Here is a 114,451-nt window from a genome sequence, read left to right as displayed (position 1 = left end):
TTTTTTTTATCATTCAGAGTACCAAAACTCCAAGAAAGAAGGAGGAGGAGTGAGCCGCACTGGACGTACATTTTCGGGGGAATGGTGTTGGCGTACCCCCAGTGGCCTTGGTGGAAAAAAGTAAGTCAAATAGTTAACGCTTATGGATCAACTCGTAATATAAAACGACCTACAAACAATTAAAGTTATTAAAAGCCTCTTGGAACACATTGCGTTTGCGTATCACGGTGACTTATTAAAGAAAACAGAAAAGATCTATCGCTATTTAATAAAGGTTACCTGAACAATGAATACTTGCATACAGTACCTGTAAAAAAATACAAAATTAACGAAGTATTTCTAATCAATTACTTCCTACAACTGGTTATCTTTGCCCACTGACAATAGGTATAGTTATATAACTAAATAATATTGCCATTCTAACACTATTACTTGTTGGGGCATCCCATATAATCACCCCCATCAGTTGTACAACTAAATAATTGATGAGTTCTATGCAAAAAAAAAATTGTCTGGATACTACTTCAGAGGTACGACAAATAAAACTTGGGCCAAGTCATACTGCACCGCATGAGTTGAACCTGAAAAATACAAAAAGTGTTTTTCCTCAAACAAAAAGTTTCTTATTCTCATAAAGAGCCCCAAGAAGAACACACATTTTTGTTGTCCTTTAATTATTGTTGCGTAATTTGTATTATGCACCTCTGTGCTAATGTCACCACTATTTTGACTACAGAGAAATTAAAGATAACAATCAACAAGGGATGCAATCATTTTTGTATGGAAACAAATATTATATTTGGGTATTTAGGTCTTTAAAGACTACACGCAGTTTTACCTACAGGTTTATTAAAGAAGTTGAAGTATGGTCAGCAGAGAGCAGGAGCTCCTACAACATTACTGTAATATTTTAAAATGTTAAACATATCTGCTTCCAAATTTAATGAGCTCTTCCATAGCCCATGTTCCACCACTCAAGCTTGCAGCTTTTGTGTAATCGCACTGAAAGAGGTGCACTCAGGAAGCATACACTGTACCTCAAACCCAACATTAAGCCAAATACATTTTTAATCGGCCCAGAATCAAATGGCTTGTCTGTGGCAGCATAGCAAAGAAGAGTCTTTTACTTTTTGTTGAATTGTTGGATCCTCTCATATCAATTTCAATATCCAGTACCTTTCCATCCACACAGTTAATTGTAACATGATGCTGCTCAGTGATTCAGTATGAGAATTGAATGTTAATAAAATACTCACACACATATATATATATATATATATTTATAGGTATATAATTTAATTTTAATGTAATTCAATTTTAAAAATTAATTAATCAGTGTTGTCGATTGAGTATAGTATAGTGAAAATGAACTGATCAATGAATATCTTTATGTGGGGCATGATCTGAAGTCCCATTTCAAATCCAATGTGGAATAATGCTGCCCAGAGAAGATTTACGAGGTCTGCATGGTTGTACCGCAACTTCCCTCTGCCTCTGATATGTTATACTTATTTAGACAACAGACTAATTGAGATTGAATCAACAGCGCCTCTGCTGGTTGTGGTCAAGTAGTGCACTGCTTGGCCTGAATTACACTAAGCGTCAACAATAATTGTCATCGGCATCACGTCAAATCAACATTCATCATCGTCATCATCATTAACTCCACGCAAGAGAGCTAATTCTCAACATCTTACTTTTCACAGAGTAAATTTAAGAAGACATGCATTTCTGAACACTAATGGCTCCTCACATTTAAAACACCGTACCATGAAATACACTGTGAGATCCTTTTAATGTGACGATACAAACATTGAACACCTTCCAAGTCATTGCAGTCATTCTCATTTAAACTGTATTTTGTGTTGGTTTTATTGTATTGTACTCTTTGGATCCGCAGTTAGTCCAATAATGTCATATACTACAATTATATATGACTGGCATAACAGTCCATGTGGGAGCAAGAGCAAGTGTCTCCCTCTGAAACCCCAAAACTTTCATGAAGTTGTGACAAAATGTCTTGAAGCGGCAATCACATTAAAATGATTGCCTGATCTTTTTTGACCACAACCAGAACTTTTATTTAAATCTCTGATTCACTTGTTCAGGAGTGATTGCGTCATTGAATGAATCGTCTTTTCAGTGGAGCACTTACTCAAACTGCTCGTGGAAGCATGATCATTAAGTTCATAACGGAAGCGACAACCTGTCTTAATTAGTCACCTCGAGTGAATAAACCTCTTTTCCTCTTTTAAGCTATGAAACAAAAACAACAAAAGGCCCTAATGAAAACGGAGGTTGATGGATCGTGCACATTTTTGAATTGTTGTGAATGTGAATAGACATCTCCATGTTTTGGTTCACTGCTTGTAGGCTGTCCAAGTGACTAATAAAAAATAATTCTGCAGCCTTTCTGTTTTTTAATAATAATAATATTCCCTTTATTAGTCCCACAATGGGGAAATTCAAGACTCGAACCCATGCCTCCTGGGGAGACTGGGTCCTGAACGCGGCGCCGTAGACCACTCAGCCATTTGTAAAGCTATTGTGTGGAAATTCAAGAAAGAACAGAATACAGAATGGTAGACAATTAAAAATATGTACCTGAGGAAAAGATACAACTCTAGTCATTTTACCCTCGAAGTTTCTTGTAATCTATAATAAGAGATCAGATGATGAAGTGGGCAGCGAAGCTCAGAGTGGGAGAGTGTGTTTGCGGACTGACAGCTAATTATCCAATGGGGTAGAAATCCTGTTTGGTTTCCATTCAACTGAGCAGAGAAGACATCAGATACTGAAACCGGGTGCTTGTTTGAGCTTTTCCCTCCTATTATATATTGAACACAGTTTGATCCCACAAATAGCTGCCTGCAGCCTTTGGAATAATTATCTCGTTCATAGAGTCCTTATTTTTCCATGTTCATTTAATGATTTTAAAAATGATTTCAAAAAAAATATTTTCGCTGACCGTCATGTTCGTTTAACACGTCACAAGATAACTGTCACCAGTGTGTAAACATTAGACTTCACTTCAGAATGATATACGAACACTACTTTACCAAATTAAGCCATTTTGTTTGCAGCCAATACTATGAAATAAGTCTACCAAGTGAGATTGCACTTTTGATGTGAAAGATGTAGCACCGGATGGTCTTCTGATGATTAAAAATAAACTTTGGAGTATGAGTAGACCAGAAAATGTGTCAAGACAGCACCATGTCTGCCATGTCTTCCCTCACCACAAACGCATGGATAATGCTCTAATTAATGTCCAGCACGAAGGAGCAAAATGTTGCTTTGGTCTGATGTTTCAGCGGCTTTATATACTAGTGTGGACTCACATTATGGACGTCACGCCCAGTCCTTCCCTATGAATGTTAGGCAAGCCGCCTCTCTGTCCACTTTGAAAACTTGTTCGAAGACACATTTCTTTTCTTTAGCTTTTGGCTCAACATGAGAATGTAACTCCTTCTAGCTCCAGCTGTTGTGAAATGCACTATATAAATAAAGTTGTATTCTATTGCATTGTCCAGGAGTAAATTACACACGATAAGTCTCAATCAATCTAGAATTGTGTTGTATTATGCATTTGTCCAAGCCAAATCAATTTATTACTACCAATCAAGCCACACATAAAAATAATACGTTAAATAAATATTAAATTAATTTAAATAATGATACACCATGAAAGACGGGAGCTCATCTTTGATAGCACCAGATATCTGTGGCCATCGCCCAGGGAGTGTGGCGTACTGCTAAGGTTAGGCCCAACCACTATCGGCTACCTATTTAATAACCAGCTTGCTAGCTGCTAATTAAATATTTGCTCGGAAAATGTTTGGGTGATTTTATGTTTACAGTGTTCCATGAATAGTAAAGTTCAACTTTCACACTTGTTTGGCAGTTAGTAGACACAGCTTTCATCGTGCCCTCGTCATTAAGGTTAAAGAAATTGACTTTTGATTTTTTTGTGTTTAAGTTCATGTGAGGCTGAGCAATTTCTTCTTCTTAAAGCCATGTGGCTTTGAAGGTTTGAGGAAGGAAGAGTTACTTGTCTGGATATATTGTGAACCTTGAGGTTCGAAAAGTCTCATATTAAAACATAAAATTAAAACTGAATGCAACTGTTTTTCCAATTTAGGTTTTTCTTTATCTTGTGCTATGTTTATATGTTCAATATATCAATCAATCAAATGAACTGAATAATGAATATACAATATTAGTTCCAGTAGGTAAATAATACAAATCCAATTACAGTATAATGGAGTGCCAGACCAAATATCAAAGGAGTGTTCATAACCAAGTAAATGTGCTGTTAGGTTCCTATTTATGAAATTGTGTTTGTGAGAGTGCCTTTCTGAATATTGCGGTAGTGTGACGTAATTGTGTGCCTAATTTGAATAACATCGCACTCATAAAACGTTTTTCTGTCTGTAACTTGGCAGCTCACTTGCTGGACAACAGCTGCCGGACTCCACAGAAGCATTATCATGTCAAAGACCAAAGGTAAGCAGAGCTGCATTATAAGCAGAAATGAGCCTTAGCTATCAGTGTTAGCATTAGGTTCTGATATTCACCACACTCAAGTGTTTGTTGAAGTTGTTGTTGATGGTGCAGAAGGTCTTTGAATTTGCTGTGGTACGCTGCTTGCACCATATGAGCGGATCTTTGACAGTATTCAAGCCTATCTTCTGTGGTAAAGTATTAAGGTGCAATTTTTACAACTTAGCGTTGAAGTGCTACCTCAATCGAGTAGAAGTAAAAACAATTTTGGAATGGGTGCTTTTTTTTCTTCACACTGATACAAAGTAGTAGACCTCACCTTATCGCAACCGCATTGGTCTGCACCTGGTTGTCATGGTAATGAAAGTCATACTTGGCAGTGGCCCCACAGTACAAGGGAATGGGGTGACCATGGGCTCAATTTTCATGAAACAGAACTGCCTCAACACCAAGTGCACGCATGCACATTTCAGTGTGCTGTAAAAAAAAAAAAAAAAAGAAAAAAAAAAGAGCTTTCAAAATCGATGTACGTCAAGACTGTTAATAAAAACCTTCCAGAATGTGAAAACATATTTGCGGTTGCACAGCTTGCTCAGTCACATTAATATCATTGAGTTTGTGGATTGCAGGTCAATGAGGCATCCTATCCAATCAAAATTTATCAGCCCCAATGATTTGAATGTCACCTTCCTCATAATGAGTGAAAAGTCTTTGATCATTTATTCTATTGGTATGAGCAGAATGGATGCGCCATGAAAATGAAATTTACAAAATTAATCCTTTCAGTAGCCAATAGTCAGTTTTAATTAAATGCTGCGCTCTAGTGGTGAAAATACGGTGTTGCAAGAGGACTCTGCCAAAACACGTCCATATTTGAACTACTGCAGTACATCAAAATAAAATATGTCAGTAGTAAAAAACGGCATGATGTTTTATATCAAAGTGCTGCGGCATGTTGGTACACAAGTCTTGATCTAAATTGACACTATTGTATCTTGACTGGGACATCACGGTGACCAAGTGCTTTGCATGTTTTACTCATAGATCTGGGATTCTGAAAATAAAATTTCCATTAATGTGAATGTGTGTGAGAAGGCTCGAGCTCAGCACACACACAATTGGCTTCTGGATGGATCTGCACTCTGGATTGTTACTTTTCATTTTAAAGCACCTTTAATTTTTTATCCAACTGTGAGAGCACTGATTGATGACAGTACAGTACAGCCAAAAGGTTTCAGACCATCAGCAGTTTTACTTTTTGTTTTTGTCATTTATCCATCCATCCAGCCACCTTCAGGCAGTAGGCGGGGTACACCCTGAACTGGTTGCCAGCCAATCTCAATTTTTTTTTGTTTGTTATTTAACGAAGGTTAAAAAAATGGAAGGATTGATCAGAGTTTGTTATTTTATACATGCTGGTGAGGATTGTGAACACCTCTCTCTATATGTATGAGGCTGGCATTATACTGGCCTCTGATCACTTGACACAGTCTGACACTCTCATCTCTCCCCCCCCCTCTCTCTCATATGCACACACACAAAACACACAACACCCTGCAATCTCTTCCTCCATCATGCTCTGTGAAAACACCTGAGTCCTCGGGAGGCATACACAGCTTGAACAGTCTATTTTCTCTCTCATGACAAGCCCTCACTTCGGCAGCTACATTGCACCTTTCGCTCTGCCAGTTTTAGCACATGCATTAACACGCTATACTTGGGCACATAAAATACTTGTGAACACAGGAAATTACTACATACGAACCAAAGTAAATGCACACACATGCACGCATGTGTGCACACCCAAACACACACATATAGCCTGTCAAATCATATTTCAGCCAATGTATAACATGAGGCCTCAGGATGCAGAAACAGAGTCTGAGAGTTGTGAGAGATAAGGTCAGACTTCCATGTTTGTTTGGACAAAATCCAGATGTGCCTTGAACCTGAAGATGCAACTTGATACATGAAGACATAAGAAGTAGGTGAAACTCATGCATAACATTTCTTTTTTCTCCTTTGGAGAGACCACGACTGGACCTGTATCTAAAATCAAAGAAAATATTCACATGCGCGCACACACACACACACACACACACACACCCGCACGCGCACGCACACGCACACACACGCCTTGGCCTAGTTTTGCATGAATGTACTGGCTGGATGGCAGATGCGTCTGTCCCAAGAGCATTACACGGCTCTTAATGGACAGAGGATGGAAGCTTCAATAGTTAAGACAACATCTGGCAACATCTTGAAGAAAAGACAATGAACACGCAGGAAGGGAGCAACAATTGTCTTCTTTGAAGATCAAGTCACCCCAGCTTATGAAACAACATGTCATTAAAACGACGGAATTACAAAAATGCTCTTGATAACCGAAATCGTTTTTTGGGGAACATTTTGGCGATGGTATATGGCAGCAAAAGAAGAGTCGCTTATTGTAGCACAATACTATTTGGAAGATTATTTTATTTTGACCTCTATAAAACGTTTTACTACAAGAGAGGCTGCAGCATTGCCATGTGTAATTCTAAGTACACTTTTGCTGAAGAGAAAGAAGGAGCGAGAGAGCGACACATATTGTAGAGGCAGAGAGACTGAGAGTTCAACATTTCAGCTTTTGTTTCCAGGTATTTAAATCAGTATGTGCATAACAAACTTGTTGACATTCACACGGCAGAATAAGTCATGGCTCCCTGCGATTCTATTAGTTTTGTGTTCAACTAAACAACCCCAGATTTCAAATTGAATAATTTGATTTGTGACTAAATTATAAGGATATATTATTTCAATATTCATACATTTTGTGATATTTTGATTTTGTAATGTACAATGAAATTTTTCTGCTGGTTGTCTTGGGTTAGGTTTGGGCTTACACTTGATACACAACTTAAAAGATAACAATATTTTTAACAAATCACTGTATTTCTAGGTGAGCAAAAAATTGGAACGAGTATTTAAGGTCGGGAAAGGTCAATCCAAGGTGAAGAAGAGCTTATGGTCTAGGCAGAACTAGCATCCCAGGGAGTCTGGGTATGGTGGGACCTCCCTAAAAAAAGCTAAAATGGACAGACCGGTCTCCTTCCTGAGGGGCATCTTTGTCGCACAACCATAGAATAAGAGAGAGAACACAAAGTACAAGCTCTGAAAAATGGGACCATTGCATACATTCTGTCAGGGTTGAACACCACTCTGTCCCGAGACAGATACGATACAGGTGCTGGGAGGCAAGTTTTCCCGGTGCTTTCTGATATTCCGGAGCAGGCTATCGAATTTTAGGGAGCTAAACCAGCAGCACCCAATGAAATCTGGACGAGTCTCCTGAAACTCACCAAAGTGTGGGTTAGCTAAGGGTGTATTTGAAGCAAAGAAACCAGTCCCTCGATGTCGTCCACGCAAACTTGCACTCAGAAGCAGTCCTGTTCTTCATGAAAGAGAAAAAGATCATCTTTGTCGAGCTGAAAGTGCCACGGGACGAGGGACGTGAAGAGGTACAGTATTTAAGAGGAATCAGAGCACTGCAGAGATGTAGTTTAGGACTGCAGGGATAACGGCTGGCTGATGGCGCTCTGTTTAATTGAAGTTGGGTGCAGAGACATCCCAGTCCAATCAGCCTGAAAGTTGCTGACAGAGGTTGGAATAACAGGAATTGAGAGGAAGTAGGCAGCAGGAAAATTGGGGGAAGCGGCAGCTAGAGTCTCCTGTTGGATATGGAGCAGGATGGAGGAGGCAAGCTGGCAGCCAGGTGGAGGTTAGTGGAAGAAGTGGTTAGCGGCTGACCACCTCTGCCTACCTGCCAGAAGGAGGGTATTATGCTATTACACCCAGGTCATGATATTCGTGTCCAATGAAAGTGGCTTGCGACACTAAATGTTGGTAGTTTTGCAGATGCACGCGGCATAGCGCAGTAGAAACGGGTGGTTTGCACCGTTGTGGATGTGAACACAGCCAAATTGCTTCGCAGCCAATGGAAGCAGCTCCTCTCAGAGGTGTACAGTCCTGGACATGGCGGAAACACTCGCTGATCTGCTGGAGCGCATGCAGGTTGTTGAAGCACAAAAAGTAGGTGGAGGAATTGAAAGCAGACCTCCATGAGGGGATGATGCAAAGGTGGCCACGGTGATCACAGATCACTGCTGTGAAGTGGGCACTTGTAGAGCGCCTTCCATCCCGAGCACAGAATCTGGCCGCCTGCACCTCGAGCACAGTGTATTTTCTATCACCAAATTATTAAGTATGCGTGCCAGCTTCCGAACGCCCGGCGAGGCACAACGTGGTCCCAAAAATGGCAAACTTGACTTGAAAATGAAGAGATTCATTTTTACGCCCAGCGCACGGTCCTCTGTTAATGAAAATAGGCCCACAGGTGTTAACCACGAGCAATACTCTCTTTTTTATTGCCAAAAACTAAGAACTCAGTTTTATTTTAGTACTGAGAACTAAATGTTGGTTCAGTCAGTTCTTAATTTGCTTTTGACAATGACACAACACGCAGATAGCCGAATCCCCCTTCCAGGCAGCAATGGATGGTGAGTGGGAAACATTCACACAATATGGTGCTCTCCAATGTCAATTAGAATAATGTCAGAGTCCATTCTTCTTTTATTGTCTGGCTTTTACTGCAGTCTGTTTCAGTTTCACTCTTCAGTCTTCTTTTTAGCGGGAGAAAGGACTATGGGGTTTAAGTCTGAAGATTGACTTGGCTTGCATTAAACTTTCCACTACTTGCCTCTGATGAACTCTTGATGCTGTCTGGTCTTCAGCCCCCGACCCACACACACATTTACACACTAAAACCACACGTTTTAGAGCGGCCTTTTATTGCGCACAACCCAAAGCATACGTGTGCAATAGTCATCTTGTCAAATCATCATCTTATGTCACACCTGTTGATCTTGATGGATTATTTTGACAGGGAAGCATCTCGCATCGAGGTTTTAAAGCACAGTTTCGGTTCCCAGCTAGGGTTTTAAAACAGTTAATGTTCCCAGCTAGGATTTTTCCAACACCGTTAGGGTTCCTATCAAAGGTTTTAAAACCTAGTTGGGGTTCCCAGCTAGGTTTGAAAGCACAGTTTGGGACCCCATCGAGGGTTTTAATAATCACCCCTTAGGGTCATTCATTTTGACAGGTCACAGCTAGATTTTGCTGTAATATAAAGTTTAGATTTCTATATTTCTAATTTCATATGTACCTGTGGATGAACATGTAAAATGCTAGAAATTCTCTGTCATGCAACTGAAGGAGTACATTAATTAATCGAACAAACAGCGTCTAAAATATCCGAACTCTCTCCTTTTGCTTTCTTTTGAAGCAATCTGATTCTTCCTTGACAATTCCACGATTTTCCAGTTCAGTGGCTTTCGGCCGTGCCGCTCAGTGTGCAGCGGCCTTAATACATGAAGCCAATTACAATAACGCCATAAAAACATTTGTCGTCATAATGATATGACTGATGGATCATTTGTTAGATTGTAGGCGTGGTCAGGAATGATTGTGGCAGATAGAAATCTATAGTATCATAACTAATATTGCTTGTTCAATTCCCAAAGTTCCAGGTCAAATAACCCAAAATATTAAAATCCAATTCAGTCCTGTGGCCCGTTTTTCTTGTCTTGTTTTAACCTGAGCCTGAGACTGAAAAACAGAAAATCTTTTTTTTTTTTTTAATTTTAGCGGCTAGCATTCTCACTGTTTTGAATTTGGGTTGAATCTAGGTTTTATTTGTGCAGTTTCTGCTTGCGTGGATTTTCTACAAATAATTATGCTTTCTCATGCATTCCGAAACAATGCATAGGTTAATTGAAGACAGAAATTTTCGTTAAATGGAGTGTAGACCTCGATGTCATCGATCTTGGACAACTGTGAGCCAGTTCAGCCCTTTGAGACTATTTTGTAGTTAAGGGTTAGACAAATAAACTTGAGTTGCCTCAGAAGTGAACGTGACTGCGGATGGTTGTTTGTCTAACGTGCTGTCCAATTAGGTGCACCCCACCTCTCGTCCAATGTTATCTTGGGGCAGGCTCCAATGGACCCACGGATCTGAATGAGGATAAGCAGTGCAGTGTTGAATTTAAAACATGAATTCTTTTAAAAAAAATTTTAATTGCCAATTGATAATGAAAGGAAGGATGGATATAACAGGTTTTTTTTCAATCCTTTAATTCAGAGATTGGGGTCTTTAATCTGACTATTTCACTAGAATGCACCATTATCTTCATATATGAACAAACATTATACGGAGCACAGAGGAGCAAAGGAGCAAACATGCTATGGACCACTTTACTTGATTTTGGAAAGACACGCCCTCCCAACCACGATGGGAGTGACAACCTGTAATTTTAATTCAAAATGAAACCAGCGGTGGCGCGCTTTGACGCAAACGTCGCCCTCCTGCACCTCCAACCACCGTTGCCGCGCACGTGAACGCGCCCCACTCGCTGTCATCAGTACAAACATCAGCGTCTTCCCGGGGTGCGCGCAGAGGAGCGAGAGCTGGAGGAGGACGGAGGGGAGATAGCGAGAGAGACATTAAAAGAGAGAGGGGCTAGACGTTGTGGCTAAAGGCTGTCCGACGAGAAACATGATGATGATGGAGTCGAAGCGGTGGAGAATTGTGGATTTACAAGAAAGGACTGCTCAAATTTGACAGAGGGGGCTTTTTTGAGATTACGCCTCTTCTCGGTCTCCTGCATCCTATCCCCTTTCTCCTCCTCTTCCTTTTATTTTCCCTCCGTCGGCTTCATTTGCACATCTTACGTGGCCATCTAGGCGAGACAGACAGGGGGAGTACCCCACGGATGCATGAAAAGGTAAAAAATAAAAAAAAAAACGGACGAAATTAGACCGTCTACCCATCCATACGTCCTTCCATCCATCCACACTTCTTGGACGCTCGTAATGGACTCCATGAAAACATCTACTCGGGTTATTGAGCACAGAATGCCGCTTTAAAACAAATCTCGTTAAAGACTGTGAAATAAAGAAAATCCCCTCGTTTGCATGGATTTTTGTTGTAAATCATTCATGGTGTAGCCCCAAGGAAAACGAGCAATGTTGAATCACTTGTCGTGGTGAATTATTCATTAGTAGGCTACTATAGGTAGGCTATGATTTTTTTTTCCACGTAGCATTTCACCCCCTTCATACAAGGCCTATTATAGATAAATAGCCACGTCCAGCTTGGCCATTAAGTAGATGGTGAAAAGTGTCTTTTTGTGTGGATTTTCTTTTCTTTTTTTGTAAGGTATACTGGGGCAGAGAACGGAGGCGTAGTGAAAGAGGGGGATTTCTTTCTTTCTTTTTTAAAGAAGAGGAGCAAACATGTTGCCTTCCCAAGAAGCCTCCAAGATCTATCACAGCAATTACAACTACAACTACAACCCGCGGGCCGTTGGTGTGCTGTGGGCCATCTTCACCATCTGCTTCGCCATCGTCAACGTGGTGGTATTCATCCAGCCTTACTGGATCGGCGACAGCGTCAACACGCAGCAGGCCGGCTACTTTGGCCTCTTCCACTACTGTGTGGGCACCGGGCCGTCGCCCAGCCGGGAGCTCACGTGCGTGGGCAGCTTCTCCGACTTCAGCTCCATCCCATCTGGAGCCTTCAAGGCGGCCTCGGTGTTTGTGCTGCTCTCCATGGTGCTCATCATCGGCTGCATCGCCTGCATGGCACTGTTCTTCTTCTGCAACACCTCCACCGTGTACAAGACCTGCGCCTGGATGCAGCTGCTGTGCGGTAAGCGCACACACGCACGCACACACACACGCGCACGGGGAAGACCATCTTTTGTTTGTTGCATCTATTCGTTTTGTCTGCGCGCGCGAGTGTGCGTGTCGGCGTGCGTACGTGTGTGGAGGGGGGGGGGGGTGGGGGGTCACACGTGGAATCTGTGCAGCTGTCTAGCTCGCTTTGATCACGTTTAAATTTAATGATGAAATATGCGTCATTATGTGAATAATGCATCAAGCTTGTTTTTGTGGGTCGAGCCCTCCCGTATCCACATTCTCCAGTCATGGTAGTAACTATAGGAGAGACAGAGAGAGAGCGACAGAGATGGGGGTGGGTGTTGACGGGGCGAGGGAGGAGGTGGGCGGTGGTTTTGGCTTTAATGCTAAATTAGAACAGCTCTAAAGTGCAAAGTGAAATTTGTTCTGGAATCCCCGCCCAAAAAAGGAGTCCAGGCTTTTTGGGATTCCTCTGCTCCATTTCATTCCACATTATTTGGCATGATTTCAAAGCTTGTATAGTTAAGTACGATTTATTTTTTAAAGGAACAATGTATCGATAGTTACATTAATTGCAGTTTTGTTGCATGGTATGTTTTTGTATTAAGTCTTACTTGGCTTGGGGAGGCAATTTTGCATGGTGCAATCAAAAGATACAAACATGACAGACATTAAAACTATAATACTTTACCATAATCCTAAAGCAGGTAGGAATTTTACAGTATTGGTGTATTCATTTCAAAGCCATTTCAAGTATATTATTGAACATAATCTTAATGTAAGCGAGAATTTTCAGATAAGGCGTACTTTTTGGGTTGAATGTACTCTGAAAGTGGAAAAAAAGGTTTAGAGTGGGAAAGAGTGAGTTTCTCAAGTTTCACTGGCAAAATCAGAACTGTACACTATATGTTCCAAAGGGGATTAAAATCCAACAAAGTATATGCTTGCTTTTAAAAAATATTTCCTTCCCGCCCTCAACAAGACAGGGGCAATATTGATTCCTCAAAAGAAATGAGAACACTGTTTTACCATCATTTCACAAAAAGCTAATACTCTAAAAACAGTTGGGTTGAAAAATGAATCGATCCACTGCTGGGATCAATTTGACAAAAAAATTGTAGTTTTGAACAAAACAACCTTAGAAGGTGGGTCAATTTAACCAAATAGTGGATCGTTACATTTTGACCCCAAATTATGTTATTTTTAACCAAAATGTTTTTAGAGAGTACAATTCATTAAAGGAGAAGTCAACCCCCCCAAAATCTTAACAAGAACAAGTTCTATGCAGTCCCACTAGTCGAAAGACGGTTGTCTTGATCTTGCATAAGGGGATGGTAATATTTCCATGTGTTGTCGACTGAAAATGACATCACAGGTGCACAAGGCTCAGCTAATGACCAATTGTGGCTCAGCTTTGGAAAACAGGTGAGCCGGGATTGGTCATTACCAGAGCCCTGACCAACTATGATGTCATTTTCAGTCGACAGATAGTGACAAAATGGCCGTCCCCTGAGATTGCTAAAAACGAGTGCATTCTGTAAGTTTTTATTACACAAATGAAATATTAATCAGAATGCCAAGTTTAGACTTGTGGGGGTGCATAGAAATTTTTTTTGTTAAGACAATATTAAGGTGTATTTTCTCTTTCACAGTATTTTTTTTCTTTGTAATAATCCAAATATGTCACTTTGGAGTAATTATTGTGCATATTTTTATTCACAAACTTCCAAATTTCTTTCCATTTAATGTTGTGTCGTAGCACTAAAGATGTTAGGCGGTTATCTTTAGGGTTGGGGCTTATTTTCTGTACAATTACTGGAAAAGATAATTCACCCGTTTTCAAGTGAGTGAGTTGTACTGTTTAATAAGAAAAACATTTTCCTGGTGAATATGCATTGTGCTCCATAATTATTGGCAGCTCTGGTTGAGGTGTTTCAAAAGGCTTACCAAAAATTATTTTTTTTTATTGAAGAGGCATAGACTTATACTGGGAAATTGTATAGATGGTTCAAAGACACAGAATCAAGCTTCTCTCATGGCCACGTCAGCCCCCCCAGACCTCAACTTCATTGAAAACGTGTGAGTGTGTTAAAAAGGAGAGTGTAGAGGAGAGGACCAAGCTCACTGGAGGATTTAGAGAGACTGTGCAAAGACCCCTCTCCCGGGATTCTCCCACCTTGTGAAACATTTGTAAGAGAAGATTAAGTGCGATTTTGTTGGCAAAAGGGGACAAAGGTTGCGTTTTCCTCTTGTGTTAAAATGTGGTCCAAAAATCTGAATTTATTAGAAGCTGAAGACACATTTTAGCCAGGGTTGCCAATAACAATGAAAGGCAGTGTAAAGGCATCAAACTCATTTTTTATGGTTTAGTGGAACAATGCAGGCTCAACTGCATGAGGTATGTGTGGAAATTTGCTAAACATTGCGTAAGGCTTCTTGTCACTGTTAATGAGGGTTGTTGTTTGAATTTCTCATTTCTGATTCCACAGAATTGAGGCAGTATGGGAATACATTGTTGGGATTATTCACAGCACCAAATAAAGCAGACACAGAGCTCCCCTGTAGCCATTGATATTTCAGTGTGTAAAAAAATGCCGCACCACTACAGTGGTGTACTGTGAAAATGAAAATTACCGCCCTCCATCCATGTCAGCTTGTCCGTGATGCAGTGTGGTGTAAAACAGAGTTTTGGATTCATCCTCCTGTAACTGAGGTTTTATTATTATTATTATTTTTTCTATGAACAGTACTGATATTTTGAGGGATGATTCCAGGTCAATTGGATTACTGTCCTCAGGGCAGGTTATGCTTTCCATCCATGTTGGCATGTTCGGATTACAGTTTGGAGAACAAAGTGTGCATAAAGTGTAAATGCCTCCACGGACACAGGAGTATCGGTGGAACAGGAGGGAAGGCAATGCGTGACATTTACCAGCGGCTGAATGGCAATTCTATTATCATAATGCGAGATGCCATTTAGATTTATGAAGGTGGCTATTGGAGATTGCTAAAGATTGATTGTCTTTACTAGTATGGTCTAAAATTTTAAATCATCAATAACTTTTTGGAAATAGGCCTTCAAGCATGTCTGTTTCAGCTTGGAATTAATTACCCCTATGAAACCAACCAAGACCGTAATAAATCATTTCAACAACTTTTCCGACCATCTACGGTATGTGACCGACGACGTACAACTCAACTGAAATGATTTTTTTTTTTTAAGACTGCAAGTGAAAATTTAAACAACTAAGATAATGTAGTCGCAAAAGTGTGCACACCGTCTTACAACTGAGGGATGTGGTTGTGCTCCGAATGCTAATAGTAATAATAAAATAACATTCAAACATATTATATGTTCACATTCTTGTTAATTGGTAGCAGTGTTGGGATTAATGGCATTTGGGTTACTGACTTCATTAATGAAGTAATCTAATGAATCACTTGCTACAAATTACAACACGGTTGTTGCCTATTAGGGTCTTACCCATTTCAACTGGATTTAAATATTGATGTGTTCTTGACAGTTAATGATTAACAACATCATTGCCCTTCTAATCACGACAAGCAAATAACATGGCCGGGGGGGTTGCGGAGGGTGGGTTGGGGGGTTGTCGTGTGGTCCTTAGTCATAGTTTCATAAATTTGAATCCATATGTGTCCAGAATCTTGCTCACGACATTGATGAAGTCGGGAACGAACCTAAAGTAAAAACAGTGTTCGGAATGGTGGCGAATGAATAAATGTTTGTGTCATAGTGCTGTTTGGATATGATTTGAAATTGAATTAACAAGCCATCAATCTAAGTATGCAAAGGGAGTGGTGGTCGTGAGATGAATTCTGAACCTCAACACTGTTTTTTTGCTTTTTAATTTATCTAAATTTAGCTCAGCAAAACCTTTCTTTTTACTTGGGCTTGGTGCTGTGCATGTGTTGCGTGTTGGTTCTGATTATGTGTGAATTTTGATTTATGGAACCATGAATGGGATGTGGCGCTGAGAAACAATGACTTTCTAGTTACGGAGGGCAGAAAGAGTGAAATTGTGATGGACTTCAATAAAAATGTATTAACAAAAAGCTTGTAGTCATTTGAATGGGCATGCATCTAAAACAGGGTGGATAGACGATCTGAAAGAACGGACTTGGGTAAGCCCGCCATACACGTGTCGCCATAGAGACAAAAACAGTGCATTCAACTTAGGTGGTGTAATGACTGATAAATGTCTGTCAATGTAAGATGGCCGCCGGTGGCTTCACTTCTCCTGACAACGAGTAAGCGGCATTGTTAGTCCATTCATATCCATGCATCTGCATTGTTTTGACTAACAGTGTTCACGCTACATTTGACGTTAATATCATCCCACTTCAAATTTTTGTGGTGCTCGTAGTAATTCAGACATGCCCACAGTTCATTTATTACGCGTGGCAAAAATGTGATGTCATCTTATGTGGATGTCGCCGGGAATATTAAGAGCTCAAAAAGCATAGCCTCATTCCCTCAAAATATTTCTACCTCCTCCCACATTGCTCCTCTGTCAATATATGATAATAAAGAGATGAACCCCTACACACTGGACCATATTTAACTTCCTTAAACAATGCAGAGTGACGTCGTATTTTGTGCGTTACTCAATGTTGTGCTTTGTGCGCATGTGTATCACATCACGGCCGCGTTCCGTTCTCATTAGAACTCGTATTTGTTTTTATAATGTGAACGAGTTCATAAAAAGGGTGGATTCAACAAAAAAAAACAGTTTTGGGCAAAGTTAAAATTGGTGATATTTGTATATTATTTCATTATAATAGTGGTTATTACATTTTTTTGTTTGTTTACCAGGCTTTTAACATAATAGTCATTCAATAGCACAAGGCATTGCATTAGCGGTTCACAGGAGCAGAAATAAAGACATGATTAGAACAAGGACAAAGAACTGACAAGGACTGAAAGAAAGCAGGGAACTAAATGCAAACAACTTGACAAGACAGCAAGGAACACCTCGTAAGACACAAGTGGCGGAGGGAGCTGATTGGAGGACACAAGGGACAAGTACAAGTACAAGTACAGGTGAACAAAATATCCTCCTGAGAGACACACAGAACACAAGGAAAACGAACCACAACTAAAACCCACAAAAGACGGAACATGACAAGCCTGAAGTAATGACGGAATGATGACTGACGTGCTCACTGCTGCATTTACACGCATGCTGCATATGAAATATACACACGTGGACACAATTGTTGGTTCAGGAAAAACTTTAAAAAATCCTGCTAATTTATGAGAATAAAAACAGTCCGATGTTTTTTTTTTTACCTCTCGAATTGTTGTTTTGTGCCGTTTGATCTTTCCCTCATGTCCTCTTATTGCTTGTTGAAATGTTTGGTGGTCTCAAGTTGACATGAATCAAAGCGCATAGGCTGAGCTGCAGGTCTTCTCAATTCAATTATTGGATCGGATTGAGTCTTTTTGTGGCGATATCAATTGAGCAAAACACTAAAATTACGCGCACTTAAACCTGAATCGTGTCGCATTGATTGTTCTGAGGAACCTGATGACGATGCATCCATTATCAGCAGTATTTCCAAGCTCCATAAAATCAGTGAAAATATGATGACTCTGTTGGCGCATATCAATATGGCCACGTTACTAAAATTAATCACAACCCCGGTGAAATGTGCAAAAGTCCTTCTCTGCATTGCAGGAAGCCTAGATGTGCACTTACACTACTTTACAACTTGGTTTTATCGCGCTCTCTCTCTCTCTCTCTCTGTCTCACCCACACTGTCTAAAATCAAGGCTCGAAACAAGCGGTTTTGCATCACTTTTTGCAATGTCAACTGTGTATTTTGCTCTATTTTGCACGGTAACGCAAAACTGCGAATGGCAGGCTTTTATGCGGCGAAAGGCAAGGATACTAAGTGTCACGGGATTACTGAGCAGACGCTAACTTTTTAGATAGTTGTGAATTTTAAAAAAAGAAGTGCTTGTTTTGCCTCCGGCGCTGCTTTCTGAGCGGGAATCCAGAGGCGGGGAGTGCGGCCGTCACTTTGGGTGTCCCTCCTAGCCAACCAGAGAAGTGAGTCAATCTCGTGTGAGCCTGTGCTTGTGCCAAATTGAAGCATATTATCGTGGCACGAGCCGCTAATCACACTTGGGCTATGCATTAGCCGGTGTTCAAAATGACTTGGCCGGGTTAAGTTAATGCATTGATCCTAATAAAATATTTTACAAAATAAAAAAAAAAACTAAAAAAAAACCCAACAAGACTGACTGTTCACAGTGTAAATTAAAATGACATTTTCAAAAGAAATAATTAAATAATACGACGTATATGACGGTTGCAAATGTTTTATCGTCCTTTCAGGGGACGTGCATGATGTGTGGCAGAGGTACATTGACTAATCGGCTTGGCTTACGGCCTAATGCTGTTCACCACCTTGCAGATGATCATTTAATCCTCCACTCTGGCCTGCTGGCTGTAGCAGCTTGTCCCCTGGCACAGGCCACTGACCAACTATGCCACTGCGAATTCATTGATGGCCAATTTGAACTGACAGCGGCCTCAATTTAGGCCAAATAGACCAAGCGCGTAGATGCCGGAGCAGTTAGGGTGCGGATCATGGTGGTGTTGTGAATGCAACTCCACCTCGGAGGGCGAAAGAGAGCTATTCACCCAATGAAAATGCCATTATCAAATTAGCTTTATGACAGCTCAGACGACTGTTCAGCTCTGCACACCCACGCGTTTCCGATGTAGCTTCATGTCAGATTTGTGGATGTGCGATTCTTTAAAATGGAATAATTACTGCAGCGAACGGAGAAAGGAGAGTTCAAGTAAAGGTTAAACTGAAATTGATGATGAAAAATAGAAGCAAGGCCAACTCAGTGGGTCGCAGGCTTCTTGGCCGAGCGAAGTGACAGTGTGTCTTGGCATCTCAAATCTGAAAGTGGGCCAACAGTGGCTCCTTGCTATGCTGAACTGACCAAATTCAAACAAGGGCAATGCACTCGGAGATAAAGTGTACTGCTCCCCACTGGACAAACTGCAAAATCTGAACCTAATTCAATTGGTTTGTTTTGATTTTTTTGTATTGTGATACTGGCCACAACTAGACAAGGACTTGGCCAAACTTTAATGTCCGAAATATAACTAGTCAGGTTCGTGTGCGCATTCTTGCTCATGTCCACTTCAGCCTGTGTGAGAGGATAAGAGATCGGCATGGTATTTTTGATTTTGTGGAGGTGATCACATGAGCTCACGTTTGATGTCAATAAATACAAACTATTGTGCAGAACACTTTTATATTTTCACAAATTGAAGTGGACAAGCGTAGTAATGTGCATTTGCATTTTGGTGGTGATTGGTCGCCGTTTTAGACAACAGAACTGACAAAATATTCCTATGCTTGCCTCCCTGCTGTGACAGACGCTGAGACCAGACAAAAATAACAAGCCGACCTCCAAAAGGGGGCGTGCCAATTTGTCGTAACTCTAATTACATACAAACCCTTAAATCACTGCCAAGTTTTTTGGGGATTGAATTTTAGTACTGATGTTATTTTTCCATGCAAACCTCTTATGCAAGTGTCAATGTTAACTCATTTAATCCCAGAAATTTTCACAAGAGGAAACCCCTCAATTCCAGCTAAGGCTAAGACGTATAAATACGTCTTTGGGAGGCAGGGATTATGTTTTTCAAAATGTTTTATGGATTGAATGAGTTAACAATCAACTGTCGCTTTAATGATCACGATTCCATTATCAATACTGCTTATCTATCCGATTCTTTTATTTTTTATTTTTTACTGGTTGAATGAATGAAGTAGCATAAATGATATATGATATGATGTCATATATGATATAGTGCCGGGGTGGGCAAACCTTTTGATTGGCAGGCCACGATGGGTTCTAAAATTTGACAGAGGGGCCAGACCAGGAGCAGATGGATGGAGTGTTTTGGTAACCTCAACTCATCGGAGAAAAAAAATACATTTAATTTGAAATGAAAGTGAACAAAAGCATTCCAACAATATGCATGTCTTTATAAAACCACAATATATAGAAATTAAAACATTACCAAGGTTTATTCATTTATTTTTTTTCAAGTTCGGCAGGCCGAATTAAAACATTTAATGGGCGCATGTGGCCCCCGGGCCGTGGTTTTCCCACGCCTGATACAGTGCTGTCTGCTCTGGGATATGGACATCATATTATATCCCAATATTTGTAATTTTATATCCCTATACACATATTTGATGGGGAAAAACAAGTAAATGGGTCAAAGATATAACATAACACAAATATCCAGTGGAAAAATACCCCTCTAGAAATCTGCTAATACAACCCATTTGCAAGGCATCTACACCGTTGTTGTGTACTTTGTAATGTAGTGTAATGTACGATATCGTTTACGTCCACGCTCCTCAACCAGTGCTGCAAATTAATGTGTGAAGGTTCCCATTCCGATAGTTACAATTGTTATTTTAAAGAAATAAAGTAGGGGTATTAATACCTTACAGATTGCATCGATTGGAATCACAAAGTCCACTTGGTGACTAAACATCTTTTTCCAGACTCTCACAGGAACATAAATAATGGACACATGTTAAATTTAAGAGTCTAGACCAAGCTTCATGCTTCCTCAAACGAAAAGAACAAGTGCAGGGCAAGATTTCCCAAAAGACCTCGAGTTCTGCGAGGATCTTTGCTGCTCGTGCCCCGACATGAATTTTCATCCACTGAGACAAAATACTCTCAAGTGAAGTTAGCTTGCGTTCATGTTTTTTTTGGTGAGGGAAAATTCACTTTCGTGGGACAAGCAAGATCTCTGTGAGATTGACTGGTTTATTTGGGGAATTTCTTCTGCAAAACACATCCAGTTTTTTTTCTCACATCTATTCCCCTTTCCATTCTATTACTACTGTTGCCTTTCTTCATTTCCTACTCTATTTCTCGTGCCTTCCAGAAGAAATTAGTTCCTAGAGGAGTAGCCCATTAGTCATTGCAACACCCCTTTTTATCCATCAGCTCCATCCCTCCATCTCCTCTTTACGTCCATCCTTGTCTATTGCAATATTAAACAGAACTAAGCAGGACACGAGCCGTGGCACAGGGGACAGGCGGTCTTGGTAGAAATGAAGTGTCAGCTCGTGCTCGGTCAAAGTGTGTCTGCGAGGCGTGCACATGTGTAAATGGTGTTAGATTTGGAGGAAAGTGGATGATGATATTCCTATCTCCATCAAATAAATAAATGATTAGCTTTTAACAGTTTTAAGACAATATGTTGCTGCTTGATTGATGCCCATAAAGGTTGGAGTGGAACAAATCTATATTGCCAAGCTTGCAACAGGCGTAATATTGAAGAGCTGAGCAGCAGTTATGGACTCCACCATTGTTTCTAAATTATTAGTATTATTTTCCACAGCATTTTCAGAAAATTCCAACAGCAAATATTTAAAGAAAAAGAATCCACTAAACTCATGCAGTAGTACGCGACGATCTGGATAAGGATGCAGATGCAGGACTTTTTTTTCCGATTTATTGCCACTACAGTGTCAAATGAACCGGCATTTTTTTTGTCATCCTCCATAAAGCCGGAAGTAGAATGCTGATGAACAAGCTCAAATAGGAGTTTTAGATTTGTTATTTTTGCTAAAACAATACATACAATAGGGGTGTGGTTTAAATCGGTCTATACTATTTTTAATAGCAATGTAATGTTTGTAATTTTGTGTCAATATGCTCATTCATGTGTTTGAAAAAAAATCACAAAACTACTGCACTAATTTCCATAAAACGCTCTAGGAATTTTGGTGTGGATTTTCTTCTTCGGTACTCTCGACTTTTTGACAAACTTTTGACTGGTTTAGCAGTCAACAATCAGTTCTTAACACTATCTGCTTGGATAGAGTGGCACACATTTAACAGGAATTTAGCTGGAATTGAGTATATGACCATGCCGTGCTGTTGTAATTCTTTATATTTTCAAATATTCACACTCGGTTGAGTTTTTCTAGCTGTTGAACAATGATGGAGATATCCACTCGTTCCTGGCATTATAGTTCAGCTGTGTACTGAGATCCATTTTTGTTTAGTTGTGATTATGGATGACGTATATTTCCATATCTATTAGGTGTGTTTTAAATTTACTCAATAAAGTGTCCACGTCCACTTCTTACATTGCATTACGTTTTGGATCAGTTTACATATTCATTAGTGGTTGATTAATGAATGTAAAGACGATGTATGCCGGATTTCTAACTGTACTTGTGTGTTATGTTTATGGACTATTATGGGAGGCTGTTTAAATCTATGACTGTTCACCTTGACTAAATCAGGAAAGAGTCCATTCAAATTTGTGGCAGACAACTTTAGGTTGTATAGTATTTTATTTCATTTTTCATAATTTGGACTTGTAACATTCTACAATTGTACATTTATTAATTTCACGTTTTCTTCACACACTGTATGTTCACACACAAACTGTCTATTACGCTCCAATTGTTTTTGCTGTATAGTGACAAGAAGACCGTTCACCTTTAGCCTAAACAGAAATGGTACACTCCTGGGAGGGAGAAAAAAACCATTTAATTCAGAGCATGTTTACATGAATATTCATATCCATATGTCCCATTATTAGCAAACACACATGCACCAGATTCTCCATGCCCTGTAGTTTGCGCACTGCTCCAATTTCCTTCCATGGTATTAAACTTACATGGTTGCCATTTTAATTAGACGTAAAACAAATTAAATGAAATACACAATGTCATACATTACGTTGAGATGATTCAACTTTTATATAACACTGGCAGTTATTCAGTTCAGTGTCTCATTTGATTCCGAGCCCATCATAATAAATTCTGCCTAATCCTTAGTTTTTAATTTGAATTTAGGGATTTCAGTGTTTCAATGTCCTCCAACATCTGTGACAAGTTATGGTAAATGAATTCAAAATTGATGAAATGGAGTGCCATTCATAAATAGATTATTCATCCAAAAAATTCAGGGTCACTTAATGGCCTGATAATCAAGTCTGAAAGGTATACTTCCAAATACAGAACATACATATGCATGTACGGCATATGGAATTTCTACCTCAAGTCTTTCCAACACCTTTGGAATAAGCGGACACTACATGTGTTAAGGTCATGTCAAACTGCTTTGAAGATCCCTCTGCTTACTCACCGTAACCTCCGGTGGATATTCTTCTTTTAACATCCTATCTCGAGGCGTGTTTGTCTTTTGGAAAGCGGAACATTCTTTTGATGCTAGTTGAAATGACGGTTGCACGACGCCATTTCAGTTCTCAAGTTTGGTGCAACTTTAGAATCTCAAAGGCCATCAATGATAGACGTCCTACATAGAGGCAAACTGGAAAGAAAAGAAAACAGATACAGTCATGGCAAACAAAATGTATTAATGAAGAAATTACTGTTGAACACGCCAGAGGTGCAGTACTGGAGGGTCAAGACCTGAAAAACAATTATTTATTTATTTATTTATTTATTTATTATTGAGACTATGCAACTTTCCGACAAATTGACTCAGTTCACCGCAGCAGGAGCATGATTTTGGTAGGCTGGCACCCGAACATCTGGCTTAAAAATGAACGCAAATTAATTTTCATTCCAGGCAAGTCTAATTTTACCGTGTTTGAGAATTTGGCAGGCCGGGTTTTGTGGCAAGTGGTAGTTTATTGTCCTTATAGACAGCAAAGCACACCCACAGTAGCCAATATGCATGTGTACGTGCATGCGTGTGCATGTATGCGTGTGCATAAATAATGTGTGTGTGTGCACATTTGTGTGTGTCTGACTTGAACAGCCAATGCTCATGTACTGTATATAGACGAATATGCCCACAGTTCAATACATTCCGCAGTGGTTGAGTTAAATATAGAAGTACAAAGAGACAGAGAGCGAGAAAGAGATTCCTTGGGGGGGGATAGCCCCCCCCCCCCCCCCCCCCCCCCCCCCCCCCCCCCCCCCCCCCCCCCCCCCCCCCCCCCCCCCCCACACACACACACACACACCCCAACCCTTCCCTTTTTCTTTTCTGGATGGATTTTCCCAACCAAACATAGATGTTTTAATAATCAGGCACTTATTAAATAATTCTGAAGTCACCACGGTGGTTCTAAAAATAGCCTGACATATGAATAATGGATTATTTTGACCCTTCTCTGCATTATCTGTCAGTGTACTTGTGCGTGTGTGATACTTTATCATACTGTAGCGCGGAAAACATATTGGATGTTAATGTGCTAAAAGAAGCATATCAAAGGATATAAATATCTTCCCTTAACTGTGTATTTTCATTCATTTATTCTGTAAGCACTCATTAACAAGATTTTGCATAAAATTAGTTAATGGGCTGCAATTGCTGAGCAACAATGTTTATCATGATTTTAAAAGCATGTTTTTGGTGCATGCCGTTGTAGAAAAGAGAACCACGTCACGGTTGCCAGCAATTGGCAACCAGTGGCAACCTCCAGGATTGTTCAATATCACTGCACTGTTGGACCAGCCGGTATATTCATTATGTTTTTTTTCTTTTTAGCTTTGATGCTGAACACTTCACTCTCAGTTGTTTTTGTTCATCCATAAATGCTTTGTCAACCAGTTGGAACAGAAAAACATGAGAAAAATTCCCACCTTGAAGTATGACTTGGTCCAGTCCAAGTTAAGAGCAGAATGTCGACTCTTTTAAATATTTTTGCTCTACAATAATGCCTCTAAATGCTCTGTGCCAAACCTAATTACTAATTAGATGTGTTTCGACAGGAAAGAATTCACTCATCCCTCGCTTTGTCACAAAAGAGCAAAGCAAAATGATGCCTGGCCTGTGCATTATGCTTCTGTACCACTACCAACCCTCTTTCCAGATTTGTGCGATGTTCCAACAACATCTGCAGCAAGTGAAGAACCTGAGCAAGAGAAAGAAAAAATGACAAAAGAGAGAAAGCACAAAATGGAATAGGGAAACGGGAGAAAACTGAATTAGACTTGAGAGTGACTGGGGCTCACGTATCGGCTCCATAAACAGTGAAGGAAAATAATGAAAAGGAGACACTTCGCAAACGTATATAGTCTTTAATCTGGATTTAAAATCATTAACACTTGAGGGCGACTTAACTTCCGTTGGTCATTTGTGTGCAGCTGCAGCGAAATAGCTAAATGCTGCTAAATGTTAGTGCTATATCCGTACGACGCTCTATCTATGGCTTCACACAAGTGCCACTCACTCTTAAAAGATGCATTTTTACAGCTGTCCGTTTGTCAGACGAGCCCTGGAGCAACGGGGCCTAAATACTGTAGCGATACCACTCAAAGAATGAAGCTAGAAAATGTCACTACCATTATCAATAAATAAACACACAAATAAAAAAAAAATTGCCAACGGTGTCTTTGTGCAAGAATTACTCATTTGCAATCAGGATGTGGAGGAGTGAAATTATCTTTGTTTGGAGGGAGGATGGACATAGATTTAGTTTCTTTAAGTGAGAGTCATTGCGTCTGTGCAACACTGGGAATAATGCAACACACTCAGTGCTTGGTGACCGCTAATTTTCCTTGTCCTCCATGTTGTTCTTCCATGTTAAATCATTGACGGTCTAGTGCTATGGTATGATATTTACATGGAGTAGGTGAAGCTGCCATCTGCTCTGGGAACCTTTCCGAACTGTACCACGGTAAGTTGAACTAGTTGGTGGACACATGGCTTTGCAATAAATTAGCGGCAAGTCCTTCATGCGGCGAATCGGTCAGTGAACCCTGGAGGCAGTCAGATTGTGTAAAGTGCCTCCCTCAGCATATAGCATGCACAAACACACACACACACACACACACACACACACACACCCACGGGCGAGCGACAGGCTTGTTCCCAACTCCAATAAAAGCCAGTGTATCAGTGAGGAGGCCATCCATTAGACGAATGGAGGACAGCAGGCCAAGGTCTAGACGCAGTCGCAAAGAGAGGGCAGAGTCCAGACAGCTTTATTACATTACTGCCTGGACATGCTGATATCTTTATGTTCACGTATTTGCAGCTTTACACTCGGATGCTGCAATGATGGGAACTCCACCGGCCACAAGAGGCCTCAGTTCAATTTGAAATGAAGGCTAATTAACTTGAAAATGTTAAATACTTCTTTATATGACTGAACAGTCTCAAGTACCTCACCTTTCAGATGAGGTCAGCTTGGTTTTGATAGTTTCTTGTCTGGTTTCCTACTAAAATTCTTACATTAATGACCCCTAAGAAGACATTTGGCCTCTGTTACAGAACACAGAGAAATTGCACTGTCAAAATGACTGATCCTCGGGCTCCACCAATTCCTGGAGTCTGACACAAAAGTGTCTTTAGGTTCCTTTAAAGTGGGCATTGTAGCTTTGGCACAATTTGTCATGGACCTCTGAGGGGTGGTCCCCTCGACCCCAAACCATAATAGTCTGGATTTTCAAGTATAACATGTCATTCCAGCCACAACAATATTGTTGCACAAACACTCTGGAATGGATAAAATCGTTTTGGGTTGTGGATGTCTATTGGCCTTTAAACAACACGCAACTGCTTCCCAAACAAAGATTCTTGTTGCTCTTCTAAAGTTAGTCTTTCGGTGATTGATGGGTAATTTGAAAGAATTACATCCATATCTCACCAGACTATTGCTCAGGAGAAACATTGTAGCACTCCGAGTTACTCCCCCACCCCAAAAAAAAAGAAAGAAAGAAAGAATGTGCACACACACACTTAAATTTAGTATGCTGGAAATATTTTTAGATCTCTTATATAATCACTTTGGGCTGTTTAACCAGAATTAGAATGCCAAGTGGAAAAGAAAGTCTGTCAAAATTCTTACATAATAGCTCTAGAAATATCTCTTTTGTGCTATAAATAGATTGGTGTGCAGCATATTTAACTAGTTGGATCACAACTCTGCCTTAGTAATGTTTTTTTTTCCTCTTTCTTTTTTTTCTAATGCTCTCATTAGTGGGCTCGTCTTTGAAGCCCTGTTCCAAACAGCTGACAGCTTGTGAAAAGATTGGAGGTGATGAAGATGAAAAAAGACACGACAGTGTATTGCCGAAGAGGGCATCCAGCTCGCCCCGATTTTCCTACCACTTGCTGTTCGATCCCCACGCTTGACAACTTTGATGTCTCTAGGCTGTGAGTTCAGAAAGCAGCGTCTTGAGAGATTGGAAGGGGAGGAAGCGGGGAAACCCCCACCCGCTTCAAAGGGCTTTTCTCTCATTTTATTTTTAGCTCACTGGTGCCCACTTTTAAACAGTGGAGTTGGAAATAGAGGACAGGGTTGTCATGTCGCTCTTTCTCAATTGTTAAATTATGAACTATACAAGCACTGCTTGCTGCTAGGGTTTGGTGTCATGCTCAGAAGCACTTCGGCGGTGCATTAGTCCTTTTGTTTGAATTTCAGCTGTTCGGGTCTCATTTTAGCTACTCACTAATAAGTACACAACTTTGTTGCTACGGTCTGTTCGTGTTTGCTCTAGGTTAGCGTAGGTAAATGGATTTTAGACTGATTGGTTACTTATTAACCTGATCAGTCATTTCCTATTGTGTGGTATTTAACTAATCATTTATTATGATTATGATTATGATTATTAATAATAATCATAATCATAATAATGATAATAATACTCCACTTTTTTTTTGCTACAGTGGCAAGGGAAGTGTCGACTCTATAATTGTGCTCATTATAATTTTTTGTTTCAATTTGAATTCTGAGTTATAGTGGCAGCCAGTCCAGTGTGCATCGCCTCTGGCCCAAAGTCAGCTAGGATAGGCACTACCTCACTCGTGTGCCTAATGAGGACAAAGCTATAGAAAATAAATGGGAGGAAGAAACTCGGCATCCTTATCCTATAATGATTATCTTTATGAAATAACCCAAACGTTTTCTTTGTTTCTTCGATTATTGGCTAAAGACACCAAACAGATGGCTCAAGTTACAAAAATAATAAACTTTGTCTTTTAACTGACTATAACTGTAGTGCATGTGCAATATCCATAGTCGGCTACAGTTATTTATGCACATTTTTGGAAGACAAGGGAAAACAAATTAGAACCAAATATGCGAAAAACGCTGAATACAAAATACCAAAGTCTGTTCGAAAAAAAAGTTGTTTTTTAATTTTCCCAAAATATTTAAAACATGAGTTTGTGAATTATGCAATTCGGTGGACGATATAAGAACACACAATTTAACTTTGCAATACACAAACGCACCTGTGTGTGTTTGTTACGGTATGAGCACGTGTGTGTATTTAGCAGCAGATGCACCAAGCTGGTTGTTTTGCAGCAGAAGCAGGAGGCAAACAAAGAGAAGCGGTTGGTAAATGAGCTGCCCTGAGGGTAAATGAATACGCTCAGTCCCTCCAGATTCTTCAACTACATGCTCGCACTCCCCAAAAACTCCAAGGGACTTTGGAGCATTTTCATATAGCACACGTTCATCAAAAAGCCATAAAACATGTTACCTGATGCTCATTACTCTGTAAATGATTTTTCTCATTCTCATCTTTGTTTCTATCTCGCACGGAGGTCATAAAGAGAAGCTAATAATGTGCTGATTTCCCAGGATGACGGCTCGAGTTGGTCCTCTTTTCTCTCATTACTTACTGTAATACCGTCATTATATCCCTTCTCATTACATTCCCTCATTACGCCTGCAATGATTTTGAGTGGGGAGCAGTCACACTTTGAGTGTATCCTTGCTCGAGATGTGCTCTGACTAATCTCGTATTCTCCCTCATCTGTTGCCACGAGTGCACCGCCCACCATTGACTTGTGATGGATGGTGGAGGTGATGAAGCAGGGGGCCTTCATAGGGAATCGTTAATGTTACAAGACTCCACCACATACCTGATGGACTTCATTTTTTTTTTACACTTGTTTCCAAAACTTTCAAGCCTATAAAAGCCCCTAAAATACAGTGAAATCTCTAAAGTCGAACACTGCCAAAGTTTTGCAGTTCAAAATTGGAAGAAAAACACATATGACTTCATTCCAAGGATTAACTTATGTTTTGCTTATCCTCCTTTCAATTTTACGACAGTTGTGTGACATTGTTTTTTTGTTATTGTACTGCACCACACAGAAATGCCCTGCAGCCTATTTTATCCGCAAGTTGGGTGACCACAAGTGTAGAAGCAAAGCAGGTAGGACAGACTGAATACGTTATAAGGGGGATGAAACATAAAAAAACAGCAGTTGGAATCGCTTATGAGCAAACTGCATGACCTGCAGAAGTATCAAGCTGGCACTGAGCAAAATAACGTCCACCACCAAGAAGCCTCTAAATTGTTGCAAAACACGCATACAGAGATTTTTTAAATTTTAATGTACATCACCTCAAATGCTCTCAAATATGCATGAACAGGCAATTGCAGGTATAATTTACTAAACAAATTTCAAATTCGTCCTCTGCTGCATTTAAAGATACTCCCTCTGTTTGAATGAATTCTGTTATTGTTGTTATTGAATATTGGGTTCCCCTTAAAATTGTTCAGTAACGTGTAATTTACCACTCAGCTATTCGGGTAAATAAAAATGGAGAGTTTAGCAAGCTCTTGGATTAAACTGCTCTGTGATGATTTCATAAAGAGGACATAACCCATATATTTCATAATATTAATACAGTCCTTCATAATTCAATTAGTTCCCAAATGTTTGTTCAATATCTAAAATCTAACTTGTTTCAAGCTTTAGGGAATCAATGCACTAGAGATAATAGTTAAATAATACAATAACTCTTACTCTCACACTTTTATACCAAAGTTTTAACAGCTTGCGCTATGAAATTGAGAATAATACATTTATTTACGAGCAAATGTGAACATATTCATAACCTTTTAAGTAACACAAACTTGTGAAATATGAATATTTCTTCTCGAGAAGACATGAAAAATTTGATAATTCAAGTGTTTGTTATGTCATTTTTCTTTCTCTGTTCTGGTCTTGAATGAAAGTCTGTTCCCGTAAGTACTGTGTGTTCCTCCGTAGTGCCACTATGGTTCCGCAGCCATCCTATAATCACTACTTCCGTCAGCAGGTGGTGCTCTCGCTGCCGCTCAGTCTAAATGCCATAGTCTGGCTTTATAATATTCACCAAGTAAGATTTGTGGATATTAAGTCTCCCGGACATTGAGTGACATGTAATAATCACTATCTGGGCCAAATCTGACTGAGTCTTTTATGAGTAGCGCTGGTGATGTTAGCTGTGAAAAAGACGTGCCGTAGCCAGAATGAAGATCGAGTGTGACGGCTGCCATGTATGTTCACCATCTCCCACTGGAGCCCACTGCTTCACTTACAAAGCCTCAGGCAGGCGCAGGCTGAATGCTATTCAAACAGAGCTGGTGAGCGTGGGACGTGGTCCAATCAGCTCCCCCGGTGATGCTCACTTTGATGAATGAGCATAGGTGCAAAGTATGGATTACCATTTCAGTTCTACTCTTTGAATTTCATGGATGGATTTGGCCGGGTGCGGGAGGCCCTTGTTTGTGGTTGTGGATGGAAGTGCAAGCAGCTTTGTGTATTCTGAATTGTGCATGGGATGGATAAGTGAGTGTTTGTTTGTCTTGTGCCCTGCAATTGGCCAGCGACCAGTCCAGGGTGGAGCACGCCTCTCGCAAGCTGGGAGAGGCTCGAGCTCACCCGGGACCCAAATGAGGATTAGTGGTTTAGAAAAGGAACGGATGGATAATTCTTTTTTAAGATCATTGTCAGCGAAGTCAAAATAGTTTTCCTCCCATATATTGATGAATTAATACCGATCACTGTTCCGTGATATCATTGTGACTGTTGGAAAAATATTGTGAAAATCGTATTAAGGGCTACTCTGCAATCCCCTGACATAAAAAGTACTGGTTTGTGCACCAGATACTGAGGTGGGCAATAGCGCTGCATCAGATAGGGAGGGAGAGAACCAAATTCATTCTTAACTTTTTGAACAAATTATTTTTCATTCATCCAAAGCATCTTGCGATAAGAGGATCTAAGGGTTCAAATCCTGCCTCTGATTGATTGATTAATGGATTCAAGGGTGTGTTTGACTACTTTGGTCCATATGGCCGACTGTCAGGCAGCACCAAAGTTACAGCAAGCACTTAGAAAAGAAAGCTGACTGGGTTGTTGTTGTTTGCCCGCCGTAATCACATTCCAATGCATGAATATTGCACCTCAGCAGCATTTAGGCTTACGAGCACAGAAATGTTGTGAGCATTAGAAGCAGAGTGTTTCTTGCAGCCCATTGAGCAGCGGTGAGTGAGGTATCACGCTAAAGCGCTGCAGCTAAGACGTAAAAGGGTACCAAGGCCAAGTTAACCTGAATCAGTCAGTTATCTTTTTATGTTTTTCCTCTGAGTACATCCATTCATCCGTATTCGATGCCGCTTTTCCTGCTCAGAGTCACGGCAGCTGCAGAACTCTTAGATACGGGCGACTGAAATCATCGTGGTGTATCGTCATGTAACGTACTCACAATAGGTACTTAAAGAGAGAGATAAACTAATGCTTAGGCTCTGGAAAAAAATTAAATGCATTTAAGAACAAAAGTTATAATTGCATTTTATTGTCTATATGAAGTAGAATATCCTTTCGGTATAGATGCCCACTTTCATGAATCTTGTGCTTATACTAAGAAAATAAATCATGTATCCTTTCACATGCCTAGCTTTGATATGATAAAAAATGAAAAAAATGCAGCTTTAATTTTCTTATTACAGTCAGTAGCTTGTGTTTTTAGGCTCGCACATTGCACACATTTGCCCTGGGACATTATTGCAGCCAACAAAACCGAAGAGTTCTCTTAAATAATGACTATGACAAGGAATTATCTCGCTTCTCCGAATTTGTTGCCACTGTTGGCAATGCTCGCATGGAATTAATTTATCTTCCGGTCAGATTTAAAAATTACAATTATTTTGTTGCGGTCATTTCCCACCTGTGTTACCCCTTCCCATGTCTTTACCTGCTCTAATTCCGCCTTCTCCTTCTCCATGTCTTCATGCAGGAGTATGTCTAGTCCTGGGTTGCATGATCTTTCCTGACGGGTGGGATGCCGAGGTCATCCGGGACATGTGCGGGGAGCATACGGGGAAATACTCCCTGGGCGACTGCTCTCTACGCTGGGCCTACATGTTGGCCATCATGGGCATCCTCAACGCCCTGGTCCTCTCCTTAATGGCCTTCGTCCTGGGCAACCGGCAAAACGATTTCTACCTGGACGACCTGCAGACTGACAACAAAGGTGAAGACAAGTGTTCTTTGCATTAACACACCGTAGAATATATTCCCAAACATTGAGTTTAATAGAGGTCTTTTTTTCACTATTCATGAAAGGACAAATGCATTTGCTTTGATTTACATTTAGAAAGGATTACTACAAAAACAATTTCCATGAAACTTGGTGAAGGCGTGAAGGTGAAGAGAGTATTCAAATTTAGGACAAATCCTGAGAAAAATCATAAATAAGATGGCCCTGTATTACAATAACAGTTGATCCTTTTTCTTCTGTAAAAATTAAAACAACTCAGTATATTCTACAGTCACCTAAATAGGGACCGGCATTAAGCCTTAATGGGTGATGGCCCTTAGAACAATACTAAAACAAAATACTAAATAAAATTCATAATTATATATGTTGTGGCTGAAGTTGAGAAGCGTATACAGTCTCTCTGGCAGAATGAACAACTATGTAGCATCAGTGAGCAATCAAGGCAAAAAAAAATCCACACTCTCCAACCCTCTGTGTATAGAAAGTGCCATTTAAAAAAATCTGTATTGAAATGTTACATGTAATATATATGTAGGCCTACCTGTGGAATACCGCGTCGGTGAATGGGGGCAATCGAATGCGCACATTGGGGTAAAAAGAATGTGTTTATATGATCACTTTTATTTATGAAATTTGTACCGGCGTATCCATGAACTTTGGGTGGTCACCGCAGTCATGTGGTGGCCCCGGGCCATCGGGGCATAGTTAACGTCGGACCCTGCTAAACAAGTGATTGATTTAAAACATGAATATGAGAGTAACTACATGTCCCAGGCAAACAAAAATTGATTTGGTGGAAACAAAAAAAGTATTAAAATTCCCCTCACACATTCAAACGCACGATGACTTTAATAACCATTTTGACAAAACCACAGATTTAATTTCACTTGAATTTTAGTTGAATAGAGCACACGTGGAAGCTAGTTAATCGTGATTTTCTGTCCTCAGCCTGAAATAGCAAAAAGTAATGTCGTTTTTCCACATCTTGGTAACATTTACTTTAGATGGGCTCAGTTATGAATAAAAAATAGACTGCAATTTCGGGTGGGTTCAACCCCGTGTTTGGATGACCACATTAGCTGTTCCACTCTATTTGAAAAGTGTTGTTTTGACTTGAGTATGATCAGATTTCGAATGAAAATGCCTTTACGCATCATTCAAATCAAAACAAATGAGATGCAAACGAAAGAAACACAGGCTAGTGTAGCATTTCCCGTGGGTTTTCAAATTGGAAACAATGACGAGAGTTCACCCATTTTTCCATTTTAGTTTCAGTGCATCATTCAAAAGCTGGAGAGGCTCCCTCGGTGCAACTCTGACAGTTTGCACAAAGTTGCATCAGGACGCTTGAATCCTTCTTGTTAAGCCGTGTGAAAGCAGACTATTGGAGGAATGGAATGAAAGAAGGAATCAGGGACGGAAGAGAGCAGAAGATGCTGTCGCATAGGACACCCAAAAAAAAAGAAAGCGTTAATCAGCTGCAGAAGAAACAAATAGAGTGACACCATGACATAATAGTGACAGGAATAGAGCGACAGTTGGAGATATAGCGATAGATACGGATCAAGATGGAGTAAAGCAAAAAAGGATGCAGAAGCTGAGACTTGGAGATAAAGAGGGAGAATTATGATATAAGATGTCTCACTTCTCCGATGGATCTCTGATGGTTTCCATGGTAACTGGAGCTATTCCAGCATGTGGGCGTGTCTTTCTGTTTTTATCTGATTAACCCACACTGACTGTTTTTTTTTTCTGTTTTTTTTTTTTTACACACCGAATGGATCTATTGCTTCATCAGCTGTGCGAACTTCCTTTTCCTTTCCTCCATTTTTTACATTCATAGAAATTGAAATTGCCCTCTGGCTTAGCAGCAGTCAATGAGGAAAATGGAACTAGATTCATATTAATAGAAAAACAGCACTGAAAGGGAATCATTTGAAGAGGAAATGAAATTGAAAGAAATACATATAAGCCGCCACATGCAGCCAACGAATGTCTTCATTCAGCCGTAAACAATGACTTAGATGCTTAACTCAGACTTACATAAGCATATTAATGTTTTGCACAAATATGCACTTTCTTTCACTTTTTTTTATTGCCTACATGCCAACACTACTCTCCTGTTTGTGTTTTTTTTTTTCAGATTTTGCTGTGTCCAGGGTAAGTAAGGAATTTTGCTTTGTCAGTTGCACGTGCAGTTTACACATGCACACACACACGCGCGCACACAAAATATGTATGACAGTGTAAGTATAGGCAACAAAATTATATTATGTGAAATATGGATATAGAACGTGAACGCACTCCTGTAAAAAAAAAAAAAAATGAGACCATGATGAATAAATTAGAATGATATAAACAGGTGGTTTAACAGGGGTGTGTTTACTTTCTGTAACTACTGCATGCAACGTTAAAATCATTTCACATTGGTCAAATTCAAACCGATGCAGAGAGATCAAGATGCAAACAAAACATACATGTACACAAAAGTATTTTTAGCGAAAATTTGATAAAATGCATTTATCAAAAAAAAAAAGATTGTTCTTGTTTTCAGCCTAATTAGAGTGCATTGATACAAAATCGTGAAAAAAAGACTTTCTCCTGAGAGCAGGTGTTCGTGTGATACGGCAATTTGTCATTTCCTCTCTGTGCATAATGCCAAATACCGTGGTTATGCGTGTGTTACTGGGGGGACTTACTGAAGGGCGTTTAATACAGGTATTTCCCTGGCTCCAAAATAATGAATCGTCTGAATGCCAAAGAGTTTAATTTCATGGCAAATTAAGCAGATAAAAGGACTCAAGCAAGTTGTGAATTTGTCTTTGGTAGCTATTCACGAGAATGCTCAGTAGGCGGTCCCAAGAGGAGCCAATGCAGGGACACCACACAAAAAATGTTGAATAGAATTCCTTACGGTCGCCAAATTCACCATCTGCTACATTCTTTTAAAAGGATTCAATGCACGAGCCAGCTCAAGTTACATTCACACAATGTCCCGGCAGCTGCTACCGGCCACCGTGGACAAACAGGATGGTTGGAAGACAACGTGGGGAGACATGACATGCCGTGATTGGTGTGGATGCCGTGTGAGAACTTTAAATTGTCAAAGCATTTGACATGACAGCCCGGAAATGGTCTGGTCCCCCATACTCATTAAAATTACATTTAACAGGGAGAAAGAAACACAAGACAAATCTGATTACACACATTTATCTAGCAGAAGACATAACCCCATGCCAGGCCAGGCCACGGCAGCTTTATTTGACCCTGCCTGTGCCACAAACACGCGAGTCGAGAGTAAACTACATTTGTTGCTCTGATTTGAATCAGAGGTGCCTGACATCTAAAATGTGGAACTGTATTAGACCAAGAGACTATTTAAAGAGTTCAGTCATTCATTGGTGATTTTGTTGTTGTTTTGCTTTCAGATTGAGGTCCGGGATAGAAGAGAGCCAAGGTACGGGGTGCAACGTCTTCACTGAGGACGACGATTGCACTGGGCATCTTCTCTTCTTCTTCTAGTCTTCTCTGTTTCTCTTCTTCTTCCTCTACTCGCTTTCTCTTCTTCTTTCCAACGATCAGGATATCACCCAATGTCAATACAGACACCAAGTGTACAGGATTATGTAAGATAAAACAACAACAAAAAAAAATCATCAACAACAAAGTCATTGGGATAAACTATATTTTGGGAAAAAAGAAAAGTACCTGTACAGTGGATTGAACACTTGACTTTCTCAACAAATACATTTGAAGTCTTGATTTATGTCCGAAACTTTTAACATGAGTAACCATCTTGTCTGTTTTTGATTTATTTGAGTCCATAATTTTGCAACTTCCTCACTGTGTGTTTTTGTATGCATCTTCATAGGCGACGAATGAGAGTCCCTGTTCAACAGTTGGATTTAAACTGGCAATATGGTGGCGCGGAATCAAACATCATGAGCAGCTGGCTCGTTATCTAATGTGATAGACATTTTAAGGAGTGCCCCAAAGCAGCTTTACGAACATCTCTGGGAGATTCTCAGCTGTACATACCAAACAGTGTAAATAACATGAATTATTTTTTTTCTCATCATATATATATATATATATATATATATATATATATATATATATATATATATATATATATATATATATATATATATATATATATATATATATATATATATATATATATATATATATATATACTTTCAAAATGACATGGTGTTTATATGCCGCCCAAGTGTAGTTTTTTTTGTTTGTTTGTTTTGTTTTTTAAAGCTCAATTCTTACAGCAGACGTTGCCATCAAGAGAACAGTATAATTGGGATTTATAATTCCATAACATTTTGATCTCTTTTTGTTTACATCTCCACTCAGTAGGAAGATTAAAACACTCACGGGATAAGCGACTGCGCCCGCAGTCGTCCCAGGTAACATTGATCAAGGCCTGAGGCTGCTCGAGTCAGCACAACAGAAACGTATTGCACCCAATCGTAGATTTCAGGCTACTTCTTTTGTTAATACGTATCCTTATTAAGATTTTGATCAATGGTTTATAAAATGGTTATTGACTAGGTAGTTGATAGGTACTTAACTGTTTTAAGTCATCAGTTAAATGGGAGGACATCTTTGTAAAGCCTCTTTGCTTGTAGTAAATGGTAGTTGAAAACAATGTCAAGACTTTATAAAACATTTCAAAATAAAGCTCCACATTTGTCACTTATAACTGGATTCATTAGTCAAGATTATCGACTAACTATGAAAAGTAGCGGCACTTTAATATTGCCAAACAACAAACCAACGCATGTCGCGGGAAATAATTTATAACAGTTAATTTATGTGTGACAAACAGTGTTTAACTCCTAAATTGCACATTTACGAATTGTACGTATGATAGAATTCACAAATTTCGGTTAACCTACTGTATTTTGAAAAGTGACTTCTTTGAGTTTGACTCACTGAAATTCATACACACAACTGAGGGATTAGTGTGTCATCACTCATCACCCCCCCCCCCCCCCCCCACCTCACTGTACAGACGGTCATGATTCACTCATGAGAGAGGGATTTTGCTCTAAAAGTCACACGCTGTGACTAGCAGAAACTTTTGACTACACAGCATTTTATTTGAAATTGGAAAGGAAAAAAAATATCGTTTTGCTATTTTGGCAGCAAAATGCCTCCAGACATTCATGATTTTTTTTCCGTTGCATATGGATTCATATTATTTAATTTCATTTAATTTTATCATGAGTGGAATTTGAGCATGCTAACGGATGGACACTCGTTCCACTGTATAATAAAATTAGCTCATGTTTTTTGTTTCGCACTAACTCCCAATGAGCAGATATTCTTTGTCCTCAAGAAATGTGACTGATTTGTGTTGAATTATTATATTTTCTTATTCAAGCATACCTGTCCCACAACACCAGGACAGGAGTAAGAATCTTGATCTCAATGTCTTTTAACGATTTTGTCATCAAGCTTCATGCATTATGCATGGGGACAAATCCTGGATTTGCACCTTTATCTACAGTAGAAAGCAAGAAGACATCACTTCCTCGGTGAAAGCATTCCTACAATTCCAAACATGACACTAATGCTATCAGCTTTGTACTACATAGGTTGCTAAATTGCTGCTCCAATCAACATGTAGCTCCTGGTTTTGCTGCACCAGCAACGTGTGGATGCCACAAGACATTTCAAACATGTCATTGGCAGGTCGTATTGTAACAGATGGCTTGGTTGTGTGAGCCGAGTCACACGTAGGCCTTTGTCATAAATACAGTGGACCCTTGGAGCTTGGACTCTTGAACCAAAATAAATAAATAATTGTGAAAGTACAAAAAAAAATACAACTTGGAAGAATCTGCCTATTAGCTACTTCCTTTATTTCGTTCGTTCTCTATTTGTTAATTCATTTTTATCCGTCCACAGAACCTAAAATAAATTCCAAATAATAAGGCTGCCTATATATTATGACCTTATGTGACCTATCATTAGTGGCCAAGCGTAAGCACATCATAAGTTAACCTAAGTTACAAAAATTAATTATGCGACTGGTTCATTTAAAAAATATTTTCAAACACTAACAAAGGTTGGCTAGCCTCTTGGAAGCAATTGTGTTCAAGTTTTGAAGGTCCACTGTACTTAAAAGGGCAACCATTTCCTTTTGGACTTGATTTTCACTACGGATCAAACAACTGATTGTGTCCAAGTAAACAAGTTGAGGTCGAGGTCTTTTCTAGCCTCGGACATCTGCGGGTTTGCCTGACAAGGCGCCTTTAATTCGTACCAGCGGTGTATGTTTACTGTCAACGAATCAAGAAACCAATTTCGAACATGAGTCACACTCAAGCCTACTCAGCAGGAACACCCTGTATGCAACCTTTGACCTTGCTTTGGACAGTCCAGGTACAGTCATGAGCAGATAGCTAGTTGTACTCCTAGATGTGTGGTTCTTTTTGGATGCTTGCTAGCTAACTCTCAGGAAGCTGTATACACAGCACTGTATTAATGGCTTAGAATGGAAATGAGTGTGTCTTGCGGACACACGGATGTGCTTGCGTCCCTTGTTGGTTCCTTTTGACACGTTTGGATTGACTACTCGGGGTTTACAAGCTGGGCCAAGCAGGCAATATGAAAATAGCCCTTATGCTGAATCTAATGATGCTGTCACACTCACAAATTTCGCCTCATCAACCATCGCAGTGCCAAGCCTTGATTTGAAACCTCCGATGAACTGTGTGCAAATCATTGTTAGAAATTGTAAAGGCAGGTTGACGTTGTAGAAACTGTGTGGGTTTTTTTTTTTTTTCTTTATGCTTCTCAGCGAAATAGTCCATATGCTGACACCTAAGCATGGACATTTTCCATCATTATATTTTGCATAAAAAAAAAGGTGGTAATGTGTCTTGATAGGGAATATATCAGGATATTCTTACCCTCTTCTCATTTGGGAATACTTTTAAGGGTCCAGGACGTATTTCACAAAACAAACGAAAAAAAAAAATCTTCTAAGGGAGTCGAAAGAGGCTTACGTAGTCCTTTTTGGACTTCCAAGCGTCAATGGCCGCACGTTGGCCGGTCAGGTTTTCCAATCCTGAGGAGTCGACGGCAAACTGAAATAAACCTTAACAAGGAACTGACGCTATCTTAACCCTGATGAGCACATCTTTCTACTACTCCAGGTGCCTCTAAGAACTCTTGATCCAGATGTGGTGCAGAACCAGCAAAACAAGTAGTGACACTGTAGTTTTTGTTTTTCTACTAAAAGACTACAACACTCCGACTGAGCGCTCAAGCGACGCGAGATGGATCGGACTGCGGATTTGAGGTCAATTCAGTTTGGAGTTGAGCAAATGAACTGAATAACCAAGATGTCCCACCTGATTATTTTGATTGGGGTGCAAATGTTTCTCTACTTTGAATAAACAACTTCATTTTAAATTGAAAAACAGAAAGAAGCGTCGAAGGCGGGGGGGGGATTTTCTGATTTCCCCCAAAATATTTGCTGACCATGTAAATGTCATTGAAATGTTTTGTCATGCAATATCATGTATAAAGACATCTTGTTGGGAGGGGGTGGGTGTGGAACGGGGCAATGATGACTAACGTCCAGTGATTATGTTCTGCTTCTTGTTGACTTTTGTGTTCATTCTTGAAATGTTGCCAAAATATCATGAGAAGAAGAAATATTTAGTTTTGCTTTTTCTAAAATTGTGTTGCTTTGTTTTTTGCATTGCAAAATGATTTTATGAGCATATTTGTCAGATAGTTTGTTTGATTAATGTGTTGCGCTATTCTTATGTTTAAGATTTCCATTCGCTGTATTTTGGTATGATGGTTGTTGTTCCATCACAGCAAGATCATTTTCTCAATGATTTTCGTCTCACTAATCAATGATTTCCTGTTGGGCTCAACACCCCGAAAAAAACATTTATTAGAAAAAAAAAAGAAGAGAAAAAAGTCATGTTCTGAATTTACTTTGTAATAGTCTGAAATGAGTTTTGTTGCTTTTCATGGTTTATGCGGACATGATGCCGATTTTGATTTTGAAGTTCTATTGTCAAATTAATTCCTATATGTGAATAGTATTACAACTCACTATGACAATTTCTTTTTCTCAAACACATTTTGAGAGGGTCAAATAAAAAATATTTTACATTCAAACAACAGCTTGTTTTGTGGAATGCAGTGTCAATCACGGAATACAAGCGCATGGTATGAATTAGAATAATTAAAAATAAATGAATAAAGACGTTAACGACTCAAAAGCAATAATTAAATACAATTAAAGAACATGTTATTAATATAACAAGAAGTATTCAGTATAACGTTTTTTTTTTTTTTTTACCTTAATGCACATTTGAAATTTCTCAATATAGTATTAAAGAGCGATAGAGCTTCACCCAAATACAGAAAGTAATTAGATAACAAATGAACACCAAGAGATAACCTGATTTGATGATGTGACAGACCTATAAGCTACTGAACCTAAATTAAAAGGAGCAACAATGCTAAATTAAATTGCTAAATCAGGATAAAAAAAAATATTACCTGCTCAATGGATTGTATAAACATATTGTCAGTTTGACCAATATCATAATGTAATGTTATAAAAATGCAACATTATTTTTATTAGATTTTTTTTTTTTTTTAATCTAGGTCTTTGTAGTGGATTGCTAGTGAGAAATGCACCCAATGTCGAGACTAGTAAGTGAGTGTCCTGGACAATATTAAGTCCATGACAAGTGCATAGCCACCTTTATGCAGGAAGTTGCGGTTCATTCAAACAAGAGACTATTTATGTCATTAACATCCGCAGCAGAGCATCCAGTTCTGTGGGTGAGTCACGCAACCCAAAATATCTCAACACGTTCACATATACGCGCACGCACACACTGAGACTGTGGCAGTGGCTGAGAGCGCCAGCCACTGTGTGAATCCTGTGACTATTGTCCAGTTAAACATTTGTAATCATCAGTGGCTCTAGCAACCGCCTCACTTTGTTACACACCAGTGACACACACAAGCTGCATATTGGTGTGTGCATGTGTGCCACCTTGAGTCCACGGTTATACTCAATATTTTACTTTAAGATAACCGAAAGGTCTCACTCCAATTAAACGTTTAAAAGTGAGTCCAGTTTTCCAGCTGTGGTGGTTATTATAAGGAAATATGATCTACGGCAATAAAACATCACATTAATTTAATGTAAGCATAATAAATATACCCAGGGTCCACCCAGTCTCCTTATTAGCTCCAGCTCATTTTCAAAGCGTCCAGCTTTCAAATCTATATAGGAAGGTGGCGAAGACGACGGAACAAAGGAAGTGAGTTTTTTTTCCCCACACACGTGTACTTTTGTACTTGTTGAATTATTGTAGTGTATAATAATACTGTAGTGCAACAGCCCCTGTTGTCCTGGTATCTTTGTCAGAATTCCCATCAGCTGTAATGGTCGCGCCGAGATGCTTGACGTTTTGAACTTCCTCATGCAATTCTCCAACAATTGAGACTCCTTGGCTTAACGTGGACTCCATAGTAGAGTGCCATGTCTCCGCAAATAACTAAGATTAATCTAACTAAGCAATCTGAATAGAATTCATGTCACAAGACAGGAGAAAATGGCCATACTGACTTTAAAAGGCCCCTTAAATTGTACAATTTGGAATTTTTCCCTTTTTTATTAAGAACAATAAAGTGTATAAAAGTCAAGGGTGAATATTCATTTTAACCTGTCAAAATCTAAAAAATCATCTATTTGGGTCCTAGCATGGCATCACTGTGTCTGAGTGGTCCTATTGGCCCATCTTGCAATATGTCATTCAACAAGTTGAGGGCATTAATTTGTTTAAAATTCATGAACCACAGTCAGCTTCGCTCACTTCGCCCCACCACATCGTGCGACCACTTTAGTCATCACATTTAAGCCTGCAGAAATGTTCCATGTACTGTAACTGAATTAAATATGTTGGTGAGGCCGGTCGCTGATGTTTTAACGGTTCCCTCGCTTGACTTCCACAAATGTTTAAACTGCCTCTCGCTGACCGTGAGAATGTGAGTTTTGTGTTTCCCCCTTCATGTTTGCCTTGTGCCTGAAATGGCTGCCAGTCGAGAATGAAGCCTCCCTTTCGCACCATGTCAGCTGGGATAAGTTCCAGCCCCCTGTGACCCTGAACAGGATAATCACTAAAGACATTGGTTGGATGTTTGGAAGGGTTTACGGGTGAAGTACTACTTGTCATGCTCATTGAGCACAACACATGAGCAGTAATGTTCACTCACCTTCCGTGGATCTATATTTTCTTCTTGACGACACACAGAAGTGGGCCAACATTTTTCTTGCTGTGTGGCAACAACAACAATGTTACCCTTTCCAGCTGGGCCTGCTTCGATGGGAACCGGCAGGTTCTAATACAATCAGTCCTTCTCTGGAAGTACAGTACACCATGAGAATGTTCTTCAAAAAAATATTCCCTTAACCCAACACATCCACCCATCCATGTTTTTGCAGCACTGGAGCCTATCGTAGCTGGACGTTTGCCAGTCAAGATAAATGAATAAATAACCAGTCATGGTCACATTATGGAAAATTTAGAGCAAGGATGTCAAATAAATTTTTTTGTCAGGGTCACATTATCGTTTCCTCTCAGTGGGCAGTTATGAAAGTGAACCCATATACCCTATACCCACACTAAGGCAGAGTTGCCACCCTTGCTAGAGCAGATAAATTCTATTTTTGATTCCCTAACACCTAATTGTAATAACGTTACAGTAACTGCTGAAGAATTGCATCAAACATTTTGTATTGATCTCAATAGCAGCATGCAATTACATATAATAACGCACACATCTTTGTATCTTGCAGTTTTGGGCAATATTAGCTGGGCTCTAGTTTAACAGAGGTAACATTTAGTGATGCATGAGTACACAGGCAAAGTCTAAACACACCTCACAGAAATGTTCTTGGAGAAAGCCGGGAAATAAATGTCTGGAGATGTAATCTCGTTTTTCTCTTGCTCTCTCTTTCTCGCTGTCTTTCTTAGAAGTGATGTGAGACTATAAATGCCAACCAGTGTCTACCGGGCCATCAGAAGGAATTTACAAGAGTTGACTCAACAGTCGCATGAGATTAAAGTGGGTGAATCTCGGAATAAAGTCACACTCACTTTTCCAGGCGAGTAGTAGTAGTCAGGGAAGGAATTTTTTGCTATTTAGTGGCTTTTTTTTTTCACAGCAAGCTTCCATATACCACATAAAAGGTAAGCATTGTTAGTTTTCGTTTTTTTTTTTTTTTTCTTGTAGTATTAGCAGTTAGCAAAATACTACTATTTGTGTCTATCTGGCCATTAGTGATAGGAGAAGATTTTGATTTTAAGTGACTTAAATTGTAATTGGAGATAAAAGCAGCCTTCTATGAGACTAAAAATCTATTCTCGCCAGACAACAGTGTTCTGAAATTTGGAAGAGAGTGAAAACCTGGTCAAGTAAATAAAGCCGAACCTGTTGTTCCTCCTTTTGATGGTGGCTCCACATTGTGGGAACAGAAAGTTGGAGGCTTGAGTTGCAGGCTGCAGGATCTTAATTTTCCAAGAAAGGATTCGAAAATGTTTTAGGACACAGAAAATCAAAGTATAGCAGATTCCCAGTTATGTTGGTACTTAATTTGGTTCTCAGGTCTGTGTTCAGACAAGGACAAGTACTACAAGTCCGGGGACTCATTCAGAAGAAGCTGTGACAAGTGTTATTGCCACAACTTTGGCTCCTACCGCTTTGCGTGAGTACTACATAATCACTTCAGGTCATAGTAATTGATTCCACTTTTATAATGAAGGCTCATTCGGGGGCCATGCGGTCATGGTGGCTGGTTCTCATCGAGTTTCCCTTCTCCTCTGTGATCATGCCCGTGCCTCACCTATTCACGCGCAGGAACTTGAAGCCCACCTCCTGGCCCAGGAAGTGTCAGCGACTCATGACTGAGTGCGCTTACAAGGTGGTCTATAAAGAACAAGCTCTTTTGGCTTGCTAAGCCTACAGCTGGATAGGATGATAGGCATGGAGATATTTTATTACAAATTGATAAATATTAAGGAACTGCAACAGGAATAAAGCGGGCATACAATGACTACATGTCAGCATTTTCCAATTGCCATATAATATATAAATGAATAAAATACAATTTTCTTGGGCAGTCTTGGCCCATTAGAATTGTTAGCACATTTCTCAAACTTATGTTGTCGCTGATTTTGAGCTCTGCAGAAGCAAAGCCTTGTAGGATGTTGCTTACTTATGTGGGCTTTGGGCAAAGTCAAACGTTGCTATAAGGGTAACCATAGATGTTTACTGGACAAAATAGAGCTGCTGCATGTCAGTATCAGAGATTATTGAATGAAAAAAAGCCACGCAAATAAAATAACGATTTTTGGAGATAAAGGTATAGTGGTTCACTGGCCTGACTTCAATGGACACATTTAGGATGAGTTCAGGTCCCATTCAGTGCTATGCGAGTGTGAATATCTTTTTGTTGTTTATGAGATTGTGTCGGTCCCATATATACCTTTAAAATTGCTCAACAAAACCAATTCATACATACCCTGTACATTGAATGGCCACAATTCCAATGTTTCTCCAAAACAAGAATAATGCTGCTTTTTCTGTCACAAAAGTATTAATTTATGCATTTATTGGCGTGGGTGGAGTTTGCAATGGCGTTGAAATGTGCCAAATCTGTGAAAGTACATTTTTGTCATTACAGTTTGGTCTGAAGTCATCGCTACAAATCTGCCATTAAGGGGAGTCTGTGGAGGGAGTGTTTGGTCTTTTTTGCGTGTTACATCAGGAGGTCAGCCAAGGGTGAAGGAGGCACTGTGCTGCAGTGGCCCTCCTCTTTGGGTAGTAATCCAACATATCAAGTAAGAAGTCAGAAAAACTGGCGGCCTCGTCCAAGAGGAAGTGGTATTTCTCCACCAGAACGTCATACAGCTTCCAGATTCGCATTGGTCCAATACGTCGCAGGTCGCCTAGGTAACGACAATTACATGTTTTTGGAATGCTGGAGTTCTGAGGGAGAGCATAGAATTTATCACTAGTCATTGTGTTGACCTACCTAAAAAGTGACGCAATAAAATAGTTAAACGAACAGGACATCAAAGAAATGTCGTGTATTAAAATAGGACATTAAATGTCACAGAAACAAATACACTCTTACCTCTGTGGCTGAAGTATTCTGCAGAGTATTTCCCAGACATAGCCACGACTGGAGGGATTTTCCCAAGCAGCTCCATAATCTGGGCAATGTGATCTGAGCATATACATTACACAGATTGCGTTATTGACGCATACGGTGGATACTTGCTAGCATCCCATTTAATTTATTATCACTCATTAGCTGTAATGGACACGTACCTTCCTCCAACGAGAAGGAGGCGTCTGCTTTGGGTTCAAACAGAGAGTCTCCTGTGAGTAACTCAAAGGCCTGCGTAAATGCAAGAGACGATTGCATCGTGAATAGTGTGACCTAGTGAGTACTGTATTCATTCAAAATAAACTTGAGGCTTCCAATGTTGATCAGTGGACCTCCCACGCAAATCACGTTCTTTCATTTTCTTCACCGCTCGTCCTCATTGGGACTGCGAGCAGGCAGGCGATTATCCCAGCTGACTTTTTGGTTGAGAGACGGGGTACATCCCGGGCTGATTGCCAGTCAATCGCATGGCGAATATAAACAAAGAAGTATTCACATCTTTGGTCATGAAAATCGAGCTCTAAGAGTGTGTCGAAAACTACATGGAGGTTTATTAGTTGTGTTCAATCACATGAATGTACTTAACAGTGCCTGCACGAGCTAAATCCATAACAAAAAGGAGCATAGACAAGTAAAACACATAATGAGGTCATTTTTAAAATGTGGTGTGATTTGGCATGTCCTGTGCAAATTCACTCAGTGACAAAAATTATCTTAATTGATTTCTCACCATGCAGGCAAAGCTCCAGATGTCTGCTGGCGGGCCGTACTCGGACCCCAGTAAGACCTCCAACGAACGATACTGACGAGTTTGGATCTCCTCGCAGAAATGTTTGTACTGCTCAAAGAAACGGAGGGTAAAAACATTCATGAAAATACTATGTACAAAGCAACTTTTGAAATTATATTAACCACTATCCATTTGCATTCTCTAGAGTGTCAAAATTACAAGAGTAAATCTCAGGAGCAATTGTTTCTTACTTCTACTTTAATGAACAAACACATTACATGGGTAATCTTATTCATACTACTAATTAATACTAATGCTAATAAAGCTTTGGCTTGTGTCAACATGGTGGGGGTCCTCGACTGATCCATATTGCACTTCGAATTTCATTCTTTTGTTAAAATCCACCTTCTGTCTATGCTGATTCCATAGAAACGCTCCCCCCGCCCCAGGAACCAGGGTCTCTGTTGATTTGACTAAGGATAACCATGTACATATTTAGGCAGCTACTGTCTTTTTTTCCCTTACCTTGTTTTGGGTTAATTATTACATGTTATTTCTTTTACGATTCAAATTAAATACAATGAGAGTGAATTGAAGCGATAGTGACTGACCACCCAGCAAGAACTGCCCAGGTCAGCAATCTTGACTGTAGAATTATTTAAGATGCAGGCAATCCGATTCTCTTCTCCTATAAGAAAATTACAAAAAATATTTACACAATTTAATCCATTCTAAGAAATAATGACATTCAAACAGAAACTATTCGTAAAATGCTGCATACACAATCCGTCCGTGATCAAATGTGGATTAAAAAAAACTACATTGTATCAATGTGTTCGCTCTTCTGTCCTAGGATAACAGGTGTGATTTTATGCAAAAAAAAAAGTCCCAAAATATATTTATAAAATCACCCAGTAGAATAAAGGACACTGAATCTCAAATTAATATTTTAACATAGTTCCTTCAACTGTGTAGTTCTGAGAATTCATTTTTGAACATCACTCAGCATCTATATCAAGAAAATAAACAAACTGTGCCTGTGGATTCAGCCTCATTTCCATTTGGTACACTGGACCCAGAGTTGTTGTTACCCACTGGTCCGGAGTGGGACTGCTTTTCTGGACACAGCAGGATGTTCTCTGGCTTGATGTCTGTGTGGATGATTTGACATTGACTGTGAAGGTAATCCAAACCCTGCAGAACCTAAAAAAAATAAAAAAAAATTGATGAATTACTATTCCTAATTCCTACTATCATAATCTATTAATATTATTAATATTACTAATATTATTAATATCATTAATATTATTATTATTAGTAGTAGTAGTAATATTATTAATAAGGACTGAGCTTAATATTGGCACTTAGGGGATTGGTTTGCATGTAAAAATGACATCAGTATATGATTGACAGATCGCAACCAAAATTCAAATGCTACTCTTGTCCACTTCATCCTGCGAAAATATAAAATCATTCTGCACAATATTTGGGATTTATTGACATCAAATGTGAGGTCATGTGATCGTTTCCACAAAAATTCAAAATACCATCAGGATCTCTTCACTTACACAAGCCGAAGCAAAAAAATAGCATGAATGTGCACACGAACACAAGAGTCGTGTCAAGTCTCAGCAGGCAGCTTGCAGGTGGGCATGGTTCTCTACGGCGTGTACAGAGTCAATTTAAAACCGTTTATCAAGTTACTTAACAGTTAATGTAGGTGGTAACTGCATGCTTTCTCCCAGCTAACCAGCAAGTAATGAGAAAACACATCACATAAAAAGAAAAACTGTTGTTAAAATGTACCTGCGTGAGTATTTGTTTGGCGTATGGCTGCAACAGTCGTGCATTCCCAGAGCGCATCTGCAAGCTTTTCAGGTCTGGTCCGAGGAGCTCCAATACCAGACACGTGTCTGAACGGCTCTCATTAAGGTCATGAAGGCAATCTGTTCGGAATAGTACCTTTACCAGCCATTATTTCAGATTAGGAAGCAATTTTTCCCTGTTACCGCTCCCATAAAACCTTTACTAATTGTCCAGGCAATATTTTAACGAACAATTTAACGATATTAACACCAGGTCCTACAAGTGTAGTGTTTTAATAACAAACAACACCGATCTGCCAAACACATTTCATCTCATTTCTTACCAACTCACAAACTAACGAACAAATAGGTTGGGACGAGACGGGACAGGGCAGGGTAATGAGCCAAGCAATGCTACCGGTGTGTGGTGGGAGTGGCTATTCAGTGCCAAACACCCCCTTAAGTAATGTGATTGCAAATGAGAACACTTTCAAGGGAATCAACAAAATCAAGGGCTGTGTTACCAATTACAACTAATGGATCTGGAGCTGGTGTGTGAGGATACGAACGCCATTGTCTCCAGCCAGCTTGAACTCATCCAGCAGACAAACGATCCTTTGACTGTGTGGATGTCGGCTAGCGGGACCAGCGATCTATGAACAAGGCAGTGTGGAGAGGAATAGTCAAAACAATTACAGAGACAAAGGAGAAGTTGGAGAGGAGGAGAACAGTTGTACTGACACATCGTAGGAGAGTAAGTTCATCCTGTCCCGCTTGAGCGAAACCAGCTCCGCTCTTCAGAACTTTCACTGCAACATGCTGACCTGATCTGAAAAAAAAATAAAAGAAATAAATAAAAAGGAAAAAAATATTGTGATTACAGTAGGGAAAGCATTTTTTGTTGAGTTAGGTCTGACGGATGTTTTTAACTAAATTTTGGGTGCCAAATCCAAAACTGATATGTTCTCATTCGGAAGAGAAACCTTCTCACCCAAACAAGAAAGTTTCTCACTCTAACATTGTAATTGTCAGAGATAGGCATTTCATCTCAGGGACGGAACGGTCAGACGGTCGCCCATTTTGCTAACAGAGGACAGACTAAGCAAGGACGGAAGTGGATATTTGTCCGCCCATTTAATTGTCCCTAACGGGTCAAGTACCGTGTGTAAATTAATTTACTGGAAATGGAATGTCAGTGCTAAACATTTGATCTACCTGAGGTCCACGCAGAGCCACACAGTGGCAAAGTAACCCCAGCCAAGCTTGGAGAGCACCTTATATCTTTTGTTGAATGTATCACCTAACTGCACAGGGTGATAGCCACCTGAGGATATAAGACAAGAAAAACAAATATGGAGGGTTATATTCTGAGTAGTACATCATCGTCATTCTATTTCTAGTATTGCATCTCATCTCTTGCCATGTAGGACACTCTAGGCAATGAGTCATCTATTCATCCATCAGCATCCATTTTCTATTTAGTTTGTCCTCATTAAGGTCACGGGTGAGCTGGATTGTATCCCAGTGGACTTTGGGTGAGAGATGGAGTATACTGCAGACTTGTAAACAATCAATCACAGTAAAGCGTGTGACTACAGTAAATATAGTATTGTAAAACCATATTGTTTTTCCAATGATGAAATCAATCTGTCCAGGCCCTGGAGGAGCAAAGCAGTTTCAAGCAATGATGCCGCCTCCAATTTACTTCACAGTTGCGTGTTTTTGCGGGGAAGGATATCTTCATCCAACACCATCATCTTATCATATTGATTGGACCCAAGTTTAATTGACTCCTGTTCAGCTTTCAGAGAAGTCACTAGCCTACATGGTCCACATACATTTTCCTCCCTGGCTGTGATGTTTACATTGTGTGTCCAATAGAAGCAGGAAAACTCCAACATGATTATTTGTACGATATAAGCTGAAGAAGACTGTTTGTCTATTGGGTGAACTATTTTATGACCAACTTTTATGCAGAAATCCAAGTAATTCCAAAGTGTTCACCTTTTCTTCTAAATCATTATAAAACTGTAAGGGATTCCTTGGGTCTTATTAGGGTAAATTTAATGTACTTTATACTGCTAGCTTGGTGAGAGAAACTGGGAAGTGTATTATTAGTATTTATTATATTAGTGCATGTGTATAATGGGGGAAGTTAAGAGACGTTGTCATACCATAACAGTATTCTCTTGGGTTCTCAGCATCCTTGAGCTCCAGCTGCTTGAGGCATCCCAGGGCCTCGGAACTAAGGGATAACCCAGATTTACTTCTGACGCGCATACACACACACACCCACACCCACACACACGCACGTATGTGAAGACAACAACATCTACAGTCATACTTTACATTTCTCCATCAAGGCCAAACAATCCTAATTTAGCGCCACACCTTTATGGACAAGAACCGACTGTATATCACAGATTTTCTTTTTCTATAAAGATGAATGCATAATTCACTGGGAACTGAAGGGAAATGAGGCCAAATGTCTTCTTTTCAGCTCCATCCAAAGCAGCCTGGATAAGAGTTAACTGTCTTGCAACACACTACAGACATTATTATTATTATTATTATAATTATCGTCATTATTGTAATCCTGCTGATTGACATAGATACAAAATGCAAACACATACCCTCCAAAATGGAGTAACCAGCATTGCACATTGTGCTGACAAGTCACATTTTTGGCTATCGGATCCCAGAGGGTGAAAGAACTACTTCTAATAAATTTCTATCAGAATTAGATCTCTTCATGGGCCGCTGCACTGTTTTCTAAAAACTGACATATGGGGAGTCACACTATTTAAAGTCAAATGTTAATCATTTGGTAGAAACTTGTAGCCTGACAACTAGCTGCACCTGTAACGTTGGCGACAAGACAATAATGAGCCAGGAAAAGCACATCCAAAATTGGATTTGCAAGTTGAGAAAAAAAAGCCAAAGACTTCATCTTGAACTCACAGCCTAATATAATGACGTTCTTTATTCTGCGTAGTTATGAATTTTGTGAAATTCCATTGTAATTAGTTGAGGCTTTTTTTCCCATAGAAATGTTAATGTTAGCTTTAATGTGAATGAGTTTAACATTTTGTTTGAAAATAAAAAAAGCAGGAGGGTTAACTCAAAAGCAACAAGACAGTAAGTCTGCATGAAGCCAGCATATAAAATCTTAAACACACACCCCTACAACTCTGGCAACTCACGTGTGACGTTGAAGAGGGGCAGCGTAACGTGAACGGCGTCTCCTCTCCATCGTGTCTAACCTGGAAAAAAAAAAAGTGGTCCAAGAAGCGCAAATGACTGATGTCAGGTACGAATAGTCATCAGCTCCATTCAGCCAAACATGGAAACTGAAACCTTTTCTTGTCCTGGTCCCAAATACACCACTGGGATACATTCAATGGTGTGATTCTCTCTTACTGTCTTGCTATTGCTTTTTTCAGTCTGACGAAAAGGAGGGCGAGGAGTAACAGCTGCTGTCGCCTTTTTTTTGTTTTTAAATATGTATGGTAGCTGGGGTGACCTTGAGGTCATGCGTCACAGAAACCTGGCATGACAGCGGGATCCCCGTCCTTCAACACTCCGAAAATAGAATTGCAGAAATTTGTATCTTAATGTATCCAAAAACATTAAATCCATCTCCGGTATTTGTTGGAATGCTGTCATTGGGACTCATTTGTCATTCTATGATAAATGACTTACTAAGTTTAACTGTAAGGCTGGGTAGGCAGCACGGGGGATGACACACGTGTCTCACAGCTCTGACAATGTTACAGTCCCCCCCATGCCTGTGTGAGTTTTCAGCGGGTAGTCCAGTTTCCACGCACTAAGTTAAGTGGAGTGGGCCATAATTTTTCTCATTTTTTTCCAGTGCAACCGAGAGGACACATAGGACTACACATTTGCGAACCAGCTGTATAATTTTTATTCCCAAAGAAAAACTCACTCAAAAATTTAAGGTTCAATGTTTGTCATGCTTATTATTCTAAATCCGCACTACTCACATAATATTGGGCATTGTAAGACTGAGTCATGTCTGCCATCTAGCGGTGATTGGTAATATTACAACTTAAAATAACAGTCGACCCCTGATATAGATGTTTTTTTAACGTGATTTCCATCCAATTTCATTGTTTTTTCATGGGGAACATATCTTGAATGTTTATTAATTTTTTTTTGAAGAATTATTTGAGTTATGAATAACAATAATATTTAAAAAAAAATAATAATTGTCTTGCCGTTGACCAGATGGATCCCAGCCTCTTGCCCAGCTGGGATGATCTCCGGTACACCTGCAACCATAGTGAAGATGCGTAGTAGATAGAATGGATTTTTTTTTTTTTTTTACGGTAACGCAGTCACATGTTCAAAGTCAAATATAGAATGCAAGTGAGTGGACTTGCATAAAAGGGAGTGTTATGTTATCTTAATTTCAAACCATCCGTATCTTCTCAGGATATCATGGGAACGTACGGGCGTGTCTCCCTGAACTGAGGCATCTGTGTAGCTCTTTGTACTACTCAGATAAAAGAACACATTTTGCTGCTCTATAAATGCAAACAAGCAACACACGTTTGTTGACCTTTAACATGACCCTCTTCCAGAGTCTGGACTGAAATGTGACCTGCATGTACAAGGATGATACTAATTTAAGATGTGCATAAACTGATCCGTGGAGCTGTTGGTAGTCGGTTCCAATATAAACAGATGCACACATATTAAGTGGTAGATATCATAAAAGGGTTTGGCAACCTTCAGGATACCAGATCATGCGTCTTTGTGTGTGTGCGTGTGTGTGCTAGCAATGTATTCCATCCCTGTTCCTAGATTTCCTCATTTATTCCAGTACACAAGTTGATGAAAGCTCAGGTAGTGTAGCGCTTCCAAGTGGTAGTGTAATGGATGCCATTTTGCACTGTGCGACTGACCGCTTGTAAAAACAAACTCCCCTAAGCTTTCAGAAAAGGGTGCAAGCCACTCAGTTAGCAATGTGGGCTTTTAGCTCAGTGCACTTGACTCCCAGCCGGTGACACGGGGGTTGCATCGGTTTGAAGCCCAACTGGTGTTGCTTGGCCCAAAATATTTTAAGCTTCAGCAGATCTTGGAATGCCCACGTTTATGTTGAAAACTGTGTGAGCCTGATAACGTCAGCGTCGGAATAATCATTTACTTGGGTTGCCTTGTGAAATTTGACAGAGTCAAGTTATAAAAAAACAAGATGGCATGGAATGGAAAAAGTGAGAAGTGTAATTTGCAGAAGCCACTTCAATGACACAAATCTGGAAGATGAAAGGATTTGGTCAGAGTTTGTCATGCAATGGCTTACTTTTACCAGAAGCCATCAGGTTCCGTCCGATGCGATGGCTCCTTTCTGGCTTTGATAATTGTTATATCCGTGAAGTTCCTTGAGCTCTGCAATCGAATAACTCCTCCTGTGGAGATCTTCTTTTCTGTATGTGGGCTACGGACTTAATCACCGTCCTGCTGTGGCCACAGAGTTTCCTGCAGAAGAACGGCGTTCCGTTCACGAACTGATGACTGAATATAAATGCTTTTCAAGAGAATCATATTCTGCAGACTAAAAAGTTGCAAGTAGTGAAATTTACAGCTGAAACCCGCAATCGAGCAGCAAAAATAACGTTTGGCAAGAGTGAGTAACTTTTCAGGGAGTGGCGGAAAACTGAGGCTACTCTGACTGTCAGATGGCCACAGCTTGAGGATGACTACGCCAGTGGCTGCTTGAACAACGTGCTGCAGGAGAGGCTTGTGATACGTCTCCACGCTCAGGTAGTTGCCAAGGTGATGAAAAGGACTTTGCGGGGAGACCTTGGTGCTTCCGCTACATGCAACGTAACTGCCTTTATCAGAGCACGGATAGCGGTGTCCCAAAAACATTAACACGAGCACCTTTTCTGGTCATGATTATTGATCATGTCGCTGAATAAACTTGTGTTAGCTTATCTTATACATATTCAGCCTGTTCTTTGTTCTTTTATGAATGTTATAACTTGCCATCCAAGATGAAACGTGATTTTTGATCTAGTATTTTATAAAATAAAACCACAAAAAATGACAGTTCGACTTATGAATGTAATTTTTTTCTACCGCATGATGCAAGTTTGGGCTCGTTCGATTTATACTTGGGAGCGACTTGTATCCGGAAAATACGGTAATTATATCTATATGTACCTACTGTTAATATTGATTACGATAGATCACAGGTTAAAGACATTTAAGACATACGGGAAGAGTTTTAGACTCTCTTGCGCTCAGGTCACACCAAGACATGGAGGCGCATCGCTTATGGCAAAGAAAAAGGAGCTTTTTATTAAAAAATAAAAGCCAGTTTAATTTTCCTGAACAACATTTACATAAAGTTTATTAGTAAAAATGGACCGTCTTTATTGAAGTTGATTTTTCAGGGATCTGTACTTGAGTACTTTAGGTAAACTTGTATATTTTGTGATAGCTTTTTACTTTTGCTCCCTATATTTGAAAGCAGATATCATAACGCTCTATTTATTACTTTGTTAAAATAGGCTTGCTACTTTTGTCGACCTGGACGGATGATGACAACTTAAAAAAGACAGGGAGAGGTAATGTCACCCATGATCTTAATTAACTGGAAAACTATCATCGAGGTTGTTAATTGTCTTGTGTTGAGAACTGATGTCATAAACAAATATGTAAACATGTTCCCCAAAAAAAAAAAAACACACCACCAAGACGACTACAGCATTAATCTGATGTATCCCAACGAGGTATAATAAGTCAAACCATTGTTAGAACCGGAAACACTTTATTGCGACACATTCAGATATTGTTAGGTCAGGATTTGCATCAACAGAAAAAAAAAGTCACTTAGAGCGACTTTGAATCTGCACGCAAGCTACAAGCAACACTAACGTGTATGTACATGGTGGGGGCTTGCAAAAATAATCAGTACCACATATGTGTAAAAAAAAAAAAAAAAATGACACTTATTTGTTGAAGTCACAGCAAGAGCTCACACATTAAAACCAAAAGGTCTAAAATAAAGATGGCTATTTTTTTGTTATGAAAATAAAAATAAAATAGTTAACTTTGAAGTGCATCTCTCAGCGACAAAATCCAAAACGTTTCCCATCATAAGCTATTAAATAAATAAACAATAAATAAAAAATTTCAAAGAAAAATAATTCACAAAGGTACCTTCATGAACCTAAGATAAGACGTGAAAATAAGCCACATAACGGATCAGCTCTTTTGAGACAGGTTTTACGCAGACGTTTCTTATACTTTAGTTTGGAGAGAAACACTGGATGAATGTTGCAAAGAACCTGATGATGACATGACAAATCACCAAAATAATCATGAACAAAACTGGTTGGATCAAAGCTTCACATTGAGCCTGCACGTTTGGCACAGAGGTGCTAAATGCTAATGTCAGGATGCTAACAGCAACAACAAAAGCTGTCATTCCTATCGACCTAGTCGCAAATATATGAACTGCAATATTATAAAGACTTATTCAAAATGTATTTTTTAAGACAACCATCAATGGCGTTTGCTTGAACTCTTTTTGTTAGTTAAAAAAAAAAAAAAAAGGATATGTTTTGTGTGATCTTAAGGATGCATTGGATCTTGTTTGCACCAATTTCTAAGAAGGGGAGACCAAATGTATTTAATATATTACATGTTGGACGGATCCGTTTTGAGTGAAAAGGTTTTGATAAAACTTTTGAAAATGATTTGGTTGAATTGTTTGGATTTCCGCGAGTTACACTGACCAAGAAAATTGTGGAAATAATTAAAAGCACGGTGCATCCAATAAGAACTCCCGTTAAGTGGGTCCACATTGAATTGAGTAAGTAAAACACAACTGAAGGAAACTAGAAACACATTTGTCCAAGCCGATTTCTATCAAAGGTTGTCAGTATTTTTTTAAGACATTTATAACAGTTGAGCTAGCAATTTAAAGTCAAGTACATGTGCACCTTTTTGCCCTTTTCTTCATCTACTGGGTGTGAGGACTAATGCATGTACTTTGTACATTTGTAGGAATGTTCTGTGTGGTCTTTCGTCAAAATCCACCAAAGAAATCAAAAATGTTTAATTATTGTTTTCCCTTTCGCAAATGCTCCACAATGCCCCATTTTCTGTTTGTGTATAAAATTGTTCTGCTTTCCAAGAGGTGGGATAACTTCCCCTCAATGTCTTTGTGGTTAAAAGGGAAAACGTATCTGGAAGTTGGGTCATAGATCCGTGACTTTGTTCTCGACGGCGGCAGCAATCTGTTGCAGCCTGTATCCAAGCTGCATCTTCTGGGCTGTGCAGTCCTCCTCCAGGGCGGTGATGATCTAATCAGATTGGACAGAAATGGTCAAATGAAAATAAATACACAATATTGTCATAAAAATTGCATTATCTACTCGGTCACACAAGTCATTATTTATTGCAATGATGTTTCTTTTATTAAGATTGATTTCAAAAGATTTCTTTAATAACAAGACCCCACGATACTTGAACTCCTCCACTTAGGGCAGGACCACGTCATCTACCCGAGTTGGTACTCCACCCTATTCCGACTGAGGCCCATGGGCTCAGATTTGGAGGTGATGATTTTCATCCCAACCACTTCATACTTGGCTGTGAACCGCTCCAGTGCGAGTTAAAGATTGCGACTTGAAGAAGCAAACAGTATCATATCCTCGGCAAAAAGCAGAGATGCAATACTGACGCTACCAAACCATCTGAGCCGACACAGGACCAAGCAGTACTCGGTTGACAGCTTTGCCCCTCTCTTCACCCGAAGTCGTGAAAATCCAAAGTGAAAGAGATTCCAACCACTCTTGAGAGGACTGATACCAGAGCGATAGCCGTGTGTGGTGGCAAACCCGATTATATCTAGTTGGAGCGTCACCAAATCACACGTAACTTCAGGATCGTTCATTCCCTGCCAGGGAGTTGAATTTCCAGTCCCAAATTTCCGGAGTGAGCTTCTGTAGCCTTTGGCTGTCCCCCAACTCACACTGCACCCAACCACCTTGGCCCCTCCTATGGTGGTCAGCACATGGGAATTGGATCCATGTTGTCCTTTCGGGTTAAGCCCGACCGTTCCCAATTGCATTAAGTAAATGTAATTGAATCTTAAATTTAATATGAGCTTTATTACATCACATATATGACATTGTATAAATAGACAACAGGCAAATAAATACCAGTTAAATTACTGCTGACACATTGACAAAAGCTATTTAAATGCCGTTTTCTGCCACTATATATAAATAAGTTTTTATGTGCTCGTGTGCCATCTCATGCACTGCATGCCCTGGTCAGTTATTGTTAGTGCAAAAGAAAATGTCTCTCAATAAGTCGACTCCTGAAGCGACAGTTATGTCTTAAATAAGCAAAAAAAAAAAGAAATGAATCAAATTATTTTCACATTTGTATGAAAATGTAGAAAAAATGTACACGCTCCAGCAAACATTATACTTGGAATATTTTTCAATGTTAAACTCATCACCAGCTACACATAAAATGTCACACTGGATGATTTTGTAACACTCACTTGATCATAGTACTTGTTGATGTACTTGTACAGCTCATGCAAAGCCACCAAGAAGTTGACCTCTCCAGCGTAGTTCTGCGTTAGACGGGTAAAAACAGAGATGAGGGGGGTGAAAGAGCCGCATTGGTTTCCATTCATAATTTATTTTACACTCAACAGCTATCTCAAAAGGAAACCGCTATGAATCATTCACAGGTTCTAAGAAAGGACAACATTTTCCAACATGGAAGGTAACATACACGGGAGAGCTCTGCCAGAGCTGAGTTCATCTCCTGGTCACTGGCTGAGATGGTCTGACGGATGTCGGCGTAGTACCTGGAGAAAGTGAAAGGTCGGGAGTTTAAAAATAACACAGAGGAAAATATTTTATTAATGAAGAAAGAATATTTCAACCAATTTGACCTCAAGTGTATCAAATATGCCTGATATTGGGATGAATATGATGATTTTTTTTAAATTTTTTTTTAATTATTAATTCAAATAATATTGAGAATCAAATAGGATGTGTTAGATTAGAAGTTCATAACATCAAGATCAAGTTGCATATCACATTCTATAATAAAGTTTGTATATTTACTTGTGAAAGTTGGGCGTGTACCAAGTGCGTTTTTATTATATCTTCATTTGAACATGTTTCCATAAAAAAACACAATTCTGAGGTTGCATTTTCCATTCCACTTGTTCTCAGTAAGGGTCGTGGATGAGCTGGACACGAGGCGCGGCCAGTTTGCCAGTCAATAAAGACAATGCCACTGCTTTATACAAGAGCCACCCTTGCTACAATTACTTAACAACGCTAATAAAGTAGACATGTTGTGACTTAAAAAAAAAAACTTGTCTAATGAAGCTTCACCAGTGTAATATGCAGCAGACAGCAGTAAGTGTGGTGTGCCTGCTTCAAGAGCATCCAAGCATGGAAGCCTCGCAGGCCTTGTCTACCAACTGTCTGGCCCTGACAGATTGTCCCAGGCCTTTCCTCTCCTCCATTGCAGAGTGCCCCGGGTCAGTGGGCTGACTGCCTGCCCAACATTTCCTACCTCTCCACCATCTGTTTGTAGCGCGGGATGTCTCTGGCGTAGAGCAACTTGTTGATGGGGGAGTCCTGTGAAAGGAAGACAAATTGAAATTGTGCCCTGAATAATCATTCAGGGAGCCTATTTCATGGGCTGAGTTTCAGACCTTTCAATTTAGACTATGAAAACTGATCAAATTACTTTGTTCTTATGCCTTATCAACTTTGGAAGTTTTATGGTCAAGTAATTTATTATTAGAGCAGCGCACTCACAGATTTTGGTTCTAGTATACCTGCTCTCTTGAATGTTGGCAAATACAAAAAAAATGAAATGGAATGGATGCAGGCACATTATCAGATTGCATAGGTGTTCATAATAATGTGGCCAGCAAATATACAGTAATTGCAGTGACATACTGGGGAGGTGCTTTTAGAATGCTCTCCACAGCAGTTTTATATTGCCTGACTATGATTAGCTCACCCGTCCTAGTTTGTGGTCAGCAATTGTGCAAGAGTCCATAAAAGTCTGTGCGATGACAAACAGCACAGCGTCCACGTGGTCTGAGGTCTGCACGTTGAAGATGAACTGCGGATTTTTTAGGATGTTGATCCAAAATCGCAGCGGTAAGCTGTTTGGTGAGACAATGACACGCATCAGCTGTATCGAAAGAAAAACTAAGGATGAGAACCATAAACAAACCCGTTCTGTAAACTGTATACAGTAGAGTAAGAGAGGGCTCTTTTTGGTTTGATTTATGGATTCATCGTCACTACGCACTTTTATACCTTTTTTGTCAGTGTTAAGGTTATTTTTATCAACAGTGCATTGTAAAACCATCCAATTATTTATTCTATATTACCAATACCTGTTGGTTTTCCAGATATGTATAGTCTCCGGGTCGCTGATGTTGTGTTGCAAGGCCTGCTCATCCAACAAGTCAAAAAAGTATTTGACAGCTAAAGGGACGGGACGACTAGTGCTGAGGATGGCCGTGAATAAATCATCCACAAACTTCTGCAGTGTGCCCTGACAAAGAGTCAAGCAAGACAAATAGATGAGGTGACAGAGAGGGAAAAAAAGAGACAAATAGATGAGAGAGAGAGAAATAAAAAGAGAATAAATCCAAATATTTCACTCTGCAACCGTACAAAAGTGTCACATGTGAACATAAAATAGCAATGATGTGAATTACTTTTTTTGTTGCTGTGCCGACACATTAATTATAACCTAACCACTTAAGCGTCAACAAAAGAGCAATGATAAAAAGATCATTTCAGTGCATCACATTCTCACATAGGGTTGATCAACTTAATAGTGAACTCTGGGTGCACTCTGTTACCTTCATGGAGAGAAGTCGCGTGAGGTAAATTTCGGGGATGGCCTTGGCTCGCTCACCACCCTTCTCCCTCACGCTGCCCCTTCTGTGTTTGGGAAGCTCGGACTCCTCGTTGGCTTTCACCAAATGCCACAGCTTAACACCTCCTTCCTCACCATCATCAAGCATAGGAGTCTCTGATGGAAAAAGGGTCGGGGTATTATTATTAGAGTATTAAAAACTTGGCACAATTCACCAAGATATAATGTGTGTGAGCAAAGGTCATTTCGTGTGCATTTATAACTTATTAAGCAACTACTGTGATTTACAAAAATAATTGTATAATAATAATTACTCACACGTCAAAAGTCACAAGGTATCCAAAAAGTATAGGAGGATAGACATTTCCTATTGTCAATTGAATCCTGTCACCATGGAGAATTAGTTTGACATAAATTATTTTTACAGTCAAACAGCGACCTCGTGTGGTTACTTGCGATTCATTTTATATTCTTAGCTGTCTGCATCCTGTGTGTGTATTCGTGTACTGTTTCTGTGTGGTAACAGACTCACTCTCTCCAGGCATGTAATCATGGCTGTCATGGAGGTGATTTTTAGTGCTTCTCGGGATGAGGGCGACAGTGGCTCCATCAGGGACCTACACCACCGCAGGGAGAAAACCTCAATTTTCAGCACATAGCATCTACAAGAAAAGCTAAAAACAGCATCATCATGTTTACTTCTATCTCTATTTCCAGTCATTTTTGCTCAGTTGGATTCAGTAGGCACATGCTAGCCTGATATTTCTATTTGCATATATATTTCTAAGGTATGCGTGACTGAGACGGACCTTGTAGTGTTGCAACGTATTGAGACGTTTCCATAAACCCTGCACAACGGATGTCAGGTCCTCATCTGACAGGATTAGATGACCTGCCACACCCGAGCGCCACTCTGGATGGAAAATAGTAATCACATTATATTAGGCTGTTTTTATGAGAACAATTTCCACATGTCACCGGGGCACTACCTTAAGTGTATTTTGTAAATTGGAAAAAGGCTACATGTGTGTTTGTACCCTCAAGGTGAGAAATCCCTTTGTAGACAACTTTGTTCACTTATCCAATGATTTTTTTTCTATTTATTCTTTACAGGGAAGGGTAAATAAAGTATACACACTTCCTTCTGAGGCCTTGGAAACGGTACAAATTAATTACCTCGGGTCCAGTACATTGGAATAGATTGCACAGTGAGGTACCTCTACGGCATCTCAGCGTCTAACATCATAGTTCAATTTATTGAAAAGTTATTTTATTCTATATAAAATGGGAAAAAGTTTAAAGCAAATATTCAATTGAAGGATTTTGCGCAACAGGCATGGCGCATATATATACACACATATATATATATATATATATTTAGATATATTATAGTCTCGTGTTTTTTTTATTCCATTTGAGTTTAATTTTATTTTTTCATCTTAAACATGATGTTGAACTCCATTTCTGAGCTACATTTGGTGTAAGAAAAATAATGTTACTACAGATGACTATTCTTCAAGAGCAACAACATATTTCCAATCAAAATCAAGTCACATTTATTTGTATGTACAGTATACCACTAAAGAGTATAAAATTACAGGCCAACAGTAGCAAAGATCATAGACGATAATGCAGGTCTTCATGACAAAGCTCTATTTATATAGTCAGTTTTCACAACATTCACCTTCATTCTCGGTGACATTGACACCCCCAATATCCAAACTTTAATTGAATTGGCATAGTAAAAAACAAACACACAGTGTTATCATAATAGCAACTGCACAATACGTTGTTAGCTTACTGTTACAATATCAATCAAAAAAATACCAAATTGCTTGCTAAAAATGTTTTTTCTTGCTTTCTGAAAACATTTCAATCGGACTATAGGGCAACTATGCTATTTGGCTAACGACACACACAAGACTTACCAAGGTGTAAAGAGTCAGCATGTGGCCTCCGGGAGACGGATGTCCCCTTCCAAGTTTGGTCCAAAAGTTTCTCCTTGACTTGGGTGATGGTGTCACAGTCCAGAACCTTGGCAGGCACCGTTTGAGTAGAAGCTCCTCCGCTGGCAGCAGCAGCTGGCATAACTACATTTAGGGTCTGCATTAACAGAATAGAATTTGAAGTATTACTGAGGAACATAACACACACAAACAGAACTTTGCACATTAATTCTACTTTAAGTGTGTGTTCTAACCAAGCTGCGGTACTCGACATCCTCTCGCAGTAGCCGGTTGTCATTCAACGTGTACTTGGCTTTTCCTGTCACAGCATCCACAGGTCCCTTGTCCACCTGGTGCTTGATTGCCCGGAACAGCATGTAGAATGACTCCCCTGCTGATTCCTGCCCAAGAATTATTATGGAGGGTTAATAAAGTCAGAACACAACATAATTAATTCAAGAACCATTCAGTGATTGTATTGAATGGGATGTATTTCCGACTTATAGGGACCCATGACTATCCATCCAGTATGACACACACTAATATGAAGTTGTCATCCAAGTAAGCGAACAAAAGTTTGATTTGAGGGATCTGACATGCACTCAACATGCTACGTACCCGTAGGAAGTTGAACAGGCAAATGGACATCCAGTTTGTCAAGAGCTTCTCAACTACAGATTCAGTTCTAGGAACAAAAGAAGAACAAGGTATGAAAAATGAAGCAGTTCAATCATTTTTATATAACCTATTATTAATAAACAATGTTGCTGCTCTTCTGACCTTCTAAGCATCAGCTTTGGATTTTTCGCCACATACTGTTCCACCAGGTCATTAAGTAGAGTCTTCAGGATGTCAGTGAAATACTCCAATTTACCATGGAGGGCCACAGTCAGCAGCGAGGCCACATAGGCCCGGTCCCTTGGGGAAAATGTCTGCTGGGCCTCCAGTGTGTGAATAAACTGCAAGAGCAAGACAAAGATGGAGTGAACGTCTGCATTACTTACTACATTCCACACCCACCCACAACTAGTGATACAGCACCTAATTCCTACGCTCCATATGAGCCTCTGCGTGAAATAGGAATGCAACTTCCCGAATAGAAATATCGGCATTTTATTTACATGGAAACTGTTTGTGTGAGTCCACGTTCTATGTCAGTTACAGTCATTAACAATGTGGAAACGCCAGTCGTTGCATCTCAGAAGAGAAAACATATCAGTCCCGCTTTCTGCTAATGTAGCAGCGTAGGAGGATGACGTAAAAAAGAGGCCAGCGACAAGGTCCAGTGACATGTCTAACCACTACTTTCCAAACTGTGTCGCATCTCGCAATATCAAAAGCTGTGAGGCATATCAGTACCTACAAAGGAAGTAAGTAAAAGAGATTTTGCTAAAAGTGGTTGGACACAGTCTTATTTGGCTTCACGCAGATGTAGGAGCCAGCCAAACGGTCTCATTCCCACTGCCTGGTAACATCTCAGACTATTTTTTTTTTCATGAACCTCGTCCCAGGGACAGTGCTGGAAACTAGTGTTTATCACAACAGCATTCTCTCATCCTCACACACGCATGCACACACCACAAACTACCAAAAAAAAAAAAAAAGAGGAGCAGGACTGCTGATGCTGACCTTGGTGAGAAACAGTTTACTGTTGAGCAGATTAGACAGCTGAACAAGCCCTTGTTCAACAGTCTGCCTACGGCTTTCCGGGACATCCAAATCTTGTCTCAGTGGCGACTCCTGGTGGCCTGGGAAGAAAATGCGCTCTGCGTATGCTTTGTACTCCAGGAAGGGAATACCGGATCCCACCAAATCACTTGACATGTCCATCATCTCGGTCATTAAGTCTGATGGGAGTAAAAGAAAAATTAGGACGTTTTGAAACAACACCAAAAGGTAAGAATTCATACCTGTGAACTCCTTCTTGCAGCGATCTCGCACACTGGTCTCCAGATTCTCCAACTGGATTTGGACCTTTTTATAGTCCCTCATGGCCTGTTTGCTCTTCTTTCTGCCAATCAACAAATACACCATGACGAGTCAAAGAAAAGCATGGATATCTCATAACAATATCCTATTTAATTTTTACCTGTAAATGAGGACTATCATGAGCACAATGAGAACCACTATTGAGGCTCCCACTCCTACTCCCACTTGGGCCTCCAGGGGGAATATGGACAGGGCATTGCTGTCATACTGAACCTTACCCAAGGAGAAATTCATGTTGCCCATTTTCACCTGGAAAAATCAAGGCCAGAAGGATTAGTCAGCCTTATGGCCCATTTACACTTGGCTTGTTGTCCAGTATGCTCAATAACAGTATGACATACTTGCATAATCAAAAGATTTTGACTTTAGGGGCCAAGCATGCGTAAACATGGCATGGTATGGTATGTCTAGTGTGAGTGCATACATAGTGTCGGCAAGTTCAATTACACTGGTCAGCAATTTTAATAAAATGAAGTAAACTTTCTCAATTAATTGTTTGCGCAGTTTCCAAAGCTGACCTTGTTTTTTCTCACACAATTTTTAATACCGGTTTTAATACAACAACAATAATATGATATGTAATACAGTAATTTGCATTTGTGTTACTTGTTTACTCACGGTGAACTCAGGCAGACTGTCCATGATTTCCCTTTTCTGGCTCGTGGGTACTGCTGGCTGCTTGGCTGGTGGTTCACAGTACAAATGGTTATGGGTCAGAGTCTTCACTGAACATACGCCATCTCCGATCCGGGCCTGGACCTCATGTTTGTAGATGGCCAGGTCCAGATTCTCTCCCTAAGGTAAAATGATTGGGAAAGAGATGCCAAGAAATTCACAAAAAAAGACCCCAGTTAATCCACAAAAAAACTTGAAAAAAATATAAATGACTTGTGTGTACCTGGCACAGTCCTGCATATACGTTAGTCGCATATTATACCTTTGTTCATAAAGATTTCTTTTTTGTGAACAGCATCAGTTTATTTTTTGACATGGATAACAGTTATTAATTTCAGATAAATAAAACTTTTCACTGTAAAGTTGTAAGCTGAATTACATAGGACATAATTAAAAACACCCTAAACCCTCCTGAGGATAAGTGGTTCGGATTATAGATGGATGGATAATTAAACGCAACATAATAAATGCAAATTATGATCAATGAATTTTCAACGTGCAAGAGTATATGTCATCTGACTTCAGGTGAGAGGGAGGGTACACCATGGACTTGTTGCAAGTTACTTGCGGGGCAAATAAAAAAATAAATATATTCCAACTCACGTCAACACGTGTGGACAATTTAGAATCTTCAGTGAAGCTAACATGCACGTTTGAGGGAATGTAGTATAAAACCAGTGGACATGGAAAAGACCCATGCAACCACACTGAGAACATGCAATCACTGAACCAGAGACCGCCATTCAAACTCCAAACCTCAGAACTGTGAGGCAGATGTGCTAACCTCACAATTACCTCAGCTTACGACCCGATTTTTGAATAACAATCTATAAATCATGTCCATCACTACACACCTCAACAGAGATGATGCTGCCAGGTTTGTGGTGGTAAGGTTTGTCGGGGTCATTGCGGTTCAACATGTAGAGCTTGGGGTTGGGTTCATAGCTGAATGCTTCACTGCCCACAGTGTTAAAGTCAAAATGAAGACTGTCCAGCAGGAAATGAACTTTAACCCTTGCTCTCCTGGCATCCTGTCCCACGGCTGGCGTCGGGCACAAGATGAGGGAGGAGCTATTCACTGTACAGCGAGACTCATACTGGAGTGGGAGTTGAACAGAATGAAGAAACAATACAATAAATATTTATATGTCGAAAAAAGGAAGATCTTTGTCACTTCCCAAACCTGCTTGACATGGCAAAGTGCGCCCTGTGAGCAGTCAGCCTCTGGGATGATCCTCCGCTGTCGCTTGAGTGGCATCTGCTGATCTTGCCCTTCTTTCAAACGACTAGTGGTTCGCCTCCTCCTGGGAGGAAGAAAATCAGGCGGGCTCAGGGTCACCCGAATTTTTGGGTCTTGAACTACATCCAGGTTTTGACCGGACACGCTGATGATTCTGCCTCCGCTGCAAGGAAAAAAAAAAGTCAAACTTCACCTGAATGCTTCGTTTGACACAGTTGATCATAATATACTACTCAACAGACTAGAACAGTGGATGGGACATACTGGTACTGTGTTAAATTTATTCAAATTGTACTTTCAAGATAGGAACTACTTTGTCTGAATTGGTAGTCAGGAGTCAGAGCGAACAAAGATCACATTTTTTACATACAAATTATGTTTTAAATTATTCAAACAGTCTAGATCATTTCAGATAGTGTACATATTTTACTAAACAAAATGCTGTGTGCACTACTTAAATTAAACAAGAACAACAACAATTGAATTCAAAACTAATTCTAATTGTCCTTTTTTATGAAATGAGAATCACCTGAGAAAGCTTTTGGATGGTGCAGCCCACGAAATGTTGGGGTTGGACGTGTAGTGATATACAATGCCCTGTAGGTGGCGTTCAGCCCCTCCAAAGCGTACCACGATGTTATGTTCGCCAGTTCTGTTACTGCCTCTGGTCAGACAACAGATCTGATCCTCCTCTATGCTTATCCTGAACAAAGACATTTCAACAACCACCCAGTCAAACAAAAAGCTGCATACAGTAGATCAAAAATAAAAAAGGTATGACATCAATAATGATGGTCTGACACTTACACCATACATGGTATTCCTCCAATAAGAACGCTGACGTCACTTGGGTGCCCCGTCTTGAGGCCACGACCTTTGATGGTGACAGACGAGCCTCCTGCTTTAGGCCCTCTCTGGGGGGAGAGACCTCTCAGTATGGGATCCTAGCAATGAGAAATAAAAATACTGCATGAGAAGACTGCACAAAGAGAACAAAAATAAATGTTTCAATAATCCACGAACACACAGCCATGGGGGTGATTTATTGTTAAGATGAAAGAGTCAACGGATGGGTCCTGAGAAACACTGGAGGGTTGTTTCACAGCCCATAGTCAATAATTTACTTATCACTTTGTGCTAATTAATTAGAGGCTGGCATCCTTTTCCTGTTTATGCAATTAAGGAGATTCTGCTTGATTGAAAAGCAGGTTGCTCACGAGGTGTAATTCTAAGTGACACGTTGAAAAAAAAAACTCACATAAAAACAACATATACTGAAGATGAAACAAAAACACACTGTTAAAAAATACAAGTCAAGCTTATTTTACCTGAAAGCTGAAGGTTTGAACAGACACTCCGAGTCCGCCCCCCCTTACTTTGACGGAGGCCTGTCCACTCTTCTCTCCCCGGCTGCTTGTAGTCTCACACACTATCCTACACAACACAGGCATCATAAGCAAACACCATTTCATGTTTTGGCATACATTAATTACCTTGAGGAGATCTCATATCTGCTATTGATGACACTGCACGGAATATCAGCAAGTGAAACAGAGTTAAGGATGTCTTCAGCCCTCTGGCCAAGATTGGAGCCTGAAATAGTCACTAAGGTTCCTCCCTCGACAGGGCCAGACACAGGATCCAACTGAAACACAAGACTAATTTGTCAGCTTTCTGATTTACACAAGATCACATTTCACACAAGTCTCCTCTTTATAATATAATATAATCATAGCTCAGAGGTGTCAAGACGGGTATCCGGAAGAGAGATGGTGCAATTGATAGAACATTGTTTAATGATCCTGGGTGAAAGGTCAAGTTGATGGAAAACTTCTTCCTGTTTTCGTGTCTCAATGTTGATTGTCTCTCAGTGGGCAGTCACTAGTCATCAAGGTGATTATTATTATTGCTGACGTTTGTATTATTTTTCTTCAAACTGCCCCTAAAAGTTCAAAGATGAAAACACAATCCTTACAAAATGAATGACAGGTGCAGGACAGGTGTGTTTGACATCATCGGTGCAGGACCCATGGTAGACGCAGCTGGAACTTGCAGGACTACCGCACCAGACGCAGCCGTACTTTGGGTCGGCGGTACGACATCGACTGCAGTCGGATCTCCCCACGGAACAGTTGTACAGAGTCACTGAAGCAGGGGGAGAGAAAAGGAGGTCAGAAAGGAAAAAAAAAAGGTAATTGTTATGTTAATATACAAGAAATTTTGCATGGACGGTAACTCGTGGCTCATAAAGAATTAGCCCCCACCGAAAAGGTCATCAGCGCTGTCAATGAGAAAGTTATCTTTCCTTCTCACGTTGATCATGGCTCGGTATTCCTCCATCGAAGCAGAATAGGTAAACTGAAAAATAAGCAGGAACGCAATAAACCACATTATTAGGCATACAAGCTCATTTTATGCAAAGTCAGTAACAAGCCACTAAGGTTATCTATCTGGTTAAGATATATGCAAACACAACAGTATATTGATTAGGAAGTGTAGTTTACTGATTTTAGAAACAAATTGTTGCTTTCATCTTATTGATGTTTGAGCAAATCCTGCGCTGTTCAGACTATTTGAAACATCAGAATTCTAACTATCACCAGATTGTACTTAAACCCAAAATCGAATCAACTGGAGCTTAACAACACAAAACAAGAATGCGAAATGTATGTTTCAAACAAATTAGCTCCAGGATTGCCTTTGGAACATAAAATATTCTAACCTGATGTGGTTTGCAGGTTATCAAAAAGACTGAAGGCTGTTTAGCATCCGGTTCGACAGATGCTTCGACCACCACTGAATTATTTTCAACATCCAGAACACATTCGTAGTCCAGATTTTCATCCTAAACAATGTTTTTAAACAAACACTTTTATTCGAAAGATCAATAAAAAACAGGTTCCTTTAAATAATATACTTAAAACAACTAAAACATTAAAATAGCTGCAAGGCTAATCTACCTGAAACAGGTTGAGGTGTTGTCCCACCAGCGTAATCTTCCTTTCGTCATTGACAGGAAGGAAGGGGGAATCCTGAACTTTCTCCACGCAAGGACAGTCCTGGAAAAACATGCAAATGTGAAATAAACTGAAAGAAAATCCACAAATGCTAATCAAGAAAATTAAACAAAAAATAACATTTAAAAAAACTAAATGAAAAAAATGACATAAAAATACAGGTCTGCCAAGCACATAAAGGAAGGAATATGTTGTGTTCATACATCTTATCGTGAGGCCATTTAAGATGAGATGAAATGATGATGATACTGAAATGGGAGTTTTACACTAAAAAGGCCACTTTTCGGTCACCTGAAATGCAGTTTTGAAGCTAAAATAGACCACTCACAAAAGGGTTGGATTACTTGGCTTTGAGGTGAAATTTCAGGATGAGCCTAAAACATTTTCAGGTGAACTTAATTTGCCCTTCTCTCAACATTTGAATTACGTTTGAGTCCTTTCTTCTCAACTTGTGTGATGAATGAACCAGTAAATGTCCCGGTTCAGTTTGAATTGGTAATTAGTTCGGTACCCTCGTCATTCTGTTGAGACCAGGACGACACCTAACAACTGATCAAGACCTCGGCTCTGTTCTCAGAGTGAAGTGGCCACTGAATTTGAGAGTCACAGTGTGATCAGCTAAAACGGAGATATTAGAAGAAAGAAGTTCACTTCCTTAACTGTCGCAAATGTGCCCTTTAAAGTTATTAAAGAACAGCAAGTTGCGGAAAACATACTGAAATTTTAGATCTGAAAATTCTCAAAAGTTTAGAGGTCACATTAAGTTCATTTCGAAAGGTTTGTATAGTGCATTAGGATTTCACACAAAATATCCTTAAGAGTTTGTGAGGAGCGTAGACTTAAAGTATATGCATTGATAAACGTTTCTGGCGCCAATAAACCACCAGTTGTAAAGATACACAAAAGTAAAACCCAATTGTTGGCCTAAGTCGACCTATTTTCTTTTACTTTCAAATAGGACAAATAGTTTCAACTTCTAAAAATTGGTGGTTTACCAGGCTTAGTAAGTTCTATACACTTCAGGACTTTGAGGACCGGAGTTGTACACCCCTGAGCTACAGCATCTAAACTCACCATTATGAAAGAAAGAGAGGAATCTGCCTGGTAATTTTCATCAGTCTCAGAGTTGGTCTCAAACACCATGTCAGGTGATTGTGTAAAGGTGACATTTTCATTTGCACCTGTTCGAGAAAAGGGGACTCCGTCCCCATCTACACCAGCCTCAGACCTCTCCCATTCCCATGGAGAAGTGTCACTCTTATCAGCGCTTACTACAAGGATTTCCTCTGTCAAGACACTGCCAGCGAGGTCTGGCAAAGTAGCAACTTCACCGGACGTGGTTGAGCTTATATCGAAGGAAGAGCCTGCTGCCTCACCCGAAGGTTCTACAAGGCTCACTTCAGAGTCTATGGCTCCAATTGTAGTGAAAGATAATGTTGTGGGAAATGTTTTGCCAGCGTTCAATCCAGTTTCTATCCAATCAACAGTCTCATCATCTGGGAATTGTCTCGTTGTGGCCACATTTCCATCAGACGTTGTGTGCATGTCAAAGACAAAGCTGCCTGTGATGCTGGCATCGGAGTGCAGACTGGTGGCTTGGCTGAAGGTCCCGATGAATTGGGGTGTGGTGTCCATAGCATGGGGTGATGCGGACTCGCTGTTAAGGGGGGATGTGGTTGTCGCTGTGGTGGCAGCTGCGGTGGTCGTAGCAGGTGTCACGGTGGGTGGCAGCTGCGTCGCTGTCACTGTGGTTGTCGTAGCAGTCGTCACAGTTAAAGTGGTCTGTTTTCTGGTGGGTGGTGGAATGGTGGATGTCGGCGGTTTGAACTTGTTGATGGAGAAGCGCAAACGAACAAGCAGGAAAGGGCAAGAAAAAAAGGCAGGGGAGGACAAAATTAGGATAAACAAGAAGACTGAAGACTCCAAAATAATAACAAAACAAGACTGGAAATGGAAAATGTACACAGGCGTAGCAAATAAGGCAAGGCACACAAACGTACATGTATGGCATGATGCAAGTCCGCGATACGAGACAGAGCCTTGCCATAAATGTTGACTCACATTTTGATTGTAGATGGTGACTCCTTGGCTGCAGGTGTGTTTGTGTGTGCAGACATGCTCATGAATACACCAGTTACATCCCCAGCGACTGCTGACACACCCTTGGCATCTGGTCAAAAAATAAATAAATTAATACATTTTCATACACAATATATCATATGGTTTATCACAGTTAATGATTATAATTAATAGAAAATGTACATTACATAACAGTCAGAAGTATATCACCAATTAAAAGTCAAAAAGCAGAATGGTACAGATAACACAATATTACAAAAACAAAAGTATCATCCGAAGCATTTCATTAATATGTTATTGTGCTTACTGCTGAATAAAAGAGTCTCACACAGGCAAGAAAGCACATGATGATTCGGATGTAATTATGTTCTGGTGACACATGCGCGTGCGTGTGTATACTCACGGCCTCCGTTCAGAGAGCTTCTGCACAAGGCTGCAGTCGTACAAGGTAAATTCTGTCTCCGCCACGGTTACGTTGAGGAAACGTAGGGAAAGGATCACCATCACGAACTCTGCACGACAACCAAACCATTTGATGACAATGATTCCCGTGTGTTCCTATACTGACTAAACTAAGTGTATATTATTAATAGTTATTAATCTATTAATATTTTTCTTTCCAGATATCATTTGGTAAAATATAGCGAGATAATGTTCAATGGAAACAGCATTAAAAAAAAAGATATTTTATCTGCATTTTGCTTGTGCTTTTTTGAAAAGGCGATTTTCATAATGTCCTTTCAATCATTGTCTGTTTTTGTTTAACTGTACTTATAAGTGTCTTTACACTCATAGATCCACCTTGTTTGGGAATAGTAAACAGCCGCTATGGCATGCATTTCATAGCCTTTAAAAATAAATACTATTCGAAAATGAGTTTTTTTCTACCCCATTGCCAGGGGGTGGTGAAATGTGCTTATAAAATGCATGTTCTCACCGTCTCCATGCCCAATGGAGGGTAGACTACTGGCATCAGGGGTGGGGCATTCAACACCAGTGTTTGTGAAAGAGGCAGGAGTTTCTGTATCATGGAAGAAACAAGAGTAGGCCTCTCCTTCTCCTAAATTAGGGAGTCCTTCGACTGACACCGTTATCTGTGGGAGAGCAAAACAACCAAAATTTCTAATGTAAATGAGCCTTGATAACATTGAGGATTATATTATTGGCAAGTTTTATAGCCAAAAACTGTATTCGTAGGGAACTGTAGACCAGGTGTTTGTTTTTTTTCAATGCATCATGAATTGAAAATCAACAGCAATTAGAGATGAAACAGAACAACAGGAGTGACACTAATTAAAATTTGTAACAGTCATACTTTTTTTGAAATTGTATTGCGTGTATAAAAAAAAAAAAACAAACTGTAATTCCCTAAAAGCTATTGTTTAATGTCAGATAAAACCTGGTGTACAAAAAAAATACAGCAGACTAGGTTGGATATTTTGTAGTTACTGTATATATAGGACCACCATGAGAAGATGTTACTGCCTCTCCCCCCAAAATTACATTTGTTTTCTCCGCGTGGCTGATGTTGTATAAGCTGAGATGCTGGATGCTGAGGCACTGCTGTGTGCGGTTGAAACTCCACAACCACTGACCCTTGACGGACCCTCGCCGGCACTCCCAACGTTGTCCACACCTGAAGAACCAATGTGAGTTGTAAGCGCGAAATGCAAGGAAAGAACAAGAGAAAATAACTTCAGTGTGGCTCAATTCTGCGCAAACAAACTTGCACGCAGACTCACCGGCCCTCCAGGACACACCAGCCACAGTATGGGTCATTGGCAGACAGACAAGACTGGCAATCCAGGTGATCTCCGCATTCTGCCACAGGACGCTTCTCTACCTGACGGGCAAATGTATCATTTTAACCATGATGGAGTCCAATTACAATTCTTAAATTTCTAGAGTGGACCATTTAAAGAAAGAACACTTAGGCAGCCTAAATCGCTGGAAACTCAAAATAAATAGTCAAGTTAACTGTGGATTGATTTAACTGTTTTTTTTGGGGTGTGGGGGTTCTTTTACTTTAAACCTAAGTAAAAACAAAAAAACTAATGGTAGTTGGAAATGTTAAAGCAAACAATCAAGTCAGAGTACTAATTGAAGGTATAAATACAGAGACAGTAAAGGAGATCAAATTCCTCAATTGTTGACTATAAAATCTGCTGGAAGCCCCACATTAAAATTAAAATCTCTCTCTAAGATTTCAAAAAATATTCTGATCTTGTCTCAAGGAAAGCAAAAAAGAGCTAAAATAAGATAATATTTGCAGTAATCCCTTTGACGATCAAGTCAGATAAACCAATTTATGAATAGCAGTTTCCCATACAGCCAGCCGCATCTCATAGCTTCCCAAACGGAAACTCTGTTGGGAGTGTGCCTTAACAAAAAAGGCCACTTTCTCTGATCAATACTATTGTTGTGTCTGACCCCACGCCTCACGCTGACTGTTGTATCGAATACAGAAGGTGAATGCCCTTTGGCCTGGACTGACAGTTGCTCTCATTTTGCTATTATGCTCTTTTGTCTCGTAATCCTTTATGCCATTTTTTTTTCCACGGGAGAAGACGCAGCTTGAGGAAGTATCAAAGCATGGACAATTGTGCCGAACAATCAATTATCTGGTGACGAGTGATGGCCCGTTTTCAGTGTAGTGCATCGAGACATCTGGGTGTGTGGTTGAATGGACAGGACGCCACATTGGAAACGGTACAGCTGTTAAAGTATTTCAAACAAGAGCACTCAGAGAGAGCCAAGAATTTGTCACCTGCGAAATCAATGTGTAGCTACTTTCTCGGAATCTAGGGAACAAAATGCATATAAACTGGAATTGCAGCCAAATCTGGACCAGACCCAGATGAAAAGTGGGCTGGATATACACTACATTGCACAAGTAAAAGAATTGGTAACACTTTATAATATGTACGCACTTTTAAGCATTAGCTAAACATTTGTAAATATTGAAGACATCATTTGTTAAGGATGTATATGACATGAATAATCATTTGCATATAGTTAATAAATACCTTATTAATATGATATAACTCAAAGTGTTTTCAATTGTCATTTAGATAAATGGTAAAGACAGAACAAAGGCAATGCTGACATTCACGTTACTTTAAAACTGCAAAATCATTCCGTGTGCAACTGCATACTGTAGTTAGATATCAGAAAAAGAAAGTATCAGGTGGTACCTTGCAAAATAATGATGGGCAATATTTTACAAACTTTATACAAATGATTAATCATTTCACAAACATGCTTTATAAACGACGACTTCAGAATTTAAAAATGCTAAGATAATCCTTATTAGTGTGTACTTATTATAAAGTGTTACTCCTTGATAAAGGTAACAGGAAAGATCTGATTTATACATGAACGTGTACCGATCCTCTTACACGACTTACAGAAGTTTTGGTCATGATGTAGATGTGTGCGCCTTTCTGGTCCAGTAAGAGGTCACGGTTTATGGGGGAGTTGGGTTGGACAGTCACATTGGCATACACCTCCACTTGGCCATCTTGGCCCAGATAAACCTGAGAAGGACCATCAGAGGATAGCAGACACTTCATATACTGCACATAGTTGATGGATAGAAAACAAATAGAAAACACAAATATTGTGTCAGTTTCCACACCAAATCAATGACTATATCGCCCCCAAGTCGTATAACTTTGAATGACCACCTATCAGGTTGAAAAAAAGTATGACACGTGGAAAAAGTTATTTGATTAGGGCACAAACCCTCAAATCAACTTCCTCTGATTTTGACACAACGAGGAGTAAACTTTGTTTAAAGTGTGTGAACAAGAAGGGTAATCAAACACTTTGACAAGCGGACAACCAGTCACGGTCACGGAGGGACTGCATGAAAGCACTGAAGACCACATATATGTGCTTTTTGTAAACCGTTTTAATTTTATTTTCATGTGTTGTCAGGAAAAATGTCGATGTTTCACCATAAATGCATGAGCGGCGCACGTAGCAAGTTTGCAGACAATCAGGTGTCGTAGCTGCCAAATAAGCACATGACATCTTGGCTAACTACACGCAAATGTGGCTAGTAGATTTTTAGACTTCTTAGCCACATTGAGTAAAATGTTTCAGGACTCAGGACTGTATATGCTGTTCAAAGACTCAAAATAAGCCAGTGCAACTCCTCTCAGGTTTGACAAATTACATAATTTCTAATTTGTATATACTCATCGCAAAACTTTCATGGCTTTGTACTTGGTAGCATGGTTGGCAGACGCATTGGTTAGAACCAGGTAGTAGATCCGATTCCGCAGCCACATCACATTTGGGTCCTATTTTATTTTATTTATTTATTTTTTTGCACATGCAATACAAGTGTGACTTATAGTCCAGAAAATACAGTAAACCAGGCCTTTAGAACCTCAGTGCGTTCAAAAAAAAAACATGAAATTGCCGCTATGTGGACTCAAGGTTGTCATAGCAAAATACTTAAAAAATTTAAGTGAAAAGGTTCAAACTAAAAGTAATGTATAACAAAATACGGTGAATGATAAAATAAAGAAAAATGAAAGATCTTACCTAACATACGCCGCAAACCTAAACCCAATTAAACTTGTGCAGGATTGCAACTGAAGTGGCTATGAATGTGATTAGCACTCGGGGAAAATCCAATACTAGCACAGGAAGACACTTCTGCTTTCAAGTGATTCCCAAGCCTTCAAACTCTCATATTACCTCATGTTTATGAGATTACAAGACATTTTTTTTGCATCTCTCCATCCGGATGCACGTGATCATTGTGAGCAGAATCCACATTACGAGGATGCACTCAACACATAATGCAGTGAAAGTTTCTCCGCAGTGCTTGGTGGTTTAGAAGTACTCATGCAGATTTTATTAAAAAAAAATAATAATAATCTGTCGTTATTCACTAAATACTTCACTTTTTAGAGGCCTTATCAGATGGAAGTCAATGGTGGTCTACAGGTGGTGATAGTCAGCCGCTGAGTTGGCAGTTACAAAATAAACAGTCATACTTGTATTGGAAAAATATTTCTGGACAATGGACTTCCAAAATAAAGAAAAATATATTTCTGTCTTATAGGATTAGCTCAAAAATGTATCACTTCCACAAGGCCAACAATCACATAATAAAGTGCACGTAATAAAAACCAAATGGATTGGACACATGATTATGGGGCTATGCTTGTCTGCGTTTGTTGGAGTACTGTGAAGGATGGAATGACTGGAATCTTCAAGGTGTATACAATAACTGCCAATTGCTAATGTTTTAACACATGCAAAGGATGCTCAACTTTTTGAGAAGTGAAGCCCAGGCATCCTAAGGAGCTGGATATACTGCCTGGGAATTCCAGCTCTAATTAAACTTCAATTTAAAATATATAGTGGAAACATCCTTGAAAGAATTCTTTGACCTCGTAAAAAAGTGTTTGAGGTTTAAAAAAAAAATTGACAAGAGGGTGTACAAAATCTGTAAGGGGGTAACAAGTGAGGGGTAAATGTGATGAGCTACCTTATGAAGGGTCCCTTTGGAGTCTCCCAGGAAAGCAATGCTGTGGTCGTACCTCACACTGACAGCCACAGCAGTCAGGTGTGTAGAAAAGGTTTGCCACACAGCCTTGGCTACTACCGGCACTCTGCTCGCCATTGGACTTGGGGTGTGATCGGAGCCACAAGGATATGCTTGAAGGGTGTTCTACAACATACACATGACTATGGTTAAGTACGCCAAGCTGAATGGCTACGTTATTAAGCGCTGCTTAATGTTTGCTTAGGGGGACAAAAAACATGTTTTATTGTCATCTAGCCTTTTGCCTCTGTAGTTTCATTTAGCAATGAATTATACAATTCTTCAGTTCTGTCTTTGGCCATGTTTCTGGCAGCCCTCGTCTTTTTTTTCCCTTTCATTTGTCCTTGTGTTGGTGACCTTTTTCCTCCTTGCTAGAGCTCATTACATTGCTGCACTGATGATTCCAAATTGCCTCGATTTACGGATCTCTAAGGATCCCATTCAATGTTTCTGAGGGCTGCCAAGATGTTGGCATCTGTGGACAGCAGAGGGGCTGAGCTAGAGAGTTGCAGATGGCCAAATCTACTTCTGGGGCATCTGGGCTTTAGTCCTGTGGCCTAATTACAAGATTTGCCTAAAAATCACTTTACTGCATACAATGGTGCAGTTTAATCCCACTAATGCTGGTGAACGCTGTTGCTGGGCTCGACTTTTATGACGTTTATCCTTTCTCTGACCACTGAAACCAACCGAGTCAATCTACTTCAGGTAAACGGCAGGTAATGATGGTCAGCATTAAGTTATTAGCTAGTGTACAAGCTGGACATAAAACAAAAAAGTGTTTAGAGTGCAACTTTTCAGTGGAGTAGGATTACAGACAAGACATGTGTTTCATGAAATTTGTTTGTAGTGTGTGCATACCCTGAGTAAGTTGGCACAGCTAGACTTGACCTCATACTCTATGTAGGCCACCTCTCTTCCATCCTCCAACATCCCGTCTTGGGTGTAACACAGGTCTCTAATGGAGTCAATGCGTTTGTCAAGTGTTTCCAAAGGGAAGATGCAGAGAGCTGAGCCATCCAGGGGGTTTTGGTTCGTAGAACTGACACGGGTGGAGAAGACTCCCAACAAGTCCTCACCCTCCCTGTCTGAACCGTGACCTACCTATTACAAATAAAGCGACAGGGGACAAAATCCAAGAAAATCAAACAGTTAAGTGTCATAGCAGTGATAGAATCTTAAATTGAAGGCAAGAGCAAGATGTTTTTTCTAAAGCAACACATTCAAAGCGGAAATATTAAATTTACCTGGGCTGCTTGGAGAAGGTTGTAAACTCTTGAAGGAGAGGATGAAGAACGACAAACGAGAGGAACTTCCACATAGGAATAGTAAGAGGTGTCATCGAGGCAAACCCTGGCCGCATAGGTCTGATATTCCCTTGACGACGACTTTATGTCACGGCGGTAAAACAAGAAGTACACATATGTTCGCCGTGTGAATGTGGTCACAAAATGGTGGTCATACTCCGACAGACGGCCAGCTACAGCGAGCTTCGCAGTCTCCTCATAGGAAAAAATTGGCTCTGAAGAAAGGTGTCGGGTGGAAATTGGTGGCTGGCTGGCGGTGTAGCCCCTACCCACATACATCACAGACCTTTCCCCACCCCGTAGCCCCACCACAAGCCCCACGGTTGAAACCGACGGATCATTGGCTGCCACGTACTGAGTGTCCATTGGCCTCTCAGTGGAGAAAAGAACCTCACTGATTGACGTCAGGCTCCGTTTTTGGCAGGTCCCTTGATACACACTCCCGCAGGTTATCAATTCCAATCCTTTCGGATCCACTAGCAGTAATTTGTTGTGGTTACTGGTGCTCCTGGCCTGGGGACAGTTGGATTCTGTGACAGGAGGGATGCAGTCTTTGCTGTCACTCACAGGACCAGTTTTCTCCTCTTGTTCCAAACGAAGACCATCTAACCCATCCATCTGAAACAGGTGGTCCCTGGCGCCCACATAGACTTTCCCTAAGGATGGGTCCGGATGGAGCACCAGGTGCTGGAATTCTGTGTCATCGCGGGAAAAACTTGGGTAAGAGTGACCATGGACGAAGGCAACAATGATGACGATGATGGAAAACAAGAGTAGGGAGGTGTTCTGAGCCTTCCCATGTATCATGGCAGATATTCTGAGGAGGAAAAAGAGGCAGGGTTACTTTTTCTGTACTTTAAGTATTTATAGTCTATGTTTTAAGATGAGACTATGTAAACTTATTTTTCCAGAGTCACCCCTAAATAAATCATGGCAATTTTAAGTATGCAGAAGTTCATTAAAACTGCAACTCAGAATAGTGCAAAACAAATGCTGCAGTTGCATAAGAGATTTGTTTAACTCTTGTAGTACTGCAGTTTTATGTTGCAATTGTATTAATAGTCTTCATTTGAAAATGGCTTACCATCTATGTTCTTTGTTAAGACGAAGACTCCCACCGCCTAATCATATCCCATTTCTTCTCCGCCTGTCAAGATCAAGAATAAAAAAATATTTAACCTTCTTGTTCAGACATTAAAATGAGTCACATGACACAAGAAAGAGATTGGAGCAAGTTGCATAATGACCATATATTATCCATTATTCATCTACGTATCACCTCGATCAGATTACACACACAGTTTTAACTGAGGGCAGTGTTCTTTACATCTTGAAGATTGAAAACAACTCTCATTTCCCATCTCAAGAGCCATCACTCAACACCTCTGCGAGAGTACTTTGTGGACACTGAGAGCTTTCCCATTTCAACTCAAATCTCTTTAATTATTGAGCAGATTCACTGACCTCACAGAGAAAAGGTCAGAGGAATGAATGAAACACACCCAATCACCACAGAGTTTTACCCAACCTTTTAAACCGCTTAGAGACAGACGTTAAAATAGCCAACATTTAAACTGATATTCATTGGTAACAGGTGTTATTTATAACTTGACAACACCGATAGTGGAATATTTTCTACGTGTGACATAAGGCTCATTTGTCCATCATTACATACAACGATTTTGCAATGGGACATGATTGACGAGACAAGAGACGTGCGCCTATCTACAGTACCTCACCAACTCTTTTCTACTCACTGGGGCAACAATAAGGACAAAGAAGAGGGGGGTCGATAAAAGAGTGTCTAGATGGTTGCATGACCGGAGGCCATCCAGGAGCAGCTGCAAGTGTTACGCTGCATGTCTTGTCGTGGGGGTGCATCTGTCTTATGTTTTCACTTATTCATGAGCTGAATAAATATAAGCATAAACCTCTATGCCTTCTGTCATAGTGTTGGTTAAATATACTGTAATGACAGCAATTGGTGTACTACAGAATCAGTACAATCACAATCAGTACTTTTGAGACTATGAAAACTGAAAAAGCAGTTTTCTTGCTCCCGATAGATATATTTAAAATACAGTGCAGTTAAATAGTTATTGTAACAGAATGTGGCTGGGAAAGATTCCCACTATGCTTGCGTCCTCACCTGCTCTTTGACCGGCAAACATGCAGCGGTCAACTTATTTAAAGCTTGCAAATGACCCCATCGCTCTGGGAACTTCTTTTTGCCAACCAGATCTGCTGGTTCCCCGTGAGCTACCATGTGACAAGTCTGTGATGTGGAACTACGAGGAACATGGAGGGAAAGCCTAATACAGCTGTGGGCTATGTGAAACGATGGAGTGAAAGTTGAATTTGGGATGTTGCAATTGGGATTTTTTTTTGTACGTGTGTGTGACCGCTTTATTTACTGGGTGAAGCACATCAAGTCATTCTAGGATGGTTCATGGCTCTAAAAAGAGGCATGAAAGTAAACGAGTTCTCATGGCAATTGACCTGAAAGTTGAAGTCAAAACAACTGAAGTCAAACAACACCACACTCCTCTTTCATGAATTCATTAATTGTAGAAATAGTTCGATTCATGTCCTACCTTAGTTGCTGTATGTTTCACAAATCCATCACATTTTTCTATGGACTTCTTTAATAACGTGTTCCTCTGTGACCTATTGGCCAACACATTCTTATATCTATTCTGTCTGTTCACATTCATAAATCAGTGAGAGACTCTACTGTGGAAGTTCATCACTAAAGCCCCTAATGAGCCGTGACAACCCACTGAATGACTACGACCCCATAAAATATGCGGGGGTCAGCAGTAGCGGTGCAGCGGGAGACTTTGGGACTGGAGCCATGCAGCCTGGCCTTGTTTTGTTGTGTTCTGGTGGCTTGGCTTGGGTTTGGGCCCCAAACTCTGCACATTTACAGCAGCATGCATGCATCCAATTTACAGGATACATTAAAGTAACATGTCGGGTTGAGATCAGCAAAATCAGACACTTAGTGAGAAGATGCGGAACAGGCACATTATAAGGCTGTGCAAAACAGCCAGAATTAAGTTAGAAGATAAAAGCAGGATGAGGTTTTCCATGTCTCTTTGGGGTCTGTTGTATATTTGTAGACACAGTGGTTCAGCCATAGTCTGTCATGACATGCACTTACCCAAAAATTGAAATATAGCTCGGGGCTAGAATGCTATCACATGAAAACCGGGAAGGCTGGAGCAGCCCTGGTCACTGAGCAGAAATGGCACCCTGAGGCTCCTGTGCAAGTGCAAAGGTGAGGTGGTCCGATTCAGGAAACCAACACATACTCATACAATTATTTGGTGGGTGCTAGAAAGTTGGTCAGTGTTTCTATGGGTCCATTCTATGTGTTCATTGTGAAGGTATGGCAGCTTTGCCAAAGCTTTTTTTTGTTTTTGTTTTTAAGACAACCTAAAGGTAATCATGCCGTTTACTTTGCTTCCTATACATTATTGTCAATACAGCGTTCATCTGCAAAACCTGAGGTTATTTGAATCCCTGCTGTTTTTAAACAGCTTTAAAAGATGGTCTCAAAGAGTCTTTATTACAGAGTTAATGAAGGAATGTGAATAATTAAATATAAATCAAAAGCATTTTGGCTGCACTTCAGCTGAGCAAAAGTAGGGTATGCAAAACGGGTTTTGCTTATACACTTGTTTTACAAGAACACTGACGCTGGCACCCTGCAATATCATCTGCTTCTACCGTGACATCATTGCAAGATTTATCTGGAAAGTGTGACTTGATGCACTCAGGCTGGACAACATCACAAAACTCCTTTCCTGACTCATTACTCCTCCAATCAAAATGAAATGTTTATTTCCCTCCATTTTGGTTGAACAATATTGCTGGGGGATATAAAGTCAGCAATGCAGTTTGTTTTACAACTGCAACAACAGAAAACTAAAAACACTCAGAATGATAGGTTGAAATTCCAGGGTGTCAGGAATGTGCTTGGCTGTAAAATTCACCTACTGTAGCTTAAATGGGTCGAGAGTTTCAAAAAGTCATACATTTCCACCACTGCTCAAAATGGACCAACAGCATACTAGAATCACATTATGAAGGATTTTGATTTGTGGTCTTCGGTGTATTTTGTATTTTCTTTGCGATTTCCAACACTGATAAAGGCACATACACTATTCAAAGAAAAACATGCAGGTAGCTTCCCAGTGTACCATGCAAGGTTAACGTAGCTAACCGAAACTAATGAAAAGCTAAAACTGAAAAAAAAAAAACAACATTTATGAACTAAATAAAAGAAAAATGAAAACGCTTCATAAAAAGCAAAAATCAACTGAAATTAAATCAAGTTTATAAAACCAATTAAATTTGTTTTTGTCTACTAATCCAATGCATAAGCATTCGGGGGACATTTCGGTATTGCTGCATCCGCAGCTACAGAAAAAGCAAGGTCAGTTGTTTGAGAATTGTAGTTTAACTTATTGCAGAAAACGCCAAAGCAACTTTTTTTTTTTAAATCTTGCACTCGAGAAATACAACATTTAGAAATAAGAAAACTAAGATTAAAACTCATAAAAAAAATTAAAAAACAAAGCAAAGCATTCTCAAAAAATAAATAAAAACTAATAAATGTTCCAAAATCTAATTAAAACAAACAAATTAAAAGTAAAACTGGAATAAAACTAACTATAATATAAACAATTCAAAACTCTCATACCCTGCTGCCAAGGCACAATACTGTTCTATGGACCATGAGTTATCATCAAGTGTGCAATGGAAAATTATCTAATTTCACTCAATTGGTCCTACAAATAATGTATTCACTTCAAATAATATTGATTTGATCATCTACGTATACCAAAGATGTGAAGTGACAATAAGAATAATAATCCAATAATTAATAATAAGCCATCCAATAATCGAACATTATTGAGGGGAATTCCAAATATTTAACTAACAATACATTAATCTTTCTTATTTTCTTATTTTTCTTATTCTTTACATTTCATAGTAAAAATAAAATTTCTTGAGGTACATGTTGAATACCCCAATAATATTGATGTATTTAGCTGTATTTGACACCCAAATCGCATATTGCATTTTTTTTTCCATGCAGGCCGACCATCAGTTTGACAGTCAACATCAGTTTGAAAAACACATTAACAACATTAGTAGAAAAGTTGTGGCTCTCAGTCAGGATTCTATAGTGGAGCACTTTGTGTCATAGGCAATATACTCGCACAGAATGAGTTGGAACACTTCCATAATACTATAGCACATGACCATTTTTCAGTTTCATGCAGAAGCAACAAACATGGTGCTTCAACAGGTTAGGACTCCAATGGACCTGCGGTTAAATAAAACTCAAAACAGTAATGTGGCACCTTTCCCACTTGACAGCTTCGTCAGGTAAGAGCATCTTGACTAAGTGTCGTTTTGCGTTTGTGTGTGGGCGCCGGGCGGTTTGATAAGTGAAAGCGCTAACATTATGAAAGGCAGATGTAGCCATGTTTGGCCCCTCTCCATTTCCGTCACCTTCTCTACAGTCAATGGTCATCACTCTGTCCTCAGTTCACATGCGATTACAGAAGGGTCTCTCTTTCTCTATCTCTCGCTGCCCCTCCGGTGGACTGAAGGAGCTCTCTGTTGCCGCCGCTGGAGGGAATAGTGTCCCTTTCACTGCTCTCTGGCCGAGAGGTCGGCCCGAGCGGACACAGGATAAAAGCCACTTCCCTTGGAAAGTGAGCTGACACACGAATCCACATAAGTGCTCAGACACAAACACACACACTAACTGAGGCTGATTTATAGTAGGATCCTTTCACCCAACAAACTCTCCCAGGAAAAAGCAGGTGTTAAGCCTAGAATCAAATAAGATTTGCATTCAACACGTAGGACAATTTGATTAAATACATGAATGTCAGCAAAAATACTGCGGATTTTATACAAATGTGTCATTGAACCTTATATCATGTCCCTGTTAAGATTTTGTCCCAAGTGTAGAGTAGAATTGTGGTGTGACGATCCATTTAAAAATAAATAAATAAAATGAAAAAAATGTGCTGCACATGTAGACTCAGGAAGCAGACCCACGGTTTGTGAAAAAATCTGCCTAAGTTGTCTAACACTTGGTAGTCCGCTCCACTGCCACTTTCAGAACCTAAGTAGTACAACTACAACTAAAAATTGCAAGCATGCTCTGCATTTAGCTCAATTTCCTGCATGGGAGTCAGGTTTGATTTCCATAACAATTCGAAAGGATTGTCCCATGCTGGCGTCAAATTATGAATAAAATACCGCAAAGTCCACCACGCACGTCTGCAGAGCGCTTGAATATGTATGCCTGGGCATCAACTATATTCACCAAAATCGCGTTAGACCACCGTTTAGCCAGTCTAAAATTGTGTCTACTTTTAGCACCAAATTGTCAAATGCGCTGTGGGGCGAGGCAAGCTAGTGTGCAAACACAAAATGAAAATGCAACAGGCATCGTATGCCGGCACGCCCAGACAGGCGCAACACGGCCACAACACAATAGATTACATTTGTGCTGGCAGGAAAATTAAGTTAGCTCCGTTTTTACGCTGAATACACACGTGCCATTCCACCAAAATAAAACCCTATCTCTCCACTAGTCGGTACTACGGGAAAATTATTCTCAGTCCACCTGCTTTTCACCAATTATGTCAAAGATATTTAGAGAGAAACCTATGAATTATTTTATATCCTATTTTATGAATTGTTTATGTTTTTAAATGTGTTATTCAAATTATAGTTTGCAAATCATTGACATTTTTCTTTGTTTTTTTGTGGGGTGGGAATGGAATAATGGCATTCATTCAATTTAAATGGGTAATGTTCTTTTTATAAACCAGAAATTCGAGTTATGAGCTTGGATAGAGAACAAATAAAACTAATAATAATGTATTAGTACTGTATTGTGTATTCACTTCTTTAAGCTAAAGTCTCTTTATTGGGTCTATTGTCTATTGTTATTACGGCTATTACATCATTACCATTTCCTGGCAAACAGGAGATGGACCAGAAAAATGTTGATCAGAGAGTTGGCAGACAAAAAACACTTAACTGAGATATTATCAAGGGGTTATGATCCCATATGAGGCAAGGGAACAGATAACGACATGTTGCTATAGAAATACATCATCACACTTTGGGTTTCCAAGGTGTCAAGTGAACATACTCCAACCTGAAAGACAGATGGCATTAACGTAAGAGTGACAAGGGGGATTGTGATTGACAATAACAGCTGAGACCCAAGTTAACTTTTTTATAGGACAAGTGGACAGCTAAGAAAGGCAAATGGCCCTGGTTTCGAACATGTCTGATGGGTGGTTTTGTTTTGAAGGCTTAGCTGCTACTAATAAAGTGTTACGCCTCTAGCCATGTTGCTGATTCTATTCACTGCTGCTTTGCAAATCAAACTACTGGCATGGTCTGTGCTGTTTTGGGCGGTATAAGGGAGGGTGCGTTTCAACGACTGTGTTAAAGCTAAGACGACTGCTGAATACAGTTTAACAACAAATGAGTGGCTTTTAGTGTGCCACCAGAAATTAGCACACCAACTTGTGTGGCAGAGGCATGGAAACAATTTGTATTCCGTTGCTTTGAACACAGAAAGCTCAAAAACTTCTGTAGCAAGTGCGAGTTCTCAATGAAGTCTGGCCATATGCTCAGATGAAGTCTGACGTCATCGAGGACACGATGGTAGGGTCATTGTGTCGCAGAATGCTAAGAAGGCGTGCTTGCCTACTCATTTGTTTGTGCACAGTGTGCATACATTACCACCTACCGCTTGTACAGCCAACATCACGCCATGTCACTCTCTCGCTCTCTCTTTCCATCTCTCACGCACGCACACACATACACACATGCGCGCCCACCTCTCCTTTCACTGCACTCAATCGTCTGAGGGAGGCCTTTGTCACCCTCGGTTGTCGTGACAACCAGACTGGGTTGAGCAAATGCAGAGTGGACGTTTCGCTCTCCTGGTCTGTGGGCATTTTAATCAGCTTGTCACACTGTCTGCGGTCAACCAATACACGTGTCCCCCAAAGGCAAGGATGCTACTTAACTTGTTTTTACAACATTATTCGGTCAGTTAATTTTATGGTTGGGCTCTGGGAAACATGGAGCCTGGTTTTCTGCTGCTTTATTGAATTCCACACGCTGGTCCCATATCAAGTCGCAAGGCTTGTGACACAGAACCAGAGCATTATTACTAATATGCCCGCATCTGTTTTCCGCGGAGCCTCAAATCAATTCTATAGTTATGAAAAGCAGTCTCAGGAGCTCTTGAAAGAGCCCAATGAATCCACATCTATTCCCAGAGGAACTTAATAGAGGAGAATTTGAGCTCATGATTTTTGTTTTATTCATGAACAGGTTTGAGAGCACGTGACCCCTGGCAAACCTTTAACTTATAACATGTTAAGTGAAACCAGTCCTCCATTCTCCTCTATTTCACCCTCTCACTTAATCCTTGACCCTTCTCCGCCTCTCTGTTCACCGTGGCTGCTATCTTAAGCGTCTATCTGGATACCAAGCATTTTCTAAATGTTTAACCAGGCTTGGGGTCTCAGTTGCCTCAGTACAAAACTACCACATTAAAACAAACAAACAAACAAAAAAGTCATACAAAATCCAAACTTGTGCCTGTTCTCACTTGTGTAAAAGTTGACTCAAAGATTCCTTGTGTGCAACTGGTCATGTATTCGCTTACATTTGAGACATCTGGGTAGAATGAGATGAATTCCCTTCATTGGCCGATCTGCAATTGCCCTGTGATTGAATGGCTAATGGTCCAAATTGGACCGGAATCAACCAGAAGAGTCATCAGCAGCCATGTGATGGGGGTGGATGAGAGAATGGGTTTGGGGTGGGGTTGGGGGTTAAGGGTGACTAGTACTGTGTAGCGAATCAGTGGTTGGGGACCTCTGGAATATAGCACAGATATCCAACTCACGGTGAGCAGATCCGACCTGATCATTAAATGGAAATCATGTGCTTCTGCCTTTTTTTTTTTGCTAGTCAGTACCACATTTATTTTTTTATTGTACTAATTGGTGTCCCTCAAGGGGAAATTCAACTCACGCTGATATATATGCGGTGTTGCACACCATATAGAGAGTGAAATAAATCAATGTCTTGCACCACTTGTCAGGAGTGGTGGGGACGGGTTTAGCTAAAGGGCACCAGTTGCCAGTCGACAATAGCCATCACGCGGACTAGCATCTCTACAACAACTAATAGCCATTTTTTTTTTCTTATTTATTGATTTTTTTTACACACATACTCTTTTTGCCCATAGTGTGACTTAATATCCACCAATTCCAAAGCTCACATCCTTACACAATGAACTACTGCTGCCCCTTTGCCAAATGTCTTCACTTTTAATAAAGTATAGATTTTGCGGTGAGGGTTACAAAGTCCTCGGGTTTTTTTTCTTCTGATTTCAAAACTAGTGATCCAACCATCTGTTTTGTCAATGTAATCTGATTTAATTGACCATTTATATGGTTACATAGCCGTAACGCACCCTGATGGAAAGCATGAATGCAACGCTACTGGTGACAAAAATGGGTTTGACATCCTTGCTATATAGTATAGAAATTGAATGAATGGAATTATCAGATTTAAGACTATAGACAGGACTCCAGACTGCCCCTAAATTTCAGACAATGCAAGTACATTTTCTCCTAGCACATGCAAATCTGCGTACTGTTAAATATTTGGTGTTGATGACTAACATCTGCTCCACACTTCATTCAATTTATTCGTAACGGTGAAAATGAATGAAATGAAGAATATTTACTTTGCAATAAATTTATAATGTGCAGCCCTAAATGTTGTAGTTATATCCCTATTTACAGTAATTAGAAATAATAATAACCTAGATTAGCATGTGATTAGCAGAAGCAAAAAACAAAGTTGAATGCACCACACGTCCATATTTGTAGTATAACTCGTTCAGGTTTGTGTGATTTGAAAAAACTGATTCACGACAACCTCCTTGGACATTATTTCTTTTTGCTTAAACCAACAAGCTGAATTATAGATGAATTATTTATCGTGTGAAGAGAATGTTTCAGTATTGTTACCTGATTCAATAAGACAAAATCAATTTGGCTTGATGGGATGGTAGATAAAACAACATACAGATAACTCATTAAACTGTTATGTGCTGTCGGGGGCATTTTACTTCACTCTGATTTGCTTTATTTATTTATAATTGAGGAGTGCCAATCTGGGCTTTGAGCAAATCTGAGAGAGGTAGGCTGAACTTTTAACCCCGCTGGCAGACTGATGAAAGGACAGTTGTTCTACCACCAGACTGTCTACTCTTTCAGTCTGGGAAGGAATAAAATAATAATGTGGGAATTGTTTGCGAGTCATTCCTAAAAGATTTGTATTAGAACATGCAAGGATGGGCACTGGTAAGGTTAGCTACTTGTCAGCAAATGCAAGTCTTTGACATGAATATTGGACTATCAGGCAGAAGTCATTCCTTAAGCAAAAGATTCTTGAACAAGAATAAAAAGACAACCAAACGCTTGGTCCTAACATTATGCTGGCATACACGGTGTGTTTCATCCCAGACAATGTTTCATATAAGGCCAGAGCACCCATGCAGACATAATCCTGCTGGATCCCTGAAAAAGCACCAGTGACGGGTGTTATTAATTCACCTTTCATTGTTGATCTCCCATTAGAGTCATCAAAAGCTTATTGGGAAGCGACTGGTACATACATAATGATTGCAGTGTGATTGTCTTTTGAGGAAAGAATGAACGGTTTATGATCTTCAAACAATGGGGCAATTATAAAGGGAATATTTATGTCGTAAAGTTTCACAAGTACATCATGAAAATTGAAAAGGGTGAGTTGTGGAATACTGTATGGTGGAGAGTGATTTCGTTATGATTAATGAATACTTTGTCGATCAATGTCTGTATCTTCACTGAAATTCAATTTTCTGTGCTCACGCAAGGACCCTCAACAGTGTCGTGAAACACTAGTGAGTAGTTTTTAAGGTATGGATGAACCTACACAACTCCATAAACTAATCAATCACGATGAAAAATCTTCAGTGTGTTTCCAAAAGGTCAATGACAAAGGGGTTAAAAGGGATAGAATATATTATAAGGCTTTAAAAGTTCAAAGATGACAGTGAAGGACATATTAGGATGCAAGGTGAATGAAAATTAAAAGAGTGTATAATGATTTTCTGATTAGACACCCTCACAACACACCAAAATGGACATGCTGAAGCTAAATGATGAACATCACTTTGCATGTTCTAATAAACGACTCCAATTTCCTCTTACTTTTTCTATTGACAAATGAGTGGCATTTTGGCATGGATGCGGGTGGGTGTGATATTCTGGCCTTCTGTCAGCAAGCTGAGTGACAGACAGCTTCATTAGTAAGTAAAAGAACGCCCCCAGAGACATGCCTTTAAAGCCAGCTTCTACCCTCCTCAGCTTCTTTGGCCTGGAAGAGGGAGGACAATCTAAGCAGGTTGTTTTTGAGTGGGAGGTCTTCAATTGTCAAATGCTTAATAGACTGCGCTCTCTCCATCTTGCTCAACGTGCAATACACACACACACACACCCCCACACACACACACACACACACACCCGCACACGCACACACGGACACATCTCAACATTGCCCCATATCTGAATCGCTGGCAGAAAAATCAAAGATGATTGATGAGAGGAGCTTGGCTGTGTTAAAGCTCAGAGGTGTGTGATTGTGATCTGGAGACAAAGGAGTTATTGCCAAAGGGTTAAGCACCCGATAAAACCTGCAGGAAAGCAGGCACAGGATTCTAGATGTCATTAATCACAAGGACAACACCCTTTTCATTTACTTGTCATCTCTTTAAAATGAATGGCCACCAGTGTCACCGTCAGCTGTAGTTGGCCTCTTTCACAGAAAAAAAAAAATCCTTTGGATTTACTTCATTTGAACATGTACATCGGTTACATGTGATTAAATTAAATGTGGAAAAAACAAAAATAAACAAATATGTGTTAGTGTAATACATTTTAAACATGTGCAACCGGAAATCTATTTTTTTTTTCAGCATACTGATTTAAAAATATGTAGAATTAAAAGAGTTCAACACCCTTAGGCTGTCTCAAATAATTATAATGGATATGTGAGCATCAAAAACAGCTTCACTATCAGACGGCAGCACAACCAGACTACATTTCCAACAGACTGTAGCCCTACAAATCGGTCAGGCCTGACAAATTCCAACCAAACTGCTCCACGAAGCATCAAGATGTCTTTGTTCGAGAAGGACATGGGCATGGACCCAACACTAATATGGCTAATGGCTTAGGGAACCCCGTTGCTTTTTTAAATGAGGCCTCAGCTACTCTCGTCCAGTGGGGGAAGAGCAGGTGAGCAGAGATAAGAAAGAGCTAAGGCGAGAGGGAGATTTGGGAGAGCAATATGGTTTAACTCTGATCTTGAAATGCAAGGAGGGGCTGGGACGCAGAAGGTGTGTGCGTGCGTGTGGGGGTGTGCGTGTGTGTGTGTGCATGCGTGAGACACTTAGTGTGGCGCAGTCTACGTACGGACTGGCTGGCAAATTAGAATGTCCCATGAGGCATTAGGGCACCTGGGATCATCAATGATTGATCATACCGTGGGGGATTTAACTAAAACAGAGTAAGGAAAGGAAAAAAAACACTGAAAGTGTATAAAGTGAGAGAAATTCTGGGAAAGCGCAAAATGACAGCTCTACAGGGAAAAAAATGGCCATGAGTTTTTTTGTGTGTGTGTGTCTTTTGTTTTTTTTAATATAGAAGGCCTTCCGTAGTTCATACTGTGGCATTTTCTACAGAGCTGTATAAGTTGGACAAAATATCGGGATGATTTAACTTTGGTTTGAATCCTGTGTTCACAGTTGTACAAAAATTACCGATTCACTAACTATACATACCGTGTGTATGTAAGTGTCTTTTATAAAATAACCACATTATATTGCATAACAAAATTCTTGGAAGTTGTGTAAATCTGCAACCATTTATTGCTATTTCAATAACACTAAATGTCATTTATGGATTGTTGAATTCAAATGCTTCCGCAGAATATGAAAAACATGTAAATCTAATTATGTCGGGCAACTTGAGAAAGCAGTAGAACTGGCTCCGACCATCGCCTGGCATGAATGCTGAATATTTGAATAAAGGCTTGGATGCACGCTCAATGTCAGAACGGATGCTCAGAGATGCATTATTAATGAGGAGAGTCTGAGTGATGTTTAGGATTCATTCTGTTATCTTTGAAACCAGTCCTTTCCCTTTGCATTGAATGCAACAAAAAACATCAATATTAATCTTTTCATATAACTTTAGTTAATAACATTCATGTCTACTTAAATAATTTAGTTGATTTGACAGTCTTTTACACCGATCAAAGTATTCTCACAGGAATCTAGGATACAATTGCAGAACAAAACATTTACACTTTTTGTTCTTTTTAGGAAAAACTGTGCCGTGGAAAAGGCATTTGGTATATTAAATCGGATTAAGATCTATTAGCTTTTATTTTCACCATGTTGAGTCGTCACTCATCTTGAAAACAAATGTGAATGCAAATAAATACTGCGCACTAAGTTTTATATACATAGATTTTTTTTTTTACTTTTAACCATACTGTACAGGCAGCAGAATAAAGGGAATATAAATTTGAGGAGTCAATATGGTGATCGAGCAAGGTTATACTCCAGTCAAATCAAAATTGCAATTCTTCAGCGACACACATGCCGTCCTTGCAGTGGCGCACACCAAAATAATGCTGACTCTACATGATGATTTTTTTTTTATTTTTGTATTTTATTTTTTTTAAATACATTGTCAAGAAAGAGCGGGACACGCTGCACTAAAAACTATTTAACAACAAACTATCAACCATTAATTTGAGGAAGTTGTGTCTATAAAAATGTAACAAGAAATGTAAAGCAAGTAACTATAAATAAAAATTCTATGCAGTGTTAGTACATCAATCAAATCAAAACATTGAGAAGATGAATAAAATGTATTCAAGCAGACTAAGCGAACAAATTGGGCACTTCTATTGCATTGAATTTGTTGAGAAGAAGATAAGGATAAGGACATGCTCCCAAACGCAACGTAATACCCCCTTCAAATGGTTGTTGGGATTTTTTTTTCTTGTTGCTTTTCATTCCCAACAAAGGCTCGCGACTTGCGATCACCATGTGAATGTGGCATTTTTTTTTTTTATCCTCCTCATTCATCACCCTGACACACACATGCGCCGAAAAATGCTCATTGTCGTCTACTGTGGCTTGTTGTTAGTTTCAATTAGCGGGCTCAACATCTGACACTGGGCCATAGTATTTTCTATTGATTGGCTGATGCCACACAAATGCAAGTGTCAAGGGCAACTGGGGTCAAACAGAGCACCGTGGAAGAAGAAAAGACGCAACAAATGGCAGCTGGGAGGGAAAGAGGGTGGAGAGCGATGCATTCAAACATGGCCTGTCAAGGTTTGGCTCAGTAAGATAGGGGGGAGAGGAAATTTCATTTAATCCAAGAACAAAAGGAGGGCGAATAAGGGGATACATTATAAAATATTGTTGCAGTCCCTTGGCTATAATGAACAAGCAAATACTTTGATATGAATTGTTAAGTGGGCACTATACTGTGCCTTGATGCATCCCAGTCGGCATTAAACATCAATTCAACATCCGTATGACATCAAAATCATTCTATTGATGTTATATGGATGTTGAATTGACATCAGATATCCAGCGGGATAGGTTTTGGAGTCAATTTTACTTTTTTTTTTTTTCTTTTCTTTTTTTTTTTTTTTAGGGATTACGGTTCAGAAATTCAACTTAATTCCGAACAATTCAGATTCTTTTAGGGGGCAGGGGTCATATTGATTGCTGCAGATTAGAACAGCTCCGCTTGTAATAGAACAGAGATGTTCAATTAAAATCCAGGGGAGCCTATTTGCAAGGAATTTCTCAGTTTGGCACCTCAAAATGTTTCTGTATCACTTGTCCTTCGCCTGGTCTCAAGGCACATGGGCAATCATTCACACTCACAATTACACCTACTGAAAATATTCTGTTTCCATTTGACATATTTTCAGAATGTGGGAGGTAACCAGAATATATGGAGAGAGCCCACTCACTTACAAGCACCACATGCAAACTCAACACAGAAAAGCCAGAGCCTGGATTTAAACCCATGACTTGAGAAGATGTGCCGCCGCGCATCTAACTAGTTAAACAAAATACAATATAGCAATCGAGAAATTTCCTTTTCACGTGCTTTGTGGTTTTACAAAGAGGATGTTTGAGGATTTGCAAATACCAGGTTTTGTTTTCCATGCAAAAAGTGATTTGCCTGTACTTTGAATTCAACTTTTGATCCTATTTCAGGACAACAATACAGGAACATCAATAAATGTATCAGGGTTCTACATGAACAGTGGCCATGGGTCACTACTTGGAACACCCGAGCCATGCTGCGATTGGCTGCCAACCAATTCAGGGTGTACCCCGCCTACTACCGGAAGACAGCTGGGATAGGCTCCAGCACCCCCGTGAGTCTGGTGAGGAGAAGCTGAACAGATGGATGGATGGAAGTTGTGGCTCTGGCAAAACCAGCACTTGCCCTGTATAGCCATCAAATTCTGTACCTGTAATATGTTATGATTCAATGATTATTTCATATTTAGAATATTTATTTGGAGGCCCCTGTTAAGATAGAAAACCCTGTTACTCTACAAATCAAGGTTAGTGTGACTGATTATTTCAGCAATTGTTGTTTAATCTAATCAGTACGGTGTATATGCACGTCATTTGCCTCAATTGAAATGATCAAAGAATTGGTTCAATAAAACTACACTTTTTTATGTGCATGTCTTATAGAAATGGTGTTGTATGGATTCATACATGAAAGGTTTGTGTAGATTTGTGAAGACCTTAGTAGTCTTCTAGTGGAGCAGTAATTGGATCAAGACTGTTTGTCTAGCTGCTAAATTGCCTCCTACCAAGTGTAAACACACCCACCAACACCCCCCCCCCACACACACACTATAAAAGCAACTTCTGCTCTATTTTTCAAGCTTCTGTCACCCACCTTCATGCGAAAGCATGATCTTAGAATAATAAGCACGGTGTTGATACGGGTGGAAGGCGGAGGACCCCACCTTGGAGATAGACACACAGTGAGCCGCTACCATCCGTTTATAACAGAGAAGCTCGTGAAGTCGACTTGAAGATTCAGGCGTCTTTCACAATGAGTGTCATATTAGTTAGAAAATGCATTAAATGGCTTCAAGTCAATTTTAGCAGTTTCCAAACAACTAGCGTTTATGACACTCTCTAGACTAGTTGCAGTGGAATTTAAAAGGGACAAAACAACTTTAAAGAAGCATGAATAGAGTAACACAATAATAAAAGCAGTGTTGCAGATGTACCTCAAAGCTCCCATGTTTTGATATCAACAGTCACGCGAGTGTAAGTTCAATGTTCAATATGAAACCTTTACATGAGAATAAAATACAATATTTCCTAACAAGTAGCCCACCGTTGAGTTTGGGTTTCATCCAAAAATCCCAACTGGTCTACAATATTTATATATTTGGCATACAAATCCCAATTCCAATGAAGTTGGGGCATTGTGTAAAATACAGGAAATACATAGATAATACAATGATTGGAAAATAAATTCCAACCAATATTCAATGAATAGACTAAAAAGACGAGAAATGTTCCAACTGAATATTATATATATATATTTTTTCTTTTTGCAACTATTCTCTTATTTCAATTTGATGCCTGCAACACGTTTAAAAAAATAATCAAATAGTTCAACAGTTTAAGAGCAACATTTCTTACTGTACAATTGAAAGAATTTAGGGATTTCATAAAAAGACTCAGAGAATCTCAAGGAATCTCTGCTCTTAAGGAGCAAGGCAAAAAAAAAAAAGCATTGCGTAAAGCAGTGGTACTAAATTGGTGGCAAAAGTGGTTCGCGGACCCATTTTGGGTGGGTTGTGGACATCTGGTAAAAAATTATTTATCTGTGTTGGGATTTTTTTTTCCAGAACAGTTCTGAGGCGTATCACGTTCTCACATAGGACATACATTACTGGGAGAGTGTCAGAAAATGTTATTCACTTGTGCTCCAGTCATTAGCTACTCAACTACAGTGTAGCTTAGCCTTATGGCTAGCAAACGTCAGAGTTAACAATATGCTTCTGGCGGCATGCCAAACTCATTTGAACTACGTATTATCAGTCGTATTATCAGAAGCTATTTTTAAACAAAAAAATGGCTTTGTCCTTCACTTCTATAAATTTAATTGCAATTTTGAGACTATTGTATAGCAGTGCTTCAATTATTTTCTGTAATACCCCCCCAGCTAGAAGAAAAAAATGTGTGCCCCCAGCCCACCACCCACTCTCCGCCACAACTATAAATAATAGCATTTTTGTTGCAAAACAAACCTACACCGTAGACTTAATACCTGCTGCGCACAAAGGGCAAGGAGAGCGCCACCGCCAACTACTGGAGTGGATGTGCAATTACACTTTATTGTAGTACGGCGGGAAAAAAAGCATGTTCGACAGGGTCACACGTTCCCCCCTCTGCATCGCAGCGCGCCCCCCGAGAGGGACCCGCCCCACTATTTGAGAAGCACTGCCATCGGCCAAAGTCCTTTACCAAATGGCTTTAAATGTTGTTGACTAAGGAAAAGTATCCCGGCCTCCCTTACAGTGATTCTCTCTCCATCTAATAAAGCAGTCAGCCACTTATAGACTGCATTGAGAAATACAAAGCCACTTTTCAGGTTCAATACCAACCTGCCAGATATATTTCAAACTAAATGGGATAAGTATTTCCTGCTGAACTTCAGTTTATAGGCGAGTGGAATGCAACACCAATAATGTAGGAACAGCATCAGGATTTTATTTACTTCTATTTACGATAATGTAAAGTGGCTGACTTAGGACGGGAGGGACAATCGTCTTGTTCGATGATCATTCATTTTCAGGACTGACATACAGTGTAAAGCCAGAGAAGCATGCACATAAACATTTACACCCCGTGGCAATTTAGAGTCTCCATGCTTTGTGGGAGGAAGTCGTAGTACCGGGAAAAAAAATCCCTTCAAGTGCAGGTACAACATGCAAAGTCAGCAAAAATGTGCCTGAGCCAAATAAAGAGTGAAATACATAACCCTGTTACAGTCACCGAGTGAAGGCATGCACTGGTTTCTGTGATTTCTGTGTGCTTTGTGTAAAATAACCATTTGGTAGCACACACACTGTTAATAAATTGGACTAAGACAGCTGCCACTCGTCTACTTAATTTAAATGAGTGCTGCATTGAATTTTCGTATTGAAATACAAACCAACAAAAAGACGAGTTTTTTTCAGGAATTTTCAATTAAGTTAGTGGCTTAGATACCACAAAACCCGGGCAAATCTCAACTGACTGTGTTGATTTCATACTGGGTGGCAGGCAGCCTGGAGGTTTTATAGTTTAATCATCAACTTTATTACTTTCCCCACTGCTTTTTGTTAATCAGTGGGGGACTTAGGAGGGGTTTTATTTCCCCAACATCACAGCGTCAGAAAAGTACAGCGTAAGCGGATTCTCCAATGTAAACATTACAGTAATCCTCTCAAGAAGGGAAAAACTAGAAACTGTCAACTGCTTTATTTGATCAACAGCCACTATTAAATGTAACCCCTACAGTTGCGGAAACACTGTCCTACTACTCATCATATAATACAGGAAGTACAAGAAAAAACAAGTCTTTTTACTAGAGCATTGTATACATAAAAACACCTTCGTGACCAGCCTGACTTAACGCCAAGAACAATTTTTAACAAGGATCTAAAACACATGTGGCCCTAAGGGGAGAAGATTCCCATCCATCCTTTTCTCCTAAGTAGCCTAAAGCAATTTGAACAATACATCTCGATAGATGCTCGCAATCCCTTTTCTGCTAATAAACGTCGGGATCAAATGAACCACCTCATATTAGCGAGCACCTGCAGACCGCAAAGTCAGCTTTGAGTGGAGCAGACTTAGCAATGGCCCGAAGACTTGCTTTGTATGTGTACAAACACGTAATCCTGAATCCATTTGCTATACTCACGAGAGAATAAACCAGTTGAGATGGGTTTGCTTGATCAATCAATTCCCAGGATTTTAGCTTGACTTGTGCAAATTATATTGATTACACTCTCTACTGGTAATGCTTGGTAGAAAATAAGTAATTTTGATGTACAGTATTTATTGTAAGGAGTGTCATCATTGTGCTGCAATATGACAACTGCCTGTACCACCAGGTCATAAAAATGAAATGACTGTGCTTCTTGATAGAAGAGAATTATCCAGTGGGAGTCAGTTTGATAGCTGGCATAGCTCTGCAAAAGCAACTGTCCTGGGGTTTGTCAGTTGGTATTAGGGCCAAAGGCTTAAGGGGAAGCAGGTTTACGTTTCTGACTTGTGGCAACTGAGCACACATGGGGAAATGACTGAAGAGGATAATGTACGGACACTGAGAACGATGGATTGCTTTTAATTCAGTTCTCGTTTACCATCCGGCAAAGCAAATTCAATTGGGACAAACATTTTTTTCATAACAAGGCAGCACTCTTGCCCATAGCAATGAATCTGGATACCTTCTCCGATTAGAAGAAACATTGGAAAGGACAATGAAGACCAGCATGCTGCCTGCGGGGCAGCAGTTACCCATGCCTGATTTAGATGATCACTTGTTAGTGAATATACCAAATGTGGTGTATAGAGAGGGTTGCAATTGTGAGGATTTTGTTTCAGACTTCTAGGTTATTGGCTGAACTGAGGATCTCTCGGGAGTTGGGTAAAGGGACAGAAGCTGGTGGAAAGGCAAAAGCATGTGTTGGGCCTTAGGGCTGCTTCTTTACAATACAACCACACCCCTCCTCTTACTCTTTTTTTCTGTCCTGATATAAACAGATTATGTCTGAAAAGTGGATTACATTGCTAAAGTTTAATCTTGCTCATGTTGCATTAGTTTCAAATAGAAACAGGGTTTTGTCTTGCTGATTAAATGAAATTGAAAAGTAATTTGATTGAACAAACATAAAAGTGAGTCTCTTCTACATTCGAGGGCGTTATAGTCAGACCAGCAGAAACACCAAACATTTTTCTTAAAAAAAAAAAATCAATGAATGCATTTATTATTATGCTTGCCCATATGGAAATAATAAAGCTATAATTCAGGTCACAACACTCCATAGTTAAGCAAATGATTTTAAATCTTAAAATGGATAGCACCGACCATTTCTGACCATCACAAAAGTTAAAGAAAGGCTGACAAACTTTGAATAATGACTGTCTGCAACCGGGCACATCACATCTGTGAGTGATTTTCGCCGTGCTCCTTTGTGTACAGTCAGCATGAGGGGTTATTGGGGATTTGCATGTAAGTACAGTGGATGGAAGCTTGCTGCACATGAAAAGAGGCATTCATTAGGCTGCCAATGTGAGAGTCGGCCAAACACCCTCACGGGCTTAATTAAAGCCCCATATCCAATCAAGATGGCAGATATAGTAGTGTGTATATATCTGAATCAACTATTTGAGCTGCAATTGCCTGTGTGCTATGGACAGGAGAAGAAAATAGGAGTTCAGGATTTCCTTATCAAATCAGTGATGCCGGTAGCTGTGGTAGTGCTCCAGCAAAAGCAAATTCTTCACTCCCACACCCTTCTGTAGCACAAACACCCATAAGAGAAGAATGTACCATGCAAGACCACCAGCTGCTGCAAGGGCTGGTCGGATAACGCCCCAAAATATTTCGACTGTCCAGATCTAACGTGCACATTCTCACAGTGGATTTATTCAAACTTCAAGATTCAACTTGGTTAAAGGAGAAGACAAATGACTGCTCAGACAACCAAAGGAATGACTCATTTGTATTGCAATTAGGCCTGTAATGATACAATACTGAGAACAAAAAAACATCATGCTTTAAGACATAAACGCCGTCTTTGAAATGGCAGAACCATGACACGGCCTATCCAAAGCCCAGTCAAAAAATTAAATATTATCTTAAATTTATTGGAAATTGTATAGTCTTAATTCCTCTATAACCACTCTTCCCTCTTGAGTTTGTTGAAGACAAGACAAGAACTGATCACGTTTGTGTTGTTAAAGAGAACATTTTTTTTTTGTGCTGATCACTGAATATAAAAGCTTTTTTCTGGTGTCCTTCATATATTCCAATTTCAGTCAACCCCAAATCTAAATGCCCTGATGCCACCAAAACTGTGGAGATGCACTTGCACAAATTCACTTGCACACAACAGTTTGTTCTGTTTGGTCAAATGAAAAAAAACCTCTTAAAATAGTGGAGCACATTATGTCAACACTGACTCAAAACAAAACCTTTAACACTCAAGTTGGATTAAGCAAATTCAACATGATCACCAGAATTCCTGTCCAAATAATGTGCATAGCCTTCCCAAGGTTAAAATATATTTCCCGACACTGTAGACAGAACATCGGACTAAATGCACCACAAAAACATTTTGCATGCCCTTCAGAGACACCTGAGATTGAACAGATGCAAGGGAGGGTTTAGATGGCGTCTCTTGTGAAAAGCATGAGGATTCCTCATTATTTAATGTCCTGGTGCTGCTAAACGGCAGGAGGTCAGACTTGGCAAGTCTGGATTAGAAGAGCCAGTGGACTGCTGTGTTCATACTTCCACAATCTTACTTTTATGATTTATAGAAAATCCCAGAATATGGTGGTTTCAGCTGCAGAGCATCACTTTTCAGTGACCAGCTGCCAGTTTAAGTGCCTTTAAACCTACTGCTGTGTGTGTAGTGTGTCTAAGAGGTTGGAGGTCCAGATGGTAACCAAACCACTTCCTGCATGCCACCTATTGACAACTGCACCGTGGAATAATGTGAAAAGCTCCGTACAGAAGGAGGAGGAGTCAATTGTCATATTCTTGAGAAAATATCTGGCCGCCATCCAAGCAGCTGAAACGGCAAACGTGACAGATATGGTCTGAATCCAATTGACACAAAAGTCACTGATGATGATACCACAAACATGTGCAGTTTTATTCATATCCTTTAAATAAGTCAAGAGTGGGTAATGTGATATAGCACTTCTGGAAGCGACTCTCGCTTAGCAGATGGCCAGCTATCCAAGAATGTCTGGAAGCTGGAAACACCCTGAGCATGAGGGAGAAGAAAAAAGGGCAGACTGAGGAGTCTCGGGTGGCATATGTCAGAACAGGAAGCTTTTCAAAGGTTGTAAAGGAGACATAATCCATAGATCTTTTGGCCTCGCCAAATAATCTGGATTAATAAAGCAACAACAACCTTGGATCCGAGTAAATTCTAAATCGAAAGTGTGGCATTTTACCACAAGGGACAAACATTTGATTCCAAAGATGATGAGGGTTCAACTGAATTGACATTTTGTAAGAAAAACCTAAAAAAAATCATTTCTACCCTACAATTTTCAGTACTTTTTGTCCGGGTACCAAGTGTAGAGGTAGAAGATAGTACACATTGCCTTCTGTTCAGGGTTCACATAGAATGTCCAAATCCACATTCACTTCTGAACACACCTCTCCTCTCAAACCTTTTCAACATGAGTGAAAAGTAAGATTATTGCAATTTGCCTCAAAGGTCCCATGCCACAATTTCTTACAAGATTTGATGTCCTTTTATTGAGGCAATTTTCTTTTAAACATTGAGAAGTACAGTATATTCAATATGTAAATAAGCTTTGCTCTGATTGGGTCTCTATTCTCCTTAATCTGGGCGTCTTGTGGCCACCATGTCTCTTCATCGTATTGTCTGTTGAAATTCTGCAGGCCGTCTGTGTAATAGTGGCTGGCTATGATGCATTCTGAGGTGACAGCCCAAGGTCCGACGTGGAGGAAAGTTTTTCTCCCCCCCCCCCACCACGTCTACAATCCCCTGCAGAAAAAAAATGTAATCTCCATTCTCAGAGGGTCTTTCAGTTAGTTTTGTAGAAAAAAAAAAAGTAGATCACAGATATGACACAAAACTGAGGTCATTTCAAATGGTAACTTCCTGGCTGGATGAAACACAAAGAGAAATCTATTTTTAATCAAATCAATCATTCAATCTGTTAGTTTTGGTAAGGGAAATTTAATGCGTGATTTCATAATTTTGCCTCAGATTCGAGTGGTTAAATTTTTTTTTTTGCTCTTGTTTGGTCCAAAAATATATTTGTCATTGACAACCACATCGTTTTTTCATGATTTATTTTAATGTTGCTTAAAGCGGGAAAGTTGCCATTCTAAATGACTTTAGTTATATGTCAAGTCTCTGATCTGCTATTTGCTATGCAACGACAACATGGACAAGTACTCGTATAATTAGTGACCACTCTGTCACAATGACATCGCTTCTGCAGGCCTTCATCGTACAAAGGCTATTGCATGCAAATGACAAATGGCATAGATGTCACACTTACAACAAGTCACAGAATCCTTTTGAGTTATGTTATGCATAAAACAGTGGGGAAAATTGGATTTTGATGGCATGGGACATTTAAATGTCAACATCTCCATATGAAAACATGTTTGAAATACTGTCAGAACACAAAACACTGCAACATGTCACCTATTTGTTTGTTAAACTACTGGACGGGTTACACTGTTTTGCATCGGTCTCCATTGCGTCTACACACTCCATGGTGGGCACTAAAGCCATATTCTGCCATTCAACACGGAAACTACTCCGCTGTGCCCCCATATCCATCAGTTGAGGTGGCGCCAATAAAAGCACTCATCACAGTGAGAAGCTTATAGGCACAGATTACAAACTTCACCTGCAGCCACTTCCGGGGAGCTGGGACAACAGCATCCCATCAAATACACCGTTTCAATTGTCTACTAAATTGGGAAGTAGCAGTGGGATGAAATATTGCTATGGCTCTCATTATCTCTTGCAGTATAGCGTCAATGCACCAACAAATAGTGATACAGGTTTACTGTATATGTGGTTATTATGTGAATGTTGTTGCTCTCCTCTGTGTACGGTCAGGGTTGCCTTTCTATGGATGAAAAGAATGTGTTAATAAATTGTTTTTTTAACAACTGTCTGCCTCGGGGTTTGCGACTCATTTCATTTGTTCTTTTCATAAGCGGATTGGATAATGGATGTATGGATGTTTTGTGCGAAGAATCAAGAATAGAGACCATCATACGTAGTTTTAATTAATAAACCAAGGGCTGACAAGAAAAAACATTGCTGCTGTTTTTTCAAACTAACGTTAGACTAATACTATTTTCAGCAGTATTTAAACAGCAAGTCCGTAACCCTTCAGATGGAGCCAAAGCAGTTGGCAAATTCTATTATTAGTGATTTTCTAGCATAGCAATTCAGACTGGCTGTATCGTCCATTTCCTAAAAAGAAGACAACCTATTAATGTTTCACATTTATAATAATAAAAAGACTTAAAATGTTGATTTTAAATATCATGAAATACGTCGGGCGGCACGGTGGACGACTGGTTAGCACGATGGCCTCACAGTGAGAGACAGCATCGGGCGTGGGTTCGATCCCAGCTCCGGCCATCCTGTGTGGAGTTTGCATGTTCTCCCCGTGCTTGTGTGGGTTTCCTCCGGGTACTCCGGTTTCCTCCCACATTCCAAAAACATGCATTGTAGGCCGATTGAACACTCTAAATTGCCCCTAGGTATGAGTGTGAGCGCGGATGGTTGTTCGTCTCTGTGTGCCCTGCAATTGGCTGGCAACCAGTTCAGGGTGTCCCCCGCCTACTGCCCGAAGATAGCTGGGATAAGCTCCAGCACCCGCCGCGACCCTAGTGAGGAGAAGCGGTATAGATGATGGATGGATGGATGAAATACGTCGCTCATTTTAGGAAATATAAGCAGTTTGTTTTTGCATCTTTTTCCTAACTGTACACAATGTGGACTTAACCATGACCTTAAAAATAAACCTAAGCCAGCGACACAACTACTCTAAATTGTCCGTAGGTGTTTATGTGATTATGAATGTCTGTGTCCTGGGATTGACTGACAACCAGCCCATGATGTAGCTCCCTACATTCCCACAGGCACCACCTCACCAGCAACCCAAATGAGTACAATGAGCAAACGGATAATTACGATGTGTTGTTTCGTGATATGCAAGGAGAGTTTTGTAAAAGATTTTCTGTCCTCGGCTGCATGGATAGTGATGGAGTTGGTTTTCCAATATTTACAGTGTATTGATCTGAACTGGTATTTGCCATTGATTGCAATTCACACCCTGTTCGAAGGGGTCAAATTAAAGGGGTCACATGACTCATCCAAGAGACACTTTGACCAAATGGTAAAGGTAACAAGACTCAAACTTCAAATACTGTACTGTAATAATCAGCAAGTGAACTGTGATTTCTGGATTTACAACTGAGCCACCAGCGGAACAGCTGCGCACATGTGCAGCAGCAGACGCCGTGAGCAGGTGAACCATACGGCATTTGGTGCACGCGCCTGGCACATTCCTTTGTCAGCTGACAAAAGAGGGAGTCCATCCAGGGATGTGTAGCTCCGTATGCACAAGATGACCAAGCTCACGAGATTGCGAAAGATGCAGCAATAATGACGTTTTGTTTCGAGGGGCTTATCGGAAAACGCATACTCCATAAATCTAACTCAAACTGTCAAACAAGTGGAGCAGACCAGACGAAATAACCACACTTGCACACACAAAAAAACGCAGTCCCGATTTAAAAGTTGTAAAAAAAAACAACAACAAAACATACCATTGCTAAAAGTTACAGCTATCTTTCGAATTGTTTAAAAGGAGAGTAAGGAGCGAATTTACCTGTAGTTTGGGCCAAGAAGGTCACTCGGCTGTCCAGTATTTTGAGACGAGCAGCGACTCACTTCTCACCTCGAGACACAACAAGCGAAGTAGATCCACCTCAACACGCGTTGCGGCTCGCTCGATGATAAACCCCTCAATCGTCGGATCACTTTCTTTTTGTTTTATTTTATATTTTTGAGGGACTACGACAGATCACTTTAAAGTAAAGCAACTGCAGCGTTTTAAAGGAGTGTAAAAGCACGCAAACGCGTTTTTTCAGTAACCAAAGATTTCGCGTCAAGCAGGTTGCTCTAAAGTGAGTGTCTGCTGTCCAGCCTCGGCGAAATAAATGAAGCGAGTAAAGGCGCACGTTGTATGATGAGACGGGACAGGAAACGATATATTGTGCTTTCAAAATAAAGTAAAGAACGACTGAGCCGATAGGTATCCAAGCAGACAATATGTTGTTTCTAACGACGTGACTTCATGAAACAAATATTACACTGCATCAAATACAAACACATTCCAATACAAGAGACAGTTTGTTTTTATCATTAATTATTGTTATCAATTGTGTGGTGTTTCTTGAATATCTTGAATCATATTGAAGGACAATTTTTATTATAGTTCTTATGCTGTAACGAGGAAGCCTATGCAAGGTTAAAATCATACTCAGAACAAGAAAAATATTTGCATATTTTACTTAGTGTTGTCACTGATGGTTTAATGGTTCACGGCCCCGCGATAGTCTTGTATCTTGACAGGGTCATCCGGATCTGTTTGTGCATTGGACTTGGTGTCTGCGTTTCGGTTGTTATGGCTAGTTTATCCTCATCATGGGCTTCTGTGGTCATATAAAAGTGAAAAAAAAATAATTAGCATGAAATGGAAGCTATGATCCAATAAATAGCCACTTACCATGGATAAATTATTTTTGGCAAAATTGTTTGCTAAAACAGAGCTTGTGTATGCTATCATTTTCAAGATTGCTCGCGGCCCCCCTCTGCTGGCCTGTTTTTTTTTTTTTGTGAAATGCGATTTCATTCTTTTTTCCAGCCACTGAAAATCCATAGATTAGTTACAGTATTGTCATTGATGCTTTCCTGTAAAACATATTTTATGCCTGTGGTTGTGCCACAAACAGTCTCACTTAGAAATATGCATCATTTGCTCATGCTTTAGGAGAGGCTTGGAGAATGGCATGCCTTCCTCTTATCTCTGCTTCTGCCTTGCTGTGTGCATGGTCTCCTTGTGCTTGGGTGGGTTTTATCCATGACCTCCGGCTTCATCCCACGTTACAAAAACAAACATTTCATGTTCAATAATGCATCTAAACTGCATGAAAATGTGAATGAGAGTATGGGTGATTGTCTAAAGATGACCTGCGACCAGACCAAGTCGTACCTCGCTCCCCTTCCATAGGCAGCTGGGATAGGCTCAACCACAAACCTCGTAACTACACGTGTCAGAGTACATGTATTGGATAGATGGGTGGTTGGTTGGACATATGGATGGCTGGATGGTGGACTAGAATTATAAGTCACATTTTTGTGATCCTGCACATCTTGGGCATAATAGCAAATTCAGAATTAATACTTATTGTTTTCAGATATACACACTCACGATACGTTATACCGTATGTCGCAGCACACATTTATATTAAAAAAAACATCTTTCAGAAGAAACGAAAAGGAGAAGTTTTATGTGTCACAAGGGGGCATGGTTTGTTGGAGCAGAGGGGCGTGGCCTCGACCTTTGCTACTCTCTCACCTGTCTGGTTACACTCACGCACTGTGTACCAACCTGACACTTTTGAGTGGACATTTGAGTCATGGACTCTCCAACAAGGGACTCTCCCGTTCGGCCAGGCTACCAGAGAGTGGAGATTCAGAAGACGACGTGGGAAGTGCCGAAAAGATACATGGCCCTGCGGGCAGTTGGCTCTGGTGCCTATGGGACAGTTTGGTGAGTTGAACCGGGAGCATCATCCATGTCTCATTAGTTTCTACTTTTACTTTGGCATTATTTACTTTACTCACTTCAAATGCATTCAGGCACATTGAGTAATGTTATGTACCACTTGACAAATTTTGTCATTTTGTTGAATTAAAGAAGGTAGAATTTACCATAGAGGAAACAGTGTATGACAGGGATGTACTCAAGATCAGCCAAGTAGATTCAATAGATATCACACCTCTTGCATATCCATAAAAGAGACATATCCATTGGTCATCCAGTTTATAAATGGCCAATGGACATCATTAAAGCCTCTTTAACCCCGAGTATTGTCAACGCGGAGTCTGCATATGCTTGAAGTGTGCATTCCACTCATCGGGCTGTTGCACCCGCAGCTATCTGCTTTCTGCAAACAGGAGCGCTATTGTGCCCCTCAGGCAAGTCAGCAAGTCAGTGCAGGTCCACTGATATGCAAGAATCTCTTCCACCAGCAGAGAAGCACTTAGCCCACAGAGATAGCATACGTCTAAGGATAAACCACTGACCGACAAACTTGCATTGCTCCCTCAACGATTCACTGCACTTGTCAGCAACTACACGAGGCACACGTTCATTGAACATAATATTTATTAATATGCTTGTAGTTTGCAGCCTTGTACAACTGCACTGCTTCATGCTTTTCCCAGTTTTTAATATTTTGCCCCTTTCATGCAGCTAAATATTGTAGCCACAATGCGTGAAGCGTCCTAAGTGTTGTGCAGTAGGAGAGATTACTCCTTTATGCCATTTCAGATCCTGCTAAAATATATTGTAGCTATAATCAAAATTATAATCATTCAAGTTGTGTTGTCAATCGCTGATTTACACACTTCAGTTGCAAATTCTATGCAGTGGACATAAACTCCTAACACGTCTTTTTTTTTTCTTTTTATATTTTGTCTGTTCAAGTTTGTCAACAGTTAAATGTTCAGTTTTTATTCTTCGTATACGTTAGTCATTCCAATTTTATAAGCGGAAATAATGCACTTAAGCCTGAAACATCATTTTATTAAGTAATACTCAGTATCTCAAGATTTTATTCTGCTGTACAAATTTGAAATCTTGGATATACATTGCATATAAATCATTGTTTTTCTTCCCAAAATATTTTTATGTATGTGCAGTGTCTGTGGAGACTGCACAGTGATCAAGTGGTTATTACGTGAGCCTCACTGTTCTGAAGATTGCTCTTAATTGAAGACACTGAATTGTCCATCGATGTGAATGTGAGAGGCTATGCTTATTTGTCAATTTGACCAGTACGGAAGGATGGATGTGCCCCGCCAAAGTCATCTGGGATAGGCTGCAGCTCTTCTGTCACCCTAATGAGGATGGGCGTCTGAATTAGCACAGACATAGCTTGCCAATGAGAGTTCTCACCAGATGAAGATGAGACGAGTGTGATCTGTAATGTGTTTGTGGTAGCTCTGCCATCGACCAGAGGACCAAGGAGAAGGTGGCCATTAAGAAGCTTTATCGTCCTTTCCAGTCCCTCATCCACACCAAACGAGCTTACCGGGAACTCAGGCTGCTTCGCCACATTGAGCATGAAAACGTATGTTTATTTTTATTTATTTTTCTTTTTTTAGTTAAGGCATTTATTTAACTATGCATTCTTGAGTGCTAGTACAGCCCTCAAGGGGGGATGATGAGATTTAAGTTTCGATGCATCCATAACAACTGCAATGTTCCTCAGCTAAGTCAATTTTGAGGACACCAAACTTTGTTGACCATTCAACAAAAGCCTCTAATCTCATCCAAGCTGGAGGCGGAGCTGGGAGTGCTGCTTGTTGTTAGAACCCGCATGTTCCATGCAGTATTTCTGCTTATGATGAAAGGCTTTTCTGTATACAGTTTTCCGGCTAATCCGGGAAGGAGGCTAAAACTGAGAGGAGATTACTTCATAGTTGTCCTTGGACGTCATTGTTTTCAAACAAGAAACAAAAACTTGATTTGAGCATGACCTCAATCCCCATTGAGCGAATATCCGAAGAAATGCACTTAAAGAACGCTGCATGCTCACCAATTTACACAACACAAAGAGCATTATTTATATTGACAGAAGCAAAAGGGCGCATCTTCATTTTTGTGTAGTGTGCTGCCACCCTGTAGACCTCACGCCTCACCTGCGTTGAATTTAAAGTGTTTCTTATTATATTCTATATATTCTTAGATTGTATTAAATATGAACTGTATTTATATGGCATAAGTCGATTGACGAACAAGTCCATGGTGTAGGCTACCTTTCATCTTTCATCCTTGAACGGGCTAAAGACGTAATTTTATATCTAAGCAGAATGTCCCTCTTTCCACATGCTTGCCACCAAAGGTGATATGCCTCCTCGACGTATTCACACCTGATTCCTCCGTGGAGAAATTCCAAACCTTGTGAGTGAGCGAGGAAGCACATTCTTTTGTTCGTTGTTGCAGCTTGTCGAGACCCTTTGAGAGTGTTTGCAAGGATGTATGGGATGTTCAAGCACGATTGTTGGGAGCAAGTGTATGCATGTTTGTTTTGACTGCAGTTCTGTTGATTATCAATTATAGTTTTCGTCACTGTTTTTTCTTTTCCTTTTGCAAACATCCAGTTATATGGTGATGCCCTTTGTAGCGCAGGATCTGGGTCACATCATGAAGCGGCGCAGATTAACTGATCGTATTGTCACATACCTGTTCTACCAGCTTCTTAGGGGACTTAAGGTAAGTGCTTGATGCTGTGTAAATGCAAGGCATAACAGATCTTTAAGGAGAAAACACATTGATCAAACTTGCCAGACTGTCAAACGTTGGCATGTGTAGTAGATGCGTGATGAAGCATGTATTTTGGCAACGTAAAGAAAAACAGCAATGTCTCTTGGGTGAGGGCATGCGGCAATTGCCAGCGTCGGCAAATAATGTGTGTGCTACCAAAGACATGCATGGTTGGTTGATTGGATGCTCTATAGCAGGTGTGGGCAAACTACGGCCCGGGGGCCACATGCGGCCCGTTAAATTTTATAATGCGGCCCGCAGAACTTGAAAAAAAATCATGAATAAACCTTGTTAATGTTTTATTTTCTAAATACTGTGGTTTTTCAAAGACATATATATTGTTGTAATGCTTTTGTTCACTTACATTTAAAATTCAATGTTTTTTTTCTCTCCGATGAGTTGAGGTTATGGATGGTGATCCAAAACACTCCATCCATCTGCTCCTGGTCCGGCCCTATTGTCAAATTTCAGAACCAATTGTGGCCCGCCAATCAAAAAGTTTGCCCACCCCTGGTGTATAGCGTGCCTATAGGTGTGATTGTTAGTGGTTGTTCGTCGATGCGTGCTCTGCGATTGACTGGTAACCAGTTCAGGGTGTACCCCACCTACTTCCCGTAGAGGGCTGCGATAGGCTCCAGAACGTTCATGATACTAGTGAGGAAAAGTGGCTTAGATAATAGATGAACGGATTATAATTAGTAGTAGTAGTATTCGCTGTAGTATTGTTTTTACTCTTCACATTCAGGCTCTTCCTCCCCTGACTGCCCTGAACCACATACCCCTGGTATTCAGGAACTCAAAAATACTGCATTATTAGTTCATGTAAGCACATAAAGCAAACCCTGCCAAGCTGAGGTCATCTGCTTCACATGTGCTTGAGAACCCCAAAGGTCACACAGCCTGTCGAGAAGAGCAAAGAGCAGTGACGTAGAACACCTCCTTAACAGCACGTTGACATTCTGCTATCGATAGCATTGTAGTATTCTATCTACTACGATCAGAAAGTCTGAAAGTCATAGTCAAAAAGCTTTGTGTTTAGCTGCGGTAACAGCAGCTAAGCTCTTATATTTTGATACCAGACTCAAATTGGCTTGGAATGCACACTTTGCTTGTTTCTCCTTATCTATAATGCAAAATTGACTGCTCACTTGATTCTGCAGTTGACTGCACATGTTTTAGCTCGTTATTTCTACTCATTTACCTTGGCTTTGTTCCAGTTTTCATTCATTCAATGTTAAATTTTCATTGTTCTCTGGATAAAATTGACTCAGGATCAGGAAGCCCCCTCGTGAGATAATTTGTTTTTTAAATCAAAGCCAGCCCCTCCTTTACTGTAAGTGCTGCCCATTCGAAATTTGTAATTTTTACCACTAGTATTTTTTAAGTAATTGAATTTCTTGAACTAAATGGATGTTAAAAAAAAAAAACAATAATCTGATTTTCTTTCACTTTGTGTTTCCCGCTTTTCAGTATATTCATTCTGCTGGCATCATCCACCGGGTTAGTATGGAAACCAAAATGCTCATATACACTGTGGGGCACATTGTTAATAATTTATACCGCTAAAATCTCGAACTCTAGTCATTGTGCCTTCCTTATGAGGCTAATAACAGTAACAATTAATATTTCTTAGGGACGGATAAAACAAGATGACGCTGTTTATATAAGTTTTACCTCTAGCTTTTATTTCGTGATAAGTCTATTAATTTGAACTTTGTGGACCACAGAAAGCCTTCAACTGTCATCAAAAGATATTTTTGCCCAAATTCCTTAACATTTATTCCGTGCTTTGCTGTTCTTTTTGTAATTGTGATTTTCTTCTCAGGACCTAAAACCTGGCAACCTGGCTGTGAACGAGAACTGTGAACTAAAAGTACACTTGAGTAAAATGATTCAAAATGAACATGATTGAGAATGTTTATTTTCAGTTTTTTTCAAGCCATGAATGGTTTGTTTCATTTCACCAGATATTGGACTTTGGCCTGGCGAGGCAGACAGAGACTGAGATGACTGGTTATGTGGTGACCCGCTGGTACCGAGCTCCAGAGATCATATTCAACTGGATGCACTACAGTCAGACAGGTAGGCTTTGAAAAGAATTATTTCTCAAATCGGCCACTTTCAGTTTCTATGCACACAATTATTTGTCTCCATTTTTCACAGTGGATGTCTGGTCAGCTGCCTGCATCTTGGCCGAGATGATCAGCGGTCAGGTTCTCTTTCCTGGACATGACAGTATCCTCAAACGGAGTGGCTCCGTTACAAGAGACAGAAACTAACTGTAGGGTGTACGAAGATGAAAGTCAATTATTGTCTTGATTGGATGTTGGGCAATAGAATGTTTGACTATTGCAAACCATAAATTAACATGCACTCAGGTGCCAATTTGTCATTTGACACCATTTTACACCAGACACCTTGGTTCACTTGTGACGTCCAGTACATCAAAGTAAAGAGGTCATACATTTGATATAAAAAAAGAATAATTTTCAATACCATTTTTTAAAATTGATACCAGTACAAATACTCAATTCGAAAAACGACTTTTTAAATACACAGAATTATAACAACATTGTATTTTTCATTTCGCAATTAAGCATTTACTTCCTGAAAGCAGTCTGGCCACAAGAGGGCGCTAATGACTGGTTTTTAGCACCCTCGCCTCCCTGAAAATAAGGCTACTACTGTATGCAAGTCATCGTTAGGTGTCACCATTGTATTTGTTCACGAGTTCACAAAATTGGAGGTGCTTCATTAGTTTGCAGGTGTGCAATTAGTCAGAGGGAGCAATACAAATTTTTTGACCATCATTAGTTTGTGCATGTGATTTTGACAGGATATTCTGTATTTGTTTTATTGCATTTGAATTATACAAGGCTGATAGGTAAACACTTCATCAAGGCACTTATTTCCTCAACTCGAGAAAGTGTGTCAGACGCTTCATGTCTAGTCATCCCCAGTGGATTAAAGACAGACTTAGCCACTACACAAATCTTTTGCAATCATGGCCAAAGTTCACTCCTGTTTGGAAGATTTCAAGTATGCTTTTACAAAATGTTCTTGGGATGTTTTAAGCCCATGACAAAGACATTTGGAATACGGGAGATTGATATCACGTGTATTGAACAGTCAGTACTTGCTAAAAATTCCTGGACATCCTTTAAATTTCTTTAAAACAGCTTGTTCAGGTATTGATCAACTGAAAAAGATCCTCCGTTTGACTGGAACACCTGACTCCACCTTGGTGCAAAAGATGCAGAGTAAAGATGTGAGTTTAAATATGGTGTGCGTGCCAGAGTTCATATCATATTAGTGAAGTAATGGAACTTGTTTTCCAGGCTCAGTCATATGTTCAAGGGCTCCCAGGGCAAAAGAAGAAAAACTTCAAAGAGGTGTTTCCATCCATGGAGGAAAAAGGTAGGTTGATCTCCTTTGACTCCAAACTACAGACAAATGGATATAAATAATATATTTTATGTAGTTTGACTTTTTGTCTGTATGCAAACACTATCAGCTTAGTTGAAAGCAGCTTTTTGAAATACTCTGGCCGGGTGGCTTTTTTTTCCCAACATGTATGTGGACAGGAAAAGCAGCGTTATCTCCTTTTATGAGCCAACTGAATATTTTCTTAGTATTTAATGGTTAAATAGAGCTAGAAATTTGAAGACTTAACCTTTAGTTTAACATAGTTTCATTTATTTGGTGGTATTACATAAGTATTACCATATATATATATTGATGCACTCCGTTAACTGAGAGAGCATCTTGGTGCCTGCAGCTGTGTCGCTATTGGAAGGAATGTTGATGCTGGATCCCGACACAAGGCTGACAGCCACACAGGGACTCTCGCATCCCTTCTTGGCGGAATACCATGACCCGGAGAGCGAGCCCAACTCGCAGCCTTATGACGACTCCTTTGAGAGCCTGGAGCTTGCCATTGGGGAGTGGAAGAGTAAGTTTGTCTGTTTAAGAAGTCTTTTAACGGTATAAGTGACTTGTTTAGTACGAACGTTTATTTGTTTTCCTTTTTTTTTAATAATCTTCTCAGGTCTCATCCACATGGAGATCATGACTTTTGACCCGGATGACCCCAGTCAGACAGCCATATAAGGAAATGCATCGGCCCAGACCTTGCGTTTAAGTTTGAATACTCCCTTTCTTGTCAGATAAAATCTAAATGTAAATGTTTATGAACTATATGCCAGTGTGAATGTTTATTCTCTGAGTTGTAAACACATTTTTGGCACAAGACGCCCATAGAGGGTTGGAAGGGTTGACACCCCAAAAATTCCTCTTCAGTTTAGAAGTTGTGGTGCATTGCAATTGCAAATGTTTTTTTTCTTCCATACCCTGCCTTGTATTATATATTATAACACAATAATTCTCTTCTTGTTGTTAAAAAAACACCACAAAAGATTCAAACAAAAGTCAACATTTAAATATTTAAAAATCTGTCTTTCCAACAGTAAAAGTCATCTGTCCATTGTCCTAACCATAAACTGCCTGACTGACTGAAATTACGAAACTGGGCCACAATGTCAAAATTCCAAAGGACTTAGTCAATTTTTTTTCTCTCTTTTGATCAAAAACAATTATACCACTACCGTCTTTAGCATCATACTTGTACGCGTTTAGCATAGGTTTTAAGACATATAAAGCAGATTTCATCCATATATCTGAACAAGCCATCTATGATGTTAACAATTATCATCTTAGTAAACATACACAATATATTGTAGTATTGATTAGTAGTTAGCTTTATTAGTTGTAATGATAAGATATATCCATCGGTCCATTTTCTATACTGCTTACTCTTGCAACATCACAGGTGAGCTGGAGACTATCCTGATGGACTTCGCTTCAGGCAGACTTAACTTGGATTCTTTGCCATTCAGTCACAGAGCACACAACCATTCACTCTTCACACCAATGAATGGGAATTGAACCCATGCTACAAGCACACAAATTTGAGAAAAATGTATCACTATACCGTCAGTGACGACATTTTACATTTTATTTGAATGAAGATGATAATATTAATATTAAATAAAATACATATTTAATTATAGATATCTAACAGATGCTATTATGCTTTGGGTCATTTTTGTATTTTTTATGTTTTAGCCTTAAGGCTTTGTTTTGTTCTTCAACAAATGTGTTTCTAAGGCAGCCCATGATGGGCCAAGCGAGAAGAGGTGGTGGTCACATAGAGTTATACTTTTGACCACTAGGGAGCAACATTAGATGAAATTCAAACAGGACTAAGTGTGAAAACAATATAAACCAGTATCCTGGATTAGTTTTTTTTTGACAAATGGAGTTATATTGTGTTCGGCCAAGTCCAATGTATTAAAAGTACTTATTTTTAAAAACTCTTATTAGATTTTAAAGGTCTTCCTAAAAGTTTGGTCAGTGATTGTATAACATTAAATTGCATGATTTATAGCATTAACGCTTATAAATATTTCAAAGCGAGATTTAACGTCAGCTAGTATTATATCAGGAGAAAGTGCTCACTGAATTGCGGGTTCTGAATTTTGTCATTTGTCGTGGAGTGATTAAGACCTTGACTCTTATTTCATGACTGAGCAGTTTTCCAGAAGCATGTTTTTTGAGGGTGGGCAGACGTATCAGCCTGGACTCACTGGTGGCGACTGCAGTTTTTATACAAGCGAGTATTGAGGTTACATGAAGTCCTTTTTTTAAATGAAAAAGGAGAGCAGACTTTGAAGACTGACATATGCATATGAGCCTGTGTCCTTGTGCCATTTTG

At 39.8% G+C, this 114,451-nt stretch overlaps 4 protein-coding genes across 4 annotated transcripts; 2 read left to right on the top strand and 2 right to left on the bottom strand.

The window, feature by feature from the left end:
• Positions 1–10,970: 10,970 nt before the first annotated feature.
• On the top strand, positions 10,971–36,225 carry lhfpl4a (LHFPL tetraspan subfamily member 4a). Its single transcript, XM_088292064.1, has 5 exons — positions 10,971–11,324; positions 11,759–12,250; positions 32,280–32,516; positions 34,687–34,703; positions 35,972–36,225. The coding sequence occupies exons 2-5, from the start codon at positions 11,836–11,838 to the stop codon at positions 36,023–36,025; spliced, it is 723 nt and encodes a 240-aa protein (XP_088148190.1). The 5' UTR covers positions 10,971–11,324; positions 11,759–11,835; the 3' UTR covers positions 36,026–36,225.
• An 8,989-nt stretch (positions 36,226–45,214) lies between these two features.
• On the bottom strand, positions 45,215–51,636 carry LOC148340202 (SRSF protein kinase 3). The gene is made up of 12 exons (XM_088291158.1): positions 51,522–51,636; positions 50,493–50,563; positions 49,534–49,642; positions 49,060–49,147; positions 48,884–48,971; positions 48,320–48,426; positions 47,551–47,716; positions 47,125–47,201; positions 46,514–46,621; positions 45,945–46,014; positions 45,748–45,840; positions 45,215–45,559 (listed from the first exon to the last, which is right to left on the bottom strand). Exons 1-12 carry the CDS (start codon positions 51,569–51,571, stop codon positions 45,375–45,377), a joined length of 1,212 nt encoding a protein of 403 aa, XP_088147284.1. The 5' UTR covers positions 51,572–51,636; the 3' UTR covers positions 45,215–45,374.
• A 3,467-nt stretch (positions 51,637–55,103) lies between these two features.
• Positions 55,104–104,259, bottom strand: plxnb1a (plexin b1a). Its single transcript, XM_088290671.1, has 39 exons — positions 103,951–104,259; positions 79,141–79,203; positions 77,997–78,873; positions 77,611–77,853; positions 76,693–76,875; positions 74,591–74,719; positions 72,926–73,026; positions 72,687–72,819; positions 72,121–72,277; positions 71,587–71,695; positions 71,166–71,274; positions 70,179–70,931; positions 69,048–69,146; positions 68,810–68,932; positions 68,352–68,445; positions 68,063–68,232; positions 67,581–67,732; positions 67,416–67,521; positions 66,895–67,031; positions 66,617–66,790; positions 66,031–66,250; positions 65,702–65,944; positions 64,791–64,967; positions 64,273–64,421; positions 64,094–64,194; positions 63,813–64,030; positions 62,964–63,142; positions 62,802–62,868; positions 62,438–62,584; positions 62,166–62,340; positions 61,047–61,150; positions 60,770–60,854; positions 60,221–60,393; positions 59,747–59,907; positions 59,362–59,509; positions 58,906–58,970; positions 58,108–58,183; positions 57,869–57,943; positions 55,104–56,657 (listed from the first exon to the last, which is right to left on the bottom strand). The coding sequence occupies exons 3-39, from the start codon at positions 78,861–78,863 to the stop codon at positions 56,553–56,555; spliced, it is 6,507 nt and encodes a 2,168-aa protein (XP_088146797.1). The 5' UTR covers positions 78,864–78,873; positions 79,141–79,203; positions 103,951–104,259; the 3' UTR covers positions 55,104–56,552.
• Positions 104,260–105,710: 1,451 nt separating this feature from the next.
• On the top strand, positions 105,711–113,674 carry LOC148340200 (mitogen-activated protein kinase 12). Its single transcript, XM_088289836.1, has 12 exons — positions 105,711–105,897; positions 107,353–107,482; positions 108,257–108,315; positions 108,516–108,627; positions 110,149–110,178; positions 110,504–110,551; positions 110,646–110,760; positions 110,842–110,913; positions 111,867–111,946; positions 112,017–112,095; positions 112,457–112,630; positions 112,727–113,674. Exons 1-12 carry the CDS (start codon positions 105,764–105,766, stop codon positions 112,786–112,788), a joined length of 1,095 nt encoding a protein of 364 aa, XP_088145962.1. The 5' UTR covers positions 105,711–105,763; the 3' UTR covers positions 112,789–113,674.
• Positions 113,675–114,451: the final 777 nt, after the last annotated feature.

The sequence above is a fragment of the Idiotropiscis lumnitzeri genome, chromosome 3 (assembly GCF_059441095.1).
Source record: "Idiotropiscis lumnitzeri isolate Australia: NSW breed Sydney's pygmy pipehorse chromosome 3, RoL_Ilum_1.0, whole genome shotgun sequence".
Classification (NCBI taxonomy): Eukaryota; Metazoa; Chordata; class Actinopteri; order Syngnathiformes; family Syngnathidae; genus Idiotropiscis; species Idiotropiscis lumnitzeri.
Note: the sequence above shows the minus strand (reverse complement) of the source record. Positions and strands in the feature narration are given on the sequence as shown.

Bases quoted from the DNA above. Each gene is read 5' to 3' on its own strand.
- lhfpl4a (XM_088292064.1), top strand. From the start codon at position 11,836: ATGTTGCCTTCCCAAGAAGCCTCCAAGATCTATCACAGCAATTACAAC. The intron at 12,251-32,279 runs GTAAGCGCACAC...GTCTTCATGCAG, and splicing joins CTGGATGCAGCTGCTGTGCG to GAGTATGTCTAGTCCTGGGT.
- LOC148340202 (XM_088291158.1), bottom strand. From the start codon at position 51,571: ATGGAGAGGAGACGCCGTTCACGTTACGCTGCCCCTCTTCAACGTCAC. The intron at 48,972-49,059 runs GTCAGTACAACT...CCTTGTTCATAG, and splicing joins AACTTACTCTCCTACGATGT to ATCGCTGGTCCCGCTAGCCG. The intron at 48,427-48,883 runs GTATCCTCACAC...AGAGCCGTTCAG, and splicing joins GGCTGGAGACAATGGCGTTC to ACACGTGTCTGGTATTGGAG.
- plxnb1a (XM_088290671.1), bottom strand. From the start codon at position 78,863: ATGATACATGGGAAGGCTCAGAACACCTCCCTACTCTTGTTTTCCATC. The intron at 62,869-62,963 runs GTCAGAAGAGCA...TTTTGTTCCTAG, and splicing joins CCAAAGCTGATGCTTAGAAG to AACTGAATCTGTAGTTGAGA. The intron at 62,585-62,801 runs GTACGTAGCATG...ATTCTTGGGCAG, and splicing joins GCCTGTTCAACTTCCTACGG to GAATCAGCAGGGGAGTCATT.
- LOC148340200 (XM_088289836.1), top strand. From the start codon at position 105,764: ATGGACTCTCCAACAAGGGACTCTCCCGTTCGGCCAGGCTACCAGAGA. The intron at 108,316-108,515 runs GTGAGTGAGCGA...GCAAACATCCAG, and splicing joins GTGGAGAAATTCCAAACCTT to TTATATGGTGATGCCCTTTG. The intron at 112,096-112,456 runs GTAGGTTGATCT...TGGTGCCTGCAG, and splicing joins TCCATCCATGGAGGAAAAAG to CTGTGTCGCTATTGGAAGGA.